The 144,179-nt window shown below is 41.6% G+C and overlaps 5 protein-coding genes across 9 annotated transcripts; 1 reads left to right on the top strand and 4 right to left on the bottom strand.

Moving 5' to 3' along the window:
* Positions 1-45,565: 45,565 nt before the first annotated feature.
* Positions 45,566-75,228, bottom strand: phf2 (PHD finger protein 2). 2 transcript variants are annotated; one of them, XM_030051713.1, is made up of 22 exons: positions 74,714-75,228; positions 65,437-65,522; positions 64,523-64,637; positions 63,761-63,921; positions 61,753-61,894; positions 61,286-61,472; positions 59,967-60,129; positions 58,949-59,036; positions 58,487-58,593; positions 56,967-57,058; positions 56,778-56,867; positions 55,776-56,132; positions 54,847-54,963; positions 53,713-53,828; positions 53,318-53,496; positions 53,100-53,167; positions 52,175-52,341; positions 50,598-50,932; positions 49,647-49,742; positions 49,445-49,554; positions 49,037-49,352; positions 45,566-48,069 (listed from the first exon to the last, which is right to left on the bottom strand). In XM_030051713.1, exons 1-22 carry the CDS (start codon positions 74,809-74,811, stop codon positions 47,981-47,983), a joined length of 3,279 nt encoding a protein of 1,092 aa, XP_029907573.1. In that variant the 5' UTR covers positions 74,812-75,228; the 3' UTR covers positions 45,566-47,980. The 2 variants fall into 2 exon arrangements, with proteins under 2 accessions (XP_029907573.1, XP_029907574.1); XM_030051714.1 differs by having other exon boundaries at positions 50,598-50,911.
* Positions 75,229-76,589: 1,361 nt separating this feature from the next.
* Positions 76,590-104,537, bottom strand: LOC115359212 (constitutive coactivator of PPAR-gamma-like protein 1). 3 transcript variants are annotated; one of them, XM_030051563.1, is made up of 18 exons: positions 104,304-104,533; positions 103,718-104,200; positions 102,095-102,341; positions 101,912-101,994; positions 98,201-98,329; positions 96,612-96,702; positions 94,947-95,044; positions 93,494-93,729; positions 91,012-91,105; positions 90,683-90,904; positions 89,068-89,239; positions 88,711-88,960; positions 88,347-88,461; positions 86,445-86,654; positions 84,713-84,914; positions 83,972-84,110; positions 82,010-82,106; positions 76,590-78,440 (listed from the first exon to the last, which is right to left on the bottom strand). In XM_030051563.1, exons 2-18 carry the CDS (start codon positions 104,189-104,191, stop codon positions 78,135-78,137), a joined length of 3,165 nt encoding a protein of 1,054 aa, XP_029907423.1. In that variant the 5' UTR covers positions 104,192-104,200; positions 104,304-104,533; the 3' UTR covers positions 76,590-78,134. The 3 variants fall into 3 exon arrangements, with proteins under 3 accessions (XP_029907423.1, XP_029907422.1, XP_029907424.1); XM_030051562.1 differs by having other exon boundaries at positions 103,718-104,533; XM_030051564.1 differs by lacking the exons at positions 76,590-78,440; positions 82,010-82,106; positions 83,972-84,110; positions 84,713-84,914; positions 88,347-88,461 and having other exon boundaries at positions 86,462-86,654; positions 103,718-104,537.
* A 4,939-nt stretch (positions 104,538-109,476) lies between these two features.
* cass4 (Cas scaffold protein family member 4) lies at positions 109,477-122,650 on the bottom strand. The gene is made up of 7 exons (XM_030050807.1): positions 122,480-122,650; positions 113,481-113,903; positions 112,675-112,758; positions 112,421-112,537; positions 110,843-112,171; positions 110,605-110,688; positions 109,477-110,398 (listed from the first exon to the last, which is right to left on the bottom strand). Exons 1-7 carry the CDS (start codon positions 122,483-122,485, stop codon positions 109,991-109,993), a joined length of 2,451 nt encoding a protein of 816 aa, XP_029906667.1. The 5' UTR covers positions 122,486-122,650; the 3' UTR covers positions 109,477-109,990.
* A 1,164-nt stretch (positions 122,651-123,814) lies between these two features.
* Positions 123,815-128,336, bottom strand: cstf1 (cleavage stimulation factor, 3' pre-RNA, subunit 1). 2 transcript variants are annotated; one of them, XM_030052575.1, is made up of 6 exons: positions 128,233-128,336; positions 127,630-127,840; positions 127,246-127,523; positions 126,934-127,131; positions 125,748-126,138; positions 123,815-124,667 (listed from the first exon to the last, which is right to left on the bottom strand). In XM_030052575.1, exons 2-6 carry the CDS (start codon positions 127,796-127,798, stop codon positions 124,408-124,410), a joined length of 1,296 nt encoding a protein of 431 aa, XP_029908435.1. In that variant the 5' UTR covers positions 127,799-127,840; positions 128,233-128,336; the 3' UTR covers positions 123,815-124,407. The 2 variants fall into 2 exon arrangements, with proteins under 2 accessions (XP_029908435.1, XP_029908436.1); XM_030052576.1 differs by having other exon boundaries at positions 128,131-128,264.
* Positions 128,337-132,560: 4,224 nt separating this feature from the next.
* On the top strand, positions 132,561-142,866 carry znf831 (zinc finger protein 831). The gene is made up of 4 exons (XM_030052649.1): positions 132,561-132,745; positions 134,520-138,963; positions 140,562-140,854; positions 141,535-142,866. The coding sequence occupies exons 1-4, from the start codon at positions 132,662-132,664 to the stop codon at positions 142,480-142,482; spliced, it is 5,769 nt and encodes a 1,922-aa protein (XP_029908509.1). The 5' UTR covers positions 132,561-132,661; the 3' UTR covers positions 142,483-142,866.
* The last annotated feature ends 1,313 nt before the right edge of the window (positions 142,867-144,179 follow it).

Below are 144,179 nucleotides of genomic sequence, written 5' to 3'. Positions count from 1 at the left end.
GAAAAAAGTGAAACATTAGGAATGGCTGCATGTATGAAATAATCATGAGGTACATTTTAAATTATTTGAAAGTCCATGAAAACTCGCTCATAATATTTACATTAGCTCCATCCTGTTGAAGTGCCGTGATGCCTCCTATAAGCTTCTAGAAATTCTCTGTATCCATTTTGACTGATGGCTCTTTACAATCCACTCAATTATGGAATCCAGATTCTTAAAATTCCTGCTAATCATCCAAAATATCATTTTTTCAAAGTGCACCTTTCCTTTACTTGGTGGTCTTGTGTAACAGTTCTCAGTTTCACTTAAAGATCCCCGGCTGACATGGCCATCTGCAGCGCCCCTGCCCCATACACACACACACACACACACACACACATACACACACATGCACACACAGCACAGCCACCATCTAAGCAAATGGCTAATCAGTCCTTCCCCAGAATGTCAAATTTATGTCTGAGCCTAATCATATGCAGATTAATGACAGGTTAACCCAAACAGATGACTGTAGGCTGGCAAAGGGCCCCACCGAAAGGAAAAGAAACACCATCAAAACTCAGAAATGCATTTATTTCAGCTGGCAATTTGCGTTTTTTAATGGTACAAGGAGAACGTGTGAGGTCGTCTTTGTCTCATGCTGCAGAGCAAAGCCTCAGCAGACTGGATGATGTAGGCATTATCCACGTGCACATTTTCTCTCCTGGGCTTTGAACAGGCCGAGTGTTGGACAGCAATGACTTCCGACATAAATTACAATCAGGAGGAAGAGTCAGCCGCCAGGAATCTGCAGCTTCGGAACATCCATACTCAATGCAATTTAATCATTAAGGGGACCCTTTGTGGTGGCATGATAGCATTCTGGTGCAAGCAACGAGGGGTTGACCCCAATTTTTGAGGCGGGTGTTTATGGAGTCAAAAGGTGCATGCTTAGACAGAGCCCAGGCTGGGGGTCTGGGGGCCAAGCGTCCGCCCAGCCACGCACAGGAGAATTTCTCCACGATTAAAGAGCCTCTGATTAATCTAACGTATGTGCCAAAACTGCACATGCGGCGTATGATCCCAATTAGACTGAAACCCAACTCTGTCCAAGCCCAGCTTCACATTAGCTCTGCCATTCTTCTCTTTGTTTTCATTGGACTCGCACTGACAACATGACTTTTTTTTTTTTTTTTTTTGGTAAAACTGTTATAAATTAAATTTACAGCGATAATTCCAACTGAACGATGTTGATATTGAGGGGAGGTATATTATCATTATCACTGCTCAGTAGATTTGTGATGGAAATGCATGCAGCAGGCTTAAGATGGCACCTAACACTTACAGTATTTCTGCAGCAAAGGAACAGGCAAACTGACTGAGTATAATTGTCTTACTGTAAGAATAAACCTAAATAGACAAATTTTCAAAACAGCAAACCCACAGGGACGATATTACTGTAACTATAGGTAAGATGTGCTAAATATTGGCTAGTTACATAATGTCCTCACATCTATGTTTTATTAATGCCCACACTGTAAATATGCACTGTAAATAAAATTTATTTAATGAGTCATTTCCCAGGTAATTACCGACATTGCATGGCAAACAGATACACACAGAAAAATCCATTATCCTGGCAATCAGCTGCAGGCACATTTACACATTGCACCTTTACGGTCTCTCAGCTTTATAAATAGTTCCATGTAACTCCCATTCATTATGAGGCTGAACTCTCAGCACTCTTAGAGGGAAAATGAACTGAAGCGGAGAACAACATTTGGAGTTAGAAGTGACGGGGAATAAAGTCCTCACTGTTTTGCTCTCTACAACAACTTGTGCCAGTGAGTGGGCACTCACCCAAGGCTACAGTTTAAATAAATACTATTTGTATGTGTCCTCATACTTCACAGTTACATTTTATAATTCATAATGACCAGAATGTACATTCTACCTGCCATATCCATCTAGGGGGAAATTATTTTCTCTGGAAGCTGTTTATTATATTTTGCCAAAATACACCCATGGGCATTTAAGGTGTATCAGGGATATAAACACGGTTTGGTTGACATTATGCAGCAAAAGCAGTTGTATTGTTGGCACTGTCATTGTTTAGATAATCATGGTGGCCAGACTTAAAGTGGTAATCTGTGAGCTCCATGCTTTCTTTTTTTTTTTTTTTCTTTTTTTTATCTTTGCACTGATGCACTGCCCTTTGCAGAAATCACCTGTCAATCAAACAGTGTGGGCGGGACTGAAGTGTCTTTTCCTTTGATTTGCTGTTAGTGGAGTTTACCTTTCTGTAGGTTGCTGGCTTCTCTTTGCCTGCTCAGCCTTGGTAGCTATTGTTGAGCATGCTAACTACCCAGATCCTCGTCTTCTACTTATTCCAAACAAACCGGAAATGTGCGGTACATCACTTCCTGCACGGCAGAGGATTTTTTTTTCTTCCCTGGAAAGAGCTACCAGACATAGTGTTTAAAACAGCAAATGGAAAAGCTTTCAAGAGCAGGCCGTGTAACTATTGTGTTACATCAATCAGTGACAGAGAGTAGTAAAACATGTATTTATATGAAAACGCCGCGGATTACAGCTTTAATAATATTGCTGCTATTCAGTGTCAATAGAAAATGTAAATTGTAATTCTGGTGAACCTTTCCAGCACCACCACACATGCACAGGCACCAATTTTCAGATTTAATGGAGTTCTATTAAACTTACGGTTTCCTCCTGCAGGTGTCAGGTGATTTCCTGTAGCCCCAAATCACCGCTCACAGTCAGCCGGCTAATGGGAGGAGGCATTAGAGGACATAAACAAGAGCACATCACTCCGTCGGCTCCTCTGCCAATGTGATCTTCCCTTTTTAGTCCACCGACCCTCCAGTTAGCCCTGCGAACACAGTTTGCAGGAAACGTCAACCAGTGTGATTGATTTGAGATGGGCGATTCCCTGACTTCATGCTTGTATAAAGCGAGACAGCTGTTGGGAGAAATCAAATTCCTGCAGGAGCTGGAAAGACATATTTTTTCCATCTGTTTAACTGAGCCATTGCCTTTCGCTAGACGAGTAAATAAAAAAACATGGCCAAGATGTGGCGGGAGGTCACTGAAACCCTCATTATATAGCAATTACAGCACAAAACCCCTTTCCTTTCAAAATCCAGCTTGAAAGTCAATCCCACTTTCTAGGGCTTTTCAGAAGTAAGACATGACAAGTCTATCTTTGGTAACAATTTCAAGACGTACTTACGGCGCATAGCTACAGGATTCGTTCATTTGCTGTTTTGTAAGATTCCTCTTCACTTTTATGTTTCTACAACCAGACCATTCCTTTGACGTCTTATGCATATTTCCTAAAACAATTTCCTTGTGAGAGGTAGTTGTCACGCTTTACAATGAATAATGTGAATTGTTCCTAAAAAAAAAAAACGACATGAAAGCCTCATCCCAACAGAGACTGCTGCCTTTAAACATAATAGAAAAGTCATGACAGTTTGTCACATACAATTTTTCTGCTCTCCTCAAATCGTTCTCAAAGAGCCGCTCGGAGATGTATTTTACATCATATCACTAAACTATCCTGACGAAACAGCTTCAATTTTTTTTTTATTAATGTTCTCTGTAATGTATTGTGGATGTGTGCGGCATTCATTTTTGTATTACAGTGCCTCTTATTAGGTTCTGGCAAGATGTTGCTGATAGTCTTAAGCGCTGCTGTACTAGCTAAATGGTTAAAAGCAGGTCACCTCCAGTCATGCAAAAGCACTCTGTGTCTTAAGTGATGCAGATTGTGAAAACAGATGAAACCAGAGAACCGGAAACTTAGTTTAGACACCAAAGTAACTTTATGAGAAAACATTAGAGCCTTTACAGCTACTGCACTTTTGACTCGTGATTCTTATCATTCGCAGCATAGCTACTCCGGTGACTCACGGAGCTAAACATGTTATTACTAGTGTTAGTAGCTGAAGTTGGTGAGCTCAGTGTATTATGATCTAAAAAAAACAGGAGATTCTTTCGAGGTTAATAATGCTTTCAAGAACCGTCACTATTTGAAAAACCACTTGATCCTCTGAAGGGTTCTCCGCTATTTGAGGAATCATTCATGGTTTTGTGTAGGTCACACAAAGTGAATATTAATGGATCCTGCGGGTTGAATTAGGGATTCCCAGAATGCAGCACTGGCGGCACGCCTTGGCTGACCAAAAGCAAATGTTCACAGGGCAAAGGGGACCGTGTTCATCAAATGCGAGAGCCGATGAAGAGCTACACTTAGGTAAGAAAAACCTGTGAAGTGTCCACTTTCGGTGTGAGTCAAACATTTCTCTGGTCAAAGTTCTGTTTGATATTATTTATAATTTGACAAAGAAGGGTTGTTAGTGAGTAAAATGCTTTTTTTTTTTTTTTAGGTCTGTGAAAATATTAGAAGTATTGTAGGAAAAGGGAAACATTAAGTACATCAAGTGATCAAATATGTCCAGATGTAATCCATGTTTCCAGAGCTCTGTAGTTGGACTGCTGCTTGGAAGTCTCCACACTTTTAGTCGTCCATGCACCAGCCTCCAAAAGTCTCAAAAGGATGTGTATTGGAAGCTCTTTCCGCTCAGGTTAGGGTTAAAAAGCTCCTTGAGGAACAACATTAAAAGGAGAGGAAAAGTAATCTCAAGAATTCGTCATTTTCTTTACCCTCTTCCTCCTCCTTCCTTTCTGCAACCATTTCTTCATTATACAGCACTTAGCATACAACAGTGAGATAATATGGCACAATCAAAGATGAAATCAGCAGTCTGTGGTTTGAAGTAATAATCCAGGATAGGTTAATGTAAGTAAAGGTCCATTTTTGCCCACACAATAGTGATTTAACCTTTGGAAAATTCCTAAGAGCTTTTACCTAAGAGCTTTAAACACTTGGTGTCTGGCTCTCGAGGAAACACACCCACTGTCACGCAGGAAGTGATGCGTCTTTCGTTTCTGGTTTGTTGCTAATAAACAGAGGAAGATATGAGTCGGTGGCATGAGCAGTAACAGCCACCATGGTTGAACAGATGAAGCAAAGAGTGCCAGCTACAAAAACTGGATCTCAATCAACAGAAAATCAGAGGAAAGAGATATCATCAAGTGGATTACATCTTTAGTGAATCACACAGAATGAGTTAATCGCTTAGGATTCCTCAGACTTTAATCTCTGCTGTCATAACAATGCACAGACTGATGCTTCACCACCGATGACGCCTGCGTGGGCTCTTTTCATGTCCGTGTGGGTGTTTACCATCAGCACCAAGAAGTGGCATGGCTGAAGAAACCAGCGCCACCTACAGAGCGTCAAACCTCATCCACAGGAGATCCAGGGAAAAAGAAACAACTCACACCGAGAAAGGCAAACTGCTAAAAGAGAAAAGTCGGTCTCCAAATTGAAAAATGCTCGAGACACAGAGGGATGATAGATGTAGCGATGAAGATATGGCAGCGTCTTCACTGAATTAAAAAAAAAAAAAACACCAAAGCAGTGACCACTTATCACTAAAAATGTCGTCAAAATCAAGAATTTGCAGGTGGTTGCTTTAAAGTCGGTGTTATTTCCCTTAAACACAGTGGAGACAACAAGTGGTGTGCATAAGCCATTGGTGACGTTGGGTAATAATTTTGGGTGATAATTCTGCTCTGATAACAGCAGGAGAGGCAGCTCAGTGATGCAAGCACAGAATTAGGTCATTGACACCCCTGCTTATCAATGGAATAATCATATTTTTCTGAATTTTTCTCTTTTTTGTTATGGCTACCGTATGTGTAATCACAACTAATCTGTCAACAATGTATGAATGAGTAAATGCTACAAATAGGACTTGTTAAGAAGGTAAAGAACGTACTGCTGGAGTTTTAGGATGCATGATGGCTCCTGTTCATTTGTTTGAATCATGCGCGCGCAAAACAATCATATCCTCTGATTTCACGCGATTGTTTTTCATTTTTCAGCCTTCTGCAGCACATCCAGCCCTTTTTCATTTTGTTTGATTGCGGCCTGTTGGAATATTCAAAGTGGATTAAAATAGCAGAGGGCCTTTGGTGTTTGTAGCCTTTAAGACACAGTCACAGTAATCTCCCAGATGTGCCTCACATGGCTCTGGATCCACTGTAAGTGAAGTTTCCTCATTGGCCTTTCAGTAAAAACAATCAGAAACTCCTGGCACAGGAACGGCAAGTAATTGTATGATGGCCTCCGAGACGGTAACTACAGGTGACAGTTATAATCACCAGTGTATCGTCATGTAGTGGCAAGATATGTGGAAGAGATTCTTTAATATTGATGTAAAGATGTGTATGAAAGGCTGATTTTAACAGAACTGGTGCTGCTAATGTTCTTACCAGGATTCGATTGTGTTGCGATGTTGCTGTTAAAGGCGCTGTGTGTATCAGTTTAACATCAACAAATTACTTAATCCAGTTTGAGAGATCGTTAAAATTATGTTAAAAAAAAAAAAATGACTGGAAGGCTAGATTTTACACCGAGAAATTTATGGTACAAATCTGCAGGAGGGTGCTGTTCTTCCAGTGCAAACAGAGCTACAACTTTCAGAGTCTGTCACACCGCAGATGGTGGAGGGAGTTTAAGGCCAATGGAAAAATCACTTGCAACATGTTCACCCTGTTGAATAAAATCAAAGATGCTAAGGGGCCAGAAGCAGGAGGGGAGGCAGGAGGCATCATCCTCTTTGTGACAGGAGGCAACATGGTTTATGTGAAATATGGTCCTCATCTGAGAAACATGGCTTGCAGCGGTGTCAGTGTTTTGTTGATGCACAGCATTATAACTACATAGATATAGTTGTAAAACTGTACTGCTGTGCAACAAGCAGACATAATCATGCACACGTTTCTCCTGACTTGAGATGGGAGGATTTTCTTAAAAGACTAAAGCTCTTGGACGCTTTCTACTACAGTCTGCAGATAAACTGTCCCATTTCTTATCCACAATCCATCTCTGCATTCTCATCAAACTCTTAAGATGCACAGACATCCTGGTGCATACTGGTATTTCCCTTCAGGTTAGGTAAATAGTCCAAATGTAATCTTCAAGAGAAAAAGTTACTCTTGATTTGTGGGCGGTTCACATTGAGAAATTGTTACTTAGTGGACGGAGTCACCTCAAGCAACAACTTTGCAGTTCTTTTTTGTAAAATAAGGAGCGTTGTTGGTTAAAATCGTGTTGGCAAGCACATTTTTGTAGGTGAAGCTGGAGTTGGTGTGGTGGCATCGACAGATAACACCGCAAGTTGCGACTACAACTGGCAACGATCTTGACCGTGGTCGTCTTTGTTTACTGTAATTATACTAAAGTATCACATTAATTTGGCAGTCAAATATTGATGCTTCAAAATACAACACATCGCTACTTTAATTTTTGAGGTCTTTATTCGGTTTTTAGCAGCCCAAATGAATCCAACAGGCATTCGCTTCTTTGTTGCTTGATTTTTGTTTTCTTTGCTATCTTTGTTATCATAATTTGCCTTTAATGCCGTCATATAGATTTTTAATTGAAACGGGGAGACAGCAGCTGGCGTGTTCGATGTCTTTGCTAACTTTGAAGGTGTCAAAGAGATTTAGAAACATGTGCTTTGCTCTTGTACTGTAATGCAAATGATAATGCTAACTGGCCTGTAATTTGGTACTTCTAGTGACTCTTGGTGAAGCGTAATGTTTTTGCTGCAGGAATGAATGAATGAAGCTGAAAGTTCTCCAGCCAAACTGCCAAACCACATTTCAAGAGCGAGCTCTAAATGGTGCAATGACATTTGAAAAAAAAAAAGAGAAAAAGAAAAAGGGGGAAAAAAACAGAAAAAAAGATGTTTTTGTTCCAAGGCCACCCAAGCCAAATTGACACATTTTAGTATTATTTTAGTGTTGCTTTTACAGGCAAATCAAAGATGGATATTCAAACATCAATGTGCCCAATCCCTCCCCACCCTAACCCCCCCCCCAAAATTATTGAAATAACGCTGCAGTTGCCAAGAATATCCCACCTAGCCTTACACGGACACATGTCTCTACAAAAGGAAAAAAAAAAAAATCCAGTCCCGTATGGAGGACTAAAAGGGACAGAATGAAATAAATAAATACATCTTTAAATAAATACTTAAAAGTGTCATTAATTAATTAAAATGGGAATTAAATAAATAAATGTGTCATTAAATAAATAAATATGTCATTAAATAAATAAATGTGTCATTAAATAAATAAATGTGTCATTAAATGTGTCATTAATTCATTAAAATACCAGTTCATTTAATGTAAAAACATATATATAATTATTTCATTATTTATTTAATTATTTCATGGACCGGTGTTGCAGTGCTTCATGAATTAATTTTATCTGTCAAACTCACCCATCAAAGTCAGTGGGCGGATCCTAACACCTGATTGGTTACCCGGCACAGCAAGCCAAGACAGATCGACTTCAGATAATCGATTGATGCAGAGCAAGTAAACATATTCTAGAGTGAAAGTTTTTAACTGTTTTGCTTAACCCAGACGCTCAGGTTGCATAACCTACAGCCGAGAGACTTTACTAAACATCAGGTAAAGCACGCTGCAAGAACTGAGGCTCTCTGCTTTGATGTGGACACACTACGCCAGCACGGGATTTTACCTGCGTCTACACCGGCTGTCACCAGGGAGAGGAGGGAGCGCAAGCGGTGCAAACGTAAACAAATGAGGGGGAAGAGAGCCGGGATCCACGCTAGGCTACAGGCTACAGGCTAAAGGCTACAGGCTACAGGCTACAGGCTAAAGGCTACAGGCTAGAGGCTACAGGCTACAGGCTAAAGGCTAAAGGCTACAGGCTAAAGGCTAAAGGCTACAGGCTACAGGCTACAGGCTAAAGGCTATAGGCTAACCCCTCCAGACCAGCAGGACCGTGGCTCTTGCTCTCTAATGTTCGCTCCCTCGACAACAAGCTGGACGAGCTCCGCTTGCTAAGAGACACCCGCAGGAGAGAGACTGCTGTGTGCTTGCTTTTGCGGAGACATGGCTCCATGGAAACATCCCATCCCTGCAGGAGTAGAGCACTGAACACTGTCAGAGACCCTTCTCACCCGCTCCACAAATACTTTGAGCTGCTTCCATCAGGCAAACGGTGAAAAGCAAAACCGCTAGAATGAGCAACAGCTTCCTCCAGAAAGCTGTTAGACTTTTAAACTGCTGACTTTACCATCAGTCGGGGATCCTAAGTGAAAAACTCTATCTCATTTTGTGTGCACTACTACTGTATGTGTAGCTTAATGACAATAAAGCTTGATTTGATTTGATTTGATTTGATATTCTGACACACTTGGTGGCGCAACCTTTACTCGGTTCAAGCAAATGGGGGATTTGCAGGAGCAAATGTTACTGCGGTGCGCGATGCGTGCTAGATAGGTGCAGCCACAAAATGTCGAGAAGTTGCCCAGAACCACTCAGAGAAGCAGCAACTTTAACTGGAGAGGCTCTCAGCAAAACTCCTCCGGCTCCGGCAGACTTCCAGGCTTCAGACCTAAGCAATCGATTGGGCTAGATTCACGTTAGTCCCGCCCACTGACTTTGATGGGTGAGTTTGACAGATAAAATTAATTCATGAAGCACTGCAACACCGGTCCATGAAATAATTAAATAAATAATGAAATAATTATATATATGTTTTTACATTAAATGAACTGGTATTTTAATGAATTAATGACACATTTAATGACACATTTATTTATTTAATGACACATTTATTTATTTAATGACATATTTATTTATTTAATGACACATTTATTTATTTAATTCCCATTTTAATTAATTAATGACACTTTTAAGTATTTATTTAAAGATGTATTTATTTATTTCATTCTGTCCCTTTTAGTCCTCCATAGTCCCGCAGTATGGTGCTTAATTTGGCAAAAGATTCATGACCTGTTAACACAATGGGGGGCAGTGGCAGATATGCCAGCGCATCCCATTAAAGCACAAGACAGTGTGCATTAAGGAGCAGGCTCTCTTAAACATACTGATCAAAATATTAATGGTACGCATAAACACTGTGCCTTTATCTGACAGTGATTTACTTTACAAAGACCTTAATCCAAGAGCACAGAGCAGCTCTGCTCATTAGCAGTGGCCTTTACCTCACACTCCGGGGTGACACACAGGTGGACGCTGAGCCCGGAGTGACTATTGTGTTTATGTTATCTTTTCATAAGCTCTGTTTGAAATTTGTCAAACTGCATCATTGTTTAACTATGTGCCAGTCAAAATTCACACTGCCAGATGGGTGCCTTTCTGCTAACCTTGCCCAAGGCCCAAGGCAAAGTGTAGCTTTCAGTTTGCACCCTGCCTCCCTCTGTCTCGCTCTTTATTTCCCTCACCCTGCTCTGTCTTTCTGTTGCCATCTCCCTCTGGTTTTCTGTGTCTCTGCTGCAAACCGCCAGGCCCCATGCACACAGCACTGCGAGCTTTGACTGACTACCATGACTCTAATTTCCCTTTAAATGAAAGCGTATGCTGGCTATGAATAAAAGTTCATGTCCCGTATGATAAGTGTGGACAAGCTGACAACATAACACCGTGAAGCTGTGTGGTTCTGGGCGGCAGGATCGCCGACCAGGGCAGCACAGGACTTCTATTATAAAGCCAGGTAGGTGTTAATGTTTATGGAAACAGTGAGGGAAATTTCTGACAGAAAACAACCCGGTAATTAGCTGCAATTTAGAGTTAGCAATGGGACCCACCGCACACACAGAAACACTCACACACACAGTAAAAAAAAAAAAGAGCAGCCAAGCCACTTTATGGGCTCTTCAGTTTGCCTGTGTAGCAGAACTCTTCAAGCTGCCGGGTAGAAACTTTCCTCAGCGATCTCACGCTGATTCCTCCGCCGAGAACATTTCAAGCAGAAAATAGACATTAAAAAAATCACGTTGCCTGTCTCTACTTAGGATGCCATAACAAACTTTTTTCTTTTTTTTTTCAGTATAGCCTTACATGAAAACTATGCCATTCATTGCCTTGTGTGGGTTTCAACCCTAGACCTCCTCATCACTGCTAAATTACGTTTACCAACTAAGCTACACATCTTGCAGCAAGATTTTTTAAACAGGTTATAGCCCAAATGGTGTTGGACCTGGGAAACAATGGCCTGTTAACTCCTAACGCCTTGCTTTTAATTAAACGGCACCTTTTCCTAAAATAAAAAGCCCTAGAATCAGTTGCTCAGCAGAATACTTTTGAGACAGTAAAGAAAAATAAAACCTCAAGTGAATTAAACAGGTGTCTTAATCGACAAAGTTCCTCAGAAAATAAAAAAAAAGATTGCAAAAATGTTTATGCCAGCTTCAAGAACTCTCTCTGATGTTTCTATAATATTGTTTAAATGATTTTACTGTGAAAAACAGTGTTTATGGCGATAAATTAACTCTAAAGTTGTTAGCACTCACACTGGTAATTTATCTGACAATATATTCACTCATAACACTTTCAGAGTGAAGTTAGTATTTATATATTCATCATTACCTTATGCGTGGTATATTTTATGCTTTCGTTTAATAAAACACCGGACTGCATTAACTGTACCAAAGTGAGCCAGGGAAAATGTGATTTAACTTCCCCTCTGTTGTCCTCTCTAACCGTGGTGTTTCAGACGGCCGTGAAGGGAGCTGTTTCAACAGATGTAAGGCAGAGTGAGTCAAGAATCTGTTTTGAACAATCAACCAAAGATTAAGGACGTTAAAAGCAATTGCGGGGCTTTGTTTTGACAAGCTGAAATATTCCTCAAACATAATATTTACAGCAGACAAGCATCTTCGCACTAAGACACTAGACTGGTGGATGAGCTCCGTAAGTGCTTTGCATCAATTTAGCCTGCTAATGTCCAACTTGGATTCTGAGCTGTACTCTTGTCATCAAATGCCATAAATTAGGCTAAATCTAATGTGTTTCTGTGTTGCCTTCTTCTCTGTTATTGTAAGCGGTTGGATCTAATGATAGAGAGGCCCAGCTGGCTCTATCAGCCTCGGCTCGCAATCTAAACAGATTGACAAAGTGCAGGTGGCTGCGGTCTCCTCTGGCACCTTGGTGGAAAACATTAGATTGGAGCAGGGCTTCCTTTATAGCTTTTAAATGGAGGCCCGGGTCAAGGGCTCCCATCCCCAATCGATACCGTGACCCCTCCAGTCGGCCCTGCAACAGAGAGAGAGAGAGAGAGAGGTGTAAACCAGACGGCGACCGATGACCCTCCTGCCAAACTACCTGGACCTACAAAGGAAGCGTCAGATGGATGGCGGCTGCAGATTGCTCTTGTTGCATGTTTGTATATAAGAGGGGTCATTTCTCAGCCGCTTCTCACCTCCTCGGTGCACAGCCATGATAAACCCCACCCAATCCTGTGCCTCGCCTCGGGGTGTTAAGGTAATGTCACGCTGTGAAAGCACCCACCTCTGTGCCCTTCTTCTGTCATGCCAGAATTAATAAGCGCTGATTTGTATTTAATGCTTGATTTCCCCTCCATGGCTGCAGGCGGAGCGGTGCGGCGTTCTCTGAGGTTTGCGCTCATGAGAAACGACCTTTTCTGATACAGTTGAATTTCACATAATATGCTAAAAGCCTCGCATGCACCCTGCGAGCATGACAGATAGCGTCCTATTAAGGAAAATCACTTAAGGGTCTTGGAAAGGATAACAGGTGACGAGAAGGAGGGAATGAAACAGAATAAAAATGATCGTTTTTGCACAAAGCGTAGACATTTAAACCTTCTGCTGTAACATCGTGATGTTTCCCACCAGAGGGGAAAAAGGGCCGCCCTTGGTACCTTGTTGAAAGTTGTTAATGTTCATTCAAGATGCCTGCGCGGCATTGCAGTATCATAAATCCAGTCAAGTTTGGCTTTGCGTCATCAGGTTTCACTGAATGGCTCATTTTGTCATTTGTCAAATACCGCACCTTTCAATAAGATATTTGTCACCATCTGTCAAAGTCATGAAGTGAGACATTTTCCGAGTTCATTCAGCTTGAACACAGGGTGTTTGCCGTAGGGATGAAAATCACAGCTATTGTGCGAGAGCCAGAGTGTAGGCAAGTGAGGCTAAATACAACCGATTGAAACTGTGACTGAGTCTTCAAACAGTTTTTGTAAGCACTGTGGGAACGTGTTGCTATACGTGTTATGAAATACAATGAACACAATTTATACTCTGAATATGTGCCAGCAAGATCCAAGGGCATTTTTCATCCTTCATAATTTCTGGCGAAATGTCATACTGTTAATAACGATGGCATTTTGATAACAAAACAAATATTAAGCTGTAGTTTACGGTTTATGAAAAAGCTAAACAAAACATGAGACCACACACACACACACACACACAGAAGGGGATGGTTAAACCGAGCTTAAAACTATATGCGTCCATGCTAATCACCGCTGTGATCCCTTTGTGATTGTAATGTTGTGCCCTGCAGTCAACAGGAACAAAATGTAATATTTCATCGTGGTGTTATGATAGCCTAATTCCTCTTGTCTGCCCTCGGCCTGCGAAACGCTGGATAAACTGACGTACAAGTGCAAACAGCACAGAAAACCACAGGTGTTAAAACACTCCACTGAACACAGAGTAATTTTGCGGCTGCCAGATGACATGTTTTCATTTCATTAACGCTGTATTAATACATCTGACCGTCCAGTACACCTGTGCTGTGAACGCGGGGCTCAGGAGATCGCTGCATGCAGTTTTCTCCGCAGCATTCCTCAGTGACAGCCTGACTTGTCATGCCTCTCTTTGTCCACATCCCCACCTGGGTTAGTCACAACAATTAATACCCCCCCCACCATCCATCCTTCCCAATCCCCAACCTCCCCCCGCCATCTCCGCCCGGCTCAGACGCCCCTCATGTTGTTTTGACAGACAACGTGAAAAAAACAGCTGCTGGAAGTGTACGGCCGAGCCTGAGCCGTCATGTAAAAAGGTCGCCGGAGTGTTGGCTGACACAATCAAAATGCAATCCATTAAGAGCTCCGGGATGATAGCAGCAGCAGTTTGTAACTCATCAGGTTTGTTAATGGCCCGTCTTAATGCTCACTGTTGGCCGAGCACTGATGTCATGGCATGCCGGTTGAGCTTGAATAGATAAGTAGGAATGCGGTCTGTCGTGACACGCAGCGATTAAGGCAGGAGGGATCGTTTCATCGGCGTGTCTCACTGAGTCACTGGCTCGTCTATATAAGATCTGAAAGGAGATATCACGACTAGTCTAAATAGGGACCGGAGGCTTGAGATGCTGGGTCGCTTTTAAACTAAATTTATCACTGCTTTTTTAATGTTAATGCTGCAAAAGCGTAGAAATTCAGTGCTTGCAGCTGCAAAAGTACAAAGTACTACAGGTGGAAAGAGTCGTCTATCAAACGCTGTTACTTTACTGAACGTTTAACTTTAACTTTAAATCTTAAATCTGTTTTTTTTATTATTATTATTATGAATTTATCACCATGTTATTAATGTAAAACTCTAACATGGGTACATTTGCTGCAGTTGGAGACCCTCTCTATTCTTTTCTACTGAGAAATGTTGAAAGTATCAGTTTTAAGTATCAACTGTACCGGTTAACAGTGTGAATAAAGTGTGTTCAAAACACAGCCATTACACCATAAACCAGATTAATCAACCACAGATGCACCGGTTGCAGATACACACAGATACAGACAGATTAGCTCGAGCTAAACGGAAAATAATCTTTGTAAGGCCTGAGTGAAATGCACACTCCTAGTGGCTGTGAAGCCGCTGTCACATCAGCGCGTTTGCATAATCCCAGGCTATTTTACTTTCAAATTTCAACAGTTGAGTAAATAATATATTTTCTCTTGCATTGCCTGGATGGTTGGTGTTATTTTCACTGCCATGGAACATAATAGTAATACAGATTTAAGCTTTGAGGAGAAGTAACAGTGCTGCTGTAAAAAAAAAAAAAATCCATTTAAACACAAGTAGAAAAGGTAAAGGAATGTAAAATGTGACTCACTTAAAGGCAAAGTGCATTTGTCAAAAGAAAAAAGTGACGCGATCTTTCCCATGCAATTCAAAAGGGCAAGAGGATAAACTCAGTATGTGATACTGCTAAAGGTAAGCTGCTGTCATGCATAAATTCACACATTTTATGTCACATCTGGTTAACTTACAAGTTTCCTCCATGTGTTTGTGAAGGTTTGATGAAAAGATCAGGCTGTTTGTGTTGCAAAATAAATAAAAAAAAATAAAATGCAATGCTTCATTCAGAACATAAAAGTTAAGTGACTTTAAAAGCACTCAAAAGGAAAAGCAAGTACGCAGACAAGTTACTGAATTACAGTTTTTTTTTTTTTTTTACTTCCACCCATGCAAAAGAAGAGTCATAGGAGCTGCATTTGTGGAAGATGTATCTTGACTTGCGTCTGATCTCCACCCTGCAATGACAGTGGTTGTGTTATTGTTTCAGTATCATAGCAATGAAGCTGTATTTGGCTTTGGGCGGCTTGCTTGTGCCGGCTGAGTGACGTGAACCCTTGTTGGCCCCTCTTAGAGAGGACATGCTGATTAGGTAATCACCTGTGTACACAAAGCCTCCCCGCTCCTCTCTCCATATCCTCTCTGACAGACATGAGCGGACGACTCAGTTCTGCTTTCACACCCCTTTTCATCACAATATGGGTAACAGCTTTGCCGCAGCCTGCGAGATGGTAAAACATATTTACCGTTTCAACAGAGAGTCATCAGGTGAGGTCTAGCCAGGTCTATTGTACAATCAGGAAAAAAGGAAATGATGAAAAGTTAATCTTTTAATGCAAGCCAGGCAGAGGCTTATTACCGGTTGAACTCTGGATCCTGAACCTGCAGCGGCTTATGAGATATATCTGTGTCACATAAGACGAAATAAGTTATAGTTTGTAATGATTCATGTTTGCATCGCTTGCCTTATTTATTTATTCTTTATGGGTTGTGCTTTGTCATTTTGGCCTTTGGTGCAGGAAATAAAGCCGTGCCAGCACTGCTGCAACATTCGGCGCACAAAAGGTTAATGACAGTTAATAACTCACAGGCTTTACTTACAATGGCGGGTTATTTGTGAGACAAACACACGCGCTATGTTTGGGCTGGAAAATCAACAGGGTATTTGTCACCGGTGCAACATAGTGCTGTACACAAATGTTATCACAGGGCACACGCTGCCTGCTGCGCCATTCATGAAACTCTGTCCTAATTAGCTTAGCACTCCTAACAGATGAGCCGGCCCGGTAAGAGGAGAAGGGCCTCGGTGGACTGGCCGGCCTCTGAAGGCCTGATGTGGCTCAGATCTGTCACTGCTCAGCAAATTGATTCAGTGGCACGCTCCATGCTGAATAAAAGAGCAGTGGGTGGGGGTAGCGAGAGACTAGCAGTCCATTCATTAATCACTGAGGTAAACAGGCCATCCAGTGACACCTGGTCGGGTTAATGCCTGGGACCCCAGAGTAATTACCACTCCCCCCGACCAACCCGGCCAGCCACTCACATGAAAGCTTGTGATTATAAAGGAAATGGGAATTAGCAGAAACATTTCAGAAAGGCGGTCTCCAGTTTGCTGGTAGCGGAGAGGGCTTGCAAAAGAGAGGGAGAGAAAAAAAGCTGGTGGAGCTGTGGGCTGATTGGACTTTTCCCCAAGGGGCATGAGGGGGGAGGCGGAGGGGGGCAGGGGTCAGGCCCACACCAAATTAGTAGTGTCTGTTATTTGAAACCAAAATAAAGCAGGAGCAGCAGTAAATGATTTCCCCAATGCTAGAGTGCCTTTCTGGGCTCTCTCTTGAAATTACCGAGAGGCCACGTCGCAATTAGTGGTTTGTTTCTTTTAGACTGAAATATGGCCATAATTCATAGCTTTCAACCCATTTCATTGGAAAGATGTATTGGCTGGCCAAACTGAGGAGGTAATTGTAACACATGATATGGCAATTTGTTACCCATGCAGCAAGTACACAAGGTATTTGCATGGACATGTATAAAATTCAGACTGTATTCCAAGGAATAAAACCCATTTGTTTCCAATAGGATGTAATTGAAAACTGCCTGTTCAAGTTATTACACATCTATTCATTAAAGAAGGATGAGGCATAACGCTCCAAAGTGTTGCTCCGCTTGTAACGGTGCCAGCCTGTGTCTTTATTGTCAAATTTGAGCTAGGATGGAACATTTCCTCTGAAATGAACTCTCTCCGGAGCTCCGGCCCAGTTAGAGCAAAGACCTTCGCCTCAGGCCGCATTTTGTTCAGCGTAAAAAACAAGTATCAGTTTCTCAGTGTTTACAATACATTGCATGAAACGCTATTTGATAATTCTGGAAGCTTTTTGCATGGCCAATGTCTTCCAGGCCTTTGTTTCCTTGAGATTAACAAGCTAATCTTCTTGCAATGACTCATTACACTCTGTATGTAATAATTACTGTGTGAAGTAATGATCTAAATAAAAGTGTTTCCATTCATAATGACTCTTTCATTTTCCAGAATGTTGACCTGGCTCGGCAGCGCTAAAGTCTTTTGCCAAAGTGGATGCAGAACATTAAACCCTTTTTCCTCTTTTTCTCCCCACCCCTCCTTCACAACATTTACAGTGAGACGTCTTACCGCCGCAGTGATTGTGGAGAGTTCAGCTTTTCTCTCGTTATTTGGGAAAAGACCACAGTGGAAATGAGCCTGCAGCTTTAATGTGGGATTGTTGTGGATTCATACATGAATATTATGTTATTATAACCATCAGATTAACAACTAAAGTATAGTGCTGCATTGTTTCTTATTTCCAGTCATCACTGATTCGCCAGCCCTCCCCCTCCCCTCCTCTCCCTCTGAGTTCTGGCTGCACATTGGAACAGGCGCTGAAGTGAATTTCTATCCAGTCGTCCACCAGCACCAGAGGGGCTATTACACAAGTCCCTTAATGACACTTAATGATTTAATTGTGTAGAAATCATGGAAACAAAGTGATACATGACTTACTCATGTTGACATTTAGCAGACCCAAATCCATGTGTTCTCTCACTGGTGGGAGGTACTACACGCTACCCGCTTTTCTTTTTCCTGTCTGTCTGTCTGTCTGTCTGTCCACATCACCTATCAGGTGTGAACCAGTTGAATGCGGAGTATTTTACTAAGGCCAGTGATGATGATTTAAATCAAACTGATAATCAAATTATTAGAGTCTGCACAAACCTTTTGGGTGGCAAATAGCAGATTCATAGTTTGACTCCATTATTATTTTGATACGGTTATTGGTTGTTTCTGGATTTGTGTGCTTTCCTGAACTTTAAATCAAGCTTCAGAAATAACGTTTGTCCATTTGTATGACCTGCATATGATGCCAGAATACATTTCACCTTGCAAACATTTTGACACTGAACAGATGTTCATATAACAAGCTGCATTCGAACTCTGAAAACTTGTGGAAATATAAAAGGAAAGGTGAGGTGGCATCCGTCGTTATCCAAAGCAGTGAAATCGTGACACAAATATGAGTTCAAAACAGTTCCCAAGCATGGGTGTTGTGCACATATATCTGACTCAAGCTGCAGGTGAACAAGTTAAAAAAAAATTACAGAGAGCAACCAACAGATGCTGGCAGAGGCGAAGCTCTCTTGAAGCCAAGGATTTAATTTATGAATTTTTTACTGAGCTCCGTGTTTCACACATGGCTTCCTCAGGGCTCTCCCTCCTGCAGTTTCCAAAGCCGCTGTAATATGAATTTTACCATATCATAACAAATTGTGAAAAACGTGGTGCTCATTTGGGCTGATGTTGAACTCGGCCACCTGCTGCACGTCACCATCTGTCAAGTACTTGCTGGGCATTCATTTGTTATTTACAAGCCTCCATAACTCCTCTGCGAGGTTGCACTGAATGTCCAGCGGAACGTCTGCAGGGCAGCACAGATCGCTGCAGTTGTTTCCGCTGGTCGACGTCAGACGCTCAAGAACTCAAGGATTTGTCAGGCGAACCATCCAAAGCAGAATTGGTTAAAATGGTAAGCAGATTAGCAATTAATCGCATCATTGAATTTCTTAAGGATGAGTGTGCTCTCTCGCTGCTGAACGCTAATGTCTTTGGAGAAAGTCTGGCGAGGCTCGTCTCGGTGCACATCTGCCTGGACGCGCCCCAGCCATTGATAAATGGAAAACTACACTTAACATCCTCAATAGACGTGTACTTGTTTTTTTTTTAATGGGAAAGTTTACAAGTGCTCCACAATAAATGAGGCCTCAAGTGCACTTAAAGTGACAGCAAGTGTGGATTTAAACGTCTGCGCTACTTTGAGCCTGGGGAGCTGCTGCTGGAGAGCTGCACACGGCAACTGCAGCTTATGCTTAGACTCAGACTTAATGGTGGAGCTAAATCCTGAATCTGGACCAGGCACAAGTGCTGGAACACTCCAGTATCAACAAATGACTTTTTAATGCAAGTGTTGGTGAAAAGATGGTATGGCAAAAATTTCGCCTGGCTAAACCTTTCGGAAAGATCTTTGATAAATACTTAAAAATGACAGGTGAATAAAGAGAAGCGTGGTCGCATACTGATTACAGACATAACCTACATTCATATATAGACATGCATGGTGCATACTTTTTTATACATATACAGTTATACATATACACTCATGCACATTCACACATTCACACTCAGCTGCACAGTAGCCTGGCACAGTGTAAAATATACATGGATGACTACATGATTAACTCAACACCCAACTCCTGTTAAAGGCTAAAAACTACTGCCCTAACTCCTATGGTCATAAAATATCTTTACTGGAATATGAATGGTTGTTTTAAATGCAATTAGCCTGAGGTTTACCGAAACATCATTAGGTTTGTGTAACATTCTTGAGATTAGTCGCCTAATCAGGACAAAAACCTTTGATAGCCACGCAGGAAAAGCTCATAAATTCATTTTCGCTACAGACGTTGCAACACTTTTTGCTCCACCACCACAGCAGTGGAGTTGCTCTTGGCTAACTTGACCAGCAAAACAAACTTGGAGGAATTCCCCAGGTAAACTGAGCCGCTAGGAGTTGAGACATAGCAGTAGGAGGGCAAAGGGGGTTTTTGGCTGGTACACGTTCGACGGTGGGAGAGCCGTGTGTGTATTATGTTCTCACGCAATTATTGTCTAGCTTAGTGAGTATCGTTTCATTTCATTATGAAATACAGATTTGCTGTGTTATTTTGTAACGCCGAGTCTGAGATGAGTTTAAAGCTTTGAAGGGGACGTGCAGCCAGCGGTGACTTCACTTTAAATTTATTCGTCCCACTTCACTTTGCCCATGTATGCTCACTTTAATCTGGGAGGACTGATGATACTAATATTTTACAATGTGTTTAAACATTCAGGACAAAATAATGATAATCACTGGAAGTGGCATCGTGTTCAACTTGTTATCAGACTGCCATGATTTGACTGCAAAAAGACTGAATTTTATTTCCCTCTTGCTTGCGTGAAATTGGTGTCTAATCATCGTATTTTAGTTTTGACTACAATCATTCAGGTTTCAGCTGAGGGCATTTTAATCTGTCTGTACAACTTCCTGTGCAGCAAGACAGCTGTCCATTTGGAAGAAAACGAGTCCAGATTTAAGGAAACAATTTTCACTTTAGAAAAGTTAAGCACAGAAAAACACAGAGCCCTTCACAGTTGCCGTCAAAATGTTTTGAAATGATCACACTTGGCTCTTCCAACTCTTTTTGAAGATGGATGAAATGGCTTTTAAAGAGTCGGAGTGAAGAAGTGCAGATACCTTGATGAAATATGTCCTGTATACAAAAGAGATTTTATTACTCCATCGTTCAGACAAAGCCATCAGCGCAGTGCACTTTTCCACTGGGTGCCTAATGTAAATTCCTGCTCAGTGTTTATAATTTCCATAACAGGTGATTCACTCAATCAGAGAGCGAGCTCCAGTTTCCACAGACACCGGACAAAATCTTGAATTACATGCAGCATCAAGAAGATACAAGCTCGACACCGGTTTCCTGCAGCACAGAAATCATGCCGCACAACCAAGATCATGATTTATTTTTATCCCTGACAAAAAAAATAGCCTTGATTTCATGAGATTTAGCTCATAGATGAGGTTAAAACTGTTAGCCAGCCGGCCAGCTGTCGGGCTCATTGCAGAGAGCGCGCTAACCTTATACGCCGAATTAACAGAGGTTTCTGCATCGATAATCGTCAATCTTCCATGTCAGGAGAGGGTCTTCAGTCCAGGTCAGAGGCTGCCACATGTAATCAGGGAAGATCTTAAAGTCTCCAGGGGAAGTGGAGAGACTCTTACCAATCCCAGATGGGATCTTACTCGCCCTCACAGTGGCACGTGGACATCAGGCATTACCTCAGCCACTCACAGCAACATGCACAAAATGCCTAATGGTGAAGCAAACACGCTGCAGGCCGTGCGCGGTGCCGTTGTGTGCACAAAGTCATGGCGCACAAGACATTCAGGCACATCCTGAGGGAGACTGAATTTAGGACCCTATAGCACTAAAATACCTGAAGCAACTTTAAACAGTATGTAATGGCTCATTTTACAATCAGGCAGCATGTCCTCACAATTAATGAATACAACATAATAATTAATTGTATTGCACATATGCATTTGAATGTACTGATAAGGTCATTAGGATGATTAGAATATATGTGTGGCCTTTTGTAGACACAGTAATCTAAATACAACACACATTTGCACATTCTGTTTACTTCATATTACACAGTCCACAGTGCTATATATTGCAAAGGTATGTGATATATATTTTATAATTTTTCCATGATGTCATGTTGCATACTTCATATTTTGTAGTACATGTTTGTGTTGAACATATCCTACAATCATACTCTCTGTTTCATTTTGCAGACCCTAACATAGTTCATATTCGTATTTATGTTCAATTTTTCTGGGCTGAATCCTACTAATATTTTCTGCTGCAACAACATGAGAATAATTAAGGATTCATTCCTAAATTCTCAAAAATCATTTGCTTATCTTATAAGCAAAACTATTACTAGCAGTACTAGTATTTTTACAACCACAACTACTAACAATAATCATAATCCTACTTTGTTTACACACGTGGTATGTGATAAGAAAGGCTTTTTATCCACTGGCATTTATTTTACTCTAGCCTTAACATCATGAACTACATTAAATAATAACGATTTTACCAAAATAATAAAACATTTTTGTAAGTATACTTGGAAAAAAGGAAAAATAGCAATTAAAACAATGAGTATTAACATTAATATTAATGTAAGACTGGATCATATGTATGTCTCATCCCTTTTATTATAGTGGGAAACACTTATTTGATTTATTTTTTGTTGTCATAATATATATACTTTTTGTCAGTGTTTTTAGCTATAATACCCAATGCTGCATTTCCTTTCTTTCTTTCTTTCTTTCTTTCTTTCTTTCTTTCTTTTTCATTTTTGAATAATTGTGTAATACTTTGTGTAAATATATACCATAGTGGAGTACATTGTAATTTTCACTTGGCACTGCTCGACATCCATGGTCTATTTAAGTGTGTGTATATTTCAAGAAGAAAAAAAAACGTAGTGTCCATCCAGCGGGGGAACGCACATTTATGGTATATTTTGTAATATTGTGCAATATCGCCTCTCAGATCCTTTCCTTAATGCGTGTACAGTATTGAGAATCACTTACAGGAATAACTTACCATTATGCAGGCATTAACTCCCCTCCACTTGCCCTCAAAAATGAAAACAAATGTCCTCATGCCAGCTGCACTCTAAAATGTAAAGGTTCCCACAGGGTGCACGGGACAGCGAGGTCAACTCAAAAAAAAAAAAATGCTGATTAGATTTGCTAAAATATGACTTTAGGCTTTTTAATGTCTTGTGTTGTGTTAAAAGAAAAGAAAAGAGAAGATAGAAAAGAAAGGGCTGATATGATTTTGACCATGTAGGAGACCTTTAAGGGTTCGATACCAGGAGTGGTTTTAGACCGAACCCTCACTAAAACAACCTTAACATGCACTGACAGACATGGAAGCTTTATACGTTTATTGTTTTGTTTTTTGGTTTTTTGGTTTTTAAGGCTTCATCGGTCACCCTGAATGATTTGGCAGCTGTGTTGTAAGCACCGCATATTGCCTGAGCGACAGCCTCACAGTGCATTTTGGAGTGGACCCGCTGACTGAGTCATTATTTTGACTTGCAGCAGGTGTTTTGTGATAATGTTATTGTGTCACTGAGCATAAAATTCCAGGATAAAAATCCCCCTCACAATTTCTCTGTTGGTCTGAAATGTCTTAAGGCCAGCCATGAGAATTCATGAAACTGTTATAAGCTTTTTTGTCAGGCAATTTTTTCTCCCCTGAACTTTCCCTCTGGGCGTGTTTTTGTATTTCAGCAATTTAAGGCAGCCTCGCACTTTTGCGACCAGGACATTGGGAAGAGTATTTCAACTTCTCTACATAACAGAGAGATTTTATTGATGTAATTTGGCACAAAAGCACTGAGCATTAAGCAATATTGCATGCATTTTTATTTCATTTTATTTCTTCACAATAAAATGAGCCCTTGCAGTGTGAGGGTCATGACTGTGGGTTTTCTTTCCGCCATATAATTTACATCCAGCCAGTTGTTATCACCTGGCTTCAGCTTTCAGAAGTGATGTACTGACCCAGATAAGCTCCTCCGCTGACCTCTGCTTCACCTGGTCGCTGCATCAGCTTTCGCTTTTTCACTACAATCAAAAGTTCATTCAAAGCAGCTCACCTTGTAGCTGAAAGTCTGCAGCTTCCCCACGTTTTCAAATTGGAGATCAGAGACAAAATAATCCAAGCAATCCAACAAGAGCCTTCTGACGGTGAAATGTGTCCCTCAGCTCCGTCCTAAAAATGTTTCACCTTAATTTTTGGTTTTGTACGAGCAATCTACCATAAACCCAGACCTAGAGATGAACTCTGTTTGTTTACAGATGGAGATTGTGCTCTCAACTCCCTCTAGTGGTCACAAATTGTTTAGTGCAGCTTTAAAAAAACAAAAAACAAAATGCCTCAAAATACACTGAGACAGCTCCCTCACAGCGCTACCAACAGCCATTAATCCAGATGGTGCCGTCTGATGGCGCTCTTGTGTATTTCACTCATTGGATCAAAACATTGTAACTAGCAAAACATCAGAAGTGCATTACAATGTATTTTTTTAAATAATTAAAGTTGGAAATTTTCACCACAGTAAATAGTCGACTGACTCAATAGCTACTTGAAAATCACCAATGATGCTGGTCATTTGCACTGAGGGACGTCACATGGAGAAATGTTTTTGGCCAGCAGGGCGGCGTTTTGAGCAGGGAGACTGTCCATCACTGCAAACTCCAGCTTCAAAGCCTGCATGAAGTTTTTTTTTTTTTTTTTTTTTTTTAATTAGAATGACACAAACAATTTAGCTGTGTGAATGAAAACATTTATTATGATGTAGCTCAACATCAAATATTTCCAGAATGTATCTCCCAAAAAATGACTGGAATTACAGAATATCAATATTTACATTAGTCCCTTCAAAATAATTAACTTAAACTACTGGACGGCTTAATTAATTTAATTAAGATTCGATTAGATTAGATTAGATTAACTTTATTGTCCACCTTAGTGGAAATTTGTCTTTGGCCTCTCCAAGGCATCAAGTCACACACAAACAGATCGACACATAAGCAAATCATGAAGACACTCCACAACATACTGTATGATGACAAGAAAATAAATTTTGCAAATTAACATGAAACAGCAGCAGCAGATGAGAGTGTCACAACCCACAGAGAAGAACTGATGGTCACATCATATTCAGTGCTTGTATGGCATGAGGAATAAAAGATTTCTTATAAATGTTCTGGCCTGCCTTTGGAACCCTGAATCTGCGGCCAGATGGGAGCAGTTCAAACTCTGAATTCAAAGGGTGTGAAGTATCTTCAGATATCTGTCTGGCTTTCCTGACTACTGCTTTGTCAAACACTTCACAGAGTTGCTGTTGTGGCTTCCCAACCACTTTTCCTGCAGTATTAACAATTTTGGAGAGCCTATTTTTATGCTTCACACTTAAATTGCCAAAACAAGCAGCGATGTTGAATTGTAAAATACTTCCTACCAGGCCTTTGTATGCCATTTCCAGAATGTGTTGACTGACACCAAAGCTCTTTAGTTTCCTTATTAAAAACAGTAATGTATTTTTTGTATGTAGTTTTTGTCTGTTTTGTTACTGTTTTCTGTGGCTAGTATAATCACAGTTGTACAGTGGACTGCATTTCTGAATATTTTGTGTGTATTTCCACATCACCAACATCAAGTCAAACTCCTACATGTTAAGTTCTTAAGGTAATAAAGGTAGTCTTGATTTGATTTGAGCTCTATATTGCAGTGCTAAGGGTTTTCCAGCAGGAGCGGGCCAGCTTAAGAACCCATAGAGGATCTATAATGTGCTTTTTTACTCAGAGTGTGGAAAGCAAACACAGAGATGGTGGCAGAAACCCCCGTCACGCTAAATTAACCAGCCTGACAATCACCCAGATTTCATGTATGACTTAAAGAATCCCCATGTTTCTCACGCTGACTTTTGGTCCTATGTTTAAAAAGGCAGAAAGATTAATATTGATAAGCCAGCACATGTCAGATGTGCAAAAGCCTGTCTGAGGTTGTGTGTCCAATAAGTGAATTCATAGTGTCTGAGGGTTTGGTGGACGTGGCTGGGAGGGATTTGAGCTGGAAGCGAGTGATCTTGCCAAGCGTTGATGAGATGTTTGTTGGACTCAACATGCTTCCAAAGTGATATCATTCTTTCATATTTATATTGACGCTGATTTTGACTTAAAATCAATAAAATGATTTATTAAAAGACCGTACGGGTCCTATTTCAACTTCTCATCAACAGTTTGGTTGATCGTTTGCAGAAGTGTGTACAGAATACATTTTGGTAATGAAGTCAAACTTCAGTCAAGCCTAACCCTGTTGACTCCAAAAAACTGTGAAAAACTGCTCATTGAAAATCAATGCAATAACACAATAGAAATAATAGAAAATGTGTTCTGTGTTCACTTGTTGGTCCACTTGTTGTTCCAGTGAGACAGAAGTGGCCTAACTGGAGCAAATCTACACTGAATTTAGCAAGTGCTCCCAACATTTTAAGTTTACATGTAAGAAATATGTTTCCGTACTCTGTGGTGCAACTTCCAGCCAATCACTGACCTCCATTACACTTGGGTCCTGTCCTCCAAACTCAGTCAGCCACAACCTCTCACAAGAAAGCTGAAGACAAACCCTGAGCAAAATCTGAAAGTCCTGGGGGAAAAAAGTTCTTGACGAGTGCGCAAATTTTAATGAATTTGATGGTAATTTAAAAGGTAATTTTAGCAAAACTATTTGCCAGCAGAGGCAGGAATTATCTAACTTACCCGAAGTTAGCCTTGACCTCTAAGCTACCAAACCAAATTCTGCACACTGCAAGCAACCAATATTTGTGATGGATATGACATTGCCTACTGATGAAAAGCCAAAATAGGAACCGTATGGTCCTGTAAAGCTGTAATTTTCATGTAAAAACACCGCACAGCCGTCATATCAGCTCAAATCACAAAGTGTGGCTGCAGCAGAGAAAAATGTCCCATCAAGTTTGGAACGTCCCATGAAACTGAAACTGGAGAGCAAAACTCTCTCCTAAACAGCAGCAAGCAAACTCCCTGCCTGCGGAGAAAGGTGGACGTACTGATTTTATATATTTTACCCGTTCTCATCACTTTGGTATCCTTTGGTGTGAAGCATCAAGAGCAAGCTGTCTCGGGATTAAAGTTTAAAACGTTTTCTCTCACCACTCACTAACATTTGAAGCCGGCAGTGTGTGAAGTTGCCAACTGCAGTTTTAAATTTGCTTATTTTGCCCACAGCTCACACTTTCTTATCACACTACACTAATTCTGCTTCACATGAGTTTGATATACTGTGTTTTTTGCATTACCTTTAGGATTAACCATGGTATTTCAAAATGCAGCACGTAATCTTAACTTCACTTTTTTATCAGCTATAACATTAACTGTAGGCAGGAGAGACACTTACACTCCCATAATGGCCTTATCACCAGGAAGCTGTTGTGTCTGTGTACTCGCTGATGCATTTCGGATCAATGGCAGGTCAGCGCTGATACATTTCTCCCCCACTGAGCTCGATGACAAACACAATAATCTGTTTTCATCGCGAAATCGTGATTGAAATGTGATTAAATCCCCATATATCACTGGCGTGACAGGTTTATCTAAGGGGAGGATGCAATCTTTTGAAAAAGCCCCACTCACTGGACGTGATTCATAAAGACGGACAATGTGCAGTCAGCTGAAGAAAGATGGTGCTTGTGTAAAGCAAATGGCCCGTGGCGAAGCTTAAACACTGACGCTGGTATTAAACTGGTTGGTAAATGTGTCATAAATCTCTGAGACACCATATGCGGTGACACTATAATCACATTTCGCACTTGGGAGTTCACCGCCGCTCAGCCACTAAATATCTGGTTATCATTCAACCTGTAAAGCAATTAACTCATTATTGGCAGTGTTTACAGAGGCTTTGGTGTGAAGGATTTCCCCTGGAAATGGTGATTACTGCAGCTAAAGTGTGATTCTCCATCAAATGATTTCCAGATCGCACTCCAAGGAGGGTTAAAAAGTTGTTGCATTGTGTGATTTCTGTTGCCTGAGTCACATCTATGTGTGATTCTGGCGGTGGTTTCCTTCCTGCAAACGTGAAAAACATTTCATATGGGGTTTATAGCGGCGTGCCATCCCAAAGGGAACGCAATACAAACAGCGCAATTAGAACTGCGCTTGAAAATCAACAATGCAAAAAAAAGAGAAGCCTGTATAGCCCCACCATGTGAGCAGAGCCAGAGGTTATTGTGTTCCCAGGCTTAATTATTCAGACCGCTGCTAAACCAAGCCATAAAATTTTGTTACACAGATATAAACTTCAGAGCCTGCTATGATTAGTAAAATATGACTGTAACTGTTGCTATTGGAGTGTGTTTTTATAATTACACTAAATTCTGCAAGCCGTGGTTGTATTCTAAATCAATATGGCCCTGGCTTTTCCCTCTAGGAGCTCTATGGTTTCAAACAGAGCCCTTTTTATAATTTCCTTAAAGCATCAAATCATATAACCACAGCTGGAAATGGAAGCTTTGTGTTGAACCTTTCAAAAGCCTCAAACCATGCACGGCTCCAAGTGATTGTAAAACGGGTCTACCTGAAATTATTTTTAATAAAATAACCCTCACAGGACGTCCTAAAGGGACTGAAGGAACCTGGAATTTTAGAGTGTATTTGGAGCTGTAAGTACAGCGTCAGGCTACTCAAACAGACACAACCAGGTTACAGTGTAGGGTAACACTTTACGACAAGGGTGCAGCATGAAATAGCATTCATTCATGCATGATTTCACGTTTGAAAAATCAATTAATCGATCAATTAATCCGTGCAACGCATCATGTGAATGAAAATGGATCTTCAGTTCACATGATGTTTACACAGGACTGAATTTCCTTACATGTGTTAGATACACATGCAAGGAAAAGTTTCTGATGAAATGAGTTTTTTGTTTTTTTGTTTTTTTTTTTTCAAATCAGTCTCTCACCCTTCTATACACTGTTCATTTCTTACACAAGGACCCGGACGCTGAAGTGTCTAGATTACGAATCAAGTCTTTAAAATGTAAAGCTGAGTGAAGCTGTCATTGCAGGCCAGTTATTAGCATACAGCGAGCATCTTGCTGCATGTCATTTTCCTGGTGGGTGGTCCCACTCCGCTCGATGTGGAAACTGAATTAGCGCCCGGCCAATTTTGCCTGCGATCTGGAAACATTCATTACCCTCCAGAAATGAGCTTAATATAGAGCTGTAATAAAACACCTCCAGCCTCTGGCGTGTTGTTTTACTAAATAACATCTAACTGGCCATTACTCCCCATTAAGGCTAATGGTCAGACTAATTAGGATAATTCCATAAAAGGCTCTGTGTTTAGACCAAACTGTGGACGAGCATTAACTTAATGACAAGACTGACCACTCTCAAATGCTGCCAGTGTGCACTTTTTTTTTGAAACAGGCTATTAGTCTGTAGCCGTTTGCATATTGCAGTGTTGAGAAGTGCTCTCTTGCCAGCAGTTTAGCTGGTTATGAGGTCATGTTACGCTTCATTTCTCTTCATAATGTAATGGTCAATTAAAATGGTTTAAACCAGTAATAACGTTCGTGTAAACATCAGTGTGAATTGCTAATGTCATGACAAGACCCCAGATAGAGGCATGTGAAGTAGACTCCACTAATGTCAGGGTCCTCTAACCTGCTGCTCACACCTTGTTTGCGGCTAAAAGCCACTGTCTGTTCTTCTCATATTCTGGGATTGTGGGGTCTCATTATATCTGATGGTCAGAGGCACCTTTGCTTTAAATCTTCTCGAGCAAGTGACGGTGAACAAATTCCAGGGGACATGTTTTGTCGGACTGAAACAGAAAAAAATAATTGATTGCAGTGGAGCAAAGAATGCTTTTAAAGCTGCTAGGGTTTTTCTCCTTCATCCAGTTTCCATTCAAAGTCTTTGAAATCCGTTTTGCAATCAAGATGATTTTCTCTGGATGTACCGCACAGCCTCTCCCCAATGTTTAGAGCAGTTTAACGCTGTAATTTTTTGTTTTCATAAGTGAGGCGGCATAGCTTTATAAAAAGCCAGCATACCGTATTAATTGTATTCTTGTGGGTACTGCTGATTGCCAGTCTGCATTGCTGCTGATTAACACTGGGTCTGGAACCAACGCTGTTGTCCCAGGTGCTCTGTGTTTGGAGAGAGAAAGCTTCCAACATTAAATACTTCACAGAGGAAGTCTCTCCCAGGGCCAAGGCTGTGCAGCCAGACCACATTGAAACACTTTCTGTGTGCTTTTACTTCCTCCTCTCTGTGTTGTTAAATGTTAGGATTTATGTAATGGTGATCACAGCGAGCGGCGGCCAGGCTGAAGTCACAAAATGAATTTGCAGGCTGATTCAGAGCTGAAATCACAAGGCAAGTCAGAACAATTAGCATTGTTTTCTTTATCAGAGCATCCAAGGGTAGGCAAGGCAAAGCCTCCTCCAGACATTTGTTTGGATCATTGCTCCATAGCTTTCAACATACAAGATTAACCTGAATAGTTGTCATCTGAGTGAATGGAAATTGGCGGATTAGTGCCATGTTGTTTAGACTGGAATTGTCATATACAATAGACACAACAGCTGCTGCAGAGTAACAGATCCAGGAGAATAATGTGACATTTCCCTTCCCCTCTGCATTATCGCATTTTGCTGTTTTATCTCCCCTCTCCGCTTTTCCACTTAGCAGCTAGCAATGAATGGATGAGTTGTATGAATCTTTAACAGTCCTTCAGCTCACCGTTTCCATGCCTGCATTCATTTAAGGATGTGTAAGATTGTTAACGCTGCTGGCCGAGGTCCAGCAGACCTAATAAAATAAGTGTTATTATTTCTGACTGCTCTTTTGAATGGTGGCCTGGGCCCATAGCGACTGGCCTGTGTGTGTGTGTGTGAGTGTGTGTGTGTGTTCAGTAGGCAGTGTGGCGCTCAGCCCCTCGCAGGCCAGGGAGCTGCTAAACGGAGTTGATTAGAGCAATTGGAGTATTCAAGAACAGAGCAGCTGCTTTGATTCGGCCTGATTGCTGTTTGAAGGAAATGGCCGAGGGAGGCACTGTTCTGTCAGAGATTGTTTGGCAGACTCCAGATGCAACCCCACCCCACCCCCAACTCACACACACACACACACTCATACACACATGGAGACACACACATGCACACCACCGCCCTTACACAAGCAGACCTCCCCTTCGCACATTTTTGCGTTCTTATTCCTAAGCCTGCTCGTTTCTGTTCACGCCATCTGAATATTAGCTTTGTGTCAAACTAGCCATGAAATAATGAGAGCAACACTTTGTGATTCACTCCTGACATTAGCGCCGTGACTCACTCTTGGGTCTGAGCTCTCAGCAACAGAAATGGCACCCAGAAATCTGAACGCACAGCAATGCTGTTTGGAGCTGAGCTGTACTGTACTGTTAGGACTAAACCAAATTGTTTCCGTTTCAGATGGGAAAGGGGATACAAACATTTGGAAGTTTGGCTTCGGAGCCTGGCAGTGACTGCTATGTTCTCAGTGTGTTAATGACAGGCTTTGCATTCTCCTACGCTCCCAGAGAGCGATGAGCCGTCCACACTGGGCTGCACCAGAACCAGCTGCCTGCAGCCAGAGCAGCTGGAACGAATACAGGGGTGGCCGTCCCAGGGCTGCATTTTCCACCCAGGACCCGGGTTCAAGTCTAACCAGAGCAGATCTGTGCCAGCAAGGCTGAGTGATATCAGTCAGGACTCCGGATAATGATCACCTCCTGGGTCTGTAGGGTTTCTGCTCACTGAAAAGCTCTTTTTTTCCAGCCTCGCTTTCTCATTGGCGCTAATTCTGAAGTGATGAATGGTATGTCTCCGATAAGCGGTTTCAAAAGAAATGATCCAAAGAGAAAAAGACTGCGAGGTGAAATTAATTACATTTTGCGGGAGTCAGGAATGGTTACTTCAATTTCCTGCTGAGCGTTTTTTTTTTTTTTTTAACATTCTTTTCATGCATGTTTCATCAAAGACACATGAATGCATATCCTGTGATGATATTGTCACAGAAAACACGGCGTGCTTGGAGGTTTCAGCAAATGGCTGCTGCCCTCCAGGAGCAGCGGTGTGGCTGTGTGCAGGCGAACAGTACTTACTCAGTGAAGGAGGCCTGAGGACCGGGGAGCGAGCAGTTCTGGCACTCGCTCACTGAGCTGAAACGCATTATTTCTCTTCTCATGCCAAGTCCGCGGTAATGAATGTACATACATGCTCCTGTTTCCTCCGCCCGCGCCGGGCCTCCCCCTCCGCTGTTGAAACATGAATGACTCAAAAGCGGTTCAGGACATATTTCACAAAACTGTCTTCTCCCCTCAGAACCACTCAATCAAACATCATTTGTGTGGAAGGGTAACATATGGCACGGTAAATGCTGCGTTATGTGGTAATTTCTTTCAGTTCGGCTTTTATTTGGAAATTACCTTCCCTCTTGTAAAAAAAAAAAAAAAAAAAAAAAAAAAAAAAAATTATGAGAAAGTGCTTTTCCTGACGCTAATTTGCCCTTACCAACATTTTATTATTATCATTGTTCTTTCTTATTTTACTTATTTATTTTTTTACAGAAGATCAAGTAACAAGGAGGAGATTTCTTGTCTTTGCGAAAGTTAAAATTACATAGGGAAGCGTTAAAGGGAATGTCTGGAGGATAAATTTTTGGACCACCACCATTACAGTAATACGTCTTTGTACTTATTCACTTGTGCCATGACTCCTCTAAATATGTGACCATTTTCAGCCCATTGCCAATGACAGGAGGTATTGTTAGGTTAAATATGCCTTCCTCAGCACTCATTACATACATGTCAAGCACACAGGACCTGCCTCCAATTTACATCATTAGGGCCCGAAAATTATTGCTTCCTTCAGTCATGGCAGAAACACGATCTAGCAGCAAAAATGCAATTATCATGCCCGGAGTGATTCCTAGTGGAGAGGGAAAACAGTGCCACTTACAAACGACGTTACAGAGAAGGGAAAAGAAAAAGAAAAAAGAGAAACGACAGGCGTACTGACAATTCTCACAGGCTGCTGACAGCATTTTCAACTTCAAGCCCCGCAAAAAAATTATTATTTTGAGCTTGTTTTTCGCGCAAGCTCGGCCGAGTTTCACCAAAAAGTGCTGAATGAAAGGGTGTGTTGGGAAAGGACCGGTAAGTGTGTCGACAAGAGCACACAGAGGGGAAGGAGGGCCAGGCCACAGGAGGCGGGACCCGGGGTAAACGGGGGCAGGGCGGTCGCGGGAGGGTGGGGGGGCCCGGGGGGCTGCACGGGTGGGTTGGTTGCCGGGTGGGGGCACATCTGAGAGCAATCGCCCCGTGTGACAAAATGCAGACATAACAGTCCGCTCCGACACTTGTTACCAGCACATAAACACTTGCCTCGGCGAGATAGCGGGAGAGGGCCGCGGCGAGTCGAGGGGTTTCTGTCGATCTGTCATTTATCAACTGCTAATTAACTGTTAATTTGCCAACCTTTGGGTTCAAGCACGCAGCCAATTTATCACACCCAGCAAAACACAGTGTCCGCCGCTCCCAAGGGGTGGTCCCGCTTGCCTGTTCACACCATCCATCTCGCCCTCGCAGCGAGCGCCGGGTCGACTGCAGGCATAATCTGCCCTCTCTGTGAGACTGATCTTTCCAAAGATGGAGGTGACCCCTGCAGCAGCCGCTTGTAAAGCCTGATCCCCTCGTGTTTGTTTATCGTTACCACGCCACGGGGCTGACGCACTGAGATTATTCTTCAGAGGATGCGGTGTATACTTAGCGCGGCACATAAGGCCTTTTTCTGATAATCAGAGATGCGGCTGATAGGACGGATTTACCCTCCCGCCTGCAGCTACGAAAACAGCCTGTAAAAATGCAATTAAATTCGTATTTTCCTTCGCATATTTCATTTAATCATTATGTTGCTCGGTATTGTTTTTTAATTCTTCACCGAAAAAGCAGCCGTCCTATCCAGAATCCGCAGAATTAATTGGTGTGCTGGGTCACGTTGCCTTAAATAGCTGCGTAAGAGTTTCATTTGTCTGGGAGAGTTTTTACTGTCCCATGATGGTCAAAATGCTGTTTCAGCGGCTTTTTCCACTCGGTCAAGAATAAAATTGCGGGGGAAACAGTGAATACTTGTTTGAGCATGAAAAAGGTCAAACTTAGGGATATTGAGTATCAGCACAAAATATTGGCCATAGCTGCCTCCGCGTCAATATCAGCCCTTAAAAAACCCACATCAGCCAAATCCTAATGTAGATACCGGCAGTCATAATACACAATTCCCACTAACAACTGATATGTGATGAAAAATGTTTCAGAGACTTTGCCAAGCTGTTAAATTACTCTGGTGAGAAGCTGTCAACAATCGAAATGTCTCTAATCCGGTTCATCTTGATAGTTTTCTTGGCAAACAACAAGGGTGTGCATTGGGGATGTGTGTGTGTGTGTGGAGTATGCCCTTGCAAAAAAAAAAAAAAAAAGTAAAGCAAACATTTCTCTCTCTCTCTCTCTGTGTGTGTGTGTGTGTGTGTGTGCTGACAGCCATGGCTGTTAGCAGGCAGATGGAAGTGTCTGCCATGCGGAGGTGACAGCAGATGTCGGAGCGGCCGAGGAAATGCCCCCATAAAGCATCACTGCTGACAGCTAGAGGTTGGTCTGCCTGACACACAACATGTTGCAACTCTGCTTGGCCACACACACACACTCACACACAGAGACCAACCCAATCCATTGATGCGGACATGAGACAACTCAACAGGTCGCCTCTCCACCAGCTCAACAACAACACAACAGATCAGCTTTGAGCCTTAGTATCGGTGCTCAGTATCAGCTGACTGCATCATACTTGACAGCAGGCCAACGGTAACATCCTCATTTTCTCTGCTGACAACAAGAAGAGGAAGATTACGTTGTTGCTTGTTGTGTAAACGGCAAATAATTCCAACGCTGAAACCAATTTTCCGAACCAATCTGGTTGCCGTGCACGCTCCACTTGCGAACAATTACGCCGAAACAGAATGCGTGTGGCTAATCCGTTCAAATTAATCATCAATTCGATGATAAATCTGGGGCAAATGTAAATAGTGTAGGCCCAATTATGGCTATTTGAAATCCTAACTTCTCTTGGCTAATCACCTCGCGGAGCAAACACAGAGCGGATTCCATTTCAGCCGCAGTTGTTATTAGGGGAAGGTATGCCCAGAGATAGCAAAAACCAAAGTCGGGTCCCCCGGCAATTATGCTCACTCAAGCATACGAGTCGAAGCCCGGTGCCAAATTAGGTCGTTTTGCAGCAATTTCACTTCCCTGAGCAAATCTCCGAGGCACTTTTGAGAAAGGACAGACTGTTTACAAACAGTCTCTGATTGCATGTGTTACTCGATGAGGGAGAGGAGCGCCGCACACCTGTCATCCAGCCCCCGACGCACACACACACACACACACACCGCCGCGCCTCGGGGGAGCCATCTCAAGTCGCTCCTTTTTCATATTTTAACATCCCAAATGACAGAAACTCCAGCAAGCGTGACACGGAAGGAAAAGCAGCTGCCGGCTGCGTCCAAGAAAGAGTTAAGTCAGAGGCTCGCAGAAACGGCAACTTTACCCTCTCTGTCGGCTCCTAGACGGAGGCGGTGGTCTCTCCTCGCCTTATTTGCTTCTGCCTCACATTGCTATTTGATGATTAACGTCTGCATAAGTAATTAATCCTCGTTACATAGAATATTTGTGAAATCAGAAAATGAGGCCTCTTTTTCCAATTTGGCTAACATATTTATATTAGGATTAAAGCGGGAGCGTTTAGGGGCCGGTGAAATACTGCCTCAGTGTGCTCGCCCTGCAGCTGCGTGTCCCTGGGTTTGGGCCTGGTCAGCCTAATGTGCTCTGATAGTCCCACCAGAGGATTTCCTTACACCAACTCCCGGCCGCCGGTCGCTTGATCAGGCCCAGGCCTCAGAGCGCTCATTCATCCCGCCGGCCCGAGCAATGTGTGTGTCAGTGTGTGTGTGGGTCGGCGTGTGAGAGCTTACCTCCGCAGTAATGACAGCCCACTGAAAGGAGACCTGTGGTGAGCCCGGGCCAGCCAGATCTTTTCAAGATGCCTGCAATCAGGCGCTCAGGACCGTGTCATTGCTCTGCCCTTCGTGCTCGCACACCGGCTCGAGCGCGCAGATTTCCTCAGCACGAACCCCGGCAGCACCAAAATATGACACGAGTGTGCGGCGGGCTGAAGGAGAGCAGGGATCACATTTGTGTCTTTGTTCTATTACGCTTCGTTTTTTTTTTTTTTTACCTTGTTGCTGTGTTGCAGGAGGCCTGTTTTGCGTACAGCTCACATTCATGGAAATCATAACGGAGCGGATATTGTTTTCAAGCTCCAAATGCTTTTACTCACTGTGGCGAACATCAAACCCATTAAATCTGCTTTACATAATCTGACTCAGTGCAACGGTGAGCCATATCTCTCTGAAGTTTATTTCCTGTAACACATCATTTAGATTGAAGTGTTCCCAACAGGTCGTTAAAATCCCTATAAAAGGACAAAACTGCAAATGTTTGTGCCACGGGCTGGAAAAACAGCGCTCAATCAAAGCACTTTAATCTTAATCATTCTTGTTTCCTTTGCAGTTTGATGCCCACGCTTTGAAACCAAAGAAACAAAAAATAAACACAGCGCTCCTTGAAAAGAAAACATGGCTGTGCTCCACCGCTTTGTCTCTCTGTCCGCGCAGAACCTCTTCAACCCACGTTTCCCCCTGCAGGAACGCACCGCACACCCACACACACACACACACACACACATACATGCATACATACATACACAGAGGTCAGGTCTGCCATGTGAGGTGTTGCTGGGAGAGGTAGAGCTCGACTTGGGCCATGTGTGGACACTGTGCAGGCCGGTCTGCGGCCCAGCCACTCTGCAGCCCTCTCTGTATTATTACAGCTGTAAGTGTGCCAGCCAGGGGAAATTTGTCTGCAATTCACCTGAATTAGAACGGCGGACCCAGCACGCTGCACTGGCTCTCCTGCAGCACAGCATAATGGTTTGTTTATTTTTGAGGTTTTGCTTTTAGCAAATCATTCCTTATCTGTCATTTGCTTATTGTCCCACTGAGTAGCCCCAAAAAGGGGGCAGCGGAGCGGGGGCGGGGGGGGAAGTCACCACAGCACCACATGGCCCTTTAACTGGAAAGTCCCCCCCCCCTTTTTTTTTTTTTTTTTTTTTTTTGCGCTCTGCAGCCAAACAGGCCAACTTTGTGCAGGTAACAAATCTCTGCAAGTGCATTTAGCCTCTGTCCCACTCGCTTTAGCCTTCTGTTTATCTGTCAAAGTCTTATTTAAGATTCCCAACAAAAGGGTGATTTTACATGTATGCCACAGTTACACTAAATGACAGATTCAAAACGGGAGAGTGCCTAAAAATAGCCCTTGATTACAAAGAGTTTCTCTCTCCTCGCAGTGAGCGCGGCGCACATTGTTATACCCGCGCAGCTCTCTCTGTAATCAGCAAGGCGGGCACTGCAAATCCTCCGCAGTAAGCCACATAAATGAGGCCATCAAGATGTAAATTATCACATGATTGTCTATAAATCATGTCATATGGTGCACAAATATGGTAACATGGTGAGCATCTCAAATCGCTCACAGGCTAAATTTTCCTTAGACATTGCAAATGAGCATGGGATAAAGTTATGCTTATCAATTTTCCACTGCTCGTTTTTTTTTTTTTTTCTTTTTTTTTTCTTTTTCTTTCATATCGGCTAGATGGTCCTTTGCTTGTTTCCATAAACAACTTAAAAGCGTTCAGTGGGTCAGTGGAGACAAATGGCACATTTTTCCCGGGACAGAAGAGATGTCTAAAATTGCCAAGGGGGAGAAGATAATTAACAGACAAACAAATAGCGTTGTTGAGGGAAGGTTAGCAGGAGTGGCAGACTGGCCAAATGTGCCTTGATGTGCAGCTAAGTGTGTGTAATGGTCCTGCAGATGTCTTTAGCGTTCCTCTCCATTGAGATGTGGTCAATGCGGGATGTGGAGTGGTTTTTTTGTTCTGGGGTTGAGGGTTTACACAGAGACTCCCACCAGAGCCAGGCAGCTTTACCACTCTAAATCAGCCCGTCACACACCACTTCCCCTCTGTCAGAGGCCTATCTGCTACCACTTACTCAGAAATGCAACAAATTTACTTATAATTACTTAAAATTCTGCCGTGCTTGTAAATACTTGCGCTCTGACAGTTCATTTATTTTGTTTGATTGCTGCCGACTATTTATAGTGGAGGGCGGCCTGCATGCAGATTCCATGTGTCATCCACATTCTGCAATAAGACAAAAGTGGCTGTGATGATTATCCACTGGTTTCAGGGTGTTTATTTACTCACTGAGGCTGAGGAGAATGTGGCTGTAATTGACATGCATTCAAGCTTAGGATGGCATTTCCCGGGCTCTGTTAGGGTAGGAAAGTGCCTGACAGCAGCTTAGAAGGGTGGTTATCTAAGAAAACCAATGCTCTGTGCAGAATGATAGTTTCCTATCATTTTCTGTGATATTTTCATGTCAAACTTGAGCAGGTTTCTGGAAGCCGCTGTGCGTGGACGAACCAGTGGAGCATTTAAAACGTAGTGTAGGTGTTAACCACCCAGGTAGCGGGGCGTAATTTGCAGCCTGGGTAGTAAGAGTAGGATTTGTGACTGTAATCAGCAGTATCAAGATAATCTTTTTTTTTTTTTTTTTATCTTTGTTGAAAGCGGATCACAACACATTTGGATCCTGTTCCTTCTTGCAGCGGCTTTACCGAGGAGAGCTTCTGCAGCGAAATCCAGAACATCTTCTTCTCTCTTTATCTCTCCTCCACCGCTTATCATCAAGTGTTTGCTCACCGCCGATGATTCCTCACATCTACACAGCAGCATATGGACAATTAAACATAAAGAGTGACAATGTGGCTGCTGTCCATCTCCTGAGAGCGTCCAGCGGCCGCCACGCTCCATTTCAGCTCCACAAACACACAGCGATGTTTTCCTGATTAAAGGCCTGATAATGTGGCTGCGATGAAGGCTGCCTGCTCAGCAGTCAAACACCGTCACTGATACTTTGGCAGCCATTAAGGGGAGATGAGGCCTGGACTGGGATTGTGCTTTTACAAAGACAACTTATTGAGTAATTGCCACAATCAAAAATATGTGAAGATGTTTCACAAACTAAACTGTTTCGTGTGATTTCAAAGTCCTTTTTGCAGCAACTCTTGTGCACAACTACTTTTCTCTGATTTCTTCTGTAGCAAAATGTGATGATTTTTTTTTTTCAACCGTCTGGTTGCCATAAATTATTTTTCCTATGTATTGCTGAAGGTTTTAGGGCTCATATGGGACAATTACACAGCTGATTAAAAAAATACAGAGTGCTGATAACACACACACACATACATACACAGACAAAAAGAGACAAAGGCAGTAAGAGAGAGAGAGAGAGGCGCACACCACAACCTAATCGTTTCCAGTTTTATGTAAATGTATACATACAAACATCCCCTGAAAATCATTTGAATATTTTATCACTGATGATTTGGATTACTGTCATGTGCCGAGGTTGCATGGTATGACAGCTGAGCTAAATGTCTCTTTAACATGTTGGCCTTTCAACTCCCCGAGAACCATTCCTCTGTCTCGTATTAAACCAGAATGTCTGTAAGATAACTGCGCAACATTCATCTTCATAATAGAGCCTGGCTGGATTTGTCCCCGTAAAGAGCCCAACTTAGCTGGGTTAAAGGAAAGCATTACAGCCAGCAGGCATGTGACCGCATAATTTCAGCCAGAGAGGCCTACGCTTCCTCTGTTTGCTGTCATTATGCCCTCAGTAAGCCACATAAAGGCCCAGCCATCCTGGGGAGATCGCTGCACTCCTTGCCGCTCTGCCTGATTGGCTATTATCTAAATGAATCAATGTTCTATATCAGGGCTTTTGACTACATAACTACCTTGTTAATATTCAGAGGAAGTGCTGGAGGTCAGGGAGCTCTCAGCCGCTTGACCCCAAGGTCGCAGCAACCTGAGCCCCGGAGTGGCACATGGCAATGAATGAGCCCTAATGATTTAGATGGTATCTGTTACACAGCCTGGAGAAAGCCAATCTCTCCCGGCAATCTGGCCGCGGAGAAAAAGCAGAGAGCGCACCGTTCAAAAATAAACCCACTTGTTTCGGAGAGGAGCAGCGCTGCCTCGCCGATGCAACGCGGCATTGGAATTCCCATCTTGAACGATGAATAATTAACAACAGATGAACCACACAGCAGCTCTGGACACAAGCACACCGCTGGTAAATACTGGATACGGGCGGTTGTTTAGCGAATTAAGCCCAGGAAAAACAGCGAGCGATTTGAATTGTTTGTTTGTTTATTCGGTGCTTAAGTGACTTCAGCACCTTGTTAAAGTGGCCTGCCGGCGGACTTTCGACGGCGAGGCCTGTCACACAAGCCTCTCGAGGGGATTAGGTGAGCATTCGCCGCAGTTGTGCTGAAAACCGGCCCTTTGTGCAGCCGTTTAAGACACTTGTTGATGCGTGGCATGGCTTTGAGTTTCCTTAAAATACTCCTGTAAACATCGGGCTTACGCGCAGCAACAAAACCATGACCTTAAAGAGTGCTTTCAAAGGCTATTCCCCTGCCTTACTACTGCATGTAAACATAGTAATTGTACTGGGGAGACTCCCACTGCCAGCTGAATGCAATTTATTTCCACATCATCCGCCGAGAAATCAGCTGCACTGTGATAAGAATTATCACAACAATACTGATGACATTTCCCAATGATAATACTAATAATACTAATATTAGCAGTGCCACTACAAATACTTATTTATATAACTAATACTACTAACATTTTTACCACTAATACTAATGCTTCCAGTATTTCTATTACTATTACTACTACAAATAGTACTACTTCTATCATTACTGTTACCCCTCCTATTACCATAAATACTATTACTACTACAAATAGTACTACTTTTATCATTACTGTCACCCCTCCTATTACCATAAATACTATTACTACTACAAATAGTGCTACTTCTACCATTACTGTTATCACTCCTACTATCATTTATACTGTTACTACTACAAATAGTACTACTTCTATCATTACTGTTACCCTTCATACTACCATTAATACTATTACTACTACAGATAGTACTACTTCTACCATTACTGTTATCACTCCTACTACCATTAATACTGTTACTACTACAAATAGTACTATTTCTACCATTACTTTTACCCCTCCTACTACCATTAATACTGTTACTACTACAAATAGTACTACTTCTACCTTTACTGTTATCACCCCTACTACCATTAATACTGTTACTACTACAAATAGTGCTACTTCTATCATTACTGTTACCACTCCTACTACCATTACTACTATTACTACTACTAATGCAATGACTACTATTTCTACCACTAATAGTATTACTTCTGTTACTTCTAGTACAATAACTGCTGTTACTAGCTTTAATCACAAGGACAATAATGTCACAAATCTATTTATTTTAGGAAAAGAATAAAATACAATCCACAATGTCCTGCCTTCCAGCTGATCTGTTTCTCGTGAACACTGCCTGCTAAAAATAACCGGTAAAAATATGCTAACAGATGTTTGCATTTGTGTGTTGCAGAGCAAACGATGTCGCATCTGTTGTTTGGCTTCTCTGTTTATAGAGATCTATCACGAAGTGCAAATCATAGGTGTTTATGTCAGGAGGCCTTCATCCAATGAAGGAGTGGACGGAAAACACCTCACTCACTCATTTTCTTTTTTCGCAGGGCAGTGAGAGTTCAAAGTGTTCTCAAGCTTTGTTAAAACTCTCAGGCAAATGTATTTACCGAGTGCGGCGACATGTTTGACCCAGTGTTTGGAGCAGAAAATGCTCATCTACAAACAGTTATTAAGGAAACACGGGGCTATTGCCAGCATGACAAATATGCTCACGCTGATTAATTAGACGGAAAATAGAAAACGGCAATTAAAATTCAGAAACCTCTGTTAAGATGTCAGTGTTTTGTAGCTGTAAAATTGTCCATGTGTCACGAGCTAGAATCCAGAAGTCTTCATCCTTGATCTTGCTGCATTTCTTTTAAAATGCATGCATACTTCAGAAGTTATACAAATACAAACCAATCCTCTGGCATATGCACATCGACCGCATGCCTCCATTTATTTGAATATGTCTTTAAGTATTAAAATACTGTAAAATCAAATCAAGTCAAATGTTTAAGCATCTCTTTCTGGGCCTTTGCTCGCCATGGCTGCCACTGATACTGGAGCCGAGCGTCGAGCGCACAGAGCAGCCTTTCCACAGCGACCTCGATCATGCTCATATTAATAAAACGGTTATTTGGGTGGGCTCTAGCTTCAGTCATGACAGTCGTTTCCTTGACAGGCGTCAAAAATTAAGGATGAAGTGTTGTTTTCCAGTTCAGGTTTTCAGGCCTGCCAGAGGTTAAGGAAACATGCCACCATAAAACAGTGCCTCTGTGTTTGTCTTGAGCCCGGCGAGCGTTTACTTGCACTTCTCAAGCTGTCGGACACTCAGTTTTTTTTTTTTTTTTGCTCTGAGGCCACGTGTTTCATTTGACAACAGTTTTTAAGTTTTAGCTTCCTCTCACCTCCATGCTGCAGGATCTTTAAGCCCTCAGATAAAAAATTTGCATGCAACAGTCAAACCACGTACCACATTCACCCTTTAATGCACTTTTGGGGCAGCAATGCAGTTTAAAGAGGCCGTCCTATAACCGGAAACTCTGGTTTAAACCCTGCAAACAAAACGTGCTTTGTCAAAGAGTCAAAGACACCGAACCCTCATCGGTTCACGCGAGATAATAAAACAGTTAAAATGTTAATGTAATTATCACATCACATATGCTGGAAGGCACAGCTCCAGCAACTTTTCAACTTGAATGTGATATTTAAGGAGATGAACCAGCACACACAGGAAAAAGCATGCATGTTTCTGTGATGGCAGAAGCTAAGACTTCCCCATCGAAACACCGGGAGTGCAGCTCCTGTTGGCTGACAGAGCAGTTAATCCACGCAGAAGGGAACAGCTCCAAACAACTCCAGAAAAACACAAGCCTCCAAGCCGGCGAGTTTTCATCACCAGCACAAAAACACGGAACCTAAGACTCTTTGTGAGGAGGATTGCTCAGGGGCCGGCACACAGTTGCAGCTCTCTAGCTTTACCAATCTGTTGGCAGAGGAATCACCGCGCATTATTACTAATGACAGCCCTGAACACCGAAGAATGGCCTGAATAAAAGGCAGCGTGCAGCAGAGCAATGGAAAAAAAAAAAAAAAAAAACGTCTTCAGCAACAGTAATGCTTGCATCACCGAGCGGCCACACAAAGGCAAAGCTTAACCTGACATTCCTGTGTAATTAAGACATCTCTCACATGGCACGTTTCACTTGACCACTTGGGACGCCTGTACGGGACCGGAGGGTTTTCAAAGCAACGGAGGGGCTGGCGATTCACATCTGTGATCACTAAGCGAGTGCACCATGGCCATGAATGCAGTTAGACTCTAACACTCTGCAGGCATTGTTTTTAATGCACTGACGTTTAAATTGTGATCCCACTTGCCCTTTGGAGGGGACCGACTGCGCCAGTGGAGCTGACACAGAAATGAGAAATGTGGAGATAAAAAAAAAAAAAAAAAGAAAGAAAAAGTCATAGCATGGCACAAAGAGCAAAACCAAGATACATCAACAGGCTGTGTGGTGCATTTCTCTACATTATCTGCATTTCCACCCTTTCTATTTCAAGGCACTGACTCTGAAGTGATACTGTGTGATAGAAAATTAATTATTAAATTATATATAGATTTTAAACAAATATTGCCATACAACAGGGACAAGTATCTACACAAATGCATGGATTAAGCTGAAAAATACAATGTTTGATATTTCAGTTAAATTATTACAATAACTACAGGCTAAACTATATAGATGTTAAAACATGCATGGTAAATATGACTACATATTTAAGTTATTGTTGTTGTTTTCTTAACTTTTAGCGTCTTGTTGCCTGCATTTTTTATTTAATCCCTCAAATAGAAAACGATTTGCGATCGCTGCACCATTTTGCATGGATTGGATCAAAATGTCACACTTTCATCTGTGTAAATTTGCTTTCATGTTGTGTGTGTGTGTGTGTGTGTGTGTGTGTGTGAGTGTGAAAATTATCCTAGGAGGGCAAATTAAGCGATTGTCTCATTTACTGATGTTGAAACACTTCAAGTCTTGTGTTAACAATTAGCCAACAATAACAACTCACTCTGATGCTAACCAGGGTGGAAACAGGGTCGTGGCCTCTAACAGCCACGTGACTCGGCGCTAACAGATACCACTCACACACACACTCGATCAGGAACACAAATAAATACATTAAAAAACAGGAAAAAAGCATCTGTGTGGTGAAATTCAAATTCCCATGAAGATCAAAAGAAGCGCTTCATTTTCAGGAAATTAATTGCATCCAGATGTGATATTAAGCCGGGACTAAAATGACTCATTTATGGAAGCGGCTGCCACGTAGATATTAATGTAATCACAATTTTCATTTTGTGTTGTATGACGATTTCAGATGTGTCATATCTGCTAATTTCATATAATAACGCATAATATAATCACTGATTTTCATCATTTTCATCCATCTTTTTCCAATTTTACAGGCCAGGGCTTCTTCTTTTACCCTCATTGTTTATCCTGTTGTATCAGGCTGAAGAAATATGAATATAGTTGACATGAAAAAAACACTTTCTAGTCAAGACTTTTGAATTAAAGTGGCAATAGAGAGCTTGTTAAAAAGTGAAAATGTGCATCAAAGTAAAGCAGAATAGTGCAATCTGCCATCACTGTCTTGATTTACCATGATGACATGAAATGGGTTCATAAAATAAAAGCTGGCTCTATAGATGGGCTGTATTTTTGAACTCCATCTAGTGGTGCAGAGCTGCTGTTGCTAGAGATTTTTTTTTCTTTCTTTTTTGGCAATCTCCTGTTAGAGATGAGCTAATAACGATAGATTTATGGCTCAAATCTCCTGATGCAGGTACAAAAATAACACCTGTCTCGGTTGGTCCTGTGTGCATTTAGGTGTGTGTGATATTTAAACTGTCATGGAAATCACACCTGCTCAGGGCATCCTGGGTAAAAAGGGTGCAACTGTTTGAGAGCGCCCCCTTTTTTTTTTTTTTTTTTTTTTGCGTAAATACTGTTTTAATGGTGTTGACTTTGGCTTGCCTTTAATTAACGAGCTCGCCGAGCTGCAGCGCGGTTGTTTCGCTGGTGTTTGGCCTCCGACGTGCCAAAGCTCTGGGGTGAGATCCCAAACTCTGACGCTCAAGACCTCGAGCTCGGCTAAACCGGGAGAAATCAGGATTTGAACCCTGATTTGAACCCACCCGCCCCACATACACACACACACACACGCACGCACACACAGCTCCAGCCTCCTCCTCTGAGCCGCGAGGCCGAGGACCGCTACGCATCTGTCTCACTGCGGTAGATAAATAGAGGAATACATTACAAAATGTCGCTTTTTTTCCACAGTAACTGTATTGCAAAAGTAAACAAGGCTGACAATCATATCATCATTCAACAACAATATGTTTGTTCCTCTGAATTTTGCCATTTCTCGATGTCTTAAAAAAAAAAAAAAAAAAAAAAAAAAAGAGTGAGTCATCACCTCAAACAGAATTGTCTAAATACAGAAAAATATAGATTCAGGTCAAAAAGGATTGTAAATACCTACTAGTACTGTAAATAACAGTAAGGGAAGACAGCTACAACAGGTATCATTCACTGTCCTGGCACAGTGGATGCATTTAATAGGTCGGACATACAAAAATAAACCACAACAAAGCAACACACATTTTTGTACAAATAAAAACCTGAAAATGTCCCACTGACAAAGTTTGATCGGAGCGCATCTCAGTTCCAAGAGGTGGACGCATGATTTACACCTGTGACTAAAACACTGCTATTGAGTATAGCACATTAAACTGTGTTAAAATGTACATATATGTTCTGACCAAAAGAAAACGGCATGATGGAGGCTTCAATGTAGCTGCTTTAGTAGTAATATTAACAATAATAATAATAATAATAATAATAATAATAATATGTAACATCTTAAATGCTGACCATGATAACATTTGACGAGTGAGGACAGGATGAATATAAAAAAAAAAAAAAATGTTTTTCTAACACAGACTTCTAGAGTGTAAAAATTGATGCCCCCCACACACACCAAAAAAAAAAAAAAAAAAAAAAATTATAAAAATAAAATAATAATTAAAAAAAAAAACGAAAATTTTTAGTTTGCTAGGGGTAATTTCACAAGTTGATGAAATATTCAAAACCAAAAAACTCTTAAGAATTGTACAAGTATAAAAAGCTACAAACATTAATAAATTACATCACTGACACATAAACACTTCACAAGGTGCTAGTAAAATAATTCTGAAACCCTTCAGGATACTAGAACTTGAACAAGAGGCTGGTCATAGAAACTTTGTTATGTGTGTACTTTTTTTTTGTTTTTTTTTTTTGTTTTTTTTTTTTACATTTTATTTATTTATTTATTTTTTTCATTTTTATTGGTTTTTTCTACCTTTTATATAATTTTTCCTCAAAGCTTCGTCTCTTGTTCAAACAGAATCACAATACAGTTAGCTTTGTGTATGTAAGGCCATATGACGATAAATGTATTTTTTTTTCTTCAGTTGGTTTCCAGGCAACACCTTAAGTCTAACTACAACAACAACAAAAAAAAAAGAAAGAAAGAAAAGAAAGGTTAAAAATGAAACTCTGCTGTTTTTAAAAACAAAAGAAAACAAACAAAAAAAAAGTCTGAAAGTTTAAAGGTTAGGACTATATATTCATATATATTTTTTTTAATATATATATTTATATAATTTTTTGTTCATAATTAGCAAAACTGGTAAAAATGTAGAATTAAGCCTTAAGGGAAAAGGATACAAAAAGTAGTAATTTAAAAGGCTATGTACAAGCTACATTCTATATACTGTGTACTGTGTGAAGCGGTAAAAACGCAGAGATCAGTCTAGGTTCTCGGTGCTGCCTGTGAAAGCAAAAGAAGAGAGAAAGTATCCCCATGTAACCGCAGACCTGACATGGATGAGGCTTATCATTGGCCGCTGGGTCCCACTTAGTGTTACCGCCTCAGAAATCCGACGCTCTCCATGTCAAAACACACAAAAACTCCAATCACTGACTGCCATCTGTCCATACCGCCTGCAAATGTTTCTAATAAAAGACAAAAAAAAAAACTATTTGGTGAGGCAACATTCAGCTATAATTATGCCAAATGTCCCATTTACTGATACATTTGTATATATGTGATTACACTGGATTAGACAAAGACTGCATAAAATGTTGTACTGCAAAAAAAAATATTTCTCAACACGGCGCCCGGATTGCTGTTTCCATTTCATACACATCAGCTCACTTTGTGCTTTACAGTTGTTTAATAAGTTCCATTTGTGGCGTTCGGTTCCTATAAATATCACCACTGATAGTGCTTTGCAGAAATAAGTGTAATAATAATAATTATATATATATAAAAAAAAAGTAACAGATAAATGCTTGAATTAACTTCAGTCAAAGCCGTGGTCTGCGATATTATGGAGAGTGCTGGCTCAGAAGGGAGGAGGAATCCGCACGAAAACGCTGAAAGTTTTCCATCTCAACTCGAAATCGTCATCATCGACGTGGCAATGATAAGCTGCATCCATAGAGTAAGAATTATCTGTAAAATCCCCAGACCCTGACCCAAGCGCACATGCAACTGAATACATGCAAGGGATACTTTCAGAAATCTTGGAATGACTGCAATGTACTTCTACTTCATGTTTTTTAGCAACCCCTGATAAACTGACAGCTGTAGTAAAATGAGACATGTTCTCTTAAAAAATATTTATAGTAGGTTCTGTACACTTTAATATCTGAAAGTTATAAAGTATAAGTAGAGGCAAAAACCTATTTGAGTGATGTTCTTCTTAGAAATTGAAAAATGCATGATTTGCTTCTTCTCCCGTCTCATTTCAGTTTTTCTTTTGTTTGTTTTTTTTTGTATTTTTTTTCTCCTTTAATTTCTTCCGTTGTTGGCTTTCATCAGTGACGAGGGGTGAGATCGGGATAGGACCCAGCTCATGAAATCCCAGTCCTACAACAGTCTGCTGCATGCTACAGAAGGAGCTTTCCATTTCGATGGATCTTTAAAATCTTTCCGAGTCTCTGTTTGGCCGTTGCCATGCCTTTCTTTAGCCGCTTCGCTGTGAAAACAACAAGAGGAGACAAGAGATAAGACGCATGGAAACCTGGTGCTTCAACTTGCTTGGTTAAACGGGCAACAAGTGCAAATTTTACCGCCCCATAGCACAAAACGGCCATAAGACATCTGCAGGGGGCTGATGGGGTTGTTATGACTAAATAATTACTCGGGCTGGTGCTGAGATTTATGGCTTTCACAGCTAAAGACTCGTGTAGGAGGAGACACGCTGTATCAGTGCTGAAATTCAAGGACGATAAACTTCAGCGAATACTTAACACCCCTTTCTGTATGATGTGCTTCTTTATGTTGAAATAGTTAACAGCAGCGAAATGGCATCCACTTTACCAGGTAAATAAAAGGAGCCTAACATCTAATGGATGAAATATAAATCTTATTACAATTTTAACTACAAAACTCGTTAAAAAATACATGACAAAAGTATGAATTAATGCATTTATTGAATTGGTGAAAGGTGGATGCATGCAACAAGGTTTGAACTACCCTGAACTCCCATTTTGGTAATTCAACACACATTTAGGCTGAAAATCCTACATAATATGGGCTGGGCGATGTACTGATATCAATATCTTGATAGGAGACTAGATATATGGGATTTTGGATATCGTGATGTGGCATTAGTGTCATCTTTTCCTGGTCTTAAAGGCTGCATGCATTACAGTAATTATTACACTATTCAAGCTGTTTGACTGTTTGTCTCTACCCACATTTCTCATGATTGTCTATCAAAAACCTCTTGTGAAATATCTTATGAATCCCTACAATATCATCTCAATATTGATATCATGGCAGTCGGTCAAAGACATCCTGATATTTGATTTGAGTGACTCATGATGAACGAAGGAAGACGCTGCCAATGAAACGCCTGTCCACTTCAGAGGGTACGAGCAGGGGGAGGGAATATTAATTTGTCGACATCATCATCATCACACTACACTGATAAAACTCACCTTTGGCATCTGCTGATCCTCCGCGATCCCCTTTTGCCGTGCTGCTGTTGTTGGTGCTCGTGGCGTTGGTGCTGTTGTTGGGCGAAGACGTGGACGGTCGCCGCTGGGTGAGGAAAACTCCCGGCGCCATGGGCTGCGGCCCCCCCGGCGACTTGCCTGTTCCAGTGTTGTACTCGTGGTCTGTCAGGTTGCCGTCTTGGGAGTCCAGATTGTGCTCTGGCGAGCTACTGTCCTGAGAGATTTTCGGGGGCTCCTCAATCACTATTGCCTTCTTTTTGGTGCTTTTCTTCTTCTTCTTGGTTTTCTGCTGCTCCTCCTATCCAACACGTGCGAGAACATTTTTCAGTCATGTGATGCGCGTTAATTAGTCATGTTTTGATTACTGTTGTCCTGATAAAGTCGACATACCTGATGGGAAAGCTTGGCTGCAGCAGCGGCCAATCCCGTCTCTATGGAGGCCACTCGGGCCCCGTCTCTCGCCGGCCTCTCCTGTCGAGGAACCGAGGGTCCAACACGGGCTGTGACGAGGTGGGTGAGAGGATTTAGAAGATGTTAACACACAATTAAATCATAACACTATGAAATTTATCACAGGATGTTTGCTGTTTACCTGTTGGGCTGTATGGAGTGTCATCAGAGCTTTTCCTTTTTTTCGATCTGGATTTGAAAACAGGATTATCCTCTTCAGACTCCAGCGAAGGGTAAACTAAAATCAACAGATCACTTGTTAAACAAAAAATGAGAACATGACAGACAACCCCACATCATGCATTAGTCATTTTTACTTAGATTATTACCCCCCAGATAATATTATTCAATCTATGATGCATTCTGTGCACTTTTTCCTGTTTCCCTGCACATAAAATGGTGGACGTTTCCAGTGACAACGTGCAGGACAGCTGTGAGACAGCTGCTGGCTGCCCTCTTCTTCTGCCTGCTTGTATCAAGTCCTGTTGAACACATCAATTTAAATGTGGGTATTTTAATTGCTGATAATTGGATGATCAAGCCCAAAAATGGCCTGTTTACAAAAGAAGAAAAGACTGCCAGTCTATGACAAAATGTTCGCGCTAACACAAGGATTTAAGCAAGAATGTTCGTGCCATGAAAAACTAATTAGGCACACAGTCCAAAAAGCACGTAAAATAACAATTCTGAACTCGTGTTAATGGGTTATTAACAAGCTGGGAGGGTCAAAACAGTTGTTTTTGGACCGGGTTCACAAAACGAAAATCGCAAGTTAAAAAAAACAAAAAAGGAAAATTGGAGCAACACAAAAGAGCGGATTAGGAGAGAACATACAAAAAATAAACATAAACTCTACCATCCAGTTCTAATGAAAACTTCCTGGCTGAATTAAGACGTAAGAGCCCACATGTTGATACAGCAGAGGTCAATCTGTTTCTAACGGCACCTGTTAGCAGCAGGGAGGAGCAGGCATGGCAGAAAATTATTTTCTCATTGGCTTCGTCAAGAAACAGCCTGACCCGGTTTGACTTTCATCTGTCATGATGAGAAACTGAAACAAATGAGATGCTTTTTTTTTTTTTTTGGCGCTCACCATAGTCGGAGTCCTTGAAACACGCATCCATGTGATCCTGGTCGTCGTCGTAATCCATGCTGTCAATACTGCTGCTTTTCCTGGGTTTCTTCGGGACGCGTTTCGTGGGCCGCTTGCTGTTGTTGTTGCTGCTGCTGCCGCCGCCGCCTCCCCCTCCGCCGCCGCCGCCACCCTTCTTGCTGGTCTGCGTGCTGTGCGAGTTGTTCTTCGACTGGCTATTGTTTTTGGATTGGCTGTTGCTCCAGGGCTGCTGCAAGCTGTCTGAAGACGACAGGTTGGCCATGGACAGCATGCCCTGAATGGCCTCCTGTGTGCTGGGGGATGCAGGTGGCTGACTGTAAGTACGTCAATAAGAAATACACAACACACAGCCATTACACAGCAGTCAACAGGCTGGCGGGGATGAAGAGTCATTGAGAGTATCTGAGCAAGTTTTGAATAGGGTTCCCCCTCTACCGTGTGTCAAATGTAATGCTCTAAAATGTTGAATTTCCATTTTTTTTGTTTGTTTGTTTTCCTCCTCTATCCAAATTTTTAACACCCGTCAGATTCAAATGTCTGATTAAAGTTTATTCTTTTGTTTTATTCTGCGAGGGAAGTCTGACAAAATTCCCTGATGTTCCATCTTTGTCCAACAAATTTATGAAATTCCCTGACTTTCCCTGTTTGTAATAGCCTTTTCCAAAATCCCATCATTTTCCAGGAACCCCATGACCCGTGGGAACCTTGTTTGAGGATAGATGTACAGCTGACCAGTTGCATTATTAGTCATTATTATGTCTTCTGGCACCTGGAAAATATTAAAACTACCCCATAATATGCTGCACATGATCAGTACGGTCAAATCTACGTATCCTCCATGGACCTGCGGTTACTTTAAGAAGCAGCTACAAAAATAAATTCAGACGGTCGAGATTGCCACCAATTAAGCCATTAACCGGTGAGTTATAACAATGAGCAACGTAACTATTAAATGTGGTCATAATTAGCTATGGTCATTTCATTCCCCACAGTCATTTTCCCCTTTTCATAGAAGGAAAATAATTTGAGAAATTAACATATTTCAGCCGATGTTTTCTTTCTTTCTTTCATTGCTCATTTGTAGCTTTCAGTGTGGTGGAAATAGACCATCAAGAGCCGAACAAAACAGCAAACAGCAAGAGGCAAGTGAAGAGCCTCGAGCCAATCGGCGCTTGACAAATTAACGACGGATGAAGCAAACACTGACTTGACACGTAAACTGCTGACAGAATCTGTGTAAATTGTTGCTCAAATCTCGAGTCGATTTCTTCGGCTCAGGGATATAGCGAGCAGGTTATGAAACTCTTGCTTTTTCATCCAATTATATCAGTCACTGAGTGAGCCATTTGTTTGTCAGTGGCTTGCTCCATTAAGGAGAGTAAGACGGTCCGGTGGGAGCAATTTGGCGCATAATGCAGCTCATAGACTTGAACGCCGCTCTGTGATACTCCGCTCCCAGTGTGTTTAGATGAGCGAGTTCCCACTGACGTTGAGGGAAATGAAGTGAAGGAGCTCTTTGTGCAGGAAAATAATGACATCAAGGTGGATGACTCTACCTGTTGGCGCTGTAGTCGATCCCACCCACTTGCTTGCTGGCCTGTAGCAGGTCGAGAATCCCAGCGGCGCTGCCACCCTTCTTCTTGACCTTCGAGTTGCGACCTTTGACCTCAGGTTTGGCCTCCGTGTCTATGTGTAGAGACTCTTCATCTGAGGAGTCGACGCTCTGGGTTCGGAGGAAGCGAGCAGAGCGTTAGCAGACACAACAAACACAAACAACAGAGAGAAATATGGCATCGCTTAATGTGAGGTATGCACTCCATTTCCTTTCATTTTCAGGATTTGAGCTGTTTTGGACATGCAACTCCCATTCATTTTTATTTTCTAATTGCTGTTTTCCTGCTGTTTTGCGTTTGCGGTCCTAATGACATCTCTGATACCCATTAGCCAATTGTTATCAGAAGTCCGGCTTGATTGAGAGCGGGGTCTGAACTCGCTCAAAATAGTCATGAGTAGTTATTAATAATATGGCTCCCAGTGACCTCCCAGTTAGTGCGCATAAGAGCATCTGGCGTAAGTCTGTTTCTTGCTCTTACTTCATCGCACCACAGCTATTTCCCTAATCAGCGTGTGGTGGTCCACGGCTCAGGGAGCTTCTCCATTTGCTTCATCCTGAATGTATTTTTCAAAATCCCAGCATTATGGGAGCATTTGCAGCATGTTCTGGGCGCATGTGAAGTACATCATTGGTTTTTAAATGCATTTATATGAAAAGTATTAGCCCTCATGAGGGAATACTGCTGGCTGTTTTGGTCTAACATTTCATCAGCAATCAATCACTGCGCGGTCTTTTCGTAATGCAGTACAAAACGTGGTGTGTTCAGGGAAAAAAAAAAAAAAAACTGCACAAACACAGCAACAACATCTCATAAGCGGCTATCAAAGTGATGATGTGGAGTTTAAGGGGTTTGTGGAGGTGCATACCTTGGTCATCGAGGGTTGGAGCTTTGGTTTTTTGGCTGGCTGAATGGGTTCTCTGATGTTTGACAAAACTGGACAAAAATGAAGCAATCATTAAGTTCAATTGCATATTGTCTATCAGTCATTTTTCTTCAGTTGACAGTTTTAAAAAAAAAAGTCCTTTTTATGTGACAAGTGGTGAAAAAAAAGTCATTAGTGCAACGTGGCGCTGCTTTACTCACAGGACAAGTCTCGCTTAACGGCATTCTTTTTCCTCCTGATGGGGAACTCGTCTATCTTCAGCTCGCCCTCGTCTGAGACGTACTCGTACTCGTCTCTCACTGGCTTGGCTTTGTCCTCTTTTAGGTTTTGTAATGATCCAAAAACACTTGAGTTGGTCTGAGGTTTCAGTGTCTTGGAGCTGACAGGAAACCACAGGACAATAAGGGAGTGGTACAAGACCCATCCAGACACCCACACTGAAAAGTTCTTGAATTAGGTCTAATGGATATGGTGCTGATCGCCACATAGCTCTATAATCTCCGTAATACACCACATGAGAAGGTTAACACGCTCTCCTCTGGAAAGACCTTTCATGGAGCGTTTATACGGCGCTCATGAGAGATTCCATACGTACCCGAGCATTTTCTTGTGAGACATGGTAAAGCTGAACTTGTCTTTATTGCTTGACAGCAGCGTTCTGTCAAATTTGCACTCCTCCTCCATTTTCAGCAGGGAGTCTGGTTTACTATTCTGTGAAATTAGGAAGGGAATCATTAAATTTGAGTAAAAAAAAAAAAAGAAAGAAAGAAAGAAAAAACTCATATAAGTAAAGAGCTGAGTGCCATTTTACAACGCCAATTAAATTACGCTGTGTGAAATCTGGACTGAAAGGGTTGCAAAACAGCGTAATCAAATTTTTCACGTTAGTCAGTGTCTGTTATAGTTTTGGACTAATTTAAAGGCACATGATGATGAGATTTGAAGCTAAAATTAAAAACAATCTTGCATTATCTTATGTAGTTTTTTTTGCTGACATGCAGGTCTAATTGCTCCGCACACTGTACAAAGAGGAGCTGTGAACCTTTCCATGAATCGGCTGTGATCACAAGTGAAAATGTGGTCTCCAGTGACCTTGGTAAATATCTAACAGGGTATCCACGCCATCTGCAAATGTTTGGCCTGATGTGAAGGAGCACTTGGATCAAGATCCTTGGAGGGACTACAAACATTCCTGAGCAGTTTGGCATTGAATTTTCCATGAAACTAAAGTCCTCTAATGTCTTCCGTTCAGCAGAATTACACTTTCGCTCCAAAAAAGCTTTCCATGTTGTTCTGCAATAATGATACAACAAACTTTTTTTTAAAGACAAAAAAAAAAGAAAAAAGATGAGGGCATATGTAAATACTTAGATGGAATGCAGTGGATATGGACGTAGCGTAATTCCATTAGGTAAACTCTGGGAGGGCGAATGTTTCTCGAGCAGCCCTGATGAGCTGCAGGCCTGAAATGTGCGACTTAGGCCGCATCATTATTTTTGCTGATTGCTTTGAAGTGAAGTGTGCAAATCACTTTTGGATGATTGTGCATTTTTCTGTTAAGCTTCTCAGCGTGTAACCTTCACAACTGCTTGGATCTTCTTTCAAAAAAGGACATCGTGCTGGAGTTTATTTTAACTTTTAAATGATTGTTACACTGTTTACTTTGGCCTCACAGCCAAACATTTGTTTCAAATTCATGATAAAACCTCCTCGGCTGAAAAGATCTTACCTTATACTTCCATTTCGCCTCGGTCTTGTTTTTATTCTGTTCTCTGATTTCAAACTTCTCCATGTTGTTCTGCTTTGATATTTCCTTCTCTGACATACTCAGGACATTCTTAACAGCCTGAAAAATGTAAATAATTGACACAACATTATTACAGAAATAAATAAATCCACAATGCTAAGAGTCACTATGGGGCATTTTTCCCATTTTGCATCCACAGCTGAACTAGACCAACTCCTTGCTGCAGTGTGTGTGTGTATGTATGTATGAAAATGGTTGTTAAAAAACGACTTTTGTTGGAATTATGATAATTATTATTTGAAATCTAAAGATAGAATTGTTCCACATTTAAAACAGTGTGCCCTTTGAACCCTTTAAGCTCTGATTTTCCCTTCAATTTCCCTTTAAGAAGCTTCAAACTTAGAAAAAAACATTTTGTTTCCATATTGTACAACAGCACATACATATTCTGTATCTGCTGGTTCAAAGTCCTCATTGATGCTGCATCACATTAACACTGAGCAAAATATTCACACCAAGCCTCCATTGTCATGTACCATAACATCAAACAGGAAATATCTAGATGTCTTGTGTGTCATTTTAAACAATTTCACTGTAATTCAGCAGGACATATTTGGTATATTTGGCGATCTTGGGATCTTAACTAGAATTTAAAATAAAGTTCTGTGGGTTTGAAGAAAGCTCAGCTTCTCAGCAACGACAAACCCAGCCACCAAAGGAACCGGCAGGGTTGAAGTGGGTGTCATTTAAAAAAAAAAAAAAAAAAAAAAAAAGGCGGGGAATTGAGTGATACCTGACAGTCAAACTGCTGAAATAAGATGAGTTTGAAACTTTATGTTCTCTTTGGTGAGATAACGCGCATGTTGTTGACACTAACATTATGGTTTTGATCGTGGGACAGGACCACTCACCTTCCCTTTCTTCGGCTGGTCCATCTTACTCAAGATGTCCTTTGCATGGGACTCCAGCGCCGCAAAGCTGGATGGTTTGGGAGGCGGCGTGGGCTCTTTCACTTTCTTTCCCTTCTTCTTCCCTCCTTCCTTGACCTTCGGCACCTTCGGGGGCTTGGGGGCCTTGGGCATCTTTGGGGGCTTGGGTGGCTTGGGTGGTTTGGGGAGTTTGGATGCTTTCTTTCGGGCTGTTTTCTCTCTGCTGGGCGAGGGTACGTGGGCCGGGGAGACAGGCTCCTCAGGCTCGGAGTGGGTGGACGGTGGCTCCTCCACTGGCACCTTGATGCTGGGCTCACTTTTAATGGCTTTTGTGGCGTTCTGGATGAGGAAAGACGTACATTTGATGAGAACTTATTGTAATAATTTCAGCTGCATTATGCATGATTTTAATGTAAAAATGTACTTAACAGCCTATATCACTCTAACAGAGAAGAGCCCTCCTACACCATACAGGAGACCTATTTGTAAAAACTCTGGTGCTGGATTTGCTTACTGGCAAGAAAACATTCTGGCACAAAGGAAAGGATTAATCTAACCTTCATGGCACAATACAAAACATTTTCCTCTGTCAAGAAAAAACTCTCCACCACAATCAGGCACCAAGAGAAGACATTTATTTTATTGATGTCACATTACATCTTTTCTAAGAAATGAAGTCCTTTGAACTTCCAGCCTGCAAGGGGGTTCTCAGAAAAATGATAACAGTAATAGTTTCATTTCACTGTGATTAAATTCATTAGAATTTATTATAACACAAAAATGTCTGTGTCATTATATTTTAACATTATGTTTCAGTCTCACCACTGGATGTAATGTGACATAATGAAAGATAACTGGTGTCTGTGCAACATGAAAACGCTGGAAAACGCAGCTTTAAGACTGGTTGATGTAATTCCCTAAGGACAGACTACAGTGAACGAGTCATGAAGATAAAATGTTTATGCCAAAAGAGCAAAGACACACCTCTGAAATTCTGATCTCTTTGGCAAGATCCTTAATGAGCTGTGTTGGTTTCATGTTCTCTGGAAGCTCATCCTCATGTTCAAGAAGGGCCTGTTGGGGAAAAAAAAAACAAAAAAACAAAGCTCTTAACCCTCATCATAACATTACAGCTGGGCCAGTAGCACGAGAAATTCTCTCACATGAACATACCTGCTTTTTAGTCCACGCTCTGAATGCTCCATTAATGATTTTGGCACCGTGTACCAGGTAGGGAGCTGGCTGCTTATTTGCTTTATGTAAACCTGCAGCAACAGAGACGTAAATGTCATCAGCGACTGAGGCTGCCAAGAGGACGGTTGACTTGAAAAAATATTATTTGCACTGATAGAGCCAACAATTGTGAGAATGACAGCGAGCGCTCCAGCCTGTGGTATTCTCAAGAGACACAAATTGAAGTTTTCCCAACGAACAGTGAGCCGAAGACTAACTCTGTCAGCAGGTCGGCCTGGTGGTTTACCCAAACTGCCTCATAACCAATACCAGATCTGACCGCCAAAATGGCCGAGAGATCTGCTGAGGTGCCCCTGAGCAAGACGATAAACCCGTTTGTGCACACTCATCAAAAGTCGGCAAAATGCGCAACATGTATCACCATGTGCACTATAAGGCGGGACAAAGACATAATTTCAGATAAATACAGTTTCATTTTCCATTTCACAGAAGCTCATTTGGGTGCACAACAAACGTTTAAGTCTAAAAAATTGCACTGAAGCAGCTCCAGATATATCTCTTTATGACTGTACAGATTTGCTAGACTCATTATTTCATCCTAACTTTGGCAAAGGCAATGAACCATTCCAACCACAAGGCTAAATCAGATTAAATCATCCAATTCAATTTTAAAATGGATGTCCCGTTTAATTTCTGTTTAACGACAGAAAACAACGGAGCAGTCTGATCAACTCATGAGACGCATTCTTCACGCCGGAAGGTCTGTCAGGGTGTTTGAGTGCACCGCATGCCTCCGCATTGATTACAGTGGGCTGGATACACAATCACAACAGGAAATAATTCATAACATGAAGGCAGAGCAGGAGCGCTGCCTCAAAATTCAAGGTTGACTCGTCCAGTTCAAAATAAGGGAATAAGGGAATATCTGCACTGAAAAAGATGGCCCTGAAGTTAAAAAGAATAATGGCATATTAATGGCAAGGCCTTCTGGGTAACAGTGTGCACAGCATACACTAGGAATCTGGCTATAACACACATACACACATGCACACACACACACACATACACAGAAAATGGTGGAAATATAAACAATTGCCCCAAGCCAGCTGAGGAGAGTTTAAACACTGGCTTGTAATGGAGCAAGTGATTCTACCTCAGCCAAGCCTTTTGAAGCTAATCATCTGTGAACTCTGCGATTCACCGATTTAATGACTAAAATAATATTAGAACATCCAGCTCCTCATCTGTGCAGCAGATATACACACATATAGCAAATGTGGAAGGCCAGCGAGCGACGCTGCAGCTCAAAAAAAGGCAGCTCTGACAGTGTTTGCATTTTCTCCCGCCGTCATGCATTCTTTCGCCGAAACAGCGGGCTAAGTGAGGATATAAGTTTACATTAAAATACCGCACATTACTGCGAAAATCAAATATATAAATATCTCATGCGCATGAAATGTGGTGCCTTCAAATGAATGTGTTTTTAAATGAGTGTTCACCTTTGAATCGCTCGAGGAGATGCCGTCCCACATACCAGCACGCCGTCTCAAAGTTGGGGAAAGGGGTGAGTGTTTTGACCTTTAGCCGCTTCTCTACTTCATACGCTCTGAGGGGAGTAAACCAAGCAGCCTTTGGTACACATTGTCATGCAGTACAAACTGGGTTATTTACAAGATATTTCCAAATGTAGAGAATTCATAAACAGATTTGTGGAACTTGGAGCTAAAAACAGGTCCCGCACTAGGACCGACTGTAAACTCGAAAGCTTTGCCAGGCCTGAATACGCAATGCCTTCAAATTGCACTAAATCCCTCCAAATTAGGACATGAATATCTCCAGGTTGCAGGCATGGCGTATCACACCAATTACCAATCAGACTAATTACCACACACCATTTCAGTGAAGTGGCTGGACGTTAAAAAAAAGGATGAATGTGTGCATATTACGACAGGTGTCCTGACCTCATCTGCATCTCCACGCTCAGGTTGTGGACGAAGTGTCCAGAGAACGCCAAACAGTCGACCGGGGTCAGTATTGCATTGATCCAACCTGAGAAGACAATCACATTTCAGCCAAAGCAGTGCACCAAAACACTTATAGTATAATCACAGTGACAGATTAAATCAATTAAAGTAATCAATTTCGCCTGGGATACCCCATTATACATCATCAATCCGTGATGTTCACAGCATTCAAGGAGTTATTTTGTGATGAAGTGTTGTAATTTGCTTTTTCATGTATCACTTTTTCCTGCCTCTACATCAGTTAGTGATTTCCTACGTTTCCCAGAATGCCTTTTTGACAAGCCCTGGAGAAAATGCCCAGGCTTGTTGCTTTCAATCAAAGGTGGCCTTAGGGGCCTTACGCAGCTAGCCAACTACTTGGTGAACTTCGGGGCACGCCTATGATTGCAGTCGTGGCCTTTATATTCAAACCACGACATGTCATGTGGTTGCATTGCACTCTGGTCTACTGAGACTCCTCTCTGTGGAGAAATTGTTATCTGCCTCTTGTGCAGCGGATTTCTCTCTGAATGACTGTGGAGTGTTGGTGTAAAATGGTGAAACCAGAGAGAAGTTCTTGCTATTTGATTCTAAGGGGCTGACGCAAAAACTTGACATTGACGATTCTAGCGTAGATGGCTGAAAATAATTATCCTATGCCTGAAAGTAATTATCCGATCCAAGCCCACTGTAGCTGCACTGGAAATATCTACACATGATGTCATGTCATTTATTTTTAGCATTTATGCACAGGAATGAAAAAAAAAATGATAAGCCAGCAAACAATAAAATGGACCCTGAAAGTAACACTACCAAAATCTATGTCTAAGAGAGTGGCATTGTTCTCACACTTTAATCAGATATGCTCCTCCATAACATCGTAGCTGTGATTTAGACAGACTGTCTCACACAAAACACAGCAACTCTCTGCCAAATCATGCTCATCTTATATTCATTACGTGTGTGCGGGTCTGACCTGATGGGATGAACAGAGTCTGCCCTTGCTTCAGCGTGCATTTGTAGCACTTGTCCACCTGATCGGCGAAGAACATTTCACTGTGATTTGACGACGATCTCCAGCGCTCGTACAGAGACAGGTTGGCAGAGGTGGGCTTGATCAGGAAGAAGATCTTCTCCCCCTGCAGAGACAAAAGCAATCATCACCATCATCATCATCATCGTCGTATTAGAGACATCTGCGGAAAATCTGAGCCAACAGTCAATGTCTTTAAATCTGACCATTTTTGTGCACAAAAAATATTCCAAGGATTCAGCATTAGCCTCATTCCCGTCAGAGTGGGAGAGTCTCAGAGACAAAGTTTATTTATTCATTTGGGACACTTCAGTGGTTCTCAGACTTTTTTCAATAATGTACCCCATTTGAAACATTTTGGCCAAGTATCTCCTGACCAGTGCAATAAATAAATAAATAAATAAATAAATAAATAAATAAATAAGGAGAAAAATAAACAACCCTATATAAAGAGGTACAATACAGCTCCACCAGTGGCTGAAACAACAACCTGACATTGAGACACTGATATGCTGGAATACTGAACATAAAATGTGGTTCATCAAACTTAAATTTATATTTTTTATTAAACTTGTTATAGCACAGACTAATTGTTTCTGGAATTATGCATGACTAATATTTTTTTAAATTAAAATTAACATTAAAAACACATAAACAAACAAACAAAAAACCTCACACAACCCCTGCAGTACTCCAATGTACCACTAGGGGTACGCCAACACCCATTTGAGAACCACTGCCTTAGATGGTACTACTACTACCACTACAACTACTACTACTACTACTTCTATTACTGCTATTACTACCACCACCACTACTACTACTACTACTACTACAACTACCACCACTATTCCTCCTACTATTACTACTACTACCAATACTACTACTACTACTTCTATTACTACTATTACCACTACTACTACTACAACAACTACTACTAATACTGCCACTACTACTACTACTGCTACTACTACCACCACTACTCCTCCTACTATTACTACTACTACTAGTACTACTACTAGTGCTACTACTACTATTACTACTACTAATACCAATAATAATAATAATAATAATAACAATAATAATAATAATGACATATCTATACACACTCTTGTTGGATCATAATGTTGCATTACATTCAGTCAGGGCTTCCCAACAGAAAATCAATTTTGATCAATTATAGAATAATGATGTAATCAAACCAACTGCATCATATCCATCACATAAGAGAGGCTCATATCTGGTTTCCCCGGGTGACAGACCTTGAGCACATGGTACCAGACGGAGGCGCCGCCGCACTCGATGTGGAAGTCTGTGTAGCTGTCCTTCACACAGATCAGACAGTATTTGGTGACTTTGGGCTTTCCGAGCAGAGCGTCATCGGGCCAGTAGTTTTCGACCCAGGACAGCCGCCGCACGATCTGGGGACTCTCCACTATGCTGTTCATCCTTTTCCAGAATAAACAGACATAAAGATTAGTCAAATAAATCTTTCAGATTAAGCTCCAGGAAGGTCAAATCTGATTTTTTAACTGTTCTGTGCATTCATAGTTGAAAATAGCTCAGGGGATACTGCACATTGACATCTGAGCTAATAATACAACAGAGAGCATGTTGGCTTTTCATCATATTTATGGTCAAGTTCACATGGCAACTACAATATGAACTGAAATGTAACTTTACCAGGAGTGTATTTTTTATTTTTTTTAATCAAACATGGACTGTTTACCTTGTGTCTGAAAATTCCAGATTGATGACATTTAAAACTTTCTTTCTGTTTGTGCTGTAGTAATAATCGACAAACTCCTTGAGCTTCATCTTGCTGTCAGTCTGTTTGGTAACGTCAACGACATCGACACCAACATCAGGACCTGAAATAAAAGGCCACAAAAAAAGAAAAGAAAAGAAAAACAGAAGAAAAAGAAAATGGTGTTGAGGAATTGCTCTCAAAAACATGACAAAAACTGTAGACTAAAAAAAAACTAAAAAAAACTAAAAAAAACATATTTATTTTTTAACAAAAAACTGAGGATTTTTTCCCCCCTTCTGTACAGTGAAGAGTTTGATGTGGCATTTCCTGAGAGCCAGTTCACCAACAAACACAGAGCAGAGGCGCCCCCTATTGAAATCCACATGCATTTCTTTTTAATTCTTTAGAGCAGAGTAAAGAAAACACATTGACAGAAAAAAAAAAAAAAGCAGAACTGCCCACCGAGTGCAACAAACACATTATCATAATATAAATCGCATTACAAACAATAAACTTGCTCAAGCTGTGCAGGGAATGACTCTCTCACAGCACAGACACTTTATTGGTTCACGATGTTGGTAAATAAGAAACATGTATTTTAAGGTTTACTTTTACTTGAATATTGAGTTTCTCCTTGTTTTAATTATCCAATTCACTTTGCTGTTTTTTTTTGCAGTTTGTTTTTGTAATTTTCTCCTTTTTTATTGTTCAGGTTTTAAATTATTTTTCTGCTCATGTCCTTATTTGACACATGAATATCACTGTGTAACTCCTTCTTGTTAAGTAAAGAATAAATCTATTTTATTAGCAGTAGTATCAGTAACAGCAGCAGTAAGAACAGCAGATGTAGTAGTTATTGTAGTAGCCATAGTAGTAGCAGCAGCAATAGTAGTACTAGCAGTAGTACTAATATTAGTTGTAGTAATAGCAGTAATAGTAGATATCATAGACAACAGTAGGACTAGCAGGAAGGGTGGAAGAAAGTAGGATTACATTTACTCACATTACTGTAACTGAGTAGTTTTTTGTGCACTTGTCACTTTTTGAGTATTTATTAAAGTCACTCATTTTACTTTTACTTTTTGCTTGAGGATTGTACTTCACAACATTTTAAATCACATCCATTACAGAGAGCAAATGATCAATGACAGACTGTGGAACCTTTCACAATAAAAGCTTAGACAGCAAAGATGAGAAGAGGAGTCTGGTTCTACTTTTTGCCACTTAGAAATTTCACAATAAAAGCTGCACGACTGGAAAAATTGCAGACAGTCGATGGAAGCGGAGCCATTTCGACTCAACTCGCAAAAAAAAGTGGAATAAATGTGGAAAAACATCAGGTGAGTTGACCTGACGGTGAGAACCATGTAGACTCAACCGTTATATTGCGCACTTATTTCACATTTGCCGGCTGAGTCTGCAAGGTCCTCACTTCAATCAACCCTCAGCAGTTTTGCACAATGCTTCTCTGCACAATCCTCCTCCTTTTGTTACTGCATGGAAAAGATGACACCTGACACAGCAGTACTTCTACTTCTCCTTAAGTAAAATATCAGCAAAGTAACAGTACTTCTACTTGAGCAGCAAGTTGTAGTACTCTTTCCACCACTGAATATTACAAGTAGCAACGGTAGTAGTAGTTGTTGTAGTAGTAGCAACAGTAGCAGCAGCATTAGTAGTAGCAGTAGTAGGCCCACTAATAGTGGCAGCAAAAGCAGTAGTAGTAACGTTGGTAATCTTAGTAATGGTTCTACTTGTTGCAGTAGTAATAATAAAAACAATAGTAGAAGTGATAGCAGAAGTCATAATAGCACAGTACTAGTAGTAGTGGAAGCAGGGGTTCTAGTAGTAGTGATTGCAGTAGTAGTAATGGCAGTCGTGCCACTAGAGGTCGTGGTGTGATAGTAGTAGTAGTAGTACTGGTAGTACTGGTAGTAGTGATAGTAGTAGCAGTAGCTGTCAGTAGTGTAAATGTTAAATCACATACCAACGTAGTTTTCGACGTCGCTGATGTAAAACGTGGGAGCAGGCATGGATATGCCGAGCCCGTCTTTCTTCAGGACCTGGATGGGCTCGTTGAAGCCGTTCTCCTCCAGGTACTCCAGGGTCAGCTGACTGCCGGTCAGCTTCACCACCACATCCTCAGCACTGACACCCAAACACAACCAGAGCAGCGCCTTAAAAACTTGGAGCTGATCTTCGGAATAACACATGCCATATGTGCTCAAGTATTTTAACTCTGTTTTTATGACATGAAGACATAAAATGAAACAGATCCACTTATTGTGCCAGCAAATGTAAATCAGCCCAACTGATAGGGGGATTTTGAAAAAGCTATTACAGAGTGCCCCCTTGTGGGAATTTTAATGAAGTGTGGAATAATAGTGGCCGGAGAGTCATGCTTCTTTAAGTAGGCGCCTTAAGGAGGGAGCACTGGTGCCCATCAAAATGAATGATAATTTAATTTCACTAACATTTCATTTGCCAGCAAGAATATGTAAGAATGATTATTCTGATAACACAGTCAGTTTCACTCTCACCACTTTTATCTCACATTACTGTGTGGACAGATGTACAGTTCAATAATAAATTAGCCAGCAAAAAGCTCTTATGGGGTCCGTGGAACGTAATCTCTTCAAATAGAGGTAATGTGAGACATCAATGACATTTGAGGAGCTCCTGTGGTGCAGAAATGACATTTTTGAGTCTCTAGGTGGAGTCGCACACAACGTTAGCACTTTGACGTTACCTGGGAAATGTCCGACTGCGCAGCTCCTTTATGAAAACTTGACTGCCGTTCTGAACAGCTTTGATATCTGTGCTTTGTCCCGTGTCATGTTTGCTCCAGTTCTTTTTCTTTTTCACTGGAAAGCAAAAGGGAAAGCAAACAGATGAATAAAAATGAAAGCACATCAGCATGTATCAGCTGTTAGAATAATGTCATGCACGGCGCTGCAAGAAAAGCCTTAACGATCTTAGAAAGTCTTTTTGCCATCTGTTCAGTCTTAAAATCTGGTTTTGCTTCAAATAGGTGAAAAAATCTTTCTCGGGAGTGCAGTTGTGGGAATTTTCGAGAATCAAGTTACAGCACGTTGAAATGAAGCAGATCATCAGCTATCAGGATAATGTCACTCAGTTCAAACAAAATCTTCAAACAAGTTGATTGGAACTGGAGGTAAATATAGATAGATACATTAATGTGACATTAATAAAATACATATAATACTGGTTCATCTGAGGACAGTTATCACATACATTTACAAACTGTTGAGAATTAAATTACACCACAAAACCCACATGATTATTTCCATTGTGAGCCTCTTAGGAAAGCAGGGGAGTGGGGTAAGCCGTCCAATCATACACCAGAAATATAACAATAAAATAAAATAACATAACCAGACAACTCTGAGTTCATTTGTGCAGGGTTTCTGTTCTGTTAGCCACTTCTTAAATTATAATCTCAATGTCAGACTTTAAATGTAAATGTGAGTTTTCAGTTCACTTGTTTTATGCAAACTGAAAGTAAAAGGCAAATTTAAGCCTTCACATGCTGAAAGTCTTGCGATAGACATTTTTCGCCGCACGTGATCTGACAATAAAGATGAACACACACACAGAAACACACATGCACACACCATCCACTAAGTAAGGATCAGTATTTACATGTGGATTTGCCGTGGGTCTTCTCACAGTTTGGACAGTGATAAATGTCAATGTCTGGAGCGTCATCTTCATCCACCCCAACACAGCTGAAATGACAAAAAAAACAAAGCCAAAATGAAATTAGGAAACAGTTAATAGCAGCGACCAAAAGGGTGCATCCTGAACTGTTAAGTACAAGGACACCAGTACAAAGTGACGGGACAGTGGAGGGCAGTACAAACCGTACAACAGACAGTAGGCTATTAATATCATTATACGCACTGTATATGCATTGACTATCTATGTGCATTCAATATTTTATTAGTGTGGTACACAGCGTGGTTGCTGCTGTAGAAGGAAGTGTTAATGGAGTGAGTCCAGGAGTGCATAAGTCTGGTGTACCATGAGGTAATTATACTCGTTAAAATAAAGAGCATGGAGTAAGTTATTACCATTTTACAACTAAATATAATTCTTGAGGTGGTAAAGTGGCAATAAAAACATGTCAGCTAATGCAAGGCTGTGGAAAATACATATTAAAAAAATGGGAATGAAAAAAATAAAATAAAATAAAAACAAGGGACCTCGTCAAATTGACTGATTTTCTTATTAAAACGACGGATTTGCTTTGTTAAACATGATGACAGCCAGTGCCCGGCCCTCCACATTGTTTCACACAGCAGCTGTCATCGTCACTTGCACAAGCAAATTCCTTCCATGTGGAGCCGCTGCTTTCAAACTCACTGACCTGGGAGTTTCCCAGGATTTTTTTTTTCCCTTTTTTTTTTTTTTTTTTTTCCTTGAGAACTCCACAGTTTTACTATACGGCCTACTCACTTTCACTTATGTCAAACGCAAGAGTGGGTGGTGTGTCTGGAAGAAGTGGAAACGCTTGTTCATAGTCATGAGATCTTTCCCTGGGTTGGATCAACAGCAGAACTTCCAAACAAGTTGTGTGCTGAACATGAAATGTGCACCAAGGAATATCATGACACTTTCTGCTGTACACGACACAGAATCTCTGACGATTAGGAGCATCACAGGACGGTGTTATTGCTTCAGTTTTCTGTTCACAGGAACACACTATAACCTTTCAGTTTAGAAGTGTTAAATGGAGATGAATGATGACCTACCATCAGATTTCACAGTGGATGCGCTTGGTTAAGACATGCTGCTACTGAAACGGCAGCACGGCAAATATTAGTTTCATTTTGTCTTTCAACGGCGCCGAGGAGTGCACAAACTTCCACTGTAAACCATTTCACCTTGACTGAAAGTAAAGCCCTGTTCTCCTCTTTTAAACAACCGAGGAAACGGCTCTGCTGACAGGTCATCGACCGAGAAAAAAAAAATGCACATCATGGGATCGCATTTCATCAGTTTTAGCTTCTCTACATTGGTGGTGTGTGTGCTTTAGAATTGATTTTAACACTAGTCCTTTTATTTTTAAACCTTGGCCAGACCTGACCCCCTAACGCCTTATTAATGGAGGTGCAGCTTCATCCCGTCCTGGTCTCTCTGAAGTCAACGCTCAAGAGCAAAGGCTTCTGGGCCTGCAGCCTCTGGAAAAGTCCCTGTCTCACCAGGTTAGACAGGTGAAATCACTTCTTCTTAAAACACATTTGCAGACTTGTATACTGAGCATCCGCGAGCACAACATGAATCCCAACAAGCTCCAGCTCTTCAGTATCTGACCCTGACCTCTGACCTGCCTGAGGAGAGAGCAAGAGAAAAGAGTTTTTACAGCCGCACATTTTTTTATTTTTATTTATTTATTTATTTATTTTAGGTTTGTGAGCAAAATGAAGTTTATCACTATCCTGATGGCTGCTATAAAAAGAAGCTCACATCCAGCATCTTGCAAATGAAAACAGGCAAAAATTATAGCTGCTGAGTCAGGAATACCAGAGCTCTCATTTCATAAAATATATATAAAAAAGGCATGAATACTATTTGGGAGAGACACTGAAGCCTGTCAGTGTTTGTGCCATGCCCTATCCACTGAGCCGCACAGGACTGTCATACAGCTGGAATAATGTAAAGTCAGGCTGTAAATCCTCTAAGTTTGGCACACTCACTTATACTGAGATAGCTGCCGATTATTAAGTATTGATGGTGGGCTAATTTACAAGTGTGAATGTAACTACTAATTGACAAAAAACTGTCTTAAGTGATGGAAAATTCGGGACCACTCAAACACCATCGGAAAGTGGAGAGAGGTAAGGCTGTTGATTTTGCATCGATCACTCAGTTTTGACAGATCAGCCCACCCACAGGGCCAGCACCACAAAAGACTCAAATTCTGCAGTGCTATGACAAAGTTCTGGCTATTTTACGGGATTCGTTTGAAAAATAACTTCAGATATTTAAATGAGAAGCTCTAAATCAGTGATATTAAAAGTTCAGGCTGGAGACAACTGCGCTCACGGGTCTCTGAAGATTTCTCAGCCCCCACAGGAAATATACCGGCACTTATTTCTGTAGTGGTCTATGTTACATTTATAATCTATAGACTTTCATTCACAGCACGCTGAACAAAAAAAGGAATATATTATTAGAGAATTTTATCCTGCATCTGTAGTTCATCAATAACAGCACAAATTGAAATAGGAAAAGTAAAGGGAGTCAGTTTTTAAAAAGACAGGAAAATTGCAGCCTCCCATACAGTCACATTGGGCAAAACTCCAGCTTTGTGAAAAACATTCAATCAACTACCCCCTGGCCTGCTGGGCTGCCAGTAGCACCACTTGAGTAGGCTTTGACTGATATGAGTATTTGAAGGCTAAAATATTACACTGATCCTGAAAACTCTGAATTGAACCTGTCAGCAACTGGTATTTTTCACTGATATTCAATGTCTTTAAACAACCGCTTTCAAGTCAAAGAATTAGGCTGCAATTTTTCAAATCCTCTGAGAAAATATTTAGAATGGAAGACACTAGAACACTTCTGAAAGTCAAATTCTACTATGGCTGCTGCTAAAAGAGATGATAGTGTCCAGGTGGCCTGGTCGCTTGGTACCACACAACCGTGACACCCTGGGTTCAGATCTGGATGCAGGAATTGCTCTAACACCACACCTGAGTGTCTCACCTCACCCTGCTTTAAATGAAAAGCAGCAGAAATATAACATTAACTTATGTTTCATACATTCCTACGTGTCTGTGTCTTGGAAAAAAAAACAAGCGAGGTGCCAAGAAACATGGTGATGGAAATGCTGATGACACCAGCAAATAAATTTTAACCAGCCAAGTCAACAGACAGGGAAAACATGCCTCCAGAGTCAGGGAGGAGCATGATACCATCAATTTACACCCGAGAAGCAAAAACAAACAGCATTGTGAGTCTGGGAGGCTTGTATTACACAAAGGCTCTAATAACACACTTGTGGACCAGCACAGTCACTATAATGACACTTACACAAGGCACAGAAACAAGGGCTCCCACACAGGCTTTGCATTTATGTCAGAAACTGATGCCTGGTGTAGGGCTGAGCGATATGGACAAATCAAATATCACTATGCCTTTGAAACAGTACCTCAATACTGATGATACTACAGGCATGGCCATTGTACTTTGACGAGATATTGACACACAAGAGATTTTTGACAAACATATTAGTAATATCAGTGTGATGACGAAGCAGATTGAGGGAAATTATAGAACGGAAACAGTCCAGTATGTTCAGGAAATTGCATCCCTTTGCTGTAATACAGCATCTACAAACATAAAAGACAACACTTATGCCATATCATGTTATCATGATATCCAAAATCCCAGACTATATCTAGTCTCATATCACGATGCTGACAGAATATCGATATATCGCACAGCCTCAGCCTCTGACTCTAGTCTCTACTTCTGCTACTCCAAAACACCAAGATAACACCGAGTTTGATGAGAAGTTTTGGCCTTTTACTGAGTTGCCTAGTCAGCAATCTAATGTAGCAACTACTGTTAATGTGAATATGTAACTGCTAATAATCAATACTGTTGTCTGTGGAGCAGAAATGCAATCAGCTGTGTGTTGTTGCCAAGATTACTCCATTTCAAAGCCCTCTTGTTACTTCCAAATATGATCAAAAAGAATAACTGTGATAAAGATGAGTAAAGGGAATACCTATTGCCTGTCTGGGTAAATAATCTAACAACACACACAAAACCATAATTATTTTCAGCGATGTCACCATAGACTAATTACTGCACTTAATTAACGTGGATGCATCCTCAATAAGAGGTTTCAGTAACCTAAGAGGAGTCAGTTAAGTAGTACCAAATGTTTCACAATAGTATAGTATTTACATTTTAATATATGCTCACTGTTGGGCAGCACTGCGTGAATGTGCGCGCGTGTGTGTGTGTGTGTGTGTGTGTGTGTGTGTGTGTGTGTGTGTGTGTGTGTCTATGAACAGCTCATTTCCACAGTTAAAAACCAGCTAGAACCAAAACCTGACTCAGTCATGTCACTGCAGCATAAAGCCTAGAGCAACTCTGAGGACAATCAGACTGAAAGTGATTCAAGTCAGGTCAAGTCAGACTGAGAAGGGCTTTCAGCAAACAGGTTTGTCAAAAAATATGCTTGACAGAAAAATAAAAGGATTATGATACAGTCAAAATTGTGATAAAAAACCAATATAAACACAATAATACAAACAACAGCGAGGAGAGGCAGATTGCACATTTGTTGCTTTGCCAGTTGGTCACTGTGTGCAGCATCCATAGCACTGTATCGTTCTTGATTTATAGTGCAAGAAGATATGTGGCTGTATAAATATGCAATATTATTCCTTATTTTTTTTACGTACTGTATAAAGGAGAAAGATGTAGAATATCTACTCTTTATTGCTCACTGTGCCAAATGTTGCCTGGTATGGGGGCGTGGGCACAGCAGCCACTGTGTTTTCTGAGTTATGAATTGATAGCAATGGGTTGGCTGATTGTACAGCAACCGACCACAGTGCTCTTATTTTTTCTTGCTTTCGTTGTAGCATGTTTTCGAGTTTCGTATTCCTGCTGTCCTTCTGTCACCGGGGTAGTCTGCAGAGGTGAGCGACAGACTGCAGTGAACTTGACAAAAGGCCTAGCGGGTGTGGGGAGAGCTCAGGTAAGCTGTGGTCGGTACTTTGTATTGAGTGTGGAATTAAATATTGCCAATGGTACAGAAGGGAGCTTTTCTGGAGGGAGGGGATCCTCCAGGGAGAAAACTCTGACCCCAGCTGTTTTCTATGAATGCGATGAATGGCAATGACATATTAAGTTGCAAGGCCATGCAGTGCCTTGGAAGTTTGAAGTTAGATTTCACAACCAATACATATATTTATAAGGAGCCAGTGAGGACAGACTACGACTTAAATATGTTTTATGGTTTGCATGAGCGCTTAGGCTGCCAGACACTGAATAAATTAGATATTTTTAAGTGGAGTTGTGACAGTTATAAAGTAGTGCATTGAATCAGGAAGAAACAAACAAAAAAAAAAGGTTCACTTTTCATGAGGTTAGCTAAGGACAAGGTAAGTTAATCCTGGAAATGTTTCTAACAATATGCTGTTATTTCCTTGATGTGACTGTCAAAAGAGTGGTCTATCTTAAAAAATATTATGTTAATTTTGTCAAAATCCTTTAGATAACATACAGCTAGTGAGGTAAGTAAGATCTGATGAGATTTTGGGAGCATTTCAGATTATTTATATTAAAAAAAGGAGGAACATTTTCACCATCCATCTATAATTTTATGGATGGATTGTATTTATTTAGCTGTGCAATAAAGCCAGATTTCAATGTTATGTATAGTTGTTTATCATCTGCATAAAAGTGAAGGAGAATGGCATAGTTAAAGATGATGTGCAACAAATGAAGTAAGAAAAAGTGAAGACCTACAACTGATCCCTGAGGGACACCACAATATAATGTTTGGGAAGCAGAGGGGATCAAAAAGGTATGTCAAGTTCTAAATGCCATAAGGAGCAAGGGGAATTGTTACAATAAAAAACTGTGAGAGATTTAACATCTGTCTGAACTTTCACATCAAAATGACATTTAGACTGTTGTGGTTGGGCTGTGCGCTGCCAGAAATTATATCCTGATGTTGCTGCAGCACATTTTCTGCCGTCTGCCTTTCAATCCAGAATGACATCACTGATAAGAGGGCGGGGCAAACGTTGTCTCTTTTACTAAGAAAACGTGACAGCAAGGAATGCTCTCTTACAGCGACCACACTGCTCCGGGGCAAGCGATGCATTCCTAAGCAGACATTCAGTGGCAAGACCTGATTTCACTTCTGAAATTGGTTGCGCTATGTCTTTGTCAAAAATAAAAGCCTTTTAATACGAAATGAGTTTGAAAGGAACTGACAGCGTGAAGAGTCAGGTGTGACTGGGGCAGCAATCCAACATGCAGCTTCCAAAATAATCAAGCTAGCATCCTGATATTATTGTTATCCCTGAAACATCAGCAATATTTAAGACAAAAATTCAACTGAGGCCTTATCAAATGATTTGATAGTTCAGTAAATACCTGATATGTAGGAGCTAGGCAACTTATGTAATATGGAAAAAATAACTGCTGATAATTGCTTTGTCAACTCCAAAAAAAAAAAAAAAAAAAAAGAAATAAAGACAGAAAGAAAAATCATGTAATTAATTATAATGTGTAAACCTACCAGTTAAATATGGTGTAACAAGCTGTATAACAAACCAGCGGGTACTCTGTAGTAATATCTAGGTGCACTGTATTCAATAAAGTGTGTAGCATCCTTACCAGCATTAACAATATTAGTTATTCATGAATATTACTGTGGCAAGTGGACTATGAGATGAAGCGATGACCCCCACACAGTAATTCTGCAGTAATTATGTGATACTGTGTGGTACTAAAACAGGTTATCACTCACAGCAATATTACCTGCTATCTCAGCAGTAGCATATCAGTGACCAGATAAGTAATGAGTAACACTGCAGGAAGAGGGCTGTGAAAAAAATATAATAAATAAACAATGATATAATACTTTCCAGTACTTCAACAGTAACTTCAATAGTGCTTAAGGTAGTGTTTTGAATACACAGCACCTTCAACTGTAATGCGAGTAATTAACCAGTAGTTTAAGTTGTTAACACAGCCTTACAAGGTAGGTCTCCACACAATGCACAGACTAATTACTTGTGTGTGTCTTTAATTAGCTGACTAAATAATTACCAACAATTACTTCCCCACATCACATGACAACATACCAGGTATTTGCTGTACTGTAATATAATGCGCTATGCCCCTTGTGACCTCACTGTGCTTGCTGTGTTTCACTTTCACAATATTTATACACACACATTGTTTAGACACGATTTTGGCTCAGGTATACTCAAACCTGACAAACACACACACATGACCCCATACACCAACGACAGGTTAAACTGATTTCCCACATATTATCATGAATTCTACTGACATCATGCTCTCTGTGATACTTATTCATAAACATGTAACACCTGGACATGTAGAGTAAAATCAGCAATTTGTTATATTTTTAAAAGGGAAAAAAAATCTGGGGTTTAAAAGAATAAAAATGTTGACAATTTCGGTTTCAAATTGGTTTAGTTGATTTATACAGACACTATATGTTGCTATAGGAATATTATAAAGATGCCATAAGAGAATAAACACCATCCCATTACCAAAGACTCACTACAGACACAATTCTTATGGGGACAAAACAGGAATGTTGTTTTGATTTCTCAATTTATTCATCACAGGCCTTATTTTTGATGACAAATTCCATTCTGATCTTTTGTAATCATGTCCTTTAAAAATAAATAAATAAACAAGCAGACAAATAAATAAATAGAGGGTCTCATATGGTTTTGAGCTTTTGTAATTTGATTTAAATACCCTCACCATCCTTCTTCAGCTGGCCAGCAACTGGGAGCCAGAGTGATTTGATTTGTTGCGAGCAGGGCAGCACTGGAGGGTAAATCCACTTAGTTCACCCTTTAGTTTGGTTAAACTCTATTTGGTTTGCAAATAGAGTTTAACCACATCTCTAGGCTGACATAAGCCCCTCTTCCTTCAATCTGTGGTGTATCACAGTCAGCAGCAGCCAAATTGATAACAGTGACACGCAGGTGTTAGTCTTTTACGTTGGGTAAATGGACAGCCAATGCTTTTTTTTTCTTTCTTTCTTTCTTTCTTTTTTTTTTTTTTATCAGTGATTTTTGCTGGTTTTGGTGGCCCGATCCCTACCTGGAGGTCACGGCTCAGCCAGCTCGGCACTACATCCCCTGGATATGTTGTGCTGAGGTTACTACCCAGCCGCGGAAGCACTAAAGGGTTAATGTTCAGGCGCGTAAATACTGTTCAACGCTGTGAAGGGCTTGTTCGCCAAACGATACAATGTATTAACAAACGATCCTCTCTTTATCCGCCAGACGTGCACGCTGCTGCCGAAATGCGTGCATCATGTCCAGGTCTGGGCGCAGGGACACACTTGTGTAACAACAAGAAGAGGGGAAATAAAACAAGATGATAACAGGGCTTTGACCGAGATCAGCTCAGCACGGCGCGGCGGAGGGAAAGTGATGAGCGGCGGCGGCGGCGGCGGCTGATAACCTACACATTTAATCACTGTGCCACAAAAATAGCAGTGACGGCACACATTATAAACTCTACATCGGGGTGAAATGTTAATAAATTTATTCCTGTCCCCCTCCAGAAACAACTAAGGATATCCAACACGGGCTATTGTCAGCCATAGCTGCTTTCCTGGCAGGAAGACTACAGGCTGAGCTCAGACTCGGGTCGTGATTTTCAGCCATGCTGTGTAAAAAACAACCGGCAAAGCTGAGAAAAGGGCGAAAATACGGCAGCGTACGCACATTATAGACATGAAATGTAGTCGACAAAGGCGCTAGGAAACAGGGAAATGGAGACAAATGAGCGGCGAGTCTACCGAGGCTTCCCCGCTGCTGCCGTCCGTTCATTACAATGGTAACGCTTTAGTTTGGGGCTATGCGGGGGTGTTAAATACTCATTAAGTGCGAAAAATAGTCGAAGCCCACACCGAAATGACTCTTTAAACCACTGTATTTTTTTATAAGCGGGATCTGTTTTGTGTTATTCGCTAAAAAATGTCACAACCCCAGTCGGCTATATTTAACTCCGCCTTCTTCTTCTCCAAGCGGCCTCTCTTCAGATGTAGACGAGCGACTGAGAGCCACAAAGCTGTCAAACGCATTAAGAGCTCGCCGTTTTTTGTTTGTATTTACAAATGCAACCCCCCCACAAAAATATCATAGTGAATATCACGCCTTACCTGCCGTGGAACCAGTCCTTGCAAGCATCGCACTCGATCATAAACTGGGTCACGTCGTAAGGTAATCTGCAGATGCAATATACTGGTACAGTCGCCATGTTCAATTCACAACTACGTCGGGATAGACTGGGGGGGCTGCAGGAACAACGTCCTGCAAACAATATGATCCAATATGATCTTCCCGAAAAAAAAGCCCAGGGGCAGTCCCGCTGGACACATGAACCTAAATGCACATCTCCATCACACGGCCGGTGTTTGCACTCAAACGATCTGGTGGAAACGATGGAGGCTCGTCGTAGCAGGCTTTCCTGAAATGCATTATTATTATTATTACTATGTGCATGCCCCCTGGTGACTGTACAGCAACGAGGCGGTCATATTAAAAACCAGAGGAAAATGTATCCTCGCATTGCGAAAGGAGAGATAGAAAAAAAAAAGAAAAGAGATGTTACGTCAGGAAGCAGGGTGAAAGTGCTCCTAAAATCAGATGAATGGGTGTCCCGATCAACACTGCAGCTATTTCACCCTCCGCTTTTCCTCCCGCACGTTTGCAGACAAGTCTTGGAGCGCATATTACGGCGCATCCAGCAGCTCCCTGCCCCGTTCATACAGGCAAAATAACATTTTCATCGGCCGCCCCCCCACAACTTGGTTATTAGCTGGTGAATGAAGACAAAATTACAATTTAAAAAATAATAATAAATAAAATAAAAAAATAAATAAAATTAAAATTAAAAAATAAATAAATAAATAAATCACTTTTCCACCAGCAGGTCAGACAGTGCCGGGTGCTCCAATTCATTATTTTACTTTTCAAGTGTTTATTATAGGGGGGGTATTGTATGTACACGGTGTTGTCATGTAAAATAATAAAATAATGCCAGAGTGATAATAATAAAATTTGATTCCAGTCACTAAGGCCACCCACAAGTCTAAACAATATGTTTTCAGAAAAATATTTTCCCCTTAAAAAAGCCACACCCTGCCAATTATATTATTATATTTGTGGTGAATTTACTTTGTGTGAAGCCCCCACCCCCCGTACCCTGGCCTAAAAAGGTCCTAATCTACGCTAATCTATCTCTATATTCCACAAATAATCAGGTAATAAAATGAGATGTGTTATTATGAGTTATTTTGCTGGGTTTACCCTGGCCTGCGCTGCATCCCTGATCTCACACACACACATCCCAAAGTGTTTCATAATGTAATTTCAAAGCAAATGTCACTTTGTCAAAATCAGCTTCAAGTGGTACTTTACACTTCCAGAAGGTGGCAGACATAAGCTTTCAAAAGCATATTTTCCACTCTGGCCCGCTTGCCCTTAGATTTGCTCACTCTAGTAGCCTCTCAAAAATTAATGCAGGCATTTAAATATGCAGAATGTATGTGAGTGAGCAGGCGGGTGATGTAATGTTAATGCCAGACTGCTTGATACAATTATTCTGAGGGGAATTTAAAAAAAAAAAAGAAAATGAAAAAAAATGAAAAAAGCAAAAACTACAATTATACTAAAAGAATAGACTTTTATTAAGCATTGTAAGTTGCATTGCCTTCAGATACACCACACCACAATCCATCAACAACCAATCAAACCCAACAGCAGTTCATTCTTTTACAATCCATGAGTTAGGAAGAAACTCTGATCAACTTACATAGAAGGTAACCTATTTAGCTCTTGCAGGGGACTGGGGGGGAATACACCATATTTCTGATCACTAATGAAAGATGAGAAACTTCAGGAGAATTAAGTGGAAATGTTAAGTAATGATTGTTGTTTAGAAGTAGTATGAGTGTGAAAACAACACTAAAGTAAATCTCAAAATTGATTATTGGTTGACTGCTAAAACTCTTAATTGGGAGGTCAAGCAACTTGCTTCCAGCTACAAAAAGGGGGTGGAGTTTGTGTTTTTTTTTTTTGTTTTTTTTTTTCAGTCAAAGCTTTTTATGTGATTTTTGCTTTTTTTCAGAGATACTTGACTAATGCAGAAAACAGCAACAGAGAACAATAATGTATAGTATGAATACACTATTAAAAAGTGGCTAGATAACGGCTTGCTTTTTTTTTTTTAATTAAATGCAACAGAGGTCAATATCACAAAAATTCAAGGTCAGAGCAAATCTGTTACTGACTAACAGTTAACACCTTTGTATGGACTATTACTGATATTAGCCATTTCTTAAATTTGCAAATGGGCACAGTACTTGTAAGGATGGAAGAAAAAGGACAACATGCATAATAACTACACACCTCTTAAACTGTGAAACCATGCAGAGGGTTTTTGTTGAAGCAGGAATACTAGAGTTCTACATTGGATTCAAGAAACCACGTTTTGAGTATCAGAATTTTTGGCAAGATGTTTTGCATCTGATGTCTAGCTGTTTCTTGAAGTGTTTCCTTATACCTAAACGAATGAAATCGCGCCGAGCTCGTCTGAACTAATGCGGCAGGATTTAATCTAGCAGAGTTACTTAAATTTGAACCAAACTCAAACCGAGGGTGACGATGGCCCATGGCAGAAATGTTGTGTTTTGCGTTTCTCTTTTTTTCCCGTTTTTTTTTTTTTTTTTTTTTTCCTTTTAAAAGTTCAGTTTTCATCAAGCATTTACTGTGACAACACAAAAATTAATTACAATGGCAAATACATGGTGCCAAGTACTGGAAGAGCATCTCAACCTATAAGAACTAAAGTTTTCCAAATCAATGTTTCTTGAAGCTTCAGTATTCTGATAAAAGGAAAAATACCATTCTCATAAACAGTTTGAAACATGTATAAATCTTGGTGATGAGGGAGTGAACGACTGTTGTACTCCTTTAACTTGCAGTATTTTTGTAATATAACTCGTACTCTTGTGTTAAACTGAGAGGGATCCGAATTTCATCTCGTTTGCTTTTTCTGAGAGGAAAAAAATTCAACCCAGTCACCAGAATAAAATGCTGCCGTTTTACCTTCACGCAAACCGATAAATACGCTGAAATGTCAACTTTTCTAAGCCAAAAAGATAATGCATATCAACATTTCCACTTGTGACCATGTGATGGAGCCTGTGTCAACATCACACGACTCTTACTGAGAACGCCAGTTAACTTTGATTACTTTGGCCAATGTAATGTTAGCTGAAATTGAACTCGCTTGGGACGGGACTCGAACGCCCCGTCTGCAGAAGTGAAGTCCTGCTGGTTGTGACATCCACACCCCACCTACCTCCCAACGCTGCGGTTTTCGCTCGCTTCACACTCCGTCGGGAAACTTGAAAACGTGTCATTTCAGCGTATCTTTGGTTTGCAGAAACGTAAAACGCCAACATTTTTTCCTGGCGACTGGGCTGAAAAATTACATGTACTGTAGGCTTTCCAACTTTCCAGATATTCCTAACCCTATTCCATCTTTCATCCTTCACCCTCTCTAGAAAAATAGGCTTACTCTTCTTTTTTTAAGACCTCGGTGCCAAGAGCTTCGTCTCTATGGCAGCCGCTGTCAACATTTAGTGCATTTAAGTGAGGATTAGTATTGCACATCTTGGAGTCACTGCTAAAGGCACTTTCAGGTTGGATGAGAGCCCTGCTTTCGTCCTTATCTCCATTCAGCTGGTCCGACTCTTTATCCTCCATGCCGTTCTCCGTGGCTGAACCTTCACAAGGTGCAGAAGTGGATTTCTTCTCCTCCGGCTTCGGTTTCTTTCTCTCCTTCGCTGCGTCGTGTCCAGAGGTATGAGCAGGCTTACTCTGGTAGAGGGCACAGATTAAAAAAAAAGGGGGTTTTAATTTGTTGTGCAGGGTTACAGCGCATCAATGACCATGATGATTTCTTGGCGAAAATTGCGTGCGACTCGGGGGCAGCATGGATGTGGGCTGGAAGTCCTGCTGGCCAACAAAAAAGACAAGACTGAGGAGCAATTTGGAAGTTAATTAGCGATGAAATGAAAGGGTTTTACACAGCACAAAGACCTGCTGAGAGGCTGTAATGCTCCCACTCATCCCATGTTGAAAGCTGAAACAATGGCTGTGTATACAGTTGTTGCACTGTAATTAAATGCAGTGAAAGAGCAACAGCTGTAGTTTCTCTGTGGGAACAGATTTAGCTTATTCCACATTTATAAATAGAAAACACCGGTGTTTTTCTGTGACACCTCACATCTTTATTTTACCTAGGCTTATTTCTCTTTTTCATATCCTTTATATCCTTGTTAAAATTTGGGGTGAATTCCCATCAACTGTGAGGCTGTTTGCCGCTTATGTGTTATTAGCAACAAAGAAAAAAAAATGTTGTCAACTCTGCACTGTCTCTTTTGGAAAACATTATGTGAACATGCATATAGCAATTAACTGAAATATGAACTACAATGTTCCTGATAACATATTTAAAGCAAGGGAGGTTTCTCAAATAAAACAACATTTCAGAGTGAGATGATATATTGATATTTTGTTTTTTAGTTTCTTTTTAGTGGAATATTTGAAATGTTGTGGATATTAACCTAATTGTCACTGGGGCATGCTGCTTTATTTCTGTCAGATTAACATGTTACATAACATCATCACTTACTTCTGCTTTTTATAGCGTCTCAGTTTTTATTTTGGATCAACGCATTTGGTGCTGGGAATAAGTGTGCTACGTACAGAGGTTTATAATGCAGTTATTTAGATGAGTTTCTAAAAAAAAACAAAAAAAAAAAGGCCACCACACATCCAGTTATTATGACTGCGTTATTGAGTTTGCACATCTAGGAGGGATTAAAGAAACAGTGCCACGGTGAAACACTAACCATGCAACTTTGGGTATTGAATAAATCACTTTAATAAATCATAAAGCACTTACAAGTGTAATTCGCAACTTTTGATTTATATAGCTGTGGACTGCAGCAGTTTAAAATTAGAAATAAAGTGAACGTAGCTGGAGATACCAATAAATCTTATAAAAACCTGGGAAAAACTAAAGCGCTCTCAGGTGTGTTAAAATGCAGATATACACTGACTTCCCGAGTGATGTCACAGAAGTTAATATACGCCTCCACAATGACAGCAAATGAAAAAAATAAACCCCATTTTTCATGATCAATCACAGCTCTCAATAGAGAATGCTTGAGTGACAAACCTTTCCTTTTATCAAAACAGTTTTTACCTGCTGTCAGTCCTCGTATGAAAGCTCTGTCAGTGAAATTGAGCGTGAAATATCTTCACTCTAATAAATCAAAACACAAAGCCGGTAATGAGGCTACAGTGTTTCAGCAGGGAATGCCGCGCTGTAATAATTACTGATCAGGGCTTTAATAAATCAACAAGTGATAAAAAATGAATGTCTCAGCATAAATGCGTGCATGTTTATTTGATTATGACAAGGTGGGCGGTGCCATCTTCCAGTCAGCGTCATTTTACTGTCTAGACATTAAATATGCAGGAGAGTCTCTCCACTGATGACTGTAACCTTTTAAATAGTGGACAGTGTTTGAGCTTGTGGGAAAATGGAGAGAAAACATATGAGTTCAACCACAAGCTGAGTGTAGAAATGCTCGCTGACAGATTTTGACAGCAGCTGACAGAGATGTGATTCTCGGGGATATTTATTTGGTAAATATTGACAGACCTTGTGATCCTCTCCTGTAGGCATTTGTTGTTCCTGTTGGTCTCAAATCACACATTTATGGGCCCACTCACTACCGACATCACGCTTCGCCCTTTGAAACGGCGTTGATATTGTAAACTTAAATAAATCCGTATTTATCTCAATATGACACACTTTTGTCTGATGCCTTTCAGTCTGCCAAAGAATTCTGGCACGGGACAAAGCACGGACCCACTCAGTAGCTCTTTGTGTCCCACTTCTGCCAGGTTTTTGATAATAAATCAATCAACAGCTCGGCTGATTAACTCAACTTTAAACTCATGACTGCCCCCAGCCTTATTGCCCAAAATTACACAGACAAAATCTAAACAGTTGTCTCCTTGTTTCCACATGCACACTTGAAAAAGCTGCTCAAATTGGTGTGTGTGTGTCTGTGTGTGTGCTGTGCTGTGCTACTAAGCAAAAAGTAACCTGGAAAGTTACTCATAACCCATTACTAACATCAGTTTTCCAGTCCCCAGTGTAGCAGCCTCTCCAGCTGACAGCATACAGATGGGCTCACATTTTGCCCCCATTCCACTGCAAAAACTCCCTGCACTGGCTAAAACGCCTCAGTCCTCCACCCTCCTTACAGGCAGCGCCCTCACAAAGCTGTCGTATCGCTCCCTCTCTTAGACCCATGTGTACTTCGAGCTGCACTAAGCGATTTCTGGCCACTAGAGGGTGTCGAGAGCTCACACTCCATTTGTAAACAAAAAGACGATCCCGCTTGTGGGTTCATGGTAGACTGCTTTTACAAAACCGAAAGAGACAAAGCAAAAAAAAAAAATGCAGTTTTGAGAAGGAAATGAGGCATAAATTCCACTCTCACAGGGCTCTGGCTGGATCATTTGGATTATTTTGTCTCTGACCTCCAAATTGAAAATGTGGTGGAGCTGCAGATGTTCTTTAAATTAACTTTTTCTATCTCGGCATTGCTGATTTGCAGCGACAGAGACACTCGAACGGTTGATCTGAAATTTGAATATGTTTATCTACAGATTGTGTGATTTCAGAGTAGTTTTGAAATGACGTTTAAGTGGCGAGGGGGTAAAGTGGAGGGCAGAGGTGGAGCTTATACAGGTCCATACAGAAATTTAGAAAGCTAAAGCCAGGAAATAACAGGCTGGCTGTAAACTGTATGGTGGAACGAACGCCCACAGTGATGACCCTCACACTGCAAGGGGTCATTTTATTGTAAAAAAACAAAAATAAATAAATAAATAATGCATGTAATATTGCTTCACGTAGCTTTAACTCATCTTTCACTCTTGCACAGATAATGCAATGAAATCATAACCAAAAATTGAACCCTGTAGCTCAGACATTAAAAAATAGATGGCGAACAATTTAATCCTCCTTTATTTGTGCCCCAAAAACTAAACTAAAATGCTCATTTTAGTCTCTGAACAGTAAAAACCTCACTTACCAGGCTTCTCTCCTAATTTCAGTGGTTATGCAATTATTGCAACAACAAAAAAAAAAAAAACTTGGTGTTATCTTAGTTTCCTCAGATAATCACATCAAGAAAATATCCAAAGTATTATATTTTCATAATACTTTGGATATTTTCACGCAGCCCATAAAATATGTTACCCTGGTGTTAACATCTCTTCATCACCGTCTGTGTAAATTAACAAATTCATTTTAAAGTCTTATTTCTAGAAGGATCCAGCATCATTCTTCACTGGCTTACCTGGTATGTTCCCTGACTCTTGAAGCCTCGAGCATAGTACCTGCCCCCTCGACCAAAGGTCCTTATGACAGGTGTGGAAATCACACCTCTCGGACGACTACAGAAGAAACAGAAAATGACACATTGTCATAAATTAATCAAATATATGGTTTTAACCCCGCATTTAGATGAGGAAAACTGTCAGAAATATATGACTTAGAATGATCAAGCCTCTCCTTGTCTTAATCTTTTTTTTTTTTTTTTTTTTATCTGAGATTTGAGATCTCATTTGAGATAATCTCAGATAACATGTATTCATTCTAAGTTCAAGAAATTTCCTTGGAGGTGAGCAGAGGATATGGCTGCACTGACAGAATTAACAATGTGGTATTCCAAATTGAGCATTGTTGATAAGGGGTCTCCTGAGTGATTGCAACACCTGTCGCTTGCGTCACTGCAAAAGCACCCTCGAAAATCAGCCTTCCAAAGCTGAGAGGGCTGAAAAGGTTTTCTTCAGCCGTGCCTCATTCCAAACCTCTAACCAGACACCGTGGCCAAACGTATCTTGTTCTTTCATCAACTAGTTAAACAGTTCAGCTCACACGCCTAATAAAACTTGGCCATAGTGGAACTTTAGGGCGGGTTAAATTGAGGCACTTTGGCAGACAATTATACACTTGCATTGCTGTGTCTCATACATATCACTAAAACAATATTGATTTTGTCGTGAGCAATCGGTTAGCATGTACAAGCCAGCTGAGTGATAAGCACGGCGATAAGCAGCAGCAATCTGTTATTGGCTCTGATAAGCAGTATGAGGCTGATACTCTCAATGAATATGTACAGTACGCCATGCATGAGGCCCACTGTGCCCTCTGGTTTCATGTGATGGAAACACTCAATCACATATTATGCGTCGGTAGCCCCCCAAAAAATCTGTTTCCTACCCTGCAGCTTCTGCTATTACGACTGAAAATTTAAAGTGCAGTATCTTGGTGGCTATCCTGGCAACGAGGGGGATACCATTTAACTGCATAATCCTGGGTTTGAATCTGGCACAGGGCCTTTGTTGCATTTTGTCCGCTCTCTCTCCTAATCCTTCCCATCTCCTCTGAGAACAATCAAGTAAGTTTGAACAAGCCATAGAAAATTTAAGTCAAATATATCATCCCTCACCAATGATGCAGACGCCTCTTGGGACCAAGTCAGCGTCAGGTGCATTCATCCTTAAAGTTTAATCAAAATCTGACTCATGGCTGAAAATTTAAGTGCTAAATTTTAACTTTTAATTATAACTTCTCCGTCAGGCCAATCAGTGTTTTTTTTTTTTTTTTTTTTAAATGCTTCAACACTACTTTTTGGTAAGGAATATGTTTTTGACATTTTTGTGCTAGGCAGAGAGAGGGGATGACATGTTGCAAAGGGCTCAGGCTGGAATCAAAAGCTGGGCCGCTGCAACAAGGACTAAGTCTTGTGCATGATGGTTTACGTTTGACCATGTGAACCATTAGGGTATCCCATTTGTCCAAGTTATTGTTTGATGTCTGATGTCGAAAATGGCTTTTTAGTTTTAGATTTTGAAATGTAATTATAGGATCTTCATGCGGACAGTCGGTATAATTTGCAAGAATAGCTGGGTAAGTGGAGTTTCACGTCAATCCCACTTAACAGTGTACAAGTTAAGGCAAGTTAAGAATGTGGACTTTTAATTGCAGCGCCTCCATCAGGCCAGTTAATAGAAGGTGTTTATGAGTTTCCCTGTGCTCTCAATGAACATTTCGAATGACTGTGAATGCTTGTGAGTAGCTTATGGGTATCTACCCAGCGTGCTGCCAATTCGTCTCATTAGCTGACTAGTTTGTGCAGCGGCAGTAAATATAAATCATGCTGTCGTCACTGAAGCTGGTGAAAATAAATACTCATAATCATTTTAGATGGTATAAAAGATCATGACGTAAATATCTCCTTTCCCTTTGGGCTCACCCTCTGTTTGGTCCCCCGACAGACACCACCTGGACAGGGAAGCCTCCTCTTCCTCGGCTACGTCGACTACCAGCCCACTGGCCAACCACAGTGCCAGCGATCTCCAGCTTCCCACCTTGGGAGGACATTGCTTGAAGACCTCATAGGAAGAGCAAAACAGTATTTAAAAAAAAAATGTATGTATATAAATTTCATCCCAAAAGTGTGCCATGAAAGTGGTACATGTATGTAGATTTACTGTATCTGCACTGTAACACTATAACTGATGCAGGTCACTTCTCAGTACATGCTTTATGAAGTAGAAGTAGCATTTTATTTGCTTGAATGCTGTATATACTGTACACTGCAAAAAATATTCTCATTTATTTCTGGCACTGAGTGTGAAATTGTTTTTCCAATAAATAATTTCAAGAAATCTCCCATTGCAGTGGAGTAAATCTGACCATTGTGTGGGATAATTTCATCTGTTTCAAATGTAGGCCAACTTGTTTAAAAAATGTTGTCTTATCTCAATTCCAGGAAAGTGATCCAGCTTCTTTCAAGATATTGTCAATTTCTTAAAAAAAAATTCTCTTAACAGTTGTAACCACAGTGGAAAAGAGAGGATTTGCCCATCTCTCCCCACTGCAATATTGTTGGGCACTTTAAAGACCAAAACCCTTGACTAAATGACTTGGTAGGATATTGTTTTAAGTGTTCTTGTTTCACCTTAAAAAGCTTAATCTTTGTGACCGGACTTACCAGGCATGCCCCTGCCCCTGCCCTGAGGAGGCATCATTGGGGGTGGAGGGTAGAAGGAGCCAGTGGGGGGGTAGAAAGGCACCCCGTGAGGAGGTGGTGGCGGTGGAGGTGGCGGGAACGGGAGGGGATGAGGTGAACGAGAAAAGTTCAGACCCTCCAAGATACTCTGACGCATCTTCTCCACCTTGGCAACAAGCTCAGCCTAGAGAGAGAGAGAGAGAGAGACGCAAATCAAAGCCGCTGCAAAACGAATTAAAGTAATCATATTGAATAACTCTTGCAAACAGTCTTCACTGTCAACACGAGCACAGGGAACCACTTGGGACCCTCTAAGTGCAAAGTAGTTAGTTTGGTCAAACAGGGTGAATCTAGAGAATCTCGATGAAGGGTGCAATTTCTCCGTCTAGTTTTTTTATGCATTTGGGTAAAACATACCAGAAAAAAAACAACAGCATCTAGGGCTGCAAGACAACTACTAATTACTAAGTCCTACTTTCACGACTGGCCACATTATGGTCACGATTTTTAACCATGCCTTAACTCGGGCAGCAAAATGATCTTAGTCCACCATTTTTTTTGCCAGATTTTTTTCGCCAATTTGAAATATACATTCATGTTCACCAGAGGATGAACCTTCTCAACTTTGGTGACGTCATCCCCCTCCCTCTTGTGCCACCCTCAGGTCAAAATGTACAAGCCTCGTTCTTTCACCACTTGTATTCAGTGACATCCACCAAGCCACCGGGGTGGAATGGATGAGTGTTTATGCTTGTTTTAAACCCCGGCTGAACATATTTACCTCTGCCAGCGTTAGACGAGGGCCAAGTTGTAGTCACATTGGGCCTGTTAGCAGGATATCTCATTAAGTTACAAGACGATTTTCGCAAAACTTTGTGGTTAGGATGATCATGAGGCAAGACGGACTGGTTTTAACTAACCAATTACACGACGTCTCACAAGTAGCCATTCAACTTATGAATGGATTCCCACAACACCACAAATCATAGGGCGAGGATGACCTTATCAACTTTTCACTCTAATTTGAGAGGAAGTGGTAGGCATAGCTTTTCACTAAAAGGCTTACAACTTGCAATTGGATTTAGCATCGTCATCCTTTCATAATAAAACGCTAGTACTGTCACTACTCTTAGATGCCTCTTCTATAGGCAAATTCAGCCATTATTTATCTTGCAATCCGACCTCCTTATTTTGCAAGCCTCTTGTCCTAAGAATCGTACAAAGAGAATTTAGGATTCTTAAGTCAGTGGTACACCTGTGTGCAAAGACACAGGGGATTTAGAGAGGCTACAATTATCACGTGAGGTAAAGAGATTAAAATAAGTGCGAAACCTGACAGTGTGTGATCTGAAGCCTGGATATTGGTCTCATGTAAGCTGTCTGTTCCAGTCAGTCTCACTTAGAATTTCATGCATGTTTTTCTCACATGAAACAATGGCTGTGAATAAAGATCAATAAAACGCACGCGGCGCACCAAATGGCTGTGACTGCTCACAGCGGCAATATAAATCACCCTGGTAAGTGTGCAGGAGTGTTTCAGTGAGCTGAGACAGGGATCGAAATGAAATCGGTGTAAAAAGGGTTCTTGAGGAGTTCAGTGATTGCCAGTTGTGTAAAACAGCAATATTCGATTAGGGTGGGGGAAAAAAAAAATCGACTTGTTAATCAGTGAGAGCATGTTTTGTTGACTTCTGAGTGATGTGGATGAAGCTACCTGACCATCACAGAGGTCAATGAGCTGGGCCTTCTCCCGGTTGGCCCTGATGAGTTTACTCTGAAGCAGCTTGCCATCAAAGTACATCCAGGGACAGCAGTGCTCCCATGGAATAGGCTGGCCACACACATCGTTGGCAAACAGAGCCATGTCCACTCCACTCATGAACAGAGCGGCAAGCTGGACACCTCGAGCGTCCAAGTTGTCAATCTGTGAAGAGAAATACTCAAACTTTCAAAATGCTCACATAAAACAAATAGAAAATGTATGTCCCACCCCAAAAGGAACAATTCACCCAAAATAACAAAAAAAAAAAGAATATTTTAGCACACACCCCTTGTGTAATCCATCCACCCTGATAGTTCATCTGTGATTTGGTGAGGTTACCTGTCTGCTATTATCTTCCCTGTCTCCCAACATCCCAAACACAATGGAGCTGGTTGGGGGCGCGCCGGTGGCTCACTGCTTAAGAGCGCACACCACTTGTTCAGGTTGAGCCCTGATCGCAGCATCCTGGGTTCAAATCCGACCTCAGGCCATTTGCTGCATGTCATCCCCTCTCTCTTTCCTGCCTTTCCTGTCTCTCTCTCTCTCTCTCTATTGTGACTGTCAAATAAAGAAGAAATGCCAAAAAAAAAATCTTTAGAGACAATGGAGCTGGATGTGTATTGTTTTGTGGAGCTCAAACTGTCAAAATATTACATATATATATATATATATATATATATATATATATATATATATATATATATATATAAAAAATACAACAGCAACAGCTCTTTCCAAGTATAATGACACAGATACCTGGTATAATCCACAGCCCTGGAGGGACGACGGGTTTTGTTGGGAACTATTTCCTGCCGAAGAGCGTCAGCAAACTGTATCTCTCCACCCCAAAACAAGTATGAATTAGAGGCTGGTATTCTCCTGAGGGAAACAGTTTCAAATGGCACTCGCTGCCCCTGAGGGATGTGGATTAAGGCGGTTTTCCACATCATCCTTTTTGCCGATTTTTGACAGTTTAAGCTCTACAAACAAATACCCATCCAGCCTCACTGTGTTGGGGTGCCAGGAGACAGGGAAAGACATAACAGAACTATCAAAATGGGTAGACTGTACTAGGCATAGGTAGGAAATATGAATTTTTTTTTTTTGTATTTTTGGTGAAGTGTTCCTTCGAGTCCCCACAACAGCTCCACTAAGCATTCCAATTATCCAACGGCAAAGCAGAGCACAGAGCAAGCGCAAGGAGCCTGTTCACGCAAAACTGCTGAAATACAGGAATCGACAACCTAGCAGACACAAAAAGCGGGCAAACAGGACCTACATAGTCAGTCTAGCAGAGCAAAGGGCAGACAGTCACAGGCCGACAGAGCTGACACACAGACAGACCACAAGGACCAAAGCGCACAGCCTATGTGGATGGTTTACATGATCCAAATGAGAACAGAGCTCCAGCATCTTTAGGACTTGGTTTTAAAAAAAAAAAAAAAAAAAAAAAAAAAATTAAGTCTGTAAACCATCCACACATACAAAAATGAATCCCTCAAAGTCATTCAAAGCTCTAACAAGATGCAACATCTTTTAATGCAAAGCTACGCCGTCAGCAGAAACATGCTTGTACAAAACATTAGCACTCTATGTTTTATTAAGCATGTTGCCTTGTCTTCAGAATATGAGGAGTGTCAAGAGAAACAAAAGCTCATACCGTCTCCCATTGAGAAAACACTCAGTGAAAAAGGGAGAGGTCAGCCATTTCTCTGATCAGTCTCTGGCAAATACAGAGCGACTCAGCCATGAGAGGATGTGGCAGATTATGGACGAGACATTTGTGATGTGTGTGTGTGTGTGCCTGTAGCCGTTTCTGGGACACTCCTCGTATAAACGTCACTACAAAATCACCTTCAGTTCCTGGAGCTGGTCAGGCTCATATAGTTTAGGAGAAAGTGCTTGGGCTAGGAATGCGTCAAGTTCGTTACGACGCAAAATTCTTACTCCTGGCCAATGTAACATAAACCTGAAGCAAAACACAGAAGGTAAACAGTATTACAGATTGCAGGAACTGATGTTATTCAACACTTTGTCTGGACAGTGCCTCACTTTTTAAATGCAATGGCCCTCTCAGTTCACTCAACACTGATGCTACTTGATAAAACCTCAGCAGTGGGATCTACTTGTGTGATACAAAGTTTGTGTGTCAGGCCACAGTCTGTCCTTCATGTCATTAAAGGTTGTGTGAATCTCGGACCTCGGCCAGTTCACTCACCGCAGCACACAACAGAGCACCATAAGGGGCGTGGGAACATTGGCAGGGTTGAGCATAGATGGGGTGTCGGAGCGCATGCAGGCCAAGAAAGCCCTCATCCTGCGGTTCTTGTCCTCCACCGCCTTCCCCAGCCACAGCTTCTTCAGGTTGGGACACGTCCATTCCCGGAAGGGCAGGGCCTCCACCAGCTCAGGAGTGTGGGGAGACTTGCCTTTGTAGGCTGCCCACTCTTTGACCATGACGGGTAAATCTACGGGACAAGAAGGACAGGAAGAGATCAAAGCATTGAGCAGTCAGGGGTGGATGCAGACAAGGACCAAGGAATAATAGAGATGGAAGACCATAACACAGACTCACATTCGGGGAGGCAATTTTTCCTCATGGCTACTCTCTCAGCCTTCTTCTTGGCCTCAGCCAGACTGAAGAGCACTCCGTAAACATACTGGCGGATAGGCCGAAACAGCTGCACCGCTGAAGGCAGGTCTTTGTTAGCTTCATCTTCAATGGTGACAGATATTTTAATCTCTCCCTGCAAAGAGACACTGTTTAACAAGTGCTGTGACGTTCCCAAAGAGCAACAAACAGCTTGCTATGAATTCCATCTCAAAACAAACTAAATTAACCAAAAGACAACAAAGAAGGGGATTACTGTACATCTAAGGCCGTGCGGTACTACCAAAGTTGTGGATTCCTACGACTGTGACATAAATTGTGATAAATGGGGACGCGGCTTTTTCTTCATTACTGCAACGTTCAAAAATGCCACATTTTAACTGCTGGGAATTGAGATAATAATACACAGCATTGCTCATTTTGATTTGTTGGCCAGGGAGGGTACACAACAGAAGAATGTCTCGTAGAGGAGGCTGTTTTGAAATGACTTTTCCTGTGATTAAAAAGGAAAAACTAGAAATAAGACACCACATCCACACTCCATTCTGTTTTGGTATATATGTCCCTTGTATTATCATGTGGCAAACTTTGATGTCCCGCCTTGACCTTTAACTGATTTGGGAAAGAGAAGGGAAAAAAAAAAAAAATCAATGGCAAATCAACCTGCCAAGTTTCATCAAATCGGATAAACGCGGTCTTATCGTGGCATACCCGCCGACTACTCTTACCGTGGGTGTAAAAAAAATTCATAAATCACATCCCTTTGCATTTGGAAATTTCAGTGTTGTTTTCCTATCAATTCTGTATTTTCCCTTCCAGTTTCATTTAATGGTGTTATTAAGGCGGAAAAGTATAATAACCCCTACTGACTGTCACCAATACTGCCTTTGTTGTTCAAGTTTTTAATTTTCTGAAGAAGAATTTTCCTCTCCAACTGAATGGCTGGTCTCTCTTCACAAGGAGCGACAGCATCTGACAGCTGAACATCTTCACAATAAAATGCATGAAGGTAAACACTGTAGGGAAACCTGGATTTCGAGTGACTTTGGTATCCAGTGATTTGAGGATTTCTCTCTGAAAGTTATGCTGTACTATACTAGGGTTAGATAAATGTATGGTTATGCCAATAAACTGGATCAATACTGGCCTTTTATTAAGAACTGGGCATCAGCTAGACAGTGTCGCCCATCCTGATATGGATATGTTTGATTGATTACATATTTCATTGTATAACTGATCAGCCCTATGATGATACTGATTCCACTGAGACATTTTGATCAGATTCTACTCAAGTATGCATGAATATCTCTCGTTGATATAATCCCGAGTTTGAATAATGTTTTTGTGTCCCAAAGTGTCACTGTTGTTTCACTGAGTCTCTTCCACCCTGATAAGAATTCAATTCATGGAGCGACACTGAATACTTGTTTTTTTTTCTGAATATTTTTGGTGTAAACAAAATATAAAAATGGGCAGCAGCGTCAACTCTAAAATGTCAACATCAGTCTTCAAAAATCATATCCCGCTCTAAAGAAGGTGACACTAAACCCCAGTCAACAAGCTGAAAACAACCCCTGACCTTGGTGAGGACATGGTAGATGTAAGGGTACATGAGGCCCTTCTTGTGTCGGTGTTCAGCGACCCGTAGGACCTCGGGGGCCACAGCAGGAAGAGGCGGGATGGTGATGTCCATGTGGTTCCTGGTGGGCATGGAGAGGAGGGAGGGGATCTGGGCGTTCAGGCTGTGGTGGCCTCCAGCCTGCGGCCCGGGGCTCACAGCGGAGGTCATGGTGAGGTCAGTCTGGGGAGAGACACGACACGAGAGCTGCGTTTCAGCTCAGTCACCCGGTGACGTTTCAGACAGGTCATATTATATATGTGTTGCGGTTTCCCTGATGTTCAACTCACTTTTGTTTGGTCCCCCAGTTCGCCCTCTGGTGTGTTTTCAGAATGAGAATTATTTCCATTTTTCTCCCATCCTCCTTTATGGTCACTAACATGACTACAACAACAGCACACGTGAATCAGTGTTAGCACAGAATAAACACAACAACTTGCTCATAAGACGGGGCAATATATCAATATTAAACTGATATGATATGAGGCTAGATTACCAGATGGGATTTTGGATACTAAAATATCGTAAATGTTTTCCTTCCTGGTTTAAAACTGTTTTCTTTCCTGGTTTTAAAGGCTGCATTACCATAAAACTATTATTATCTACCTCTGTCATCATGTCAACATTACTAAGGATTGTTTGTCAAAAATTTCATGTGCACATCTCTTTGGAAAGCCCCGATAGTTCGTACAATATCATCACAATATTGAGGTGTACAGTTTAAGATACTGTGATATTTGATTTTATCCATATTGTCCAGCCCTAACTTGTAACCAATTTAAAGCTGCATTTTTCTTCAAATATTCACCCATCTCACAAGCCTAAATCACAGCAGACAAACGTGTTCCATCCCCACTAATTGAGATACCACACATTCATAATCTTAAAATAAATTGTCCAAATTAAATCCTGGTGTCAGGTAAGGGCACTCGTGGGATTTTTTTTTTTTTTTCCATACACGAAGCAACTAACCGAAAATTCAAACTCTCCTTTACGGCAGTGAGTGAGCGCTCTGTCCAAAGAGAACACATTTTCTGGTTCTTGAATTCAAAAAGTTTCAAACCGCATCTTCTCACTGTGATTTTGGGGCTGCTAAGTTGATTTACGCATGAGCCTTGTCAGATGTTTTATTTATTTACGCAGCTGTGTCAGAGTAACACCTGCATGACCAGATACCGTTTACTGTTGGTCCTAATTAACGAAGGCGTTACGTGTCAAATTCGACTAAACATCCGTAATGGGAGATGAAAACTTGATAACCCCACTGACCCCTGCCCTCACACACACCCACTCTTTTCCTGCAACACACAAGCTTCATCCCAGCTGCTACACACTGTAGGCGCTCGCAGAAAATAGCACACAGAGTAGTTACATCACATCCCGTGTCTATTATTATCAAAAGAATTGTGAGCATGATCTTCAGTGTTATCTTACACGGTGCTCTTCATCAGTATCATTTACTTTTTACCCTCCCTGCTGCTTTACATGCACAGACTTTACCAAGAGAGATAACTGAGAAATTCTGCCAAAAGATTGGACTGGTTAATGCATTTCAGTGTTTGTTAACTAATTTCACAATAAAATACTATCAATACCACAGTCATGTTCAGCCTGTGCTGTCAGAGAGGTTATCGGGCCACCAGAAACCGCCAGCAATCAGCCTGAGCTGTGTGGGAGTTTGTTATAGAGACCAAAAATAAATAAAGAAAACTGAAAAATAAAAACAAATATGTCTATAATCATTCATAGCCCGAGGCAAAAAAAAAAAAAAAAAAATACATAAAACCAAGCAGAATAACATCAAGCATCGAACCATGACTGTCATCTGAAAAAGCCTGTGCTCACAGAATAATCAAGAACGGAAACACGGGTATTTGGAAATTGAAAGCACAGCTGAAAAAAAAAAAAAAAAACACAAATAAACAGAAGATTCAAAAGGAGTATTTTTGACAGTATTTTGCCTGGTTATTTTGGTGGCTGCTGTGGATGTAGATAACAGAGTTTGACACCGGAAAAACAAATTCTGCCTTCTAACACATCAGGCTTGAACATCCAGTTTTGCTGTCAGGCTCTCAGAAACAGAGAGCTCACCACTTCGCACCAAAAGCCACCTGAAGCCGGAAACAGTGGTGGACAAAACATGTTTGCAGAAAAAGAAGAATTAAATAATAATAAAAAAAAAAAAAATACATCATAAACATCATGCTCTTTTCTGAGTCTCATAAACGCCTTGGTCTTTTCAGCGTGAAACACTGACAAAGTAATCCCCACTATGCTATAAGATAAATCATGGATGGCTCTAATTTGTCTGTTTATGTGCCAGTCGTTTGAACTTGGGCACAAAATTATATTTAATCACTATGGATTTGTTGATTCAGTAGATAGATAGATAGATTTACTTTATTGATCCCAAACTGGGAAATAATTATGTATAATGGAAACATAAAAAAGCACTGTACGATATAAAGCAGATAAATTAAATAGAATAAATGCAAAAATATATACAATTAAGACTATATATACAGTAAAAAGGTGAAAAGGCTGCCTTTCTATGGTCATACAGTCACCTTAGGGCACAGGTGGGAATGTTTTTCCCTACATCCCTATTTTGGGAAATGTAGGAAACTAGTATTCAAAGCAGAATTAGATGAGTCAGGTTTAGGGACGAGTAAATTACAACTCTTAGTCACAAAGCAACTCCTGGATGACTGATGATAAATAGGATCATTAAGGTTTTTCCATTAAATGTGAGATTAGTTACGATGAACTCACTTGGCAGTTGTGCCGGTGCTCTCCTCATTCTCCGAGGAGGAGGATGTGGAGGCGGTCTCCGTGTGGTTAGTGCTGCTGCCCTGACCGGGGTTGATGGGGGAGGACCTCTCATACAGCGGCGTGTGCTTCCCTTCAGGAGGAATGTTGCTGAAGCTGTTCGGCTCTGGGAAGCTTTTCCCCACCGAGCCCAGAGCCAGGCTGTGCTCCACCAGAGGGTCTGGGTACGAGTGCTGGACCTGGGAGGACAGCACCGAAATACAGACACGGCGGTTTCATCAAGATTTAAGCGCAGTAAACACTTTGATGTCTGATGGTATCACTTCACAGACACCCAAACAAATGCACCGTAAGCCACAGCCATTCATTTTCTCTATACACATTTCAGCAAACCACAAACAAACAGTATTTCTGGGTGATTTTCAGTTATAAAATCTTTTTTCTATTAAGTGAAAAAAAATCTGCCAGTGGTTTAAGATAATCCAGCTTGTTTTCACTGCAGGATTGTTTTTTTTCCTAGGAATAAGACATGTTAAAGCAAGGTAGATCTTATTCTGTCTTAGTATCAGGAAAATGGCACTTGACTGAAGAAAATTCTGGAAACAAGTGGCATTATCTCTTCTCACTGGTATATTTTTCACTTAGAAAAGAAACAATATCTTAACACTGACAAAATGACTTTTAAGGATGAATATCTTTGCAGTAAAGTTTAACCTTCACCCAAACCCACCACCTATCAGCAGACTTGTGAGCTTGTAAAATAGATTCAGAATAAATATTAAAATGAAAATGGTAAAACAATATTAACATTTTCAAGAGGGACTTAATTACTCACTGCAAAAAGCATGTTGAGTGTCACTGATCCCCTGTCCCTCATTTTCAGTTACAATAGTAAATATCATGATATAATAATAGCACTTATTTGTAATGATTTTGTCACTCCAGACTAATCAGTGAGACAAGTCACTATGCTAACCGAGGTCTCTTCACTCAACTACACACACCTTTGGAGCAGGTCACGTTTCTATGGTAACAGTGATACTTCCAACTCTGAACTCCATCAAGGGAGTAGTCTCGTTATTTTGCAAGAAAATCAAGATTAAAACCACAATTTCTCACCATTAAACAATGACGTCATACACACTCGCCAGGAGCTACACAGATGTTAAACAAACTGATGTCTCATGGTATATCTAGCTTACACCATTTAATCACAACGGGTTATCAATCAAATTCTCACCCAATATTAGTGCAGAATTGGTTTATGTGACTGTCTGAGAGTGATAAAAGTGAAAACTATAATAAAAACACTTTATTGGAGTATTTTCTGGTCAATTAAACTTTCCCTCAAATAGAGGACCCTCTGGAACCCCCCTTAGGAACCCGCAGGGGTTCCTGAACCCCACTTTGAGAGCCACTGGTATCGCACGCATCGCTGGGCTGTGGGCCGTCTTACCTCGGGTTTTACCGGCAGCGGCGCCTGTGGAATGTTGAGCATTTTTGGAGATGCATATTGAGGCGCTGCAGCAGGCACTCCAATATGTTTTGGTCTGACTGTGAAACAGAGACAAAAACCTCAGCTCAGGATGCACACAAAACGACATGCACTGCTAGTCTTAGCGGCACAGCTCAGGAGAGGCCGGGCCTAATCCCAAAAGCACAATAATGGCATGCAGAATTTTTTCCACACGGGTCAAACATTCACTCGCTCAACGAAGGCAAGAAGGCGAGTGTCAGGTATGGAGGGAAATATACACACTAACACAGATTTCCCCTCGTTTACACCCAACAATGTTATTTAAATTAGTTTCTCTTCACTTTTTTACATTACAAACTGCTGAAAAAGTTTGATCCAATTTTTCTCCCCTAAACTCAAAACAAGCGGAACAACAAATATGACATGTTCTGTCCTTAACTGGACCGTTCTTCACATTCAGACCAGTCAAGGAGGTTTTTTTTTTTGTTTGTTTGCCCCCAAACTTGCCGCCACTCTGCAAGAAGCCTTTCTAAAGTGGACAATTTGTATGCAAAGCACACAGCAGCCATTTCAAAGTGTACACAAAGTCTAAGGCAAGTGGGAAAATTTCTCACATTAGCAAGAGCTTCTATGCTCACGGCCAAAAAAAAAAAAAAGAAAAAAGAAAAAGAAAAGAAAAAAAAGGTTTTCAAGGCTGATATATGTATGTCTTGCATTATCTTAACCGAACATTTTAAGCAAGACACAAGAATAATACAGTGGGTAAAAGGCATGTTAGAAAAAGCACTGGCCATCCAGGATGATCTTCAGAGGATTGCATAATACCATGAACTACTAGAGCTACTGGAGCTCCTGGCTTTTTATAGCACAGGGAGGAATAGGATATATTATACATAATATGTACATTAAACTGATTGTCGGTGAACCTTTGTGTTCCTGCCTAAATCGCCCTGTTTACCTGAGACGGTATTTTCAATTGTTTTTAGAGACGCTCTGTGGTGTATAACATTTGCTGTGGGCATGGCCAGGCATGACAAGCTGGGTTACGGCTCTCAAAGTGAAGCTATCAGCACCGGAGCAGGGAAGAAAACAGAAAATGAATACATAAATTACATAACAATGACGCTGATTGTGTGGCGCACAAGACCCATTCAAAAAACGCAGTGAGCATCAGCATCACACTGTTTTTTTTTTTTTTTTTTAATTATTATTATTATGCAGATTGGCTGCATTCACTGTCTTTTTGCAACACTTCTGGAAGCGTTTCAGATATTTTTCTTGTTGTTTCAAGGCTGATGGCTCTTCAGTATGAGTGACAGGTGCTGTGGCGTAAACATGACGGGCAGGCAGGGAGGAGGGCGGGACTAACACTACACTTCCTGCCTTAAGGTGGACAGTTACATGTACCTTAGCTTGAACTCCTTTGACTGACATTTGAAATGTTTATTTTTAAAAAAAAAAAAAAAAAAAAAAGAGCAAGAAAGAGTTTTTTTTTTGCTTTGTTTTTTGTTTTTTTTAAAAAGGAGCACCTGAAAGACCAGACAATTTTGAATTTGCATGTTTGTTTGAGATCAAACCTGTAACCAGACGAATCGCTGAAAAACTTTACTCACAGCACTCAACACACAGCGCAACGTCACACACCTAAATGTGGAGGGAACTGAGGGGGTTTGCTGGCCGCTGAGTAGTACTCCACTGCCTTCTTGAAGCGGATAACTTTGTCATCAGTGCAGGACTGAAAGGAACAAAAGAAAAAAAGCTGTGAATTACTTGCCCACAACCACAGAAAGCCGCTTCAGATAAATCCTGCCATTGCCCGTGGGCAGATTTGTCCAGTTTTCCTTTTTTTTTTCCATTTATTTTTTGAAATCAGATTACAGCTTTTCTGCCATTTTCCATTTTTTGTTCTGTAAATCAACTGACCATAATGTGTACTCTCCTCGTTACAACAAAGAATTAACAAATGGTGGCCAGATCGTCGTTTTTGCCGAATGTCCCTTAAGGCTACGCAACCGACAGATTTCCTTGGAGGAGAAATTATGCATCGTGAGCGTGGGCCGTCCATGTCAGCCTCTCATCACCTCTGGGCTAAAACAGACCTAAACAAAAATGTCCTTACACGCTAGCAAGATTTAATTTGCACTAGTTTTGAATCCTCATTGCCAAATTATATACAGTATTTCTAAATCTTATGGCATCGCCTAAAGAAATGCTTAGTTTATGATGATGCAGTATAAATCAGTGTATTCTCCATCCCTAGAGACACCTAAAAATATCACCTTCTCTTTTAAAAGAACACTGCATAAAAAATAGAGTTGATGGGCACTGAAAGAGAAAGAATAACAGATGAAGAGCAAAATATTTTTTCCTTAGCACGTCCACATAATAATTACTCACACTGTCCTCTACATTTGTTGAAAATGTTCTTTTCATCCACTACTCTTTTCTATTCAGATGCACATAGTTTACCAAAACCTGGGATGTGATGCAGAAACTGTTTTTTGCGATGTTATGCTCTTCTCCGTGCAGCTGGCATCTGGTGTATGAAGCCTGATTGGGTAATGTTATCAGCTTTCGAAAAATTACTTATTTTCGTAGCACAGCAACATAAATATGAATCAGAGTCAGTGGCAATACATTTTTCACTTCACACTGTATATTTGTGACTGAATCTGCATATTTGGTGTCCCGTAAGTTACTTCAGGGGGACAAAAATGCAGTGCGAAAAAAAAGAAATGAGCACATATTCCATCCCAGCTGGTGTGAGAGCAGCACTGACGTCTCAAGACACAGAACCTTGGTTGAACTTTGTGTTAGAGTTTGACCAGTGTGAGAGTTTGGAAGCCTATACTGGTATTTTTGAGTGTTGCTGATAGCTAAATACATCATTACATACCTTTACACAACACATTCACATTCTCTGACCAATTTCTTGCCTAAATATTCAGTTTGCCCCTGAAATATATTCTTTGCACGGTGGGAAAAAACCCTGAAACAGCATTAAGACATAAAAAAAGACAAACATATTCCTGTGTATTCAAATAAAATCTGATTTAAATTGTGGCGTTCCTATAAATAACTAGTGTGTAATTGCTCAAATATACGATAAATATGTACTCAAAGAAACAGCATTACATCAGAGGTAGACAATACAAGCCAATGTTTAACAAAGTGATAATACTGGCCTCTTTTATTGGTAAACTATGACATCACTCCAAGCCTGCCATGCATACCTGTGAATGCTTGAAAATGTCCTTAGCGATGGCCTCCAAGTCATTGATGTCTTGCAGGTTGCGGACGTAGTCGGCCACAGCCTTGATTACAACATCACATGGCGGGAGCACAAGCTGGTGGGCACGCACCTGAGGGCAGACAACAACGCCGGCGTCACACTGCGAGCAAATCGAGTTTTTCGGTCGATACAAAACGACCAGTTTTGTAACAATGTGATCAGATGATAACTGATCCAGACGCAGCTTGAAATGATCCATTTCCCCACAGCCAGAATAAACAGTAAAATTTCAACAGAGCGCTGTGTCTCGCAGATGACACCGCTCGCCTGTCCGTGTGTAAATAAACCACAGGCTTGTTTACACTTGATGAAATAAAAGTTTCCCTTGTGGAAGCACGGACTCTGTCTTCTGTCCAACACATGTAACTCTGTATAACCATACATCAGACACTTTTTTTAGATTGTTATTATTTTTTATTTATCTTAAATTGCACAGTTCAAACAGGATTCAGCGGATCAGCCCGTTCCAGAGCATCTACCAGCCAGCTGTGGCCGACTGATCGCTGCATACTGAGAATATCAAAAGGCTGATGAGGTTTGCAAGGTGAACTACTATTGCTGCTGGCTAACCTGTGAGGCACCAAAATATAGATTTCAAACCAACTCTTTGTCAACTTTTCACCATCGCTGTGTGTTTGCGTTTCTTTTTATCCAGTGAGACACATGAATAAGTGGACTTCTGCCTGAGTGACAGCAGTTACAATATGAGCAGACACAGCACATCTATAGTGCTGAGCAACAGCAAACACATGCTTTTATGGTTGTGGACACTGAATACTGTGTGTTACTGCCACATTACATCAGGGCTCCAATACATATTGCTGATCAAATTGCAAAACTTCACCATGACACATGGTGCAGCTTCAATGACCAATATCTGCTGTGTCTATAAAAAAAACAATGGCAAAGGGAAAGCTGACAAATGTGACTTCACCAACATACAGTATATCAAAAAGCTACTCACTGGGTTTGAGGAATATGCAACTAAAAAGAAAAGTGGTAGGGCCTGTACTTGCATGGAGTCAGCCAGCCAAAACCAAAAATTATCAAGGCACATTTTACAAAAAAATGGGAAAAAGCCTTTAACTCATAGGTTTCTCATTTGCTGTCTACGTTTAAACCTACATTTTCTTTGTTGGAAATATTATTTGAATATGTCAGATATTGTTTGGCTCGATTCAAATATTAAGTGTAAGTGTTTATAGTGAAGAATTACATTATTACCTCCGCCAGATGGCAGCCCAGAGGGGATCATGCACTTAGTGGTGTGTATCTGTCTGCAACTAATCTTGTATACTACTGGGCCTAGCAGCCTAATATGTTTTTGTGCAAAGTTATGACTGTATAATGAAGGACCTCTCGTCGTTGTGTTATTCAAAACCTTTAAAAAAAAAAAAAAAAAAATCAGTGTACATGCAACACAACCTGCATGCCATGTGTACAGCTCCAAAAACTGCCACCCATTGTCAAACATAGCAAACAAAGCAATAAGAACTATGTGCTTTATATTGTGCATTGTGTTTGAAGATTTGTCTCCATAGAGGCCGTCGACTCAGATTACACCTTGACTCTACATATCGTCTCCCTTTCATCCCACTACTTTTATGCATAGACGCCAAACACACAGTCTGTTGGCCATCCACGTGCACGAGTACACGCCTGGCGGAGATCTGCACTCTTCTGAGCACATTCCTCGAGTTTGGCCTCTTATTCCTTGCGAGGAAAATCAATCTACCGGCAGCAAAGCAAACAGTCAAACAGTTGTACAGCGGGGATGTTGTATGGACTTTTTTATCCATACATTTCCATGACATTTCCTAGGTCTTCAGGATATATATGATTTTCCGAAGTACAATCCTCAAATACCATGACCTTTCTAGGATTCTTATGACTACAGGACCCCTAGTATTTTTTTTCCTTTAGAGAAATTATGAGTTTCAGAGCGTAGTTTCAGATATTGCCACTGAAGACACCAAAAAAAAAACATTCAAGTGGCTGCACACTGAAGATCTGTTCAGTGTCATTTAGGAGTGCAATCATACACCTGCTCAATCTAATACAATACAACTGTTGTGCCATAGAGTTTCCTTTTCTGATGCCGATAATGCTCAGGTTTTCTTTTTGTCACAGTAATAGAGGTGTTCATTCACTTCTATGTTTGGCACTGAGCTCATAGTTAGTGGTGCTGTTGGACTGGACTGCATTTTATTGACAGCTGTTTCCACTATTCTGTCCCTCCTCATTGTATAAAAAACAGGGAGGACAAAAAATTAGAAACACCTCTCAATATAATGTAGTCCACTACAACCTCAATAATAAACACAGAATTAAATTTACACATTCTCCACAATGTCAACAAAAAATGATGATAAACTTTCGTAAAAGGGAGGAATTTATGGTAGAGCTGTTGCACTGAACTGCATTAGACTGTACAGGTGGACCTGATAAAGTGGCCACTGGGTGCATGTGGCAATGTACATGTGTTACATATACAATATATGTATAAACCCACAATCAGGATGCACATATGAACTGGACGGCCTACTGTTTCACTGATTTGAATAAGTCCGGTGTACCAGTTGAACCATTAACAGACGGCTAACAAAACATTCCCCTCATGCAAATCGAGCTTTGATAAATCTTTATAAAAAGATTGTGTGTGTGTGTAATTTGTCAATGAGGGACAAGGTTTTTGTCTCGGAAGCATTGTGGTTTCCATTTCCCTTTCCATCGTTGTGCCAGTAGTTGCCGTTTGTCCTCCACGTGGTTTTTATGTGTGGAGTGAAAGAGGCGGCACACTCTGGCAGAAAAGTCGACTCACAAAACGGTCCAAAATCATAATTATGAAAGCTGAGCTAAAACAAAGGATTCAGTCGTTAAGCTTATAGTGTTTTGGCTTTTCCTTGGTTTGCTGATTCTGAAATGTGATTTCTCCCTCAAAACATTTCCAATATGGAGATGAACTATTCCCAGCAGCAAAAAATTTACTGTTAATATAGCTGGAGAAGTTTGTCACTGGGCTTTACAAAGACTGATGTTTTCTACGCTGCCATAAAAAAAGGACATAAGCTACAAATGTCTGCGAGACAGCTTGCCATGGATTTTCATCTTACTGGAATAAGAAAGTAAAATCACCATGCAAACCTCCAGTCGCTGCATTCAAAGCTCCATAAAATAATTTGCAAATTCATATTAGGCTATAATAAATTAAGCATGAAAGTCATCCAGTTTCCACGTACAAATAATCTTTTACTGTTGGTAATTACCAGCAGCCCACTCAGTGTGGAAAATAAATGTTCACTAAGTTTTAAGGCAATAAGCTTTACTGTAGATTGTAGCTAAAGCTTCATGAAAAGAATAACTGCTCTGGTAATGCTCCTGCAGTTAAGTATTCATGAGAAGCTACTTTGTGTTTTCTGGCGGTGATTTTCTCGCAAATTAGTAAAACCAGCAGGCAGTGGCATTTTCCGCACGGTGGTGAAAACACTATGAACTGTCACCACAATATCGGGGTATGTACTCAACCATGACTTTTATCAATTGCTCCGCTGCTAATGTCATTCATTAACAAGATACTGTATAGCCCACATTTATGCACTGCTTTGTTCTGAAGTCTACATGATTTTAGGGAGGGAATAATAAGATAGTTTACCTTCAAAGATGCTAATGGATGCTCTGGACCAAGTAAGGTCCAGTGAAAGGCAGCCAAGTCTTCATCAGGCAGTATGTGATTTCCTATAATACACACAAAAGCACAGGTGAACGGGTCAGCCTCATCTGCAGACTCATTGCAGCTAATATTATGTTCCATGCACATTTTCTAATCCTGGCCGACCTAAAAGTGATGCAAAAATGACAAAACGATTTGGGTTGAGATCAAGCTGCTTCGCCACTTCGTGCATCAGGTACTGGCTGGTGGTGAGGCTTTTGCCGTTGCGGCTCAGTTTGAGGGCATGGGCACTGAAGTAGTAGGGGATGTTGCAGAGAGCGTAGTCAGAGTCGTAGGCCACCAGGCCGTGGAAGCCGTTCTCCCTGCATAAGGCTATCACTTCCAGATGGTGGTCCTCGATGCTCTGGACAACCTGGGGAGCGACAGAGACATGAATGAGGCTTCAGACGTCAAAAGTCTCAAAATAAACCTCTTAAACAGGCATGGCGTAGTATCCACTCAACCTGAGGCTATGGAAACAGGATTACTGGCCAGGTGGGTCACTCTGTTTGAGCTTCCTGAATAAGCCGTATACGAGGTGACAGTATACTCAGAGAAAGAGAAATATGTACCACAAATCTTAAAAAAAGGTAATCATTTGTATTTATGTAGAAAATACGCTCTTGAAAAGTATTACTGCATGAACACTGACCACATTGAAATGCCTTTTCATAATTAATAGGAAAGAATAGCAAAATTATGAGGATTAGAAAGTTAGCCACATAACTCTAAAAAGTGTTACTGAATATCTTCCGAACTTTTGTCTATCATTTGCAACCCTCATCAGGAACGACTGGATCATTATCCTAAACCTAACATTCAACTTTCATTTTACAAATTCAAATCACCATCACCAGGATATTGCATAATATTTCCCCTAGTTCTCTGACTAACTTTCTAATCTTGGTTTGTGGAACACGCCCCCCGGTCTCCCAAGTTTCTCCGAGCTTTGTTTAACGTACACTTCACTCAGCTTGGAAAACAGACAAACAAAAAGTTGGCCCTGGCCTGTTGTCTGTGTCTGACACCAGCAGGACTATGTTTGCCTCTGCTCTGAAAACTTGGCCTTTATCAGGCTGCATAACACAGTGCAGCTGAGAGGAGTAAACTCACTTATTTCTACTTTCAAGTGCTATTTGTATCAGATTATTTCTGAGGAAATCCATCCAGATATGTGTGATAACAGCTCTGCAATAATGCATTTCTGAGTGCACAAAGAATAAGGCGCAGTCTCACTGCTTAAACACATTCTCAGGCACTCAATACACTTATTTAGGTATTCATTCCTTCACTTTCCACACCCTCCTGCAGAGCAAATACTATCTGCATGAGTGAATGAGTAAATCATTTCAGCTAGCATTTTCAAAACTGGCCCTTCTGGACTCAGACATAAAGCAAGCCATTTTTTTTTCTTTTGCTCAACTAGTACTAGGCAATCACGTGGCCTTTATATGAATAAACTCCATTTCAATGTGGATCACATGCAGTGAGGCACTGAGGTAATGTCACAGAATGAGAAAGTCATGCAACACAAACTAGGCCACTGACTTTACACTTTGCAGTCAGCTTTCACAGGCAATCTGATTAACTTGGGCAAAGTGGGGAGACAGTTTTTTTTTTATCCGGTCAAGTTGGCAGTGATGACATGGTGGGCAGCTAGCAGGCCAGCCAGGGGAGCCTGCTAATGTCTGCCAGCGTTAGTGCAGTGTGGTTAAGCTCAACAGGCAGTGTCAGGCCGAGTTAACTCACCCCGATGTGGAACCTGAGGAGCGCCAGCCGGATGCAGTGGGCCATGCACACCGGGGGAAGAAACCAGACTTTTGGTGGCGGGGTCCCCTTGTTCTGGACGTGGCTGACGATCTGCTGGGCCGTCTGCCGCTCGTTCACCTGCCGCTTGACCCACTCGTGAAGACGGCCTTTCTCCAGGGCGCCATTGAAGCACACCAGGAGCTCAATGTTCCCGTTGAAGCAGGCCTTGGACAGGGCAGCAAGGTAGCCCAGCATGTGGTTCCACTGGCCCCCGCTGACCCAGTCGGTGTAGAAACCTCCGTAGAGCCGGTGGAGGCAGTTCTCGGCATCCACCAGCAGCCTCAGCGGACTTTGAGGGGGTCTTTGCCGGCCACCTCCGACCATACTCCCCCGGGCCAGCTTTTGGAGCTCCACCGGCACCACAGCATTAGGGCAATGCTTTTCAATGTACTCTTGGAAACCTTGCACACCCATGTTGAGCTTCTTTAGAGACGGCAACTTAAACTGATTGAGAGCGAAATATTGAGCAGAAATAAAACCGGAGGGGGTTTGCAGGGTGCCTCTCCCCTTGACAGTGACTGACAACCAGTTTGAAGCTATGAATATTGCAGGTGTTGGAATAATTTCGGAATAAACGAAACAAGGTTGTTATTTAGGCATTATCTGTATTTGGTGAGTTGTTTTTTGGTTCATGGCTGCTAGCTGCCATGTGTCGTTTCACGGAGCCATGTCTCTGGTTGTGGGTCTGTCTGGAGCGGAGGCAGAGAGAGAAGCACCGTGACGACACGACGCAAGGGAGCGCATGGTGTAGAGTGCCTGTAGAGAGAGAGTGGCGCCACCGGAAGCTCAAAACGCTCGCCGATCACGTGGTCTATGTAGCCCCCCAAAAGTTCCAGGAAGTGCTCGGCGGGCAATAGAAAGCAATAGGAATAATACGATAATCGGTAAAAACATGATCAATAAATGCTTTGCTGTGCAATATTTTTTCATAGTTGTGTTAATTGATTTGAAGTATGTTAAATTTACTAAACCTGTATGGTCATCTACAGCAATGTAAATCGTAATATTTTCTCATTTTATCTCTCAGTTTTGACTGAGGCAGACTAACAGGTGACGAACATTGATTTGCCAACTGACAACACAATAAGTCTGGAAATCCATGTCCAATAAATAAAATTTGGATTTCTAATCATAGCAAATAAATGGACTCCTATCATTTTGTTAACTACTCTTACTTATCAATATCTCCTTGTGTGAATTACTTTTAAGTCTGTTACTTTCACTAAACCTGTACAGTCGCTGACAGCAATAAAATATAAATATTTTCAGTTTTGTTGTTTTTTTTTTTTTTTTTTTTTTTAAATTTGACTGAGGCAGACTATGATTTCCCAAATAACTACACAAGTCTGGACTCACAATATAGAGTTCTTGCAGGTAATCCATGGCAAATAAATACAATTTTGATTTCAATTCATTGCAAATATATGGATTTCTATCACTGATAACTATCCCAAACTTACTCTCTACATATTATACATAATAAATCACACACATACTCTGTTTTTCCAAATACACTTAATAACAAAATGAATTCCGTTACAGCAGCATAGAACTCTAATAGATCAGCATATCTAGCCATGTGTTTTCTCTGCTGTCCTTGAATACAGTCTTCACCATGGTATGCTGCGCTGCATGAGGATGCTCCAATCGCTCGGAGAAAGGCGTGCGCATGTATGGCTTCCCCAAAGACAGGCACAAGAGGAAAATATGGATGGCTAAAGTCAGCAGGAGAAATATGACCACCTTAATTGATTGTGAAAACAAAAAAAAAAAATATGTGAGGTAATCATATTCAAACAATGCATTGCACATTTTCAAAGACCACACCATAGGGAAGTTTAATATTTTTTAATTAAAAACAGAACACAGAACAGAGAAAATAACACAAAAGCCATGGAGCTTCCTAACGCTGTGGGTGTGTTGGAGAAGGAAGCTCTGGCACTCTCCAACAAGCTTCCATCATGCTGTGGAGGAAAGGAAAAAATCATCTGGAGATTTATAAGGCTGAGGTTGTGGATTCAAGCAAAAAACAAACAAACAAAAAAACAAAACAAAACAAAACAACAAAATGACAAGAAAAAAATCACATCACTGCTTCTTGACCACACAGCACCTAGTGTAGGTAACTGCTATCAACTGCACTATTCCACAAAATAGCTCACTTTCTAGTTATGTAAAATGACCTGTGTTATTATTGGCCTGTATAGAGTTAAGTGTGTGCAACGCGGTGGTAATAAGACACATTATGACCCACAGTCCAGAATCAATATCTTCATATCGAGTGCTTTGCCCATGATTCCGCAGCCTCAATAATAAATTAAAATTAAATAGAAGTACAATAGCTCTCCCTACATATTAACAACGCTGTCAACAGCGTTGAATGAAGTTATATTTAAGAACAGAATTTGCATTTATAAGCCTGCGGCATGTGTTGCTATCATTATCCAGTGTGCTAGCCTAAACTTTTATCGGTTTATATTCTCTAAATCTACTAATCAAAGCGGTGACAATCCGTCAACATACTTAATTACTCGTGTCAATTTGATTTCGATGCACAATTGATATGGAAATACGATTATTTAAACATTTTACCTTGAAAAAGTGTAGCTCCGGCAATCCGCTCCGTTGGAATACATTGTGTGGCGGTTAGCTTATGCTAACTTCCGGGAACTTTCGAGGGTCTCCGTACGCCGCCATTGCTGTGAAAAAACTGAACCGTTGCAGTGGACGGAGTTGTCACCACTCTCTCTCTACAGGCACTCTAGCATGGTGCTCCGAGCAGGAGGAGTTTGCCAAAGAGTGGATGAATGGGGCGAGAGGTGTGCGTGTCACTTGTACTTCCGGTTTCGCTTGAATTCCGTTAGACAAACAACGTCTCCTCTTTGTTTGCTGAGATGCACGGGTTTGATTCCCGCCGCAGACTTACTGAGCTACAAAGGATGGCAGAATTTTTTTTAAATTTTCTCAGTATTTAAAAAAAATGTTATGGATACTTTAAGCTGATGAGTTGTTTTTTTGCCTATAAATTAAGTACATAATTTGTCTATAATATATATACTGAAACTTACTGCTATGACTTCTTGGTCAGTATCACATCACATTATTGTATCACAATATTTCCAAGTGCATGAGCATCAACACTTGAGTCAAATAAAGTGATCATTTTATAGCATTGAGGCCCCTAGTCTGCTCTGTTTAGGAAGCGCTCAGCACTGCCCCCGACGTCCAAAAGGCTGTACTGCACTCTTTTTTCCTGTCATAGTGGTCAATAATTTTGGCTGGGCCGAGCTGAGATGATACATTGTATGCAGAATGGACTTTTTCTCGCTTTTATTTGTTTGTTTGTTTGTTTGTTACATTTCAACAGTGGAAATGTATGATGATGTCTGAATTCAATCCAATTTAATTGACAAGGTTTAACAAGCCAGTTTGACACATTTACTGTACGGTGATGATACCAGGAATGAATATTGAAAAAGTGTCTTGCATTAATCTGCTGTGAACACTAGAGGTGTCCACCTGCCTGTTGGGTAGCTGTATACCGTCCTGGACTGGCGGACAAAAATCTCCATAGGCTGGAAGAGCACCTGAACTATCTTAACAAGCTCACACTCTTTGGATTTGTCAGATGTTTCCTGATTTGCTAAGGGGTCAAAGTGCATCTGGAGTTTGTTATATTAAAGACAAAGCATGTCAGCTGAGTGGGATGATTTTCTCTCTCCTTTATTGCTGTAATATTTTAAAGTCCGTGTCATGTCAGCATCTTAGAGTCATAGCAGTGATTCATCTTGCAGCCTGATCAGCTGGTCAGTCAGGTAAAGCAGTTGCTTTAAAGTTACCTATCAATACAGCTTACCTCCCACTGGAACTTTTTTATTATTATTTTAGATGCAAGAGTAACAGAGGCAGATCTAGAAATTTTTGCATGGGGTGGCAAAGTGGTGGCATGGACTTTCAGGAGGTTTGTCTGAGGGTGTGGTGGATAGATCAAGTATGGCGGTGCAATGATAATAATTTATATTCAGCTCTTCACAAGAAATCCCCTCAGTGAAAGAGATATGCCAACACCCACTCAGAAGAAGACATGTCTTGTAAATTAGAGAGGCTTTTTCATGTCACAGAATAGGCCCAAATATTCTTTCAGGCACCACTTTTATAAAATTAAAACCACCACAGTGCTCTGTCAGCCGCCTGACTTCATAATCAGAATATTAAGTTTGATTTAAGTTTCCAGCCACACACAGACTTCAGTTTACACAAGTACAGTAATATCACTTACCACAAAGAACTCCTGTAATCCTATAAATAAATACAGAAATAACTAACTAAATGAAAAAAAAAAAGAACTATACAGTACAAATAACACAGGTAAACTGTAAGTCACTACAACATGGAGTAGTAGCTATAGGAGACAAATATAATTAAACCAGCCTATAAGGTCTCTATCAACTCACTATACTGAGTAATTATCCTCTGTAAGAATATAGGAGTATTGTGATAGTCTGACAGAAAATCAAAATTTCACATATTGATTAATGCATTAAAAAGTTATGCTCCAACTAAAAAAAGAAACAGTCTGAAATCCCCTTTTTATGCAAATGCTGTATGTGACTGTCATTACCTACGTCATGAATGCACACACACACACACACACACACACACACACACACACACACACACACTACCTGAGCAGTTCATTCATAAAATTCCAGTCTTTATAATGGTGTTAATATTAATAGTATTCTGCGCTGGTCCAGGATACCTTAATAAACCACAAAACAATCTATATTAAGAATCTTTTAACTGTTAATTTGGCCTCATGTAGCCTTCCAGCCCTGAGCAGCTCTTCGGTGATGTGTGGCGATTGGTTTAGCAGCCATGTGGACAGTATTGACTGAGGTTATGTCGTTTGAGCCCCGCTAGAGGGCAGTATACCGTCAATAACCGCTACAAAACGAGAACAGAGCGGTCTTCACAAGTGTCAAATTTACCATGACACTACTTCAAACTTCCATGGAACACCTCAGGGACAGAGCAGGTGTGTGTGTGTGTGTGTGTGTGTGTGTGTGTGTGTGTGTGTGTGTGTGTGTGTGTGTGTGTGTGTGTGTGTGTGGCACTCATTCAGTATTAAAATAATCCTTTCTCCTCGGTATTTTTGGCAGCAAGCTGGTTTACAGAGTGTCCAGAGGCTGTCCTCCCCTCTGAAGTGTCCTTGAGCAAAACACCCGACAGCCCTGTGGCCGCTGTTCAATGTCTGACCCTGACCTTTGACTTCCCTGAGGAGATGGGGTAATGCAAAATACAATTTCCATATTAAGTATCATATCACTAATATTGTTACGATGCAGTATTTTTTTTCATTAGTTATCTTCAAAGGGGCGTTTGAGGTCACTATTTGCTGTTTTTCTTGTCTCGTGGAGTGTTTATGGATTCCTCAGACAGATTCACACACTATTTGTTACTTCCTCAGATATTATTTGGATCCCAAGTTTTTAAAAAAAAAAAAAAAAAAGAAGAAGAAGAAGAAGAAGAAGAAGAAAAAACAAGCAAGAAGTTGTTTTAAATGTTTTTAATCTTAATACTGATAAAAAAAAAAATGTGACATGTAATAGCATTTTTTTTTCAAGAAAAGTCTGGGAATGCATGACACTTTTTTTTTTTTTTTTTTTTTTTTTTAGCTTATTTACATAGATATTCACAAAAAGTATACTATAACTCAAAACTACTAGCCAGGAGGGTATACAATGTACAGAATATAGAAATAGAATACATTAAAATACCAAATAACAAACAATATAAAATTGGCATAAACTATATAAAACAAATAATATTTTATAGTTACACTGTGTTTAAAAATTGTTTTAAAGTTAAAATTGGCATGAGCAGATTCTTTCCTAAATGTGCAATTTATTTTGGAAGTCCACTGTGTTAGACTCTGTTGCTGACAATATCATTTTTTTCTGCTTGCCCCTCTGGATTTTAAACCTTCTTGTTGCATAAATTATGTTTTAAAAAGCAACTGCATTAACTAAATGATGCCGGATAGAATATGTTAAAACCTTTTCAACTACTGAAGCTATGAAAATATTTATGCAGTGGTTTAATGTGAAATACCTACACAAGAAAATGGATAGCTACATGACTGATGAGCACACCAGTGTTCATTGCCACTCAAATGAAGAAATCGCCGTGCAGTTTCTGATCTGCGCGCTCTCAGAGGTCAAGCGATGTCCGAAAGTGCTGTGCTCTTTGGGCCAGTTCCTTTGCAAACTCCTGAGCCTCGTGCAGAGCTTGCACGTCCGGGAAGTGCAGAGCCGCCTTCTTGGTGGCCACAGCCAGCTGCTTGAGGAGGGCACACAGGTGGTTACTTTTACACAACAGGCTCTGGCTGGACCCTCCACTGTGGGCCTCCTTGCACAGGGTGTCAACCAGCCTCTGTCCCACCATGATCACCAGTTTACTGTGCGAGATGAATGTCTCTGGTGGCTTGCCATCCTGCAGGCTGGTCACAAAGGCCCCGATGGCTTTCTGGAGAGCGCCAAAGTAAAGCCGGCAGTGCTCTGACCTGCGAGGTTCTTCTGTACCAATGTTGGCCCCGGAGGAATGACGCCTCTCATCGCCCTGTAAAGCAGAGAAATGGATCGAAGACAGAGAATGACTGTATGTTCCCCAAGAGCATCGCTGTTTTTTTTCCTATCTAATAACAAATAAAGCCAAGAATCCCGGTTGGCTTTTCTGCGGAGAAGTACATTTTATTTTATGAGAGGAAACAATATTATTCCTCAAGCAAGAAAAAAAAACACATTTTGTTGATGGGAAATACTCACCTGAGGCTTTTTGCAGGATGGTGTGATATTTTCCTTTGGTTCCATCTGCATCTCCTTTTGCTGCTTTTCAAAATCAGTCTTAGTCTGAGGAAGAGGAAAGTCAAGTGTTAAATCATTATACTTTTTTATGTGCTTCTGCTTTCCTTGTGCAGACCTTAGCTAATTTCATCATTCAGTTACCACTGTATATTGGTCATTGTATATGAAGTCATGAGGCAGAGGATAGAAAAATCTTCACCTGTAGCTGTACATAGTCACTGTCATCCTCCTCTAAATCCCCTCCTTGTTCACCACCATCTGGACTTTTCTTAATTTCTGGCTGACCTGTGGTGTTGGGAAGCTCTGGCTCTTTCTGCGGAGCTCGGAACAGAAGCTTGCTATTGGCATTAAGGATGGACACCAGGCGCTTCACGTCCTCTGGCACAGTGCGAGCCACCATAACAAACCGCTCCAGCTGGTCGGGTGTCTGGACCTGCCCTGGGTCCTGGGACAGAGTGTTCAGGGGCCAGCCAGCCATATTTAGAGCGCTCACTGTTTGTTGAAGGATTACACCTGAGTCCTCTACAATGGACAGCTGCTTGTGAAGCCTGGTCTGCAGGTTGGCATCGGTCAAACGACGAGCATTGCCCTTAACATCCAGAGCAAAGTTTAGGAAGCATGTCACAGAACATGCAATGCCCTCTGCTGCGTCCTTGATCTCCTCCAGGTGTTTCTCCAGATGTTCTTTGCTCCTCCAGCGGCTGCTGACAAACTCCATGAGACGAGGCACCGCTCTGCACACAGCCTCCTGGAGCTCCAGCAGCCTGCGGCTGGCCTCCTCCTGGCTAAGCGTCACTTCCCGCAGCGGCTCTGGAGAGGACGAGCTCAGAGCCAGAGAGTCGCAGGAGCTCGTGGAGGAGCTGGAGGCTGTGCTGATCCTCTGATTGTCTGCTGCAGAAAGATGTGTTGCTCTGCCTTTCTCATCATCCTCCTGCAATAGCGAATCCCCATTCCCCAGACGGTCCCGGAGAGTAGTCGGTGCCAGGACCTTCCTAATCCGCTGTAGGCGCACTCGAGTGTGTTCATATGCACCGCCAGAGTCCCCCCTGCACTCCAGAGGAATATGATCACTACGGGGATCAGCCAGGCTTCGGGTAGAGGGATTCTCCTGGGGTGGGACAGCATACACCAAGTCCTCTGAAGGCCGTTGTGGTGGTGGTTTGTCAAAAATAGGGGCCCTTGGCAGCACTTTAGGTGGACTAGGGATGTCTAGTGAGTGCTGTGTAGATAAACTGGGTTTTGGTATATCATAAACTAAAGGAGTTGAACTGCAGCTTTGCATGGGCCAAGCATGTGTTGGCAGAGTATCATAGAGCAGCCCACTGACAGCTTTGGAGGGCATGGTGTCATAGGAGCCTGGGGTCGGACCTGACTTCTCAGGTGCCATTGGCACATCATAGATCCACTCAGGCTTGCGGGGATTGGGCAGGGTGTTGTATCCACCGACCATTTTATGGGCCTCTGCAGCTGAGGGAACAGGGATGTCATAGCTAGGGTCCTGAGACAGAGCTGGAGGGACCGCATACACCTGCGCAGAGAAATGAAATAATTACCAAATGCAGCTCACATACACAGAGAAAATGCAAAGGGGAATGAGGGAATCAAGCGTATTCATGCCATTTTCTGCTTTATTTGATAAAGTTGACAGTAACAGATAATGAGAGAGTAAGCATATGAGATAAATCTCAAGAGCAAGACTTGCAAACATGCCAAACTGAGTACATGCTAGGTGTCTTTGTTCACTAATCCACAGACTGGCAAAATGTCTGGAACTTACGTAAGAGTGACCTGGACCGTTACACCTCAGGCTGTCCCGAGAATCCAATCTCCTCTCCAGCTCAGAAACAGGGATCAGAGAGGCTTTTCGGGAAAGCTGTCTTGGAGTTGTTGAGGCCTTAAAAAAGGCAGTAAAGACATCAAGATAAGTTAAGGCATCTTGGGCATTGTTACACCACTACTCACTAAAATGGATTCGTAATATGTCAGATAATTTCTAGCAGCACATGCTGTAGTGTATATCTGCAGGCTTACAGTGAAAAGGGAGGCGCGTCTTGCTAGGCTCGGGACATCATAAACCTCCCCTTTCGGACAGGACAGGGCACTGAAGGCTGAAGGCTGCAAACAACAAACAGTCTTTAACATGAGGGTTGATTGGCAACGCTTGCACTTCTTTAATCAGAGATCTATCTACTTCCTTGACATCATTCATTGACATCTTCATTGTGTAAACACCTTTATGGGGACAGGATTCTCTACAAGGCCCTTGAAAGTGCCAGAGAATCTCACTATGCATTCACTTCGCCAATTAACCCAGCTCTATAATGGAAACCATGCTGCTCATTGCATATTAGGTGGCTACTGCAGAGGGGAACAGGGCTCCCCTGAAGCAGGAAAGGAAATGGTGAACATGTGGGTAGACTTGTCCCCACCGCACAGGCACCCATACAGACACCTCTCCTTTTCTGTGGTCCCTGGCGGCATGCGCTGCTGTTTGCAGTTAAAAGTGTCTGAAGTCAGTCTCTGGTTGTCTTTTACTGGCCCATAAAGACCTGGTGCTGCATGCCTGTCCCCATGGAAAGGCCTCTGGTCCCCATCTGCAAGCGGTTTTGTCAGCAGGGGTTTCAGAGCTTCGCATTTTAGCGACAGTCTACCTCTCTAATCATGCGAGTTAACACTTCCCAAGGAAGAGAACTAACTTTGACCCGGGAGCAACAGACAGGCTAACATCTGCATTTAGCCATGTGTTTTTGTTCATGTCTGCTGTAAACACAGATTCATACTTGTTGAAATCCTGCTACCTGCGGACTAATTCTGAATGTAGACAAAACAAATTGCACCTTATGCCGTTCCGGTCGCTCTGTGCTGTGCTGAAGTGCTGATGGGATGGGACTTTTTGAAGCTGACAAAGGAGTGGATGGGACTTTGTAGATCATGTCCATACGTTCATAAGCAGGGCTGTTGGACGGTCTTGGCACATTGGGGATCTGGTAGATATTTTGTGGATTGTCACCACTTTGACGGTCAACCACCTTGGGCTTTTCAGTGCCCTGACTCAGGGAACCTGTAGTTGCTCCAGACTGAGGTAAGAGCTGCAGACGATTTGCAGGGGCCAGCCCTTGCCGTCCATACAGAGAGCACATCCACCATCCACTGGTGCCGGCCACATTTTGATCCACCACTGATATGATATCTCCTTTTCTGAAGGCCAGCTCATCTGGGCACTCTGCGGTGTTGTCGTAGAGAGCTTTAGCAAGTTTGTTCTAAAATAAAGAGAAGAGTAAATGGGAAAAAAAAGATAAGGAGACAAAAACATGGACAGGTACATTGCAACATTTTACAAATGGGCACAATGATATTCTTAGACTTGATAAAAGGATAATAGCTGACTGCCATACAACCTCCAAGAGTTTTCATATTTGTTCATTTTTTATGTTGTCGCTTGTGCAGCACAGGTTCATTTTTCTTTGTATCTTTTCAATAGATATTTGCCTTGATTACGGATACATTTATCCCAGAGGTGCTGTGCTTAACATATTTCTGAATATGGCAATGCTTCAGTGTGCATCTCCAGACCTTGTACATTTCCTCTTGCAAAGCATTGCCACAACAACTTTCGCAATAGCATAGTCACCAGTTTCACAATGAAAAAAAATGTATATATATATATATATATATATATATATACAGTGCATAAAACGTCATACAATGAATTGTAAAATGTACAGGTGGCTGAGCCTGCACAGGTGGCTTAAAACTAGGTCATTCTCAGCCTCATTCTGAGATAGATTGTAAATACAAAAGCTCAGTACAGAGGCTTTGTTAGAATGGTCTCTTTCTATGTCCTGTATTTTCACTTCCTTTTGGTGCTTCCTACAGAGGAAGAAATGGAAACAAGCCTCTTAAAAGCTTCCTCTTGCAGGCTAGTGAGCATCCTTTCTCACTGTCCCAAAAATACATTGTGTTTTGCAAATAAAACTTTGTTTCATTGAACATGCACATTTTGTTACAACATCTTTTCTCAAGCAAATCCAAATGACTCACAGATGCAGAACATGGCAAAAGCGTCACTGGAGTTTAAGACATGCATGTCCTCTTTTTACACATACATATGTTACACTTTGTGTTTGTGCCCTTTGTATGCACTTCTGTAAAGTCTTTGCCATGTGTTGAGACACCATCACTAGCTCTGCCTACTCACACGCTGATGTACTCTGTGTGGTTTTGTTAAATCTCACGAATGCATCTCTTCATGCATATGATCTTATATGACCACAAACACAGATGTGTGAGCTCACTGGTTTAGATATGACTTCAGCCTTAATGTACGCCCAGAGAGAAGCTCGTAGGTGTGATATCTTGTGTGATACGGGGTGCCAGCGTGAGAAACAAGCCCACAACCTCCAACCACTGGCAGCAACAACGGAATTTGAGGTGTTACAAGCGCGATGGGTGATTTGGACTTTCTGGAAATCTAGAAATCTAGAGACTTTCTGCTATCTGCATGAAGGATTAACTATTTTATGTAAAGCTAACACATACGGAGAGACATTTTTTTTCAAATGTCATATAAACTGAGCTCTAAGGCAATGATTTTCAAAGCAGGTTCGAGGTCTTTGAGGAACGTCAAGGTGTTCATCAACAAAATAAGGCATACTTTAATTTAACTTAACTTAACTTAACTTAACTTAACTTAACTTAAATCACCAGAACTTGTTATATATAGAGAGAGAGACCGCATGAACAAGGAATAAAGACAAGATAGGAACAACAACATTATGGACGTGGATGAAATATTGCTCAGTAAAGTTGACTTAAGGTTATTTGTATGAAAAAAAATAGGGATAGGCTATTTCTTTTTTTTTTTTTTTTTACTTTTGATCAAAAAAAAGTTTGATCTGAGTATTGTATGGATGCGGCAACAGTTTGGTTTCACTTCAGCTTGAAAGTACTTCACTAAAAGTCTTAATATCTGTGTTTATGAGAGATAGGGGCCGATAGCTGGAGGATAGTGTTGGGTCTTTACTGGTCCTCAGTTGTAGTGTTATTAGACCTGTCTTCATATGTGGTAGGAAAATGGAAATATATTTGATTTTACACACCATTCTAAAAAAAACAATGGTGAGCCAGAAGTGTTAATTTTGCATCGAATTTTTCTGATTGTTGTCTAGTTAGTTTGGGAATTTCTATATTTTCAGTGACATATTTAATTTTGGTTCGGTTTGGGTGGAGTATAATTTTTGGTCAAATGTACATTATGTTTTATTTGCCAGTGTCCAAATATGACATCTAAACAATTTAATACTTGACACAGGCCAAAATATCTTTTCATATCAGGGTTCCTTGAGCAAAATCACTTCAAATGGCATAAAGCTGCAAGAATGAATGACTACAAAATGAAAACTTGGGGCTCCAGAACATGGCAAAGTTTGAAAGGCGTTCCTCGGGGATACGGTTGGGGATGGATTGTACAGGGAGAGATGGTACAGACAGTCAGCACCCTGGACTAAACACACACACACACCACCCTCAGCTGATAAGTGTGTGTATGTGGAGGGGGGCTGCTGGCACTGCCTTACATGGAGCTGCCCTCTTTCAGTGGGTGAATCCTCCATAACAAAGAGGCCATTCACCATCAGAGCCCAACACACTCAGCACCTGTTGGGGTGCAGGCCTGCCAGCCCTCTGGAGCACTGGCCACAGCAGACCTCCACACACACCAAGCCCCAGCAAACTCCCTGCATAATCCTTTGGGTCATGCTGCAGATATGCAAGCACAATACACAGGGTCAGATGACAGCCAGCATTCTTAGCATCAAGATTTACGTTCTCATACTTTCGCCCTGGTAACATCATCTGTAGACTGTCCTGAGATGAGATTACCAAATGTTTGGTTACTAAATATTTCATTTTACAACCACTATCAACACTATTCAACCAACTATGCTTGCATTTATCCATCCAGGTCATAAAAAATGAACATAATGACAGTCATATTTCACCATCGCTCCACAATTCTGGGTTAAGAGGTTGTGCTGTGGTGTGTATCATCATAGAACAACAAAATTGCAGTTGTTATAAAACTTCCCAAATGTTGTAGTTATAAATGGCATTTACTGCTCAGCCATTTGACCTCTTTATCAGTGGCGGTACATTGTGTGCATACAGCCTGCATGTTTTCTAACCACAAATTTAGGTCACTTTCAAGGATCGGATGAATGCTACTGCATGGCCCAGCAATATACTGACTCATATCAATGCGAATTTATATATATAGCACCTTTCGTGCAAACATGCATGAACACGGAAACCAAAGATTTACACTTTAAAACTAAGGTTGCAACATCGCTTCAAATTAAAAGCCAGATCAAAGAGATATGTGTTTAAAGGCATAAGAACAGGAGGCAGCTTCACCAAACTATTTTTGAGACATACTGAACATTTAAAAGATACGTTGTGGAGGACCTTTGTGATCTGAGTGGAATATAAAATGAAAGATGTAGAGAAGTGCAAGGTCATTTAGCGCAGTGTCCTAAGCAGTGGGGTGATGCTTTCCATTTTCTGTGTTTTAGATCCTGCCGGCATCATCCTTGTTATAGACTTTTTAGGTCATTATTTAAAAAGGGGATTAGAATAGTCTAAACTGCGAGTAATGAAAGTGTGTGTACTGGCGACTGTTTCTGTGCCTATCACTGAGTACAGTAACCAAGTCAGATTCAGCTGTGAGTCTTTGGGATTCCTGCACACGCCTGCTTGTGCAGATCAGCCACTCTGACAGCTGGCTTCAGCACTTTAACCGCACAGCTGTCTCTGCCTTCACTCTCCCTCCTGCCTCTCTCCTCCATCCTGTTCACAAATTAACATGGTCTGATCAAACACAGTGCTGGAAAATGTTTCTAAAAACTCTGTGTATGGGTGGCTTATGTTCAAGGGATAAGCCACGTCAGGCCTGACAACACTTTCTGGATGTTAGCAGTGGATTATTGCTGTCATAAAGCGGCAGAAACACACAAATGATGATTAATTGCTATTTTTCCACCAAAGCAATCTAGTTCTTGGACAGAAGCTAAGTAAAGCAGCTTCTAAGTGTCACATTATTAACGTATGAGTGGTTTTCAGTTAGTACATTTGTGTTTACATTAATCATTATGTGAGAGTTATAATATGTTCTGTGGTCAGTGGTTAGTGTTTATTGGGTATTTTACAGTCTTTACACTCTAAATACCCATTTTAAAAAGACTGGCACTGTTCATGATGATTGCATCTGAAGTCAGCCGTAATGAAAATATCTGATCCTGATTCACGGAGGCCACTGATAAAGGAACCAGTCCAGGAAGTGGGGACCAGTGTGGGAATTGTTCCCTCTTGGTTCACTTTGACCTTTCACTTCTTCCCAGCCTGGGCACGACCTCTGGGTCAGGTCAGCACCTCATCCATTATACATTCAGACACATACCAGGGCCAGCACAACACCCATGGTGGTACACAAATCTGTCACACATCTCAAACGTCCACTAATCTGCTAAAAAAAAAAAAAAACAACTCTATTTTCCCAGACACAGAGTGGAAGAAGGAGGGTGTTCAAGATGAGTCAAAGCGCATAGTTTAGCTAATCTCTCTCCTTGAATTTGGACAGGAAGTTAGTTTGTAAATATGACATATTAGACTTTCCCACAGTAACTTAGATGCAATACGGGGGTGGGCAGTGGGAGGTAGAGGGAGCGAGATGGAGACAGACAAACAGACAGAGGGAGAGAAATTGAGAGAAATTTAGTGTCCCAGATGTTTCACAGAGATGAGGTTATTTTTTTTTGACTTGCTGGAAAATAGCTGCTCGTTAATCAATCTTTACAATCTTAAAAAATCGATCCAAGTTTTCTAAGGATGTTCACCTTTGTCAGCCCTCTCTCCAGCCCAAACAAATAAAAGAGGAGTCAGTGGAGACTAATTCAGTCTCCATGGCAGTGACACTGACTAACTAGAGCTGCCCTGGTATTTCCTGTATGGGAACTGGTGAGAACTATGTCAGATTTGATACACAAACACAGACAACTGGCAAAAAAAACATCTCAGGACTTTCTGTGGATGTCCAACATTCCTGCCTAGATAACTAAGACTGTTACACCAGTATGAACCCCGGCAGAAAAGTAGACTTCATATTTTCCAAAATTGATCATGTTTTGGCAAGACGCAGATTAAACATGAGTAACTCTACTGTAATTCTGCTCTACTGATACTGCTGTTCTTGTTGCAATAATTGAATTCCCAATCTGATTACTCAATTTGTGATACTTTGAGACTGAATGAAATGGGTCCTGTCAAAACTGAAAGTCAACCCATGATGCATAGTGAGGTTGTGAGGGTTAATAGGTGCAACCACGTCAGTGTAGCTTTTCAAGACAACCTAATACGAAGATATTCCAAGACGCACGGGCAAATATCTACAAAAAATTTGGCGCATCGGCTTTATTTAAATGTGTGTAAGGCTGGTGCATCTGGCTTTGCGGCTGCTCAAGCAAAAGGCGCACGCTGCCGGTTTGTGTTAAAACAGGAGCTTGGGCTTGTTAAACGCTGGTCCTTGTAGTCATCGTAAACTTCCAACCTATAGGCATGTATGCAACTCAACAAATCTATTAATAACATGATCAGAAATGATACACTGCAAGATTTGCCGTCCATTGCATTGTTTCAAACAGCAACAATAGACATATAATGCTGTAAGTTGCAGTGGTATCATAAAAATACACCGAGGAGGCTGAGGAGCAGGAGATAACCGCAGGCAGGATGGTTGCAGGCTCAGTGGTCTGCTGCAGAAACTTATCTTCTACTCTGCCTCTGGTTTTATTTATATACGCATTTCCTGAGCCTCATCTTCTGCTTTTTGTCACATTGGTCATACTATTGTATGCAGTCATCTTCCTTCCTATACACTAAAGTAATGGTGACAAACAAAACTCCATGTTGACCACATGGGCTTGTAATTAACCAGCTCTCATATACATGTTGTTTTCCTTGCTTTTTCCCTTCACAGGTAGCTGGTGGGGGAACGATTTCTCACTCTAAGTGTCATCTTTACCATATCTTGATAACAGTGGCAGTGCAGAGGCTCCATCATGGTTATCTTATGTCCTTAATCAATCTATTTACCTGAATTATTCTATTTCTTTTAATAACATGATGTCAAGGTACAAAATAACACAGGGAGAGACCATTTAAAAATGTCAACCAATAGGATATCAGTTAGTTTAATTTGATAGTAAGAGGTGAGATTGTCCAAAAATTTAAGGTTTTACTAATTGAATTGATTTGTGCCTACAAGTACAGCATGATGTCGTTATTATTATACACTGTTTTCCAGGAGATGACAGCAATGGGAGTCCATTTCTCGGGGAAAAATGCTAAGTGAAGCACTTTAACACCAATAACTCATCACCACTTTAAATTCTGATATCATTCAAAAAAAGTGAAAATTCAGCACATCCCAAATTGTACAGTCAAAGAGGACACACACACAAGAAAAATGCTTACACTCAGTAAGCATTTTTCTAGTGTGATGTGAGCCAAACAAACGGGTGAAATGTGAGTATTTTGTTCCCCTTGACTTGAAAATTGGGAATGTGCTACCTTTTCACTTTCTTTTAATATGTTAATTGGATTTTGGGTTTAGCACTCCACTAAGAATTTTATTGTTGAAGCTAACATCTTCATTATGAGATGTTAGTACAATAATTGGCAACAAACAAGACTGCCGTGCGAAGGATGACGCATTTTTCATTCTGTGCAACCAGGTTGAATTTAACTGGAAACTGGATGGATTGCTTTACAGCACAATGGCACACAACTTCCAGCACAAACAGCACAAGTACAAACAGCCTTTTTGCTATAAAAAGCAACAGGGTTTATGGGAAATGTGGTCTTGATTTTAAGAGACACTTGCACTAACAACACAACTGGCATTTGGAAGAGGCTAGCTATCCTCCAACTGGAAGACGTCCTTGAAGCTTTTAGGTCACAGGATGTGAGATGAAGGCCTTTCGCCTTTGTGTTGGATTCATAATCCACAGCTGTCATGCACATGGACAGTATCAGAATAACAGACCATTGAAAAGACAGATGTTATTTTGGGCCAAACTATGCATGATTATTTGGACTTCCTCGAGTGAGTGGGATGTGCAGAGGATGCCTCAGTTTCTCTGTGCTGGCCTCGTGTCATGTAAGCACTCATGACTTTGTGTTGACTCCTGCCCTCACATACTAAAAACAGATAAAACAGTGACAGCATCCCAGACAGCCTGAAATAGAGCTTTATGCGCTAAAATAAGCATTTCAACATAACAAAACCACTTCGAAGGAACAGAAATGAAATTGCTCAAAGTGGCGTTGTAGTCATGAGCCAAACTGGCCACATGCTGAGTTGTATGACGTGAGAAAGACAAGCTCCCATAATGGCTTTGTATGGGTATAATATCAAGATGACTCATCTATATCCCTTCCCTCCACTGTGTATGACTGATAGGACCTGGAAATAATTTACTTTTTTTTTTTTCCGTTACATTAATCACATCATGGTTTTTATTTTCAACCCGAAAGCTCCCAGTCCAAAGCTCATCGGCTCAAAAGATTCCTGCTTGAAGGGCCTCGATCTGAGATGCTTGCGGTATTTAACTGTGTAACTACATATAGGTGGGGAAATAGCAGTGGAGGCAGTGAGAACTATGCAAAAAAAGACATTTCTGCTAATTCTCTCCTTGTGATCACTTCAGGTAAATCGAGAAATTCAGAAAATCTTTGCATTTTTCTAAGTACATTAAAATTTATACATGCTTTTTGAGTATGTTCATGTGGCCGTGTAACAAACAGAGGCATGCCTGGATAAGACAACAACTGCACCAGCATTTGGTGAAACATTAAAATTCAATAAAGTCTCTAAGAGCATGAATTAAGGCTCAATAGGCATCATGCTGGACGGAGCATGAGAGCTTTCCACAGACGGGCACAAAAACCAGCTCAGACACGAAAGGTTCCCTCAGCAGATCTTATGCTCTCAGGCGAAAAAAACATGAAATAAAATAAAAGACACAGCACTTAAACAAATGTGCACTAAACAGCAGAGCTCAGACATAAACATGCATGTGTTTGTGATCAACGCAGAGACAATTGTGTTTTAATGTTTAGAGGTGGTTTAGAAGTGGGAGACACACAGGAGTGTGATCCACTCTGTGGTTTTATAATGTGGTACTTACAGTACAGTACAGTACAACTTACAGTAAATCATACTAAGATGGGACGGCTATAGAACGAAAGGAGACAAACATGTTGGTGAGCATTTTTTGTGTGTTTTCAGGGCTAGGTTATCATAAATGTTTAAATGAAGCCGAGGACAGCGAGGATGCACGGTCTCACATGTGCAAAGTGCAACATTTTAGAAATTAAACTTTGCCTTGAGCAGCAATTATCTGTTTGCTGAGCAGCTCTAACTTCTAAGCATTGTGTGTTAATGAGGCTCATAAAGTCCCATTCTCAGCTTTCTCTTAAGAGCAGCCCTATCGGGTTACAGCCCACAGTAAATCTGAAGACCGGTGCAGGTCACAGGGGGGCTGTGTATAGAAATAGGTGGTAGCTGACACCGCAAGTTAAAAGTGAAATCCCAGCAGGTGGTCTACAGGGAAATTCCTGCAGATGAGCAACGTTAGATTGGAACAAGTCCAGAAAAAAGTCAGAATACACCCAATATTTGACACTGCAATCATAAAAAGTTGACTGATTTATCATAAAAGTGTCACTCCTGAATTCAAAAATTGAAAGAAGTCCTAAATAATGAGACAAGTCTTGCGCTCACCTCCATTTTTTTTTTTTTTTTTTTTTTTTTTAATCAGGAGTCTTCAGTGTCCACAGAGGTGAAATAAGTCCGTCCAACGGGGCAGCTCTCATTGATCCCTGTCAACCATGACTAGTGAGGGAGTCTGCGTGAGGAGTGTGTGGATCCAGCGCTCGGAGGTTCACTGCTCCTCTCTCTCACACACATATTGTCTGAGCTGTCACCGGGAGCCAGACTGTTTTACACGCTGGGCGGGGAGATCAAGCTCCAGTCTTTAACAGAGCAGCTCCTGAAGCCCCATTGGCCTGGCAAACGCCCCCCCCCACCCGCCCCCGCCCTCCCTCCCCGGCAGCTGCCCCACCCCACCACTCTGTAGACCGCTTTCTTTCCTCCGCTTTATGTCACTCTTTGCTCTCCTTTACCCCCCTTTGTCTTTGCCTCCGAGTAAAGCAGAAGTACGTCAGTTTACTCTGCCAACTTCCTAAGTAACAATGGGGAATTTTACTTTTATCTTCTTTCTCTATCACTTCCCCTTTTCTGATCATTTTGTGGCATTCCCTTAAAAAGCTGATTTAAAAGCAGGTTGTGGAGGGGGGCTGTTTGAAGCAGAAATTTTTGTGGCTCCAGCCGCCGTTGTCTGGACAACACAGACAGCGGCGTCTGGGAGAATCTGGCTGGGGGTTGGGGTTATGGAGAGGGGTGATGAGACGGGGTGACCTTCCAAGTCTGGGGGCACCGGCCACAGAGGAGGAAGAATCCCAAAAGAGGAAAGGCAGAGAAAGACAGGTAATTTAGCTTGCGTGACTCTGTTTTTAAAAGGAAGGAATTCAAAGAATAGCGGGGGCTGTCACTTTCAGTTGATTTTTGTGTAACGGCATCTGAGACATCTGAGGCTGTTTTTTTGTCTTAAAAGGACTTGATGTGTGCGGGACTTTCTTAATAAATTTGAGTTCCTCAAACAGCATGTAAAATAACCTGTAAAACCCATGTCAAGACATGACTTACAAAAGTTGACACAGTACAGTGAGTTCTTCCAAGAATAAGGCGCCTATACTTTCATACTTTGGCACCTCACTCACTCAACTTTGGCATTCAATTTGAAACTTAGTGAAAGGCAATGGGCATAAAATCCACGCATCATATCAACATCAGTTACTATATCTGGATGTACAACATTTATCTTAATGTTAATCTTGACAGAGGGGGAATTTTGCAGTTTTGCATATCTAGTCTGCCCACAACTGCAACAGTGCCTGTGGTTTTAAAACGTTAACAGGATATTACCTTTTTTGAGAAATGTATTTGTGGCTGTGAGTTCAAAGAAAATTGAGCAGAAATGAGCATGTGAACTGATAATCAGTAGCCACTTTTTTGTTGTTTAATTGTTTAATAAAAATCTTAATCACAATTTAAGACAACAGATTAACAAAATATAAAAGTGGAAAAGACAGAAAAGACAATCACACCAACTCTGCGGTCACTGATGACAAATATGTGAGAAAAGTAAGGTATGAGTGTTGCAACTTTACTTTGAAAACAGCAACAAGGATTTTTTTTTCCAATTCAGCCTGTGAAAAGCTCCCTATTCAGTCACACAACAACTCATCGCAGCATCATTCACATAAAAACTGCTGTTACCAAAATGAAAAAGGAAATGGAGAAACAGCGCCCCCAACCTCTGATGTTACAGTGGTGCAGGGCTAACTCTGATCCTTTAAGTCGTCCTCTAAAAATTCCACTGTGAATAAACTCAGACAAAACAAAACAAGACAAAAAAACGTTGCCACAGACTCCTGGCTTGTGTCTCAGTATGCATGTCTGCAGTCAGAGTCTGCAAGCTCCCGGAAACTGCAGGAGACAGTGGTTGCACCGTCCGGTGGCCTGTTTGGTTCTCTACAGTAGGAGGGCGGGTGTTGCCATAGAGTCAAAACGCCAAGGCCGGACCGGCCTCAGTCTGTGGTCGTGCGGCGGTACCAGAAACGAGCCCTGAAGTCGTCACTGCAGGTCATGAAGCCGGGGTTGGTGGGCGAGTGCACGATGCAGCGGACGATGTTGTTGTGGCCCAGAGAGAGCAGGTTCTTCCTCTCGGCCGAGCGCGAGTCCCAGCAGCACAGGCTGATGGTGCGCTCATCAGGCAGCAGCACATAGTCCTCCGTGTGGTTGAACACTCCCTGTGTGCGATGCATCTGACGTCCGCTCAGCCCCGCACCTACAACAGCAGGCAGGGGAGCACACTCACTGAGATGCTGGATTTAACCACCAAAATCATGCAAAATTGAATATGGAATGGATGCCACTGTTAAGAGACTTCTTCCTGATGCTCCCTCTGCACAATCTACATCTCAGTTGTCTCAAAGTTGAACAGTCCTTCTCTTCTGTGCTGCTCTTTAAGTACACCCACTTGTTAGTGGTCGGTATAGATTTAATAATAGAAATCAATGAGGGATATAGTGCCTGGAAAAGTTTCCCTACAAGAAATATCCCTAATTAATATTTTGTATATTCTGTGTACACTTGCAGGCCAAAAGTCTATCAGCATTGAAACAACACACATTTGTCACAAATACTCATATGTGAACAAGGTCTAACTGTCAATTTTCAACCAAAATCCTATTTTTCCATTACACTGAGAGATACTGACTAAAATCTTGGCAGTCACCTCACTACAGAGCTACTTATCCTGCTTGGCCGATGTGTTGAAACAGTAAGTAAGTAGAGGCTTGCTTGGTTTTTCTACATGCCATAACATTAGAAAATTAAAACTGGTAACTTCTTATGAGCATTTATTAATTATTTTTGCCACTTGACAGAAAAAACAGTTGATAACATTGATAGATTAATTGACAATGACAATAGCCATTAGTTGCAGCTCTTTTGCCATCTTAAAAATCAGTTCAATAGGGTCAGTGAGGTTTCCAAAAATGGACTTGAAAGTATTTTTTATCTTAATTAGTTTTATATTAATTTAACTTCAGTAGACATAGCTCTAATACCAAAATCTTTAAATGTGTGGGTAGAATGTGTGTTATATATATTTTTAAGAATAGCAAAGATAAAAAAGCAGGGAGAAAATAATTTGATTGTGTAGTACAGCTGATTTTGAGAATGAGGATATGAATAAATGAGGTCTGGCACTTTGATAGCACTTCAGCAAAACTGCAACCTCCAAAAAACATGAGGTCATTGTATACATATGTATACAAATCATGCTGCCATTGTAATATAAAGCATTTCTGCTCTCCTCCTGTGTAACAGTACTGTGCTGTTGTGTCAATACCAGCAGCCTCACCTGTGTACTTCACCAGCGTCCGTCCTGTCGAGATCTCCCACAGCTTGACCACCGAGTCTTTGCCGCTGGACAGGATGTACTTGGAGTTCTTGGAGAAGATCGCGGAGCAAACCTCGGCGCCGTCGTGGGCCTTATCAAAGGTGGTGACGCAGCGGTTGGAGACGCCGTCCCACAGCTTGATGCTGCCGTCCTTGCTGCAGGTGACGTAGCTGTTGGCGGTGGGGTTGTAGCTGACGCCGCTGATGGTGTCCGTGTGCTGGTCCAGCGGGTTGCAGGACACAAAGCACTGGAAGGTGTTGACATCATAGAGCCGCAGGGTGGGGTGCTGCGTGCCCACCAGCAGGAAGTCGCCCGATGGGTGGAAGGAGATCGAACGCAGCATTTCAGCTTCCTGCAGGAAGACGGATATTTGATGAGGAAAAATACTGATGCCACTTTGTAAGCACCAAAAAATTTATCTAATCCTACACTTGACTGTTTTTGACATATTTTCAGCTCTCAGTGAGCCACATTAAAGTTTAGTATTTCTTCTTCTTTTTTTTTTTTTTAAGACTGTTTTGTGTTAATAATGTCAGTTTTACATAACTGGGCACCGCTGCTATCAACAGCAAAATTGTTAATTACCCAAATATTCAACGATTTTCATGTGGATTAGGGATGGACCAAAACAGCCAACTAGTCAACAGCGGATTACTGACTCAGCTTATTTTGTTTCTTATTTTCTGAAGCCACTGGAATTCATATAATGACATTAGCATCAGACATTGTTTTTTTTAAATGACTTAAATTAAGTTAACCACAAACCATATGCCACACAGAATTTGTCTTAACATCACTGTTGCAACACTGCATGCAATAACTGATTCTTTTTTTTTTTTAGATGACATCTAAGTTAAAGTTTCGTCATTCACTGAAAATGTCATCATGCAGAAACTGTAAACAACACCATGCCTGTAAGTCCCTGTTGAAGATAAACACAAAGGAAGAAACAGATCAGCAAGACCTTCTTTAAGATGAAACTGATGAGGACTCACACACCGGCTTTTCCATTATTAAGAACCTTTTTTTCAAACCCATTTACAGTAATGTTTAATTTAATAGTAGGGCTTGGTTATGGAAAAGGCAAGTCAATTAATCATTCTGATCACTGAAAATTTGCATGGCATGTAAAGACATAAACACTGACCTGTATGTGTTTAAATGCTCTTTTTGCAGAGGGTTTTGAATAGTCAAACAGTTTGAGGGTGTAGTCGCGTGAGCCAGAGGCCAGGATCTGTTCAGTCGGATGGAAGGCGAGGCAGGTCACTTCGTCAACGTGGTCGTACAGGGTCCGGATCACAGGGTGGTTCTCCATGTTCTGCTGGGCTGTCTCATTCATCATTACCTAACATATAAACAAACAACAACAAAAAAAAAACATTAAAAAATATATACATGTCTGCTCAGGGGGTTCACATAAAGACTGACAAATCTATACAGATTCTCAAACATATCGCACCTCAATGGGCATGGCACTCTTGGCCAGCATGCGCTCTGTGTCCAGGATCTTGATGGAGGCATCGGCAGAGCCCGTGGCGATGAGCTGACCGTCACGGCTGTAGGTGGCAACACGACACGGACCCTTATGGGAGGTTACATAGCAGGTCTCATATTCGGATGCCTCAGGAGACATGGTCTGGACATCGGCATCGAACTCCAGATCAATCCCCACTCCAGGTGCCACTGTGTCCGACCGACCGATGGCATACTGAACTGCACTGTCGTCATTCTCCATCCCTGCAAGAGGAGGGATGTCAATTAGAGACACTCTCAGGCATCCAAACACAGTGACCAAGCAGACGTACACATACACATAAAGCAAGCAGCCTCCTGAGTCCCATACCAATCTTAGCCAGCTGCATCAGCTGCTCCGAGGGCGACACCACACTCTGTGGTTTGACCTCATTGATGAGGCTGTTGGCAATGTTGGTGTAGCCATCATAGAGCAGCTGGCTTATGATCAGCTTGTACAGGTGCTGCCGGTCCTTCAGGGTTGGTTTGGGACGATACATGATGGACTGGCAGGCAGCAACGGGACGTTAGAGACAACTTCACTGTGGCAAAGAGAGAAACATCAAGTTAACTTACAACAGTGATCTTTCACCTGGCTGTCGTTACTGAGTAAGCATTAAAATCAACGTAAGAACTTAATCTAGCTGAATAAAGTCGGTGCGTTCACCTAGCTGCAAACACACACTGTTAGCCCTGAACACCACGATACAGCGAATGAATGGAACTTGCAAGAAACTAGCCTGTTAGCAACCCTGCTAACGTTAGCTAGCGTCTTGCTGCAGTCAAGATGGTGCAAAACAAAAATAAACGGATGAATAAATCTGTGTCCTGCCTATTCGTGTGCACGCCTCGGCTAAAGAAGTGCTTGCTGTTTATCGGCAGAGGTGCAACTCGTACTGCTAGCTTTATTTTACAACTTTAATAAAAGCAAAACCTCTCAAAGTCCAGGCGCTCAGTGGCGGTTGCCTTGGTCCTCAACCTCAACGTGCGTTACGTACACATTTTGCGTACTTACGTCACCACAGCGACTACAACGTGAGCGCAGCGTAGCGCCGCCTGTTAAATATCTCCATTATAAATGCAAAATCCAACAATAAACATAATATAATCTAGGAAAGAAGGAAAATTAAGGTTTTGGGGACATTTTTACAGGCACTGACGAGCAGACCGGCAGTTTAAAATTTAAATTGTTTTACTAAAAAAATTAAAGTACACATCAAAATTTTACATATATATAGCCAACAAATCTATGTTTTCAGATAATACAAACAAATACAATTTCTGCAGTGATGAACTTAAATCTTTAAAACATTTATTTTACCATTGTGAATATTCAAAAAAAAAAAAAAAAAAAAAAAAAAAAAAGCCAAAAAATAGCCTTTATAGTGGGTTCAACTACTCATAATGTTTGAAAATGATAAATCAGTGATTTCATAACAAACTTATTAATTTCATGCACAGGGATGGAGAATTAAAAAGCTTTCCGCCAACTGCATTGCTTTTTATGTGATTTTAAAGAATATATAAGACTGTCATACTTATGAACACTAAAAAAAAGTAATAAAACTCAGTATGTACTGTGAGCTCTTTTAAAGACGAATAGCTGATGTGTGAGTTTTTTATTTATTTTTTTTTTTATTTTTTTAAATTTTTAATTCATACTCCTGATTATTTAAATAAAATAAAGATTAAATAAAAAGCAATATAATGCTGCCTTCATGACCGGTCGGAATTATAGGTTTTAGTTGTTGAGTGCACATAAATGACACAACTGAAACTCGATCACACTGCAGTCAAATGGTGCAGGAAAGCCGTATGCCACAAACAACTCGTGGTGCATTTTTTTGCATTATATATTTTAACCTTATTTAACACCTGATTCTACCCCGACCTCACCTTTTTTTTTTTTAACCAATGCCCCTTTTTCACCTTGGATATGTACAGAAATAATCCAGTAGAGGGCGCACACACACAGTAGGTCAAATAAACAGAGAACCTGAAGCCCTCAGATGATGTTAAGGTGAAGATCCCAGCTTTGTTTCTGCAGTTGCCCTCTTAGCTCTGATGTAATGGGTTTATTAGTGCCATTAACTCACAAAATGACGGAAAATGACAGGAAAATTAAGGAATAAACAATGGTTTGACTGCTTAAAATAGGTTTTGTGCCCGACAGCTGGTGGTAGAGGTGTCATAATGGCAGTGGTGATGATGATGATGATGATGATGATGGTGATAAACTGGGACACAAGACTGCTGTTTTTTTTTACTATTTAATGGACATAAGTGAACATTCAAGCGGATAGGCCTACAGCAAATCAGCCACCCGCCCACACACAGTCTCTCAGTTGCCACTTCCTGCATGTGGCGTCTCAGTTCAAATGCCAGCCAAAAAAGACAGAAATCACAAACGTGGTGCAATGATAATACGTGCAGATGGATGATGGTTTATTGGCCGGCGAGAAACCGTAATACATTTATCATTTTATGTGCAAAACTGCAGCAAGAGACACATTTAATGCGCTAATGAAGCAAGCTGCATATTTCCCCTGTGGATCTTCGTCACATTCGAGAGCTTGTGTTTTGCAATGTTCAGAGCCAGGCGTGGTAACTTCACAGTCCTAACAAAAGAACAGAAAAGCTGTGAGAGTGAGGGTTAATTTTGTGCCTCCAATTATTAAGTTTCTTTGTATTGTTTTCTTTTTCTTTTTGGAGCTGTTGCCAAGCAATACAATGATATGAAACCGCTTAAGGGCTTGAATTGCAGTTGTTGAAAGGTGACTTTAGTCTTTTGGATGTTGCATTTGGATGTATTTGGAAGTTTTACCATTTAATATTTAGTAAAATGTCATGATGATTCCGTTGTATAACTCTTTTACACATGTTTGGCAATCAGTCGTAATTCCTGTTGCTGTTGGAACAGATTTTTGGAGGAGCAAATGCACTGGACCCACATGAAATAATATGCAAACAGCACAATGATGTTCCCTGAAACAATGCAAAAGTTCACCGGTCATGAGACCATCACAAGGAGTATTTGCATGACCAAATCTTGTATCCTAGTAACCCAAAATGCAAAAATGAACAAACTATTATCTATCAGCTGCAATTAACTTCTGCTGACTGCTTTGGAGAAGAGATCTGAACAATGCCCTCGCTTGTTCGCTGAATTTCACCAGGAGCCAGATCATATTGTGCCTCCGTCTTGACAATATGCGGAGAAAAACATTGCAAACATGCCAAATAGCTGTTCCTCCACCCTCCGTGACTCTGTGTGAGCTGCGTAAAGAAGGTAGAAAACATGCATGGTAGGAGGCGTCTTGTTACCATGTCAACACAAAGCATGCTCTCAGTGGACCAGCCGGCAGTTGCCTTGGCGACCAGCGAGAGTCTGTGTGTACCAGCAAAACGATAAAAAAATATATATATATTTGTTTTCTGTCAGCAAATGTCATCATCTAATTGCATGGCGGATTCTGTGCGATCTCATACAGTTATGAAGATATGAGCTTTGAAAAGAAAAAGACCACTAACATCAGAGATTTTGCAAGTGGAAATATATATATTTTTTTAAATGAAGTGAATGTTGTTGTTGTTGTTGTTGTTGTTGTTTTTTCGCTGATCCATTCAGAAAAAGGAAATGAATCTGCAAAGTAATATCATATTCCTTTCTTCAAAATGCATGCACCTGTAGTTCTGCAACTGCAAAGACATTACATATTTAAGACTTTTTGAGACAAAAAGTGTGAGACTAATCTCTCTCCTTCTTTTTGAGACAAGGATCAGTAATGCAGTTTGAAATGAGGTAAGCTACAATGAGCACCGTGATTATCTTTGGACTGTTAAGCCCGAGGTGTACAATGATATCCATGCCGTCAAACTTGCTAAATTGAGGCCGCATTGGGGCAATCCCTGCACAATTACACATCACATCAATCATGACATGACAACGTGTGCTAAACTGGCCGGGTAGACAGAAAGTGTGGGAGTGTAAATATATGTTAAATTCCTCTATAGACATCTGATATCCCCAACAATGGGCCCAAGACAGAAGCTGCTTCTCTACAAAAGCCGTGCCAAAAATCATCTTGAAAAATTAGTACTCTCTTTAAGGTACAGTGAAAGGAAATTGAATTTCTTTTTCTTTTTTTTTCCTTTTTTTTTGTGCCTCAGAACAATGGAGCAGAATAAGTGTGGAAAACTGATCAATACACATTTTTTTTACACTCGCACAAGCTGGGGAAAACTGAAGCCAAAAATAACAAAAGAACAGAGGCAACGGTTAGGAATTGTTTTTCAGCATTTTTCAGACACCTCAATCTGAAATGCATCAATACTTAATATATTATTCTATTTAAAAAAAAATAGCATTTTAAATCCTTTCATTTACAGTGTATCAATACTGCCTATGTATTCTTCTGTTCAGACTTTATTTTAAATCCTTTCATTTACAGTGCATCAATACTGCCTATGTATTCTTCTGTTCAGACTTTATCAGTTTAAATCCTTTCATTTACACTTGCTGGTTTAAATGCCACCCTAAATGATACTAAATGCAGTGATTAAGAGTTTAAACGGGCATCAGGAGTGCACTGCCTTCTGGTTCACTGTTGCAAAGTGGTGCACACTGCAATGGTGGAAGTGGTTGTAGGTGGGAAATTCACTCCAATCGCTCACAAATCATCCATTTGTTCTCAGCCTGAAAGAGTCAGCGCGGTACACGTGCAACCAGACGGCCACATCAACGTTAGCCTTGCTGCACCCTTGGGTGAGTGGGTGTATGAAATACAATGGGTGGGAGGAAGCAAGTAGGTGGGAGAGAGTATATATATGTGAGCCAGAAGTCAGGTACTGACTCAAAACTGTTGATGGTAAAGTCAGCCAACCAATGATTTACCACTGAAGGTAAGCTCGCTTTTGTCACTGCACTTCCTCTCTCTGGGATGTTGTTTGCACTTTCACTTCTGCACTGCAGCATGTATTTGCCTTCGCAGATAATGTCTCGCAGATCCTCCCATCTGTGTTTAATGCCTCTCTCCTCTTTCACTTGTGTTGATCACCCTCTCTTATCTGCGTTTTCAACTTGTCCTCCGGAAGTCTTTGTTTGACAGCCGCCCCAACCCTCCCTCCACACATCCCCCTCCACCCTTCCAACCACCCACCCAGCCCTTCTCCTTTCCTCACTCTCCTCCTCTCTGTCTCACCACTCTCGTAGTGCATCTTCTTTCTCATTTGCATTTGTTCCGCTTCCTCATGACAAGAAACAGTTCTTGTCAAAAGACCCATAAAAGAAAATCAGACAGGAGAAGAACAAAGGGCCTGGATGAGAGAACAGACTGAAATGTGCTGGTACACTGAGGACTCACATGGGGGTGTTCAGCTTAGAAGATTTTCTAGGCAGCGTAATTGTTACTGATTGCACCATAAACCAAGAACAACTTAGTAGAGAGGTAAGTGACTCCTGCTTGATTGTTTTAACACACATGCCACGGGGCTTCATTTCTGAATTTCGCGATGATTAACAGGTGCACAAGAGTTCAGGCCCAGTTACCTTCGACTTCTCTTCTCGTGCTATTTACATTGATTACCTTGATGTCAGCACTGTCAGTGATTTCCTTTTTCCAAATTTTACTTCTGAATATTGAGGTTGAAAATGAGAAATGAGCTAAGATGCAAAATCCTGTTATTTTTTTTTTAGAAATCATAAACACAAAGTGCTCAATCTAGAAAGTCTTCCGTTTTGTTTACATTTTTAATGGTGCCCACTTCTCATGTTTGCCAATTCTGCATGTCGACACGACAGTTGTTGTTTTGTCAGAGCAGTTTCTTTTCAAACTCATGCCACACAGTGCACACTGTACGTACAACACAGGCTGTAAAACTGATTGCAAACTGATGGTAGTGATCATGAGGAAAGCCAGTTTTAAATAATTCACAGGTCGATCAGGAAAGCAGTTATAATTCTGTATCAAGTCATGTTTTTAAATGCCACATATCTACGCTGCTGGGAGGAAATGAGAGCAGGTTACAGTAAGAAAGAAGATCTAACACAGGCTCGGGCTGTTCTGAATGCAAATGAGAGCTCAGCGGGTACAACTTTATTATTCCAAGTTAATGATTTTGAAAATTTAAATTCGAAGTCACACAGTGCCTCTCATTTTTTTTTATGGAGGGCTCGCTTCAAAGTGCCCACAGTCTGTTGACTCTGAACAGAAAGGAACTTTTGCAAAAAGTATGGCGTGGGCGTGCTCATGTTGTACAACTATCAAATAGCGAGCCCCGTGCCAACTGCAAATCTGTGGGTGAAATAACCATTATGCAAATTCGTCATACATGTAGAGCAACATCACTCAGTCACAGCAACAGGAAATTTGCACACCGTAGCACAAAGAGCTATTTGTCTGCTCATGAAGGTGACATACCATTTTCATTAGATTACCGCACAGATATCACAGTGTGAGGAGAAACAAACCCACCACATGCTGATGTTAACGTCGAGGACATGTCATTTAATTGGTGCAGACTGGTAACAGGGGCAGCCGTGGATGTCTGCAGACACATTTCATTTGAGGAGATAAAAGCCTCCCATGTAGGAGTATCTGATGTCTTCCTCTCCCGGTATCTCTCGCTCTCTTCAGAGTGAGTCACTCTTGTACATCAGTCCCTGCTTTTCTCCCCCTCTCTCTCTCCCTCTTTCCCTCTCTCCCTCTCTTTCTCTCTCTCTCTCTCGCATGCTCAATTGTGCTCTCTCTTTCCCTATCTTACATCTCCATTGTCTGCATACAAATGTTCAGAACTTAAGCATTGTTCTCCTGCACCACCTGCGCCCTGGGGTGAAACAAAACAGGATGAATTTATATGTCTCTTCCGCTTGGTCTCCTCTGTGCTCTGCAATCACTTCTCACCAAAGATATAATCCGGATATGAATATGTCTTTGTTTTGGTGCTGTAGTACATACTGGAGTGGTATATCCAGTCATATCCAGTCACTGCATGCCAATTATCAATGATTTTTTACTGTATATTTCTTCATTCCTACACTCCAGTCCATTTCTCCAGTCCAGACAAATGTAATAACAAGTCACTATCAGCCAAAGAAAATTTCAATTTCTCCTTGAAAAGAGCTAGACGTGGACTACAGAAACATTTCTTTTCAAAAAGACACATTTGCTCCTTTGATCCTTTGAAAGCAGAGGTCTAATGTAAACTGTGCTTATCTTACAGGTAATTAGAGACTTGGCTCTGGTACATCACGACAGCAGCAGCGTTACCATGGAGACTGGCAAGCCAGGATTGGTGAGTGCTCCACCGCACAGCAGCTCTGTCTCAGCACAGACAGAGAAAAAGATGGACATCCAGGCCCCATTGACGGCTGTTTACATCCGCACAGTGCCTGCTCTGCCGCCACAGCCTTACCCGCAGGCTCAGCCTCTAGCAGCCCCCCAGGAACCAGCCACACTCCATCTGGCCATGCCGCCGCTCTACTCCAAAGAGACGCTTCCCTTTCTGACACTCCATATAGCTGGTGGGCTGCAGTCTCAACAGCAGGGATTGAGTCTGGCTGCTGCTCCTGTAGCCAGACCCAAGTCGGCAGGGAAACACGTGTGTCCTCACTGTGGACGGGATTGCATGAAGCCCAGCGTCCTCGAGAAGCACCTTCGCTGCCACACTGGAGAGCGGCCGTACCCCTGTACCACCTGTGGAGTATCCTTCAAGACTCAGAGCAATCTCTACAAGCACAAGCGCACCCAGGCTCATGCACGCCTCTCGTCAGAGACAGAGCAGAGCAGCCTGAGCAGCCAAGAAAGCCCGTACAGCTCCAGGGAGACTTTTACCTCTGCTCTGTCTCTAGAGGGCCGTAGTGAGGAGTCGGGCAGCCTGGAAAAGGAAGTTACAAATCCCTCAGCTGACATCACCTGTCCAGCCAGCACTGTAAAATTTCACTCCACACAGAAGCAGGGTCCAGACACAGGCTGGGCTCCCATAAAAGATCCAGTCAGCGAGCAGAATGAGCTCACCTCTGCAGCTCATAAGACAAAGCCAAATGAAAGTCTGGAGAAAACAGAGGAGGGAGACAAACAGAAGAGGATGGAACGCGAAAGGCCTCCACTGACTGGAAGCCGACATCTCCCCCTTCAGAGACAAGAGGCCACTCTGTTTTCCAAGCAGTGGGAGAGTTCAGTGTCCAGAGGGAAATCACAGAGCCACGAGAGCACCGACTCGGGCTTCAGCGAGAGCAGTGACCAGTACCCAAGCCCTGGGAGCGTTTTACCCGACCACAGCATGGATTCCCTCACTGAGTCCGCCATGGAGCATCTCGAGCAGCCCAGCGGCTCTCACACACCTGCAGACTCGGGGCAAAGTGGGCAGCAGCCGAAAGACAGTGTATCTGAGAAGCAGCAGAGGACACTGGAGGAGCGCATTTCGAAACTGATTTCAGAGAACAGCGCTGTTGTCGAGGACAAACACCTGGAAAACGTGAGGCCGCGGAAGACAGTGCTGTCAAAGCAAGGCAGCATTGACCTCCCCATGCCGTACACGTACAAAGACTCCTTCCACTTTGACATGAGGATCAGTAAGACTGCTAATGTCGGATTACACAAGAAGCCTGGTTTATACAGCTCTGTGCCTACCCAGCACTCCACCAGCATGACACGCGCCCCCTTAACCCGGAGCAGCTCCCTGCCCTTCAGCGTCACCCTCCTGCAGCCTGAAAGGAGCAGCCCGTCCTCTGTTTATCAGAATGATTATGTAACACTGGTACGGAGGGGAAGCTCCGGCCAGATCAACCCAACAGGTTTTGCCATCAAGTCTGTGGATCAGCAAGCATCTACCCACCGCCCACTGGTACGCCAGACAGCCGTAGACTGCAACCACGCAACAGACGGCCTCTTCATGAATTCATCCATGGAGGAGGCCTGCACCAGCAGTCTTAGCTGCGATGGGGATGGCACTGACATTTGTGGAGAGCCAAGCAACAGAAAGTTTCGCAGGAAGAAAGCACAGAAGTTTGCCTACAATAAGTGGTACATGTACGGGGGAGGGACTTTTAAGAAGCTCTACAATGCAGACAAAGCCTCTGATAATAACGTTTTCAAGGCCAGGAAATCTTTGACTAATCCAGAGCAAGAAGTTGCTCAGGGAATACAGAAAAGACTGTCAGCAGTTCATAAAGACACAGTAACCACAACAGGCTCAACAATAAACTCCACAAGCAGCAGTGCAACTGTGTGCCATCCATGCTGTCTCGCTGCCAACCTGCCCCCTGTCTCTGGTGTGGATTTTAATCAAAAAGCCAGCCAGCTTCATTCATCATGCTCGTCTCTGAAGACTCCGCTCCTGAGAAATCCATCTCTGTCAACACTGCAGTTATCTTCTACTGGATCATCAGTCGCTCACAACACAGACATCACCATCAGGGCAGAGGCAGAGAGACTGATTAATAAGGAAAAACACACTGACTCCCTCTCACAACTCTGTGGAGCCCACATTCCCTCTGACAGGAAAAAGCAAAGGACTGATGACAAAATAATAGGTCCTCCCGGGATGGAGACTGAACCCAACACTTTGACTCAGCTGGCTCCCTCGGTCTCTGGAAGTGTGCCCAAACAGGATACAAATCATAGTTACATCAACCTTCAAACAAATCAGAAACTTATTCAGCTTACGGGAGCTCTTTTCCCTCCCTGCATAATCAATGCAAATGGAACATCTGTTTGCACCTCACCAGCCATTTCCATGCTCTCCCCAGCCAAGACCAGCTTCCTGCCCAAGTACCAGCTCAAGTTACCTAATGCTCCTGAACCAGACTCAAATCCGTCATCGCACGCTCTGACTCAGCCAACAGGAACCAGTGACCCCAAATTTGCCTCTGCTCTGTCATCCTCTCACACTGAACAGATCACACCATCCACAACAACCTCAACAGCGGCTGACATTAAATGCACGGATCCCTTCATCCCACTTGCGGTGCACACTCACAGCATCACAAAGACCAACAGTTTCAGTTCTGTGCAGGGTCAGCTTGTCTTTCCTCTCACGGCTACAACACTTTGTTTGTCTGAAACTTCGGTGACGACACCTAACCCATCTGTAGTGCACAGACAATTCACAACAATCACCACAGCCACAAACTCTGTGCATGATCAACACACACGATTATGCACCACTTTAATGCCGAGCTCACCCTTGAAACCTGTTGCGGGCTCACCCAGGCCTGTTGCACCTGTGATGCAGAACATACCTGCTGCATCTATCATAACCACAGAAAAGAAGAATCCGTCATCTGCCACAGGCTTTACAGCTCACTCACAGAGTCAGCATCTTCCTCTGTCACACACACATCCCTCATCAACACCAGATCAACAAAACCCTGTAAACAGAGTGACGGCTAGCCTGAACGCCTCGACCGTACCGTGTCACATTGTGCCATTTGACTCAGTGCAATCATCCGCTCAGAATGTGTTTCACGTGCACACAGCAGACCTCCAGATTTGCCTGCAGATCATATCAGATGAGCAGCTAGCTCTCATTGAACCGCAGATTGAGAGGCAAGTTAACACAGCAAGGAGCAGCCTGGCACAGAGAAATAACCTGCAAGTGATGGGCCAAGATATCGTCCAAAGTAAAGCACAAAACTCTGCCACTCTGGAAAGTACTACTGAGGGCAGGAACCATGACCAGCCTGGACATCAAACGAAGACGGGCCAGTGGGAGCCGTCACCCTCTCTTAACACAGAGAGCACACAGCCTTCATTGCCGGAGCACATTCAGAAGCCACAACCGAACACGCCCATCTCTGAACAAGGTCATGTCAGTCAGGCCACAGTATCAGTGGAAACTACACCTCCTGAATCCTCAGGCTTGTCAACACAGCCACACAAATGTGGTCACATAAACATGGTCACAGAGACTACGAGGTTACCAGGCCATGCTACGCCAACTGTTGCTGTGCAGAAAGGTGTAAATTCAGAGGGCGCTCATGTCTGCACTGTAAAGCCCTCTGCTGCAGATCATCTTTTGCCAGATAGAAGTGTCAGCCAAGTAGGACAGGTCTCCGAAACACGATCTGGCCAGCACAAGCTCTGTCTCGGAGATGTGGCCTCCCTCTCTCACAGCACAACAACAGAGAATAGCACAGGAGCTGGACTGCCATACAAAGGAAGCCATCACAAACATATTAATCAAAGGGCCACTTGTAATGCAGGTACGATGAAAACCAAACTGTGTAAAGCCTCAGCCCATGAAAGCACCACTCACGGAGAGACCTGCCCATCTCTGCAGGCTGGACTTGGTCAGGCCTCCAGTGCTGAGTGTGTCGACACCCTCCTCAGGGCGGTTTCTTCATCTTTCATCAGTAACTACAATGCGGAAAGAGAAGGGAATCCACAAGTGCCCATTTACAGCTGTTATCTTGTGAATTCTAGATTAGTGAGCACAGAGATCTCGCCGTCATCCAAACATGCTGACATGGGATCTGAGCCGGCCGGACCTTCACAGCATCCTGCCTCTTCAAAGGACGTGAATGTCAGTGAATCACAGGGTGCAACCAGCTCGGCCCCCTCAGAGAAACATCTGGGTCAGTATACTTCAGTGTCTTATAATAACCAGGTGGAAAGGCCCAAAGATGCCATGGATGTCCTCACAACCAATCCAGGCCCCATTGCAGGTAAATGTGATGATATTAATCTTATTGATAATCAAAAGAATTGTGTTTATAGGTGGAGGAGAGAGAAGAGTTTAAAAAATCTGAGCTACATCCAAAACTGAAACCATTGCTCACCACAAGGTGGCAGTAAATTATCACAGGTTTTGAGAATGGAGGCCTGAACACTCCTGCTTTTGCACACTGCAGAACAGAAAATCCAAAATTGATGTGGAAGTCAGACACAGTACTGAGAATTTTTATTTATTTTTTATTATTACTATTATTTTTTTGTATAGGCGTAAATCAACATTGGCAGTTCTCGTAATGTAACTGACTAAACATATAGGGACCCACTGGCAGTAACCTTTGCCATTTTGTTCCACATCACCATGATATGTGGGCGAGTGGGCCCTCCTGTGAGGGCCCCAGAGACATGTGGAGAATTGGGGTCGGGGCTATGTCCTATCTGAGAGTTTTGAAGTGTGCCATCTGATCCCCTTACTCGAACCACACACCCTCATAGATTCTCCTTTTCTGGAGCTAAAGGTCCCAAAGGTTAGTGACCATTACAGACAGAAACTTAAAAGGCCATCTGGGGGAGACTGGTATAAACAAAGAGCTGACACTCACTGGCTTCCAGCAACTGTCTCCTGGCTAAATCGATATAAAGCAAGTTTCTAATTGTCTTGGAAAAACACGTCATTACTCCGGAAGTTAAGGAACCTGACTGCTATACATTTAAATGTCCCTTAGATTATTGTCCTTGGTTGGTATGTGATGGTGCTAACAGTTGTAATTCTCCTGTCATTGCCTCTTTGAGGTGATGTCATTGATGAAATACATTCAGGTGAGCAGACAGAGGACAGAGGACAGTCTAGACTGTAAAGGCTGGAGGAAGTCAGACAGCAGAGCCCAGGCTCAGTGGGGAGTTAGGGGTGTATAGGTTTGGTTCTAGGTGATTTGAACACTCTCATTTTAAAGCAGCTCTGCACAGAGATATGTGCAAGGTTCAGCCAAACCGAACAAAATTGATTCCATCAGCCCATTTGTTTTTCATCAAGATAATTATTGTTAAATCCCCCACTGCATATACGATACTGGACATAGGTTTGTCCATATGTATATCAGGAATATGTATTTCTACTACATGAATATGGTAAGAAACGGACATACCGTTATTATATTGGCAGTCAGCCATGCGTTTGAGGACTATGCTGAGAATACATTATGTTGTGTTATTGTTCTACAGTCAGTGGTTTGTGTAACATTCAAAATGTGCATGCCTATAATTAGCACTCATACCAGAAGATGCTTAGCAAGCATTGGATGTTTGGAAATCTGAATTGCAATCATTTCAGTGCATTTGTTAGATCAAAGAACTCAACCTGGAATACTCATCATGCAGTAAATGTCATTATTAGTCATGCTTTTATCCAACAATAAATGTAATTATCAGCAATGTGTTCGACGCGCGGGGCTTTTCAGTACTCTACACAAGTAGAATAATCTCCACATCACCTGACTTTTCAGACAACTGAAAACAGACTGATAAGCATTAAGATTGTGGACTCACTAACCTAAAGAAAACAACTGCTTTTCATTTGTTTTTCTGCCCTTAGGGCTTACAGAGGGAGGCTCCCTGGCAGGATGTGCAGCCCAGAAGGAGCCGGAGATATGGGGCCAAGGAGGGACCCCTGGGCAGCCAGACAGTACAGACTGGGAGCCGAAGCAAAGCCAAGAAGCCGGGGAGACAGACCACCAATGCATGGAGGGACAAGAGAGTGGGGGAGTGGCGGGAGAGAATAAGAATGGAGGAATGAGGAGTACCAGGACAGAGGAGGTGCTAGGACAGTGGGGGAAGTCGGAGTCTAATTACAGACACCAGCAATTATCAGATATGATAAAGCCAGAGGTGAGTTCACTGAATACATCCAGCGGCTAAATGTGGAAGCATGTTTCAGTCGTTACAAAATACCCATGAGTTATGTTTTAATATTTTTTTCATATAAGAACTGCCAAGAAAAGACCAACAGACTGTGGCTTTTCTTCATGACAAATGTGCATGTTACAAAATAAATCCCTTAGATAATATTAGTGTAAAATGTAGTGCAACAAAAAGGATGATATACAGATGTGGAACATGACCAATGCACTCAAAACTGCTCTTTAGATATTGCACTGCATCATGAAGTCAAATATAAACACCGAGGCTCTACAAGGCCAGGCTATTTTAACTCCCCACCAGAACTATGCAACTGTCAACACAGAGGCATATTTAAATTGGCATTTCCATGTTAGTGTTACTTCCGTATGATTCAAAACTTAGAAAAGTGAAATATGATCTAAAAAAAAAAACAGCAGCTGTCATGATATGGCACATTTCCCTTTCAATAACGCTTTCAGAATGCTGGATCAATTTGACATGCTCCCTTTGATGATTTTATCATTATTTAAACTCAATGGACAGGTAAGCTTTGTGGTATTCGGGCGATGCAGGGAGATAATGAGAAGGCTCAGTGGAGGGAATAAAATCACTATTGTTATGGTGGTATGATGGTAATATTCCTCCTCATATTCTTCTTTTAATAACAGGAAGAAGAAAGAAAGGTCAAGGCGGATTCATTTAAAAACTCTCTGCTATCTGAGCAGGACCAGCAACGTCTTTCCCAGACACAGACTGGAATGTCTGAATACCCTCCACAGCCCCCTCAGCAAGGGCCAAGCACTTCAAATAACCTTAACTCACCTGCCAACAGCCATACCATTCTTTTCAGCTCTCCACAGCCTGAACTGGACATGAACCACTTTTATTTTTCACAGCCACCGTGGGAGAGCAACAGCACAAATAACCAACAAACACAGATCGTATGTGACACCAGTGTGACTCAACATGTCAACCAACAGTCACGACTGGCAGGAACACAACATGCTCTTTCCCAAATTGAGACAATCCATCAACAAACTCAGAAATCCATTCCCAGTGAAACATTTTCACAGCAGGACCACCGAACACCAGACCACATGTCTGTTCCATCCCTCCCTCCACGAGAAACTAGCACTGCGGTTAACAACAACTCTCAAGCAAGCTCTTCCAATAAGTCAGTTTTTGAAGATTGTACAACCCCAAGCATCTTGTCTGCAGGCAAAACTTCACCATCCATACACGCCACCCAGGTTTCCCAATCTGCTCATGTCAGTAAAGCCTCATGTGGAGCAACAGGGGACACCCAGGCAACCAGCAACAAGGTGCCGGACACGAATGTGCAGCTATCGAAACCTTGGACCTCCATATGCCCACAACCGGATGACAAACAAGCGAGTGAAGATCGGACGGCTCATGACCCCGTGACCCCGGGCGGTAACGCATTGAGAGCTGACATTACCAACAAATACCAGCCTTTTTTCTCAGCTAGCCAGCTTCACTGCTACCAGCCACCTGAGTGTCTGCCCGGTGGCGTGAGGCCGGTGCCAAGCTGCCAAGATTACCCAGACGACACCAGCAGCAGTGACGACGAGGGAAAGCTGATCATCGAGCTTTAGGGGGCGGGCGCACGCCAACGGGAGTTTAAGCTACACAAACATTTCCTGGAAATAAAGCGTCCCTAAACCTCAGCGGCCAGAGTCACGGAACCACAGTTTTTGTTCAAAGCGCTGGTTAGCTAATTGGCAAATGGAATGGCAAACAAAGAACTGAGGTCAAAATATAAACAAAAAGTCTGAACAGCTATTATGTTTTTTTCTTTTCTTTTCTTTTCTTTTTTTTTTTTATTGATAACCACGATTTCCATTATGTTAAAGGGTCAGCAGGCTGGCTAACTTGCTTAATTGGACAGGCTAGCCTAGGATGGGAATAAATCTCTGTGTCCAGAGCCCTTTGTTCCCTCAAAAAAAAAAAATTGTTTTCATGTGTCATTTTCAAACACCATTTCAGACACATTTACTGAAAATGTGCTATTGAATCAGATGCCTTTTTGTTGATACACCAGTGAAAATGGAGGTTATTTTTCTTTTGATGTTGAGGGAACACGGGATTGTGCAATGTGCCGATGTTTGAATGAATGTTGACAAAAAGCGTGTTTGAATAAGCGAGAGTAATATTTGCAAGCAGCTTGACCATGTGCATCATTTCAGATACTGTCAGATGCATTTCTTAGCATTACATGACAGAGGATAGAAGTAGTATGGAAAGGAGTATGGAAATTAATATTTTTTTTATGCTGAGGCAACATAGGATTGAAAGGATTAGGGCAGTTTACATTGGGGAATTATTTCTTTTTTTTTTTTTTTTGTCTTTTTTTTTTTTTTGTCTTTTTTTTTCCTCACATTGATAGAGCACAGGGCCAGGGAATATTCGGTAAGGGTGAACCTACAAGGATACAAGGGCTCTCAAACTTTTTTTTATGTCACAGATATAAAAATACAGAGGGCTACAGTCCCCAATTTAGTGAGGTTTAGGGTTACACTTTAAGCAAGTTGTTCCCAGATTGATTTTATTTTCTTTCATTAAGTAGCAACTGTTGCACTCGGCCTCCATCAGCCAGAAAAATGTGGCTTCCACTGACATCTGACTCAACCAATGAGATTATTTGTCACTCTGAGAAACATTCGCATAACTAAAGCTCCAATCTGCCACCGCACGCATACACACAGATAATTTCACTCCTACTCACATGCGACTTAACCACTAAAATTAGTCTACTGTGCTCACTCTCTCTCATAAATACTACTTTCTCACACTACCTTTCCAGACAACACCTGCGTGCATGACTCATACACCCATTATGTTCCTCTAAGTCAATCACTGCTGCCAATCAGGTCACCCAGGTGAAGCAGGGTTTAGCCGGAGGAGCATGACCCTTTTCCCAGTCTGTGTTTTATAGTGAGTCAGCATGACTGACTGGGTGCTGGAGCTCACAGCACAGGAAATAAGTGGATTTGAACATACTTGTACATAACCCCAAAACTATAACTCAGGCTGACTTGGCTGTCAATCATCAGCCTATTAGTTGTAGGAGGACTCATAAAACCTTTGGGACTTTGCAGGTGTATTTGTGAAACGCTGCTGGATGAGATTTCTCCGGTGCATCTGTTGGACCTCGGGCCTGTTCTGTTTGATGTTGCCATGTTGAGATGGGTTTATAACAATGTGATAGTGAGGTGAAGCGATGGCTTTTAGATGTGCAACAGTTCAATTCCGCAGTTACAGATTTGTAACTGTGCTGCAAACTTTGATCTTT

This window comes from Myripristis murdjan, chromosome 5, assembly GCF_902150065.1.
Source record: "Myripristis murdjan chromosome 5, fMyrMur1.1, whole genome shotgun sequence".
NCBI lineage: Eukaryota > Metazoa > Chordata > Actinopteri > Holocentriformes > Holocentridae > Myripristis > Myripristis murdjan.
The sequence above is the reverse complement of the archived record's forward strand: the minus strand, read 5'-3'. Positions and strand labels throughout refer to the sequence as shown.

Bases quoted from the DNA above. Each gene is read 5' to 3' on its own strand.
- phf2 (XM_030051713.1), bottom strand. From the start codon at position 74,811: ATGGCGACTGTACCAGTATATTGCATCTGCAGATTACCTTACGACGTG. The intron at 59,037-59,966 runs GTCAGACCCGCA...TTGTCTTCTCAG, and splicing joins GACTCTGTTCATCCCATCAG to GTTGGATCAATGCAATACTG. The intron at 58,594-58,948 runs GTCAGGACACCT...TACTCCCCTCAG, and splicing joins AGCGTGGAGATGCAGATGAG to AGCGTATGAAGTAGAGAAGC.
- LOC115359212 (XM_030051562.1), bottom strand. From the start codon at position 104,191: ATGGGTGTGCAAGGTTTCCAAGAGTACATTGAAAAGCATTGCCCTAAT. The intron at 93,730-94,946 runs GTAAGACGGCCC...CTGTCCTCCCAG, and splicing joins CGCTGCCGGTAAAACCCGAG to GTCCAGCACTCGTACCCAGA. The intron at 84,915-86,444 runs GTAGCTTCATCC...CTCTCTCTCTAG, and splicing joins TTGACCTCTGTGATGGTCAG to GCTGAGCTTGTTGCCAAGGT.
- cass4 (XM_030050807.1), bottom strand. The intron at 112,172-112,420 runs GTAAGTTCCAGA...TTCTCTGCGCAG, and splicing joins ACGGTCCAGGTCACTCTTAC to GTGTATGCGGTCCCTCCAGC. The intron at 110,399-110,604 runs GTGAGTATTTCC...TCTGCTTTACAG, and splicing joins CATCCTGCAAAAAGCCTCAG to GGCGATGAGAGGCGTCATTC.
- cstf1 (XM_030052575.1), bottom strand. From the start codon at position 127,798: ATGTATCGTCCCAAACCAACCCTGAAGGACCGGCAGCACCTGTACAAG. The intron at 127,132-127,245 runs GTGCGATATGTT...TTTATATGTTAG, and splicing joins AGAGTGCCATGCCCATTGAG to GTAATGATGAATGAGACAGC. The intron at 124,668-125,747 runs GTGAGGCTGCTG...CTGCTGTTGTAG, and splicing joins GACGCTGGTGAAGTACACAG to GTGCGGGGCTGAGCGGACGT.
- znf831 (XM_030052649.1), top strand. From the start codon at position 132,662: ATGGGGGTGTTCAGCTTAGAAGATTTTCTAGGCAGCGTAATTGTTACT. The intron at 132,746-134,519 runs GTAAGTGACTCC...CTTATCTTACAG, and splicing joins AAGAACAACTTAGTAGAGAG to GTAATTAGAGACTTGGCTCT. The intron at 140,855-141,534 runs GTGAGTTCACTG...TTTTAATAACAG, and splicing joins CAGATATGATAAAGCCAGAG to GAAGAAGAAAGAAAGGTCAA.